Source organism: Armigeres subalbatus, chromosome 1, assembly GCF_024139115.2.
Source record: "Armigeres subalbatus isolate Guangzhou_Male chromosome 1, GZ_Asu_2, whole genome shotgun sequence".
NCBI lineage: Eukaryota > Metazoa > Arthropoda > Insecta > Diptera > Culicidae > Armigeres > Armigeres subalbatus.
The window spans coordinates 311,179,114-311,323,292 of record NC_085139.1 but is presented as its reverse complement, the minus strand read 5'-3'; the positions used below and the strand labels follow the sequence as shown (position 1 = coordinate 311,323,292).

General features: G+C 41.7%; 5 protein-coding genes across 7 annotated transcripts in view; 4 read left to right on the top strand and 1 right to left on the bottom strand.

Annotated features, from left to right (window-relative positions):
* Positions 1-2,367, bottom strand: part of LOC134207913 (IWS1-like protein) — a 3,232-nt gene extending 865 nt beyond the window's left edge. The window contains exons 1-5 of the mRNA XM_062683980.1: positions 2,192-2,367; positions 1,213-2,099; positions 639-1,102; positions 215-578; positions 1-136 (exon numbers count right to left, since the gene is read on the bottom strand). The exon at positions 1-136 is cut by the window's left edge and continues 157 nt beyond it. Of these exons, the coding sequence (XP_062539964.1) occupies positions 1-136; positions 215-578; positions 639-1,102; positions 1,213-2,099; positions 2,192-2,207 (1,867 nt within the window). The 5' untranslated portion in view covers positions 2,208-2,367. The remainder of the gene's footprint in view (positions 137-214; positions 579-638; positions 1,103-1,212; positions 2,100-2,191) is intronic.
* Positions 2,368-36,652: 34,285 nt separating this feature from the next.
* LOC134207918 (adenosylhomocysteinase-like 1) lies at positions 36,653-54,539 on the top strand. The gene is made up of 5 exons (XM_062683989.1): positions 36,653-36,770; positions 50,252-50,571; positions 50,847-51,196; positions 51,254-51,825; positions 52,268-54,539. Exons 1-5 carry the CDS (start codon positions 36,755-36,757, stop codon positions 52,393-52,395), a joined length of 1,386 nt encoding a protein of 461 aa, XP_062539973.1. The 5' UTR covers positions 36,653-36,754; the 3' UTR covers positions 52,396-54,539.
* Positions 54,540-68,142: 13,603 nt separating this feature from the next.
* On the top strand, positions 68,143-139,738 carry LOC134207916 (synaptotagmin-14-like). Of its 2 annotated transcripts, none has more exons than XM_062683986.1 (7): positions 68,143-68,248; positions 103,555-103,716; positions 136,101-136,765; positions 136,826-137,377; positions 137,442-137,582; positions 137,642-137,806; positions 137,873-139,738. In XM_062683986.1, the coding sequence occupies exons 2-7, from the start codon at positions 103,560-103,562 to the stop codon at positions 138,077-138,079; spliced, it is 1,887 nt and encodes a 628-aa protein (XP_062539970.1). In that variant the 5' UTR covers positions 68,143-68,248; positions 103,555-103,559; the 3' UTR covers positions 138,080-139,738. The 2 variants fall into 2 exon arrangements, with proteins under 2 accessions (XP_062539970.1, XP_062539969.1); XM_062683985.1 differs by lacking the exon at positions 68,143-68,248 and adding an exon at positions 81,803-83,036.
* Positions 70,005-72,063, top strand: LOC134207917 (lysosomal Pro-X carboxypeptidase). Of its 2 annotated transcripts, XM_062683988.1 has the most exons (5): positions 70,005-70,119; positions 70,190-70,319; positions 70,387-70,557; positions 70,635-71,675; positions 71,744-72,063. In XM_062683988.1, exons 3-5 carry the CDS (start codon positions 70,403-70,405, stop codon positions 71,979-71,981), a joined length of 1,434 nt encoding a protein of 477 aa, XP_062539972.1. In that variant the 5' UTR covers positions 70,005-70,119; positions 70,190-70,319; positions 70,387-70,402; the 3' UTR covers positions 71,982-72,063. The 2 variants fall into 2 exon arrangements, with proteins under 2 accessions (XP_062539972.1, XP_062539971.1); XM_062683987.1 differs by having other exon boundaries at positions 70,063-70,319.
* On the top strand, positions 135,653-138,373 carry LOC134207564 (synaptotagmin-16-like). The gene is made up of 7 exons (XM_062683271.1): positions 135,653-135,767; positions 136,101-136,765; positions 136,826-137,377; positions 137,442-137,582; positions 137,642-137,806; positions 137,873-138,067; positions 138,110-138,373. Exons 1-7 carry the CDS (start codon positions 135,653-135,655, stop codon positions 138,371-138,373), a joined length of 2,097 nt encoding a protein of 698 aa, XP_062539255.1.
* Positions 139,739-144,179: the final 4,441 nt, after the last annotated feature.

Below are 144,179 nucleotides of genomic sequence, written 5' to 3'. Positions count from 1 at the left end.
TGGGCCGAGCCCACTCGGATATCAGACGGCCAGCCCGTTCGCGGTTCCACTTGGTCTCCCGCGGGTGCTTGTAAAGATACATCACAGCCTTACCGATACCCGATTGTTTTAGGTACGATTTTTCGATGCAGGGGAACTGAAAAGCAGTATTACGCATGTTAAATATCATTTTAAGAAAAACTGAAAAGTTCTAACAAAGTTCTATGAATCTTACATCCGACAGAAGCTTCAAAATCGATTCTCGGATCTGCAGGCAGGGCAGAGACTTATTGGGTAACGGTGCCAACCAATCGGTTAGCACGTTGAGTACGTTGTGCTCCAGAAACGCTAGCTGAAGGTCCTTTTTGATGAGCTGCGACATGGCATGTTTTAGAATCGCAATTTTCTTGGTAGCCGGTTTGTTCTCTTTGTTAAGCTGTCGGTCTTCCTCTGCGGCGTGACGCATTTGCTGCAATAGCTGCGCAATCAGATCATCGTTGTCGTTGATCAAGTCGATATCATTCCGTTTGCGACGTTTCCCCTTCTCTTCTTTCTTGCGAGCCAACATCATCTCAAAGTCGTTAACAAAGTCACGACCACTTAAAAAATAAATAAATTTAAAGCAAATATACTACCCGGCGTGTATTCAAAAAACCTACCCGCCTCCATCCTCACGAATTCCTTCATCTTCTGAATCTCCGGCATCGACAATCGCACTGGTTTGCGGTTCTTCTTGACTTTGATCAGTTTTATCCTCTGCCTTGGCTTGCTCCTCTTCCAGCTCTTCCCCTTCATGATCTGAATCGGTAATCTTTGGTCGCTTTTTAGGACTCGGATCGACACCTTCTTCTGTCTCGGAATCGCTGAGTACTCCGCGTTTTTTCTTAACTGCGGGCGAAACCGAGCGACTTCCGGATTTCGATCTGGATCGGGATCGACTGCGTGATTTTGCTGAGCTGCGACTACGACTTCGGCTGCGTTTGGCCGAACTGGCCCGACTTCCTGAGCGGCTACGACTGCGCGAACGAGACTTCGATCGGGAACCGGATTTCGATCTAGACCTAGAACGCGATCGCGATCGTGATCTAGACCCAGATTTACGACTTCTACTACGGCTGCGACGCTGTAAGTAAACGAGTATTGAAGAATAATTATTTTATAGATGCAACAGATCTTTTGGAGCAAATTTCTGGTAAATAATTTCAAAATTTCGTTATGTCATAAAATACATACCGAACTTCTGGATCGACTGCGACTGCGGCTACCAGACTTGGATCTAGACCGAGACCGGGATCGTGCCGAGCCGCTACGACTCCTACTGCGACTTCGGCTACCCGAACGGCTGCGGCTTCGCGATCGTGATTTCGATCTGGATCCGGACTTCGAACGGGATCTGGAACGAGATCCTGACTTGGATCTTGAGCGTGATCTGGATTTTGATCGGGAGCGGGATCTAGACTTGGATCTTGATCCAGACCTCGAACGTGATTTAGATTTGGACCTCGAACGGGACTTGGATCTCGAACGTGACCGCGACTTAGACCGTGAGCCAGATCGTGAACGTGATTTTGATCGTGAACCAGACTTTGCACGCGCAGGGGACCCCGACTTAGAACGACTACCAGATTTTGATCGGGAGCGACTTTTTGATCGGGATCCAGACCTCGAACGAGACTTGGATTTGGCATCTACTTTCTCGCCGCTTGCAGAACGCGATCGTTTTGACCGATTGGAGCCAACACTGCGGCTACGGCTTTTTCGTCCTTCAACCGGTGATCCGCTTCGAGACCGATCACCATTCTTAATCGGACTTTCGTCTGGTGTCTTCGATCGCCGACCCGAATCTGCACTTTCGTTTACTGCGTTCGCACTTCCGCTACGGGATCTAGACTTACGGGGCTCAGCCGGGCTCGGACTACGTGAACCATTCTTGCTCCGGGAACGCGATCTCGAGCGGGACTTTACCGATCCTTCGGCACTTGGGCTGCGGCTTCCACCGGAACGACTACCCGCCCGTGACACGGAACGAGATCGAGAACGAGACTTGCGTGGAGATCCACCGACGGCGCTACCACTAGGGCTCGCATCTCGAGAAGCCGACTTTTCCTCGATGGAAACGTCTGCAACGAAATAGAAGCAAGCGCATACAATTATAATCACAAGGTCACTTTTCATAGTCAAAATAATTCCCCAAAAATACCATAGAACTTACCATTTTCAGACTCCATCGTTTCTTTAGGTAATTAACTACAGGATTTTATCCGATTACTTCGGATTTCGACCGTTATTTCACGATAAAAAGCAGCAAGCCACCGCACTGAATTTTCTTTTTGATTCGTCGCCAGGAAAATGATGAATGCGGTCGACTCGACAGACGGTTTTGTCGTTGTTTGACGCATCGCCGTCGTTTCTTTTGTTTGTGTTAGAATTCAGACGTTTAATAAGTCGTCTGATGCTGTTACTGCGTTACGTTGTAAGAAAATTATAACGTACACTCAGAAATATAATAAATCCAATGTTTAATAATTTTTGAATGTTATGTTCCCTTAGTTTAAAAAGTATACTATCTAAAGAATTTAATTTAAGCAAAACTAGAATAACGTAAGGATATTTTCCCTTAGCATTCTGTCTTGAGGAAAGTCTCACCAAAGACTACCCCATAAAACATTTGACAGATGGGAAATTTGCTGGTACACCGACGAAGTCGGGTGCCGACGAAATCAACTGTTTTTATCGCCGACGAAATCGGGTGCTGACCTTGGTGTCGACGAAACCAACTGTTTTTACCACCGACGAAATCGGGTGTCGTAAAAATCAACCTTCATAAATACCAACTAAATCTGGTGCCATCCAAATCATTTGAATTTTCAACCTATCTAATCGGCTGGCACATAGACATCATCTAGATCGATGTATCAATCGACAGATTAAGCAGTGTTTATATACCGATTTAATCGGGATTATGGATGATAGATTACATTTGTTTAGTGTAGTGTTTACTTTTGCAGCTGTTGTGTTTATAGAACAAAAATTAATTATTAAAATTAGTGAATATCCAAGTGAATATCTATATTTTGTGAGTTGAAAAATATAGCGAAGTACAAGGGGAGGCAAAAAGGTTAAGATAGACAAAATTTTGTCGAAATTCAAATCAGCATATAACTTTTGCTTAGAATTGTCCGATTTCAATAAAATCGAGACCGTAGGACGCGAAAATTATTCTAGTATTCTGTTCTTACTCAAAATCTTAGATCGATTCTCGGGCACCGGAGATGTAATATTTTATGCTTTCTCCAAAACTAGAACTAATATGCCGACCGATGCTGATTGTATATTGAAAATCCGTCAGATATACGCAGAGATATGGCCATCTCCATGTATATATGTTTGTGCGCAAAAAGTATCGCCCATTTTTCTGGAACCAATCCTTAACTCGCAACAAGTTTCGACGGGAAATTCTGTTTCTTATTAAAAATTGGCCGGAACTATGGGCTCGTAGGTTATGGCTAAAATACATCCTTTTATATATTTTTTCCTAATTAGTTTAAAATTTAGCATGATAAACCAACTGACTACAACTTTTTATACAATAACGCGTAAAAAAGTCTCGCCAATTTTTGGATACTTATCTTCATACTATACTCTTTTACCTTCATCTGATTTGCTCGCAGAAAGTTGCATTCGACGAGGAATCCTATCCCATCGTTTCCTCTGGTAAATTGGCCGGATCAGACTAGGGAATCTGAAGCCAGGGTTCAAATAAATAATACAACAAGCACATGAACAAGTTTCTGCAAGATTAAGGAGGGACCAGTTTTCTATATACGTTCTGTTAAAGGGCTGTCCATATACTACGTAGACAATTTCGGGGTGAGGGGGGGTATGTCGACTGTCCACGGTTCATACACATTTTGGAAAATTTATATGAAGCATAGTCCACGATAGGGGAGGGGGTATCTGAAACTGATTAAAACCTATCCACGCATATACCACAGCCCCTAAGTTAAGGCGTTAATGTTCTATTGTTTTCTTCAAAAATATTGAATTTTTGTGCTGATTTGTTTTTGAACTATTGATTAATCACCTTTTTATTATTTGCGTTCGTTTTCCGTCGATTTATTTTCCAACGAGTGATAACTATTGACACCAGAAAGACGACTCCCATGCCTGGACCTTGCAAATCGCACCTTTTAGCACATCAACACCACTACCCAGGAAACCATTAAGCACTTTAATAAGCCGTATTCATACCATATAACAGCTTTTCAGTGCCAATAAGCTCTATATATGTTTTTCAAATGCTTATTGGCAGTATAAGCCTCAAGCAGCAGAAGAAGCCGTATATCGGTATAAAACGCTTAGATATAAAGCTAATCAGCTCTGTTGATACACAAGCCGAATAAGAGAACCTTCATTACCAATTTAGAGCTATCATCCATGACGTTTAAGTGAAATCATAAACAATAACGCCCATAGTTTTATAAGCTGTCTCTTTCACTCGCATTTGAAACAGATAGTTTTGAAAATCAGCTATGTACAATAACAATGTTATTGATAATGTTTATCATTTACGTATAGGAAATGCATGATTCTTGTTTCAGGAGCTGTGGATTTGTTTTATATTTAGCTTATATTAATCGCCACCTGAAAGGCTCGCTGAAGGGATCTTTCAAATAGGCTTATTATATTCAATAGTAAATAAGTCGTACACGAATTGCACTTTTTTTGAACATTCATTGAACAGCCATTGACATGGAAGCAGATAGAATCGTTGAGGCGAATTGAATCCTTATGTTGGTTAACCCGTCCCAGCAATAGATCCACTCAGTTTGGAGATGGATCAGATGGCACGGCGACCAACTAAAACTAAATCCATCGTCCAAGCACAAGTTCAACACCGGATTTTAATAACAAAAAGATCCATCGAGTCCCACCCATCGGGAAGAAAAAGATAGAACGTATCAGAATGTAAATAAATATTTTTCGTTTCATTTTTTTTCGTTCAATTTCCAACTCGTCTAAATATTTTGACACTTACGCATAGGCATCGAAAATAGTAGGGGCAAGCACTATATTGGCCAAATAATTCGCCAAAAGCGGCTTTTGAGCAGCACTCAAGCTTAATTTAGATCTTATTAGCACTGTTACCTTATCTTTAAGGTGACTATAGAACTGAATTAAAGTCATTTTAAACGGCTTAGTGGTTACTTGGGTATGTAAGGCTTTTCGTTTCGAAATCATTTTCGTGATCAATCATTTTCCATTCTAACTCATGCCAATAGCGCCGATCAGAATCCCGGCATACTATCAACATAGTATCACAGACAAACAGACGTAACTCTTCATACAAACTGTTCGAAAAAATATCGTCATTCGCTTTTCAGAAAACACTACTGCCATCTGTTATCAGAATCGCGAGACACAGAGTCGGCCATGATTATTTCCCATTTGACGTTTGCTTCTAACGCATACATCTATATCAATCATCATCATCATCGTCATCAACACAGAAAACATTCAGCAGCATATACACTAATCAAATGTCAAAGCGATTGAACACTAGCGCCTCTCTTGGCACAATCGCGTAGCACAGATGTATTTCAAATCAACTGTTGAACACGTGAACGATGTTGAAATGGGAAGAGTTACGTCTGTTTGTCTGTGATAGTATGGTGTAAAGCAGGCTCTGCTAAACAACTTTTCATTTCATTTATTTAGTTTACATTTAAACAGATAACACTGAATCAACCATTTGACGCCAAATACACGGTTCGAGGCCGCATCTCTCCATTCTCGAATGCACCCACGCTCGCCAAGTCGTTTTGCACCTGGTCTGCCCACCGCCGTCTAGTACCTGACGGATCGGAAGCAAACACCATCTTTGCTAAACAACTTAACCACCCGTTATCAACTAAATCAAGTAATATCGATAAAAATCAACTTTATAATAATAAAAATAAATGACCATAATACATCGAGTTCTGATTCCTTTCCGATTTAAAGATCCGATTTACATATTAATTTAGTAGAACAAAAACAACCGATTTCATCGGGAATCGTCTGCTATTCATTAGAATACAACTACCAATCGAGCTATTTTCTTGCTTTTCATCAGCCAATTTCGTCGGTTATACTTTATTATTTAATTGAATCAACTAATTAATCATGCGATACTTCAGATTTTCGTAGGTGGATTTCGTCGGTTTAGTTGTATTTTGTGCTATACTACGTTTACCGACTAATCAATCAACTAAATTGGTTCAAATCTATTGATTTGGTAGGCCGATTTAATGTATTGTTTAATCGCCAAACGCCCCTGTTAAGCTCCCATAAGCGTCTGTGCAACAAACAACCGATTAGTCGGCTACAAAGTAGGCCGATCCGACCGACGAAAACCGACTAAGTCGGGGGAAAAGTCGGTAGGATGTTTTATGGGGTAATTAAGACGTAACTGTCGAGCTCATCGGAGGGACCACTTCTAGTACTGCATTCGGTCCCTCGGTACCCAAGTTTGACAGTTATGATGAAACCCCACTTTTTAACTACCTTGATGCGTAGTTTAAAGTAGAACCCATAGTAACCAAACGAACTTGTGTACGGAATGTGAAAACTATGTTTGTTTTTGTGCATCAGAATTTTGTTTTCCAGGATTTAATCCTTAATTCTTTCAGTTAATTTGAAATATTATTAATTAATAAAGGAAAGAATGGCCAAATATTCGTAAGGAGATTGTACACATTGTACAATTTTTGTACTTCAGACCAATTTTGCTCCCTTAACCACTTGCATGATTTTTTTCACCAGACTGCATTTTTGAATAAGAACCTTTCCTTTTCACAATGATACACAATTCGCTTGGTCATCATAAGGATTTTTATTAGTGATTTGTGATAAGAACTATTATTATGTATTCGAACCAGGACTCTCTGCAATACATAAAAGATGTCTCCAGTCCGCTTGGTCCGTAACCGCCACCCACGTACTTTACAGAGTCCTACTCGTTGCGCATCTCGCCTTGTACCATTTGGAGCACTATTGAGGATTACTAGTAAATTAAACATTATTGTCTTCACTGTCATCAGACGAGTTTAGTACAATTCCATTTAATTCCACCACGTCGTCAACGAGTCAAGTACGAGACACTGAGGACGGCCTTACAGTTGAGGTCGAAATACGTATATGTAAAACTAATACGACGTGGTGTAATTAAATGGAATTGTACTAAACTCGTCTGATGACACTGAAAACATTCCACTAAAAAAAGAGCAAACTAATTTTTTTGATTATTGTCTTGTTTGGCATGAGGATCCAAGTTTTAAAATATAGTTCATTAACATACCCTCGCCCTACAACATCGCCCTTGGTCGTTATCTAAGCGGAAAATACAAACATACATCTACAAATTTTCAGTACTTTCGGACCTACTTCACAATTCGCGCTGCATGTTCAATATTGCGAGTGCAACTTGAATGCATGGATTTTTTGTGTGATTTCTAAAGATGTTCAAAAGCTCATGAGATGCTCAAGAAATCACTATAATATAAATAAAAAAAAAAAAAAAAAAATTGGATAGAAAATTATGAAATTATGTTTCATATTGGAATGAGCTTGTGCCATCTGAATATTTCCATTTGTGTGGAACCATACAATTTAAAATGAACGCATCCGATACTATTTTCAGATAGTAAGTTGAAAACTCATCTGAAATAAAAGAAAGTTTAAATAGATACAAGGATGCAAATACAACAAAATAAATTACAACGGCAAACATATTTATTTAGCACAATTTAAAGCTTCTTCTGGCCTCCCCACCGTTTGAAGGATTTGGCACAACTAGCCCTAGAGTTGCTCGTAGTAATATTGGACAACGTATCATGTTGCTGTGTTTCATTAATCGTTCTAAGGTTCAAGCCGTCGAGGCTCTGCGTACGACTTTAGTCGTAAAGAGTTCCTGAACCTGCAGGTAGAAGTCGTCTGGTCCAGTTGGATGCAATGTCCAGTTCAAGATTGTTTACAGGACCGCTGGCCAGCATCAGTGTGCCCGATTTGGCATGAGAGAGGTAGACTCTTTCACAATGGTTGCACGTATGTTCCAAGTTTGATTATAGCGAACATTTTTTTCCGATGTTTTGATTTACATAACATTTGGGAAGTTGCCTTAGCAACGCATGGATAAGTACCAGTTACTTGGCGCAGTACTTGCATCAAGGTGATATCATAATGCGGTTGTCCAATTTTCTACTCTAGTACTTCGTGAGCACTAAAAAAGTGTGCTCTAGTATGGGACATGAACGTCTTAATTAGTCTTTGGTCTCACCACGCGTGTTTAATCGAGTGCCAATAATTTGCTAATTTAAAATAGTTATATGTTTAAAAAAAACTATACTATGTATACATGACTTTACGATTGTTTACATACATTCATGCTCCAATCAGCTGCTGAATCTCGTGAAATTTCGTAACGAGTGCTTTTTAGTTCCATTCCCACTAATTTTCCACTCGAAATATAATGTGAGAATATTTGTTACAAAGAATACAAAACTCAAACAAAGTTTATTTTTATTTTTTCCCAAAATAATAACAATACTTCTCAATATTAGATCAGAAACGAACATAACCACAATCTTCAATGTTTGGCTCCGACACAATAGAAAATTTTGGCTTCAGTTTGACAACCAAATCGATTCTATCCGCACCATCCAGGTGTGCATGTTGTACAAGTGTTACCAACGTTACCATTCGGTGCGTTAATTCATCTTGAACATCCCCATATTTGAAATGCAAAAAAAGTGACACGGTTGTCATCAACGGAGGCAGAAAAATCCAAAAGTCGAAAGTTTTTCTTCAGCTGCGTTTGGGTGACGAAGTTTCAAGTTACATACATAAAGCATAAAGCACTATTATACGACAAACAGATTATTCTACAATGGATACCGGGACACATAGGATTATTAGGAAATGATAGGGCAGACTTGGCTGCTAAATTAGGTGCTAGTAAAACGAATATAGAGGATTTAAAGTTGACAAAAGGTGACTTACTATTAAACATTAAAAAAGAAACCTACTGCATTTGGGATCAAAAATACAAAACAATATCATTAGATAAAGGAAAACAACACTTTTTAATAATGTCTACAGTAATTCAAAACCATGGTTCGATAATATTAATTTATCAACAGATCTAACAGTAATTATATCCAGAATTAGAGCAGGACATACAGCTACAAAAGATAGACTATACAACTGGAATCTAATTAGCTCAGACAGGTGCGACGAATGCAATGAAACCGAAACCTTGACACATATCCTTCACCACTGCCCTAAATTCCAAACAATTAGACTGAAATATCCAATATTACAACAAATAGATGATATTACTCCTATTCTAGCTGAAAACAAACCAGAAAAAATTAAACAGATTGCCGAATTCTTAAGAGAAACTAAAATTAGTGTTTGAAACTAGCTAATCCGCGAAATTTTGATAAACAAACTTAAACCGTGACATTACATTTGACACTACCCGACACTGAAATGAGAGTACTGTCAAACTTCAATATTCCCGTTTCGTTTTCATAAATGACATGCGATGTTGTCACCCGCAAAACAAGACTTGGCTGAAATGGACCGATAGGTCTGCGCCAAAAGAGAGAAAGAAAGAAAGAAAGTTTCAAGTTTCAGTTCCTAGAAATTTGTGCAATTTTCGGTAAGTTTTCTCCGTTTGGCGCTTATAATTTGCTGTTAAATGTGTGCTCAAGTGTGTGAATAATGTGTGCGAACTGAAGTTTAGCGGATTTTGAACACTGAAGCGCGTATTGATTGAGAAACAATCTCAGTGCAACATCGCAGGTCAGCCATCATCATAAATCGCCAACATAGTTCGGCTGTCTGGGTTTTCGCTGAACTGGAGAAGAAGGCAACCCTCACAGGTAGGACGAGGGAATCACTCCCAAGGTGATTGCTGGTAAGGGGGAGGCATATTTAGAAAGAACCGGAGATAAATGAATGGAAAGTTAATTGAAAACGGTGGGGGTTTTTGTTTTCTCGTTCCGTCCCGACCAGGACAAATAGAAAACCAATAACGTCATCAATGAGTGTTAAATGTAAATAAATACAAAATGCGATTAGTTTGTGCCATCCGATGTCATTGTTTCGTGCTGGCACCGGAAGTTTAGACGCACGGCATCCGTTGACCTTGACATTAGCCTAATCTTTGCGCATGAGGCGCTGACTGAATTCGGGGGTCGACCTCTTGTCTACGAGAAATAACGACTGTGGGAACTAATCGATTACAGGCGGGTGATAGAAGGAATGCTAATAAATGAGTTGGGTGACAACAAGAACGTGCATAAACTGAATAGGATCGATGAGTTGCAATCAGCAAAGAGGCGGATGAATATTATATCCTAATCATTGTTGTTTTTATTTTTTAGTTTTATTCATTCAGTTTTACGTGATCCTGTAGGTACAGACCTTATTTAATGATGAACTTACGAAAACTTTTCTTCGGGTCAAGGCAAACCTTCTTACAGATTTTATAGAAGGCAAAATATATCATAAGGCGTAATTATATAAGGTGGAAACATGCAAGCGGAATTGTAAAAGGCAGAACTGTACCTATGATTTACTGTTTTTAAACAGGCTAGATGTAAATGAGGATTTTTTTGGCAAGGCTCTCATCTGCTCGGTCTAAATTGAAGGAGGATATAGTTCCTTCTTTAGAAGTACTCCTCTGTATATTTCTGTTTTCTATCAATGTGAATCGCATCCCACAACTGATTTAGTGTACGATTTACATGCTTCGGAAAGTTGAGTTGAAAGTTGATTCCATACGTCTTTGCAATTTTCAAACCGAAAATTGTCTAGACCGGCACCGGGAATCAAACCAAACTCTCAGCATGGTCTTGCTTTGTAGTCGCACGTGTTACCGCTAGGCTAAAGGGGAGGGCCCAGAAGGTACATAGGGTCTTTTGACCATTAAAGTGAAAGCATGAAAGAGATAGACAAGAAAGCAAGTATCTGGCCGATTTAAGGCAAGAGTATATCTTATGATAGTGAAGGCAGAATTACGAAAAGCAGTATTGCATTAGGTTGTTTTAATTTAATCGAGATCAAACAGGCGATCGAATGTTCTTCTTCTTATTGGCATTACATCCCCACACTGGGACAGAGCCGCCCCGCAGCTTAGTGTTTATTAAGCAACTGCGAGGTTTCTAAGCCAGGTTACCATTTTTGCATTCGTATATCATGAGGCTAGCACGATGATACTTTTATGCCCAGGGAAGTAGAGAAAATTTCGAATTCGAAAATTGCCTAGACCGGCACCGGGAATCGAACCCAGCCACCCTCAGCATGGTCTTGCTTTGTAGCCGCCCGTCTTACCGCACGGCTAAGGAGAGCCCCTAATCGAATGTTCGCATAAGTTAAAATAGCCCAATTTAAAACTGTCTTTCGTGATTTTGCTCTTTGTTATTCCGCTTTTCGTATTTTGCCTTTGGGCTCTTTCGTAGGACACCCATTCTTGACTGCAGTTTGGTGATGGGGTTTTTCGGACGTCGCATCAAAGCGGGTTTCTGTGCGTTCAGACGTGTACTGCCGTGAATCGCATATCTGTCCCATATTTGCTGGGTTTCCTATTCATATGGGACAAATATGCGATTCATGGCAATGTACGTCCCTCAAGTTCACATTGTGAACGCGTTTGCATTCCCATCGTCCTTACAACATCATCTCCAGCAGAATACACAAAAAACGGCTACTTTTGGAGGAATTCCACGGATTCCAAGTACATCATAATTAGGTATGTTTATTGTATTCGTCAATCGAACTGCAATTTTGGTATCCGTTGTCGATACATGGGGTCTGTCCCGCTCTATGATAGCTTGTCGCATATGGCTAGGGCAGGTGAATGTCCAAGGGCGTGACTATCCCTCTCCAGGCCATCTGCGAGTTGTGGTACCTGCCTAGGATGTGGTGGGGTTTGACAGTGGGCCCTGTTAAACCTCTATAAAAAGCTGCATGTATCCGCAAGTAGGCTCCGCCAAAGCAACCGTGTGCAGCTCAAAGCGCACAAGCCCAAGTCCTGGTGTTAGGTGGGACGCTAAACAGCCCTGACACGACGGCCCTCCGGCGAGAGAGGAGGTTTGCGCAGGCCCAATTAGCCGCCTGGAAAACCAATAATTACGAACAATATAAGAGATAATGCGACTCGATATAATCGGCAAAGACCTAGGTGACGAATACAGGATCACGATTGGAAGCTTGGAACATGGAACTGCAAGTCGCTAGGTTTCGCAGGTTGCGACAGGATGATCTACGATGAATTACATCCCCGCAATTTCGACGTCGTGGCGCTGCAGGAGATTTGCTGGACAGGACAGAAAGTGTGGAAAAGCGGGCATCGGGCGGCTACCTTCTACCAAAGCTGTGGCACCACCAACGAGCTGGGAACCGGCTTCATAGTGCTGGGTAAGATGCGCCAACGCGTGATTGGGTGGCAACCAATCAACGCAAGGATGTGCAAGCTGAGGATTAAAGGCCGTTTCTTCAACTATAGCATCATCAACGTGCACTGCCCACACGAAGGGAGACCCGACGACGAGAAAGAAGCGTTCTACGTACAGCTGGAGCAGACATACGATGGATGTCCACTGCGGGACGTCATCGGCGACATGAACGCTCATGTCTGCATACCACATCGAACGACAACGGCCAAGAATAGTTACGTCAACGCCTTGGAACTGTTGGACATCGTCCTCGATAATGCCCCAACAGCAGTCGAAGCCCTCTTGCACGCAGAGTCGACATGGCTGCCGAAGGTCAGCTTGTCGTCTATTATGACCCCAAGAAGCTTCAAACTCCGCTTTAATGCGATCGCGACTCCACCCACATGAATCACTGCATGTTGAAATGACTTGCTGTTGTTGACGATAACCACCTCCGTCTTATGTTGAGAGAGCTCCAGGTCTCTAGCGCTCATCCAATTGGCCTAATTGCGTGTGCTGCGGTCAGCTTTACCTCGGGAATAGACTCCCCGTAGACCTCCAAGGTTACGTCATCGACGAAGCCGACGATATTAACACCAGGAGGGAACCTTCAGAACCCCGTTGAACATAAGGTTATATAATACCGGGCCCAGTATTGAACCATACGGAACTAGGATCATACGGTAATAGGAACGCTTCTCTGTCCGGCATTGGTCTCGTATAATAGTACACGGTTCCAAGCTTTCTAAAATCCGGTACAGGCACACCGGCAGGCTTAGCCGGTGCAACAAGAGCGTGATGGCATCCATGCTCGCGCTGTTGAATGCGTTCTTCACATCAAGTGTTACTAACGCACAGTATCGAATACCTCGCCTTTTCTGTTGGATTGCTATCTCGGCGGTCTTTACCACCGAGTTTATAGCGTCCAACGTAGACTTACCCTTGCGAAAACCGAACTGATGGCTTGACAGGCCGTTCGTACCTCGATAATCCTCACCAACCTCTCCAGGGACCGTTCGGAACGTGAAGAACCCCCTTTGGTCTTGGCCATCACTATCCTGGATTCACGTTGGCACCTTCGCATATGTTGTCGAAACACGCTCTCTTGCTGCTATTAATGGCCTTGTTAAAGGCCAGTTTCGCAGCTTAAAACAATTCACGTCGGTCCGCTCTTTCATCCTCAGTGCGGGCACGTTGTATCTTTTGTCTAGCCTTGAGGCAGGTGGCGTCGCACGCGCGTGGTGGAACAATTCCCGCTTAGAACTTCAGTGTTGGATTCCAGTCCCAGGGCCGTGGTGAAAACTTCGCTGTCGTGGTCATCCACCCACGGACCTGACAGGGATCCCCGCACCTCGTATATGGTACGCCATAGTTGCTCTTAAAGCGAATTGCTAGATGATCTCTATGGGTGTAACCCTCATCCACCATCCAGTCCAAGTCTGGTGCCAGACCAGGACTGACAATCGACTTACGATCCAATAGGTCGGACGACAGCCTATCGGTCATCTGGTTGAACTGTTCTAATGGCCACCTTAGTGGGACATAGCCGCTACAATAGAACACTCCATTGATCCTGGCTATCGCGACACCCTCAGCAGAGGAGTGTACCACATCTTGGATCGGGTAACGCCCCGTCGTTCAAATAGCCGCCATTTTAGACCCGTCCGCCAAAGGGATCGCCACTTAGGCCTCTTCTTGACCTCCACAACCATACACAGTTCCGCTATTCATCACCAGTAGGATCACGGAAAACTGGGCGGTCATTGGGGATACCGTAGAATGCGCCATGATAAGTGAAAAGCTTGGAGGTCGGTATGGAAAAGAGATGCGCCATTGCTAGGCATCATTATCAATTAGACACCCCAATTCGATAGACGTGAGCAATAAAACGACAAAGTTTGGAAAATTAAAAGACAAGTTTAAGACTTTGTGAGACAGTGGTAGCGACGAAGTAGAAGTAACCATCCAGGTAAAAAACCCTCGACCAGAATTCTAGACCCTCCTAAACTAAAACGCTACTTACCTTCTCTAATCTGCCGTCATACGCATATTTGTCCCATGTTTGCTGGGATTTCCTATATACATGGGACAGTTATGCGTATAACGGCAGTAATGTGCTCGCAGGATCACTCTTTTTATTGTGGTTTTACCTTCGATGTTGATCGTGATCGTTCCGGTTGTGCAGAGCCAGTGAACGTCGAGTAACCATCCATCGTTCCGGCCACGAGTTCCTAATTTCGTGAGCGATAGGCGTCGCAGTTCAAGAACATCCTTAAGTGAAAGTTTCCCGTGGGCGCCGCCAGTTTTGCCCTGAGCTTCGCGACGCTGTCAATCTGTTCTGCGATTCGCTCGGCGTGGAGAATTGGGCGACTGGGAAAGCAAGGGCACCGTCAACGGATCCGTGCACCGAAACAGATCGAAGGAGCCGGAAAGTTGCTGTAGCGGAACGATGAACCGTTCACGTAAGGGCCACGTGCCGCAGCCTGATATGTGTAAGGACATAAACGGGAACCTTCTTACAAACGAGCGTGAGGTGATCCAAAGGTGGCGACAGCACTACGATGGCGATGTGGCAGACGAAGTAGGCGGTATGGTGATGGACCTGGGGGAACGCACGCAGGACATAATTCTACCGGCCCCGGATCTTCAGGAAATCCATGAGGAGATTGGCCGGCTGAAGAACAACAAAGCCCCTGGGGTTGACCAACTACCAGGAGAGCTATTTAAACACGGTGGTGAGGCACTGGGTCATTACCAAGATTTGGGAGGAGGAAGTTTTGCCGCAGGAGTGGATGGAAGGTGTCGTGTGTCCCATCTACAAAAAGGGCGATAAGCTGGATTGTAGCAACTACCGCGCAATCACATTGCTGAACGCCGCCTACAAGGTACTCTTCCAAATTTTATGCCGTCGACTAGCACCAATTGCAAGGGAGTTCGTGGGGCAGTACCAGGCGGGTTTTATGGGCGAACGCTCCACCACGGACCAGGTGTTCGCCATTCGCCAAGTACTGCAGAAGTGCCGCGAATACAACGTGCCCACACATCGTCTATTCATCGACTTCAAAGCCGCATATGATACAATCGATCGGGACCAGCTATGGCAGCTAATGCACGAACACGGATTTCCGGATAAACTGACACGGTTGATCAAAGCGACGATGGATCCGGTGATGTGCGTAGTTCGAGTTTCAGGGGCATTCTCGAGTCCCTTCGAAACCCGCAGAGGGTTACGGCAAGGTGATGGTCTTTCGTGTCTGTTATTCAACATCGTTTTGGAAGGGGTAATACGAAGAGCAGGGATTAACACGAGTGGTACAATTTTCAACAAGTCCGTCCAGCTATTTGGCTTCGCGGACGACATAGATATTATGGCACGTAACTTTGAGAAGATGGAGGAAGCCTACATCAGACTGAAGAGGGAAGCCAAGCGGATCGGACTAGTCATCAACACGTCGAAGACGAAGTACATGATAGGAAGAGGTTCAAGAGAAGACAATGTGAGCCACCCACCGCGAGTTCGCATCGGTGGTGACGAAATCGAGGTGGTAGAAGAATTTTTGTACTTGGGCTCACTGGTGACTGCCGAAAATGACACCAGCAGAGAAATTCGGAGACGCATATTGGCTGGAAATCGTACGTACTTTGGACTCCGCAAGACGCTCCGATCGAATAGAGTTCGCCGCCGTACAAAACTGACAATCTACAGAACGCTAATTAGACCGGTAGTCCTCTACGGACACGAGACCTGGACGATGCTCGTGGAGGACCAACGCACACTTGGAGTTTTCGAAAGGAAAGTGCTGCGTACCATCTATGGTGGGTTGCAGATGCCGGACGGTACGTGGAGGAGGCGAATGAACCACGAATTGCATCAGTTCACACCGCGAAAATCGGACGACTGCGGTGGGCCGGGCACGTAGCCAGAATGTCGGACAGTAACCCGGTGAAAATGGTTCTCGACAACGATCCGACGGGCACAAGAAGGCGAGGTGCGCAGCGGGCAAGGTGGATCGATCAGGTGGAAGATGACTTGCGGACCCTCCGTAGACTGCGTGGTTGGCGACGTGTAGCCATGGACCGAGCCGAATGGAGAAGACTTTTATATACCGCACAGGCCACTTCGGCCTTAGCCTGAATAAATAAATAATAATGAATGGATAACAATTCTACTATTTTAGGTTTCATATTAAATTCACAATTTTCATTAGTATAGCGACACGCTTAATCCAAAACTTTTTTGGACAATATCCGAAGCACTTGTTGCCAAAAAACAGCTTACGAATTTAATTTGAAGCAGCAAATTATAATTGACCTTTCTCGTCAATTTTTGTTATTTGGTCAGTCGAAATTTTATGTAAGGTCTACTTTCCCAACGAACCAATATTTTTTGACGCCTCGCCTACGGCCCACGACTTCACGATTTCAATTTCATGTTCAGGCGTTTCTTTGGCTTATTTAAGATCAACTTTCTCGAAGAATCCATATTTTTTTGAAGCCTTTTACCTTTTTTTAATTTAAAACAAAACCCGAAAAAGTGCTGCACGTGGCAAATGTTAGGTCAATCTTGAAAAACAACCCATTTTTTTGTTTTAAATTTTAAAAATACTCAGAAGGGTAAAAAAATATCGATTCTTTGGGAAAGTTTACCTTAAATGAAATAAAGAATCGATTGAGCAAATGAAAATTTTTGACGGGAAAGGTCAATTGTCTACCGTACGGCTTTTACAAACGATTTATACTGCCCCTATTCGCCTAAGCGTCCCATGTCAGTTTTCTTCAACTTGAGTAATATGGCATTGAAATTTTCAAGCTCGTTTTACATGGAGAAATGCCAAAAAATCTAATAAACTGATAAATCCTTCAATCTTACTGAAAATTTTGCATAATATTCTTTATCTGTATACATTGCTATGGAACTATTAAATGGGCCATAATAATAAATTAATAATTATTTTCTGTGCAAAAGTAAATCAAAATGCGTAAAAAAATGCGAATAAATAGCAACACAAGTGGATTTTGATTTTTGAATTTCTAGAACAAAGTCTTTTATTTTATTAGTTTTTCTTGAAGAAGAAGTAATTTTAAGCATATGACAGGAAGAAAATCAAAATCGTAAAAAATCGACATGGGACTCTTATGCGAATCGCGGCAGTACTGTGAATAATGCACCTAACATTCATGGGCCGAAAAAGCATACACCGCTAGTGCGTCATTTAAAAGCTGAAATGTTTTCCAGTTATTTATTTCTGATGTCTAATGGATGAAAACAGTAATCCATTGTTGGTGCTGAATTTTTCTACGATTCATAAACATCAAGAAAAGAAAATAAAAACCAGTATGCTAGTTAGGTGCTTTCCCTACTAAGCAACGAAAGACCTCCTCCGCTGCTCGGAAGGCTACTGTTGACATCAAATTTCCAACATCAGGCACATAGCCGAACTCTCGCAATCTATTTTCAAAACCAACTTTTTCACACGCATTGTTTTTATGCAATGCCATCCGAGTAGCATCGGTGGTGACAATAGAAGTAATAAACTATAGAGGAAGATTGTCACTGGCGAAACCTCTTTTGCTGGCGAAGATAGGGCACTAAATGTCAACAAAGGAAAAATCAGTACGTTTTGACGGTTAGGTACCCTACATGTCTGGGAACGATAACAAAGGGAACCGTAGCGACAATCGTCCTCTATAGTTCATTACCTCTATTGTGGTGACGAAATCGAGGTGGTAGAAGAATTTGCATACTTGGGCTCACTGGTGACTGCTGAAAATGATTCCAGCAGAGAAATTCGGAGGCGCATAGTGGCTGGAAATCATACGCACTTTGGACTCCGCAGGACGCTCCGATCGAATAGAGTTCGCCGTTGTACCATACTGACAATCTACAAAACGCTTATTAGACCGGTAGTCTTCTACGGACACGAGACCTGGACGATGCTCGTGGAGGATCAACGCGCACTTGGAGTTTTCGAAAGGAAAGTGCTGCGTACCATCTATGGTGGGGTGCAGATGGCGGACTGTACGTAGAGGAGGCGATTGAACCACGAGTTGCATGAGCTGCTGGGAGAACCATCCATCGTTCACAACGCGAAAATTGGACGACTGCGGTGGGTCGGGCATGTAGTTAGAATGCCGGACAGTAACCCGGTGAAAATGGATCTGGACAACGATCCGACGGGCACAAGAAGGCGAGGTGCGCAGCGGGCAAGGTGAATCGATCAGGTGGAAGATGACTTGCGAACCCTCCGTAGGTTGGCGACGTGTAGCCATGAACCGAGCCGAATGGAGAAGACTCTTATATACCGCACAGGCCACTTCGGCCTTAGTTTGAATAAATAATAATTATAACCGAGTAGGATGAGTATTAGGTTATATCTGGTATCCACACACAGCTTTATCAGCAATTGAGCTCGATGATTGTGTGATCGTACCTGTTGCCAACACTGCAGCAGCGGGAACATCTGTGACGTCATAGGCGTCTGAGATAAAAGTAGCCACGGCGTCGACGTCTGCCGCATCCACGTGTCGTTATGGTGACCTAATCAACAACCATCGAAGTATGAAAATCTAGAAAAATCTACCCTTTTTTCAAGAACTTCAAGCCATCCAGAAGCAAATTAAATGTAAAATGTACTTAATCTAACTTATATAGTATTCTAAAACTTATAAGTTAGTAATTAATTAGTCAAAAGGTGAGAAATTGCCAATAGTAAAGTGCCTGTCTGCTAGCTTTGTGGTATTGTACTGTGAGGTTTGTGAGTGTCTAGTGTCGTTGGCGGGATCCTGAATGTGGCCAAACCTGAGGCTCCACCCCCCGACACGCAACATCCTGAAATCGTACTGTCTTCCCCCGCAGACTGGTAAGTTGGTGTGACGGTGCTACTGCTGTGCCCGTTAGCTCACTGAACGCGTAATTTACATTGGTCCTTCTCCCCCGACAGAGTTGTTCCAATGTGGCCCGTTAGCTCATTGAACGCGTAATTTACAGTACCAGTTTATTCGCGATGTATTTACAAATAAAATGTGAAGGATTTTCCGTTGGAACTTCTGGTATAGCACCTTGATGAACTTTTCAAGAAATTTCTGAAGAAACTCCTACAATTTCCAGACGACAAAATGCAATTTCATAAAACGCCCTAAAAAGAGCCAAGAAAGAATTGAGCATTCAATGTTATCAAAGCTTCGTAGTTTCAGAATTATTGTGACAACAACGTACGCTGAAGTACGCTCTTTTGACTATAAAGTATTCAATTATGACTTCAAAGTACGCTCTTTCGTAGGAAAATGGGACTACATACAAAAAGGAATAAATAATATGCACAATTATGACTATCTGATTAATGATTAACTTTTATGCATAAAAACAAGAAAAATGTGTAATACTAATGCTTTTTATGCATCAAATTTTACTTCTTTTGTGAGTAGTCCCATTCTCCCGCAAAAGAGCATACTTATCCACAAAAGAGCATACTTCTCCACAAAAGAGCATACTTTCAGCTTTGCGTGTAACGTTCCAAATTCCTATTTACCTGCAGAGCTGGCATTTCCTCACACACTGTGCACAATGAGGAGATTTTAATACACACCACAGAGAGTGACGCTGATACTCATCGTGTAACAAAGCCAACACGGTGAGTGAGGATGAAGACGAAGAGTGAGAGAATCATGCCGGTGCGAGCCAGAGACGATGTGATTATATAGAGACACGCGGAGAGAATAAAAGCAATTCTGGCTTCACGGCCAGCAGACAAAAATATCCTGTGAGATTGGCAACATAAAAATTTGTGAGAACTTGAAGTGACTCTCAGTATGAGCAGTTATTTCGTTTGCTCCAACCATATATCCTGCCTCGTTCAGCACCATTGCCATATAATGCAACGACAAATATGATGAAATGCAGTAATAAACTTGGTATAAGAACTCCAAAAACAGCTTGATTTGATTAACTTTTAAAACTTTTTCATATTTTCTACAATGTTGATTACAATACTTATCTCGCATTTAGCACCGATCGATAATGTTTGTTTACTTTGCTCGTTTGGTACCGCGTTCGACGGTTCGTTTGGTACTTTCGGCTTCACTCTGCGCGGGTCTCTATCTATAAACAACGTCTCTGGTGCGAGCTGGACCAGCACAAAGTTGTGCCACTTAGACGATCCCCACCGATGTGTATCCAAATGAGTGTCTAGTATAGGAACGAAATGCGTTCATATTTTATTTATGCACTTGTTCTCGCACCGGTTGTTTCTATCAATGTTGTTGAAGTGCAATCATGCTTCGCACCGGTGGTGAATATCCGGTTGCTATTGAGGCAAACACGGAAATAAATAAAATCAGGAAAAAAATATTATTTATTTTCAAACCTTTAGAACGCGCTCCAACTTTTGTAATATAAGTATTTGCGAAATGCATTTTGTGATTATCAGATTAGCTAGACACACATCTGCTAGATGGCGCTAGCTTATATGCAATAATTGAGTGAGATGGATATCTCGAGATCTATAAGACTTAGAAAGATTTTGTCTTCTACAAAGTTGTTCGGGTTGCCATAACATTTATGATGGAGACTAGTTTAGTTTGGAATTCATACGCATAGCGGCGCTAGTGTATGAGAAATAACCTGTTAGGTTAAATATTTCTAAATCCGTTAGAGTTAGAAAGTGGCCATCTTCTACAAAGTTATCCGAATTATCTTTTAGGTTGGTTATTATGTAAGATTTAAAAGGGTAGTCAAAACCAGAAGTTTAGTTTGAAACCGCAATACTCGTTGGCGCTCGAGTTGAGTCGAATCGAGTCAAGTACGAGACACTGAAGATGGCCTTACTGTAGAAGTCGAAATAAGTATCTGTCAAAGGTACAAGCAAGTGGTGAAATTAAATGGAATTGTACGAACTCGTCTTATGTCAAGTAACTTTGTAGAATACGGCAATATTCTGAAAATTCCAGATTTTGAGATATTTAACCTATCAGTTTATTTCTTATACACTAGCGCCGCTAAGCGATTGTGTTTAAAACTAAACTTGTTTGCATCATGACGGTTTTCACCACCCGAACAACTTTGTGGAATATGGCAATATTCTAAAAAATTTCAGTTTTCGAAATATCTAACCTAGCAGGTTATTTCTTATACACTAGCGCCACCAAGCGGTTATATCTTAATCTAAACCTGCGTTGGTCATAATGGTTTTGACCACCCGAACAACTTTGTAGAAGGCGGCAATATTCTAAAAATTACATATTTTGAGATACCTGACCTATGAGGTTATTTCCAATACACTAGCGCCGCCAAGCGGTTGGATTATTAACTAAACTTGCTTTCGTCATGATGGTTTTAATCATTCGAACAACTTTGTAGAAGACGGCAATATTCTTAAGATTTCAACTATCGAAATATCTTACCTTTAAGGTTATTCACTAGCGCCGCCAAGCGGTTGTATTTCAAATTAAACTTGTTTTCGTCATGATGGTTTTGACCACCCGAACAACTTTGTAGAAGAAGCCAATATTCTAAAAATTCCAGATTTCGAGATATCTAACCTATCAGATTATTTCATATGCACTAGCGCCACCAATCAGTTGAAATCCAAACTAAACTGACCTCCATCACAATGTTTTTGATGATGAATAACCGAACAATTTTTCAGAAGACGGCACATTTTTTATTTATGCGTTACTCTATATTTCCGTGTGATGGTTTGGCAACGGTTGGAGCGGGTCGCCAAATTTGCCAACTCGCTATTCGCCGTAGGTTGCGTTTACATTTCCCAAACCCGTTTGCCAACGACCGGTGCGAGTTCGCGTCATGATAGAGGTTGCTATTTTGGCTTTATTTACGCACTGGTGGGGATCGTCTTAGTGCAATATTCTTGGAAACGATTTCGTTTTCTATGAAGCTCGCTCAAATTTTTTGGAACACAAACATACTTCGCTTTTGAAAATAAGTTAACTAACATCTCAGTTAGAAAGGACGAGGTTTTAATAAAGTTTGGCGCTCCATGCTAAATTGGCGAATAAAGATTGAATAAAAAAGATTAAGAAGAAGAAGAAGAAGCTAAAAGATGATATTTGAAAGGAATGGCACGGGAAAGCAAACGGGTAAATTTTGAAAACGCTTCTCGAAAATTCTAGAAGCAATTTAGATAAATGCCCCCATAAAAAATCCTCCCTACTTTCCCCCCGACTAAATCGATTCACGTCGGTAGGATCGACCGACTTTGGTCCCGACGAATTTATAGATTGTTTCACCGAGCCTTATGGGAATTTTACAGGGGAGACAACCGACGCGACGATAAACTAAATCGGTGGACTAACATCGATTAAATCGAATGAATAATAGGTCGACTTTGTTGTAAATGATATGTGACGAAACCAGACGAAATATAGTGATTAATCATATTATTACGTATCATCATGGAGCGAATTAGATTAAACCTATAGATAAATCGGTTGACCAAATAATGAAATCAGACGAAATAGGGTGTTTAATCGATTTAGTAAATTTCGTCGAATAGCAGATCAGACTAAATCTATAGATAAATCGGTGTGCCAAATAATGAAATCAGACCAAATAGGGTGTTCAATCGGTTAAATAAATTTCATCCAGGAGTGGATCAGAATAAATCTATAGATAAATCGGTGGGCCAAATAATGAAATAAGACGAAATAGGGTGTTTAATCGTTTTATTAATCGATGTGCCAAATAATAAGATTAGATAAAATAGGGTGTTTAATAGGGTTATTAAATGGAGGCATGGCATAACCCGTAAATATTTATGGATCCAGGTCCGAGTACATGGACAATTAGTTATCGAGCGGGATCTTCTCAAACTTATCGATTCTGCAAGAAAAAGAAGTAGGTAATTAAATTTTTTTCTAGTAGTATTTGTTCCATTCAATGAAATCGCGGAACAACTTTCGATACTCAATCTCCTGAGGAAGTAATTATTGTTCGGTGCTAAATCGTGGCGTAAGATAGTTTCACCATGTTTCACACTTCGCGTAGTACGCGGATTTGGTCCCCATGCAATTTCAACGGGACTGATAAGATATCGCACGGAATATAAATAATCAGGACGCTTAAATACATGGAGAACCTAAACTTCATGACTTTTTAAAATAAGTTCATGTAGGTATTTTGTCTACTTGGTGACATTCCGAAAAATATCCCAAAGGGTTAAAGTAGTCGCTTGTATATTGTGAGGAGCACTGTTCGCAAAATTTTGGCATGAATAATCTCACCCCCTTTCAAGATTTTTCTTTTCACTTTTCGGCTCTAAACTGTGGATGAACATCTTCATCTTCAATTCCACCCCACGGGAAATTTTTCTCCGTATTTTATCCTCATGTAGTATTTCTAAATGAGGAAAACACAAGTACTCAGAAAGAAAAACCTTCTCGTTAATTCGGTAATTCAAAGTACGCCGAAATGATAAATCTTCAAAGAACTTCCTCTGGGATCTTACAGACGGTAAAATCAACATGAACTAATAACTTACCTAGTCATCGGAGAACCAGTTTTTCGGACGCAGAACTACAAGACGAACCAACAACAGCCATTATCATGATGGCGAAGGAAACGGCGGTCCACGACAAGATGGCCGCCTTCAACCCAGAGAGCAAAATTTCCACTCCCTGGGAGCTCCTACTCACGGACATGTTCCTCTCGACCGGTTTCGAGGAGAAGTTTTTCACCGGGGTCGAGTGCAACTCACTACATTCCGGGTGGTAGCTGATGCACACTATTCTTCCGATCAACTACTCGAGCTTTCTCAAAATCTAAAAACTATCAAATTAGATAATATTTAATTAATTAAAAATTTAATAAATACGTATACTCACTTTTGCTTCATGTTATGTTTATAAGAACAAGCACCCGACTTCATCTGTTAATTAATCGGACGATCAAAATAAGCACCAAATACCACACCAAATAATCTATCGATTACTTTACCGATGAAATCGGATACCGATTGCACCCGACTTCATTGTTCAATGAGTCTGGCGACGAAATTAAGTATTCTACGACAATCGACGTCGTCGGTGTAAAAATAGGTAGATTTGGTTTGCACCCGATTTCGTCAGGGGATGGTGAAATTTCAGAACTGTCAAACTTTTTATGGGGTGCGGTTAGCAGTACGGGGATGAACTTTCGTTCCTTATCTTATATATAAAAATGAAATGGTCTGTGTTCGTATCCGCATAACTCGAAAACGGCTGGATGGATTTTTTTCATTTCTTCAGCAGAAACATTCGTTATAGTTTCCGCCGGGTTTATATAATATTTCCTAATGTGAAAATTACGAGTAAAGTTGAGCAAATCGTAAAAAACTAAAATTAAGAATCGTAAGGAAATTTTGCATGGGCAGCTAAAAACGCGCATATTCGCCTACTATGCAGGACAACGTCTGCCGGGTCGACTAGTCTTTTCTATATAATAAAAATGAAATGGTCTGTGTTCGTATCCGCATAACTCGAAAACGGCTGGATGGATTTCCTTCATTCCTACAGCAGATATGTTCGTTATAGTTTCCGACGGGTTTATATGATATTTCCTGATATAGAAATCACGAGTAAGGTTGAGTAAATCGTGAAGAACTAAAATTAAGAATCATATGGAAATTTCGCATGGGCAGTTCACAACGCGCATTTTCGCCTACTAGGACTATGCAGGACAACGTCTGCCGGGTCGACTAGTATTGTATAAAAACACATAATTTTGATTTTGAATTTTATTATGTGATATTGCACTGATGTCTAGAATTTGTGAGAAGAGTTTTATAAATTTCACCGAGTACTTTCCCGTGCCATTTTTTCTAATATCTTTCGGCTTCTTCTTCTTCATGCAACCTTTATTCGCCTGGAGACGGAAGGGGAATTAAAACTGTTTATATTTGTTGTAAATTTAGCACTGAAATGAAATAATGGAACTTTATATAAGTTCAATGTTTTCTGTTTTTGTTCCGAATTTAGAACCTTTATATTTACCAAGATTACCTGACGGAAATTGTATTTAGAAATCGTCTCGTCAGTAACTTATTTTAAAGCAGGTGGGGCGGAATAATGCTGGTAGTACAATTGCTTCTAAATAGTTTTGCCCACAGACATCCCAAAAGCCAGCAAAAACAAAAATATCTTATTACGCATAAATAGTATCAACAGTTACATTTAACTTTCTTTGACAATGTTTATTTTCATTCTGTTTGATTCACCGTTTTGTCAAAACTCATTGAGAAACACGGTGTGTTTATTTCATCATTTATCCTCAACTCTTCGTGTCTGACAAATGCATTCGATGCAGAGTAGAAACACAAAGAGGACTCACTGCGTTGTGGAAGAGAAAGAATGAGCGATAAGCGAAACACACTCTCTGCGGTTTTTTTTTTGAGGAGTGCAAAAGACACGCACATTTCGACTACTCTGAGGAGTATTCTTCTTCTTCTTCTTATTGGCATTACATCCCCACACTGGGACAGAGCCGCCTCGCAGCTTAGTGTTCATTAAGCACTTCCACAGTTATTAACTGCGAGGTTTCTAAGCCAAGTTACCATTTTTGCATTCGTAATATCATGAGGCTAACACAATGATACTTTTATGCCCAGGGTATTCGAGACAATTTCCAATCCGAAAACTGCCTAGACCGGCACCGGGAATCGAACCCAGCCACCCTCAGCATGGTCTTGCTTTGTAGCCGCGCGTCTTACCGCACGGCTAAGGAGGCCCCCCAACTCTGAGGAGTATAGCAGCCCTGATTTACCTGTCGCAATTATTTAAATATGTCCGCAAGCAGATCCTATCAAAGCGACCGTGTGCCTCTTAAAGCCCAGTACTTTGTACCAAAATATCATCCTAAATTGACTGATAAATATTTCACTCAAGCAGTGGCGTTGCCAGAAAATTGTTCCGGGGGTTGGGGGGAGGTGCTGGGTGTCATTCTGAACATTTTTTTTTTATTTTAAGAGGGTTCGAAAAACAAATTTCTTCTAAAAAAATTGTCTCTGGAGAGAGGGAGGGTTATGTCCAAAACCCTCCCCCATGGCTACGCCACTGCACTTAAGCCCTATAACGATCATCGCTCGCATTTGAGCTGATACTCATCCTACTGGTATCGATATCAAACTTTGAATTTTCAAACGAGAATCATCCAACAACCTTATGATTATGGAAGATAAATATTAATGATTGATTGAATAGTTTTCAACTGAGTAAATTATACTTATCAAATGGATTCAATTTATATTTCAAAAGAATACATAAAGAGTTTTCAAGGATTTATTAATAAAGATAAATTTTAACAAAGATTTATTTAATCCATAGTATGACATTTTAAATTTTTACACTCGAAACACAAAATCAAAAATTATTTTCGAATACGCATCCGCACTCCACTTATACATGGTCAGTCTCTAATCCGGCGAAAAACTAACCAAATACGTGATGTTGTAATCCATTTCTGTCGTGACTACTGTCTATACTGTTAGAATCCATCATCGTTAGCTTGTTTATCTCCTACCATTAATTTTAGCAGTAAAGCTGTAATCCGGTTCGACGTTCAATTCCCTTTAAAAGTTTCATACTTCTTAATTCTCCATTACGAATCTGTGACCAACTTTTTGCCGGTTCTGTAGAAACAAAAAAACGATTAACTTAAGTTCCGATTTCATTTTTGTTCCTGGACTTACCATTTTACTGCGGTCCTTATAAGGACGGAACGAGATTTCGGATAGGAAAAAGCGGGTTTGGATTTTAAACTTATAAAAACGTGTGTTTATTCATCGAACTTTTTCAAACAACAAAACATGTGGAATCAAGGAAACAGGAAAATACACATTTGACATTTAGGTTGTCAGCACTGCTCGTGAGCCGAGGGATAACTCGATTAGTGAAAGCTTCAATAATACACTGAACATAAATTGCATCCTTATTACCCCTGCTCAATTTTTGTCTAATAGATTCAGTCTCTCGCGTAGCCGACGAAACTGCCCTGCAGGAAGACCTTTCGTCATTATATCTGCTTCCTGATGATCCGTTGATACGTATCGCACTTCTATTTGCCCCTGCTGAACCAAATCACTAACGAATCGATGTTTGACGTCGATATGCTTTAATCTGCTTCTAGCCTTCGGTTCAGAAACAACTTTAATCGTGCTTTGGTTGTCTTCATAATACGGAACTGTACTTATGTTGTGGCCCAGTTCTTCTATCAACCGCTTGAGCCACATTCCTTCACACACAGCTACGCACAACGCAATCAACTCTGCCTCTGTTGACGACAACGATATTGTTGGCTGCTTTCTCGTGCCCCATGCAACAGTGCACCCGAACACCTTAAACACATATCCCGTCACCGAGCGTCGATCCACTACGTTATTCGCCCAGTCCGCATCGCAGAATGCAGCAAGCACCGGTTCCTCGTTGACAGCTTCAAACTTCAGCCCAATATCCAGCGAACCCTTGATGTACCGCAATATGCGCTTCAAATGCACCCAATGTTCATCGGTTGGACAACTTTGAAATTGGCTGTAGTAGTTCACTGCCGCACACAAATCAGGCCGAGTGGTGAGAGTTACGTACATTAAACAGCCGACTAATTCTCTATACGGCTTGGTGGTACGCGTAGATTCATTACCTTTCTGCAGTTGTAAACGGCACTCCATTGGAACAGATGATGGTTTGCACTCGAGCATGTTAAATCTTTCCAATAGTGTCTCCAAATATCTACGCTGGCTGATTCGCATGATTCTCTTGTCGATGTCCCTCTCTATTTTCATTCCAAGAAAACATGAAACCTCATTCGAATCCGTCATTCTAAACTCCTGAGACAAACAACTCTTGATGACCTTGATTTCCTTCAAGTCATGGCCAATTATCAATATGTCATCAACATATAGTAACAAGAATACTTTCTTGCCACCTCGACTTCTGAAGTAAAGACACGCATCATTTTGACTTCGTTGGAATCCAAGTTTTGTAATGAAACTATCGAATTTTTCATTCCAAACTCTAGATGCCTGTTTAAGGCCATATAGTGCCTTTTTCAAACGGCACACTAATCCATTTCCTACTTCATAGCCCTCCGGCTGTGACATATATATTTCCTCGGTAAGTTCACCGTTAAGGAAAGCCGATTGAACATCCATCTGATGAATCAGCATCCGTTCTTTATTCGCCACAGCTAATAGGGTTCTTAACGTGTCCACTTTAGCAACAGGAGAATATGTTTCATTATAGTCGAAACCACGTCGCTGACTAAAACCACGTGCAACCAACCGCGCCTTATACTTGTCTGGTTTACCTTCATTTCCGGTTTGATCTTAAGCACCCATTTACAGGACACAGCCTTTCGTCCAGCCGGAAGACGCACTAGTTCCCATGTGGTGTTTCTGCTCAAAGAATCCAGCTCCGCTTGTATGGCTGCTTCCCATTGTGGCCAATCACTCCTCTGCTTTAACTCTGCTACGGTGCAAGGTAGGTTGTCAACATACTCAATTGCGCCGAAAGCAAACCCTGCGAACGTCATGTCGTAATCCTTCTGCCATGCAGGAGGCTTTCTGAAACGGCTTCCAGCTTCACTAGTTGCACTAGTTGAATCCGCACGATCCTCTTTGTCATTCTCCTCTTCAAGCGTTGTATCCACACAACTATCGAAGTCTTCAGCTTCCGTGCCATCATCCTGATCCGAATCCGCTGAAATTTCATTTTCGTTCTCCGTGATTACTTCCTCTGTGGTTTCATTTGTATTCACTTCACTTGATACACGAGCAATCACCGTCTTCGACTGCGCCGTCTCGCCGACAATCACGCTGGATTCCGCTTTGGAATTCTCATCAATAATGACATCCCGGACCGTAACAATCCTTCGTTGTTTGGGGCTCCAGACACGATACCCGTTTACTCCGTATCCTACGAAAATCCCTCTCCAGCTTTTCTCATCCAGCTTTTCACGGGTCTCCTTCGGAATGTGGCAATACGCAAGGGAGCCGAAAACTCTCAGTTTTGAAACGTCTCGCCTCTTACCATTCCACATATCCGCAGGTGTGACATTTTCTCCAATTGCGCTGTTTCACTTGCTTCTCCTCAAAAACATCTATTGATACCGAAATCAAACAGCATTGAACGGGCTTTCTCTACCAACGTCCGATTCATCCGTTCACTGACCCCGTTTTGCTCGGGTGAGTAAGGGACGGTGAACTTCATTTTGATTCCCCGCTGCCGACAAAATAAACGCATCTCCTTGCCGACGTACTCCCCACCATTGTCGGAGCGAAGGCGAGAAATCTTGCACCCAAACTTAGCTGTAGTTTGCGCCTCGTAATCCTTAAAACAGTTGGTCACTTCACTCTTCGACTTGATCAAATACACCACAGTGAATCTTGACCAATCATCTATAAAGGTGACGAAATATTTCTCTCCGCTCCAGCTTACAGGTGTCACTGGCCCGCAAACGTCAGAATGCACCAGCTCCAAAACACGGTTTGACCCTCTCTCCTGTCGCAGTGCAAACGGATTTCTCGTCTGCTTTGCGGACACGCATGATTCACAGATTGCCATCTGCTTTTCGTCTGACATCGCTTTTATTCCGTTTACCACCTTTCCCGATAGCAAACTTGTCAGATTTCTCTCTCCCAGATGGCCAAAACGGCGATGCCAAAGCTCATTCGCCTTATTTATTTGCCCAGAAAATAATAAGGATTCGCACATACCTTTAGGTGAGTAGAAGTTGAGCTCATATAGCTTGTCCCGCCGCCGCCCAGTGGCCACCACCACCGAGTCTTTCATAATCTCGACACGACCGCCTTCGAATACCACTCGCATTCCTGCTGACTCCACCTTGCTTATCGAGAACAAGTTCGCCCTTGCTTCTGGAATGTATACTACATCCGACACTTTTGCCTCGATAGATTTGTCTCCCAGCATCGAAATCACTGATACATCACCGGCCCACTTTGCTGTCACCCATTCACCACTTTTGGCTACAGCAATGTCCATTGGCTGTGCCATTTGCACTAGATTGTCGAATAATCGTTTATCGTTGCATATATGCTCGGTCGCACCCGAGTCAATGTACCACCGAATTTTGTTTTGTTCACCAAATTTTGTTTTCCCAGCAACCATGAAAATCACTCCCTCTCTCTTTTCACTCGCGACGTGCGCAGACGATTTGGTAAACGATCTCGCATCGTTCTTCTTTTTCTTCTCAGGGCATTCAGCCATTTTGTGCCCTTCCTTTTGGCAACCAAAGCATTTAAAGATTTTCTTCTTCTTCGTTTGCTTGTTGCCCGTACCGGCAAACGCGGTCGATTCACTTCTTGTTGAATTTGTACAAGACACTGTGCTTCTTCTCTTTATTTCTTCATCAAGAAGCCTGCTCTTCACAAAATCCATTGTTAGCTGTTCTTCCGGTTGCGACTCAATTGATGTGACTACTGCATCGTATTCCGAGCCCAACGAAAGAAGCAACCGACACACTACGTCAATGTCATCCATCACACCACCGGCACTACGGAAAAGTCGAATCAAACGATCAAATTGCACAAAATGTTCTTGCAGACTACCACCCATGTATCTCAGCTCATGAAGCTGACGATTCAAATGCAGCCGTTTTGCAACACTTTTTCGCTCAAATATTTTCACTAGCGAATCCCACATTTCCTTTGGGGTATTCCGCCCCTGCAAATGTTCCAATTGATCGTCATGGATCCGCGACACAATCATCGTTTTACACTTTTTATCTTTCTTCTGCCGCTTTTCTAAAGCCTTTTCCTTCTTCTGAACCACTGCTGCCGCGTCCCCGGCTTCGACTTTGAGTTCCGGAAAATCATCTATTTCGGTCTCCACGCACTCCACTAGATCGTGCTCATCCAGCAGCGTAAGCATCCGAAACTTCCACGCCGGAAAATTCACCCCGTCGAACAGCGCAACGCGGTAGAACTCCTCTTTCTCGTGTTCCCCCATTTTCACTATTTTCACGACACTACGACCGGAATCCACTTGATACGACCGTTTCGCGACTCGGAAGCGATCCTAGGCCCATAACCTAAGGACGGAACGAGATTTCGGATAGGAAAAAGCGGGTTTGGATTTTAAACTTATAAAAACGTGTGTTTATTCATCGAACTTTTTCAAACAACAAAACATGTGGAATCAAGGAAACAGGAAAATACACATTTGACATTTAGGTTGTCAGCACTGCTCGTGAGCCGAGGGATAACTCGATTAGTGAAAGCTTCAATAATACACTGAACATAAATTGCATCCTTATTACCTTAATCTACAATTAAAATTTCGGAGACGAGCCAGCCTTGGGCTGCAAGTCTCTTAAATAAAGACAAAAAAAAAAACAATTAAAATCTGGACGCTACAGCTGGGATATCAAACGCGAATGGCGGCGTTCTTTGCTTTGCGTAAACGCTATAGCAGTACAATAGGCGAAACAAATAGCAATTAACGAGCTTTCGTCCAAAAGTGAGTGATAATAGTTGTAGGCCATAAGGTAAAGATTTTCCATTTGCGGCGTATAGGATGATAATCGAATAATTTTGAACAATTCGAAAATTATATGCCGATTAATTCTCAAAGTAAAGCAGAAGTACCCATTGAGAACATGATTTCTAATCGATAATCCGGTGATAAAGCCTCATCATTTGAAAACTGGAGGACAGGTTTTGAAAGCTTAATGTATGACAAATCATTCGTTTAGATTATGATGTTTGGGTTCAGTGTAGGAGTTCCAAGTCTGGTAGTCTGGACAATCCTGTTACCCAGACAAAGTGGTCTTAATCGGTCGCCACAAAAGGTGCCAGGGGGAAGGCGAAGTTGAAGGCCTTGGTAAGCTAGGTGAGGTGCTGGTCGAAGTACAAGGTCATAAAAACGGCGAACCATGCTGAAAGCGGAGGCCAGAAAATGAAGGTGATTACCGACGTTTCGGATATCCTTTTTGGTAGACCCTGCTAGAGGCCAGTAAGCAGGCGTAGCATAAGATCCGCCTCCTTATTGATGAAAACGATTTGGCGTTGAAAAGGTTTGACGGTTCGTCTCTTTACTGAGGAAAGGCGGCTGGCGGAGAGCCAGCCTTCCAATAATGGCAGCGGTAAGCGAAAATACAGATGGCTGTTGTCAAGTCTGACGATAAAAGCTACGCCGACATCTTGAAGGCTATGAGATGGCCTAGAAGGAATTGTCAGCTGCATCCGTCGAACGCAGAACGGCTAGATGATTCTTGTCTTGATGCAGGATGCTGCTCAGAAAAGTTGTGAGTATAAAAAGTTGACCGAGGAAGTTTCGGGAGATGGGGTTCAAGAGGCATTCGGTCAAATGGTACCTCTTTAGTCCCTATTCTTCAGAGGATCCCTGCGATATTGACAATCAATATCAAACGATTTTACGTTGATCAAATATGTACAACAAATGTAGTTACGTTCGTATTCTAGTTTGGTTTACAGCATTGCGTCCTCAAAAGTCAATGAGCTCAACTTTGGTAATCACTGAATAACATCCAACACAATTAAGATAAATTAATATTAATTACCATATCTGGAGCACAATCACCGTCACGCATTTGATGGCCATAATTGAAACCATTCCTTATCCTCTGCCCTTGATCCGCCCATGCTATCCATGTTTACGGCCTCCGTTGAACAATGATAGATATGCTGATATATCGGGTATGGTGCCAATGCAATGGACGACTGAGTCACGCACACCACTCATGAAGTGGTGGAGAAAGAAATCGAAATTATAGCAATCTGTATCGAGTACGGCACAATTGCAGCTAGTTGCATACTTGCATTAGTCAAAGTGTGGTGCGCTCCGGTTAAAGAGGTGACAAGTAAAGTACATAGGTTGAGCATCATTCAACAGAACGGGATTCAACTATCAAGGAAGTGAAAGAAAAGTCCAGTGCGTTATGTTTACTGAAGGCCGAGGTAAATATAATTCGAGGCATAGCTCGGCATTATCTGCACGATTTCCTCCCTGGCGAGTGGGTGAATAGCGATCCAAACCATACCACGCACTTTCTCCACAGAAACGGATATCATCGGAGTTGCAATTTGCCGAAATAACGTGAACGCCAATATGCCTATTTTAGTGTGAATGAATAATCGAACGTAAAATAAAAATCCAGTATGTTGCAGTTTGCCAATTACGTCAGTTTACCGGATCGAAGCAGTATGGCAGTGTTTGGCCGGCCGTTCTAGTCCAACATGATTGCATAACCCTCGCGTTGGAGGCGCTCGAAATGGAACCACGCTGCTATATGTTGCTGGCCGTCACACTATGGGACCAACGACTTGTAGAGTACATACATAATACAATGATTTCAATTAGTTTGAATGCTAGTTTTAATCATGCAGGTTGGGCTAACTAATATTCATTTACGTGTATTCAAATTTGCCTCTTTGTTTACGAAAAATTTGTGGAGCTTTATCAAAAATTTGATCAGAGGTAATTTTGCCCGTTTTTTACCGAAATTTAAGCACAATTTGCATCGTAACATAATACTTACCTAGGCAACCTTGATTAACGACAGGAGAGAATCGTCACGTCACGCGTGAGCTCTGTGGAGCTTTTCACCCTCCAGGTAGAGGAATAGGAAATCGACCATCATGCGTGGGGAAATTGCTCCAGGAAAATTACGATCCAGCCGAGTAGAAACACATGGCTCCCACCTGCCGGTTCGCAAGGCCACGAAAATGCCGAAAAAGGAAAGCTATGGTGACGGCGCGTGGTAGTAACCGGGCAAAACTGAATTTTTGTTTGCTGCTTTTTCACCGGCCCAGTCAGTCGTGAATGATTAGATCGGAACCAGTAACGAAGCGGCATGAAACTAGTCCCTCCGTCATCATCATCGTCATTTGTGTGGCGCTTTCCCATGAAGCCGCTAAGTGCTACACTAACGTGTCGTTCTCGTTAGCAAGTGCTATCTTTATAAAATGCCACCATGTTTGCTTACTCGTTGTCACTATCTAGCGTGTGGCCGTGATTGCAACTTGGAATCAATGCGAATGGGGTGGCACCTGGTTTTAATAAGGGCGCGTAATTGATTACGACGATGAGTTTTATGACATGTTTTATTGAATAAGGGCAGAAGTGTAACAGCGACGAATACATACACATATTTACTATTTAAATAGAGTACCAGCTGCAACTATAGTTGATTAAGAATCAATGAAACTCATTCAAACACTTTTGACAAGCTTTGAATTTCCTCTGTTGAAATGAAAAATCTTTTTATATTACATTCCTGATGTTAAAAAAATAATAGCATTCAATAGTTTTTGTTTTGGAAAAAGTCAAATTGTTCAAATTGGCGATATGGCCTTCCTGCCTATCATATGTAAAGCGTGACTGAGTAGGCAGAGGTGACTATTTGCAGAAAACAAAAGCTCATCGTAGCAACCTTCTTCCGATGGGTAACCTTCATAAGAATGGCTTTCTTACGATTTGATTGTTGTAGGCACCACACGTGCCTGTCGTCTGTCTTTCTTCGCCGCCGAGCCTAACAAGTGATGCACTCTCCGATGTATGCACATAAACAGCCTGGATGAAGGATTAATTCCGATGGAGACACAGGCCACCGGTTGCTCCCACATTGTTGTATATGAATATGAAAAGCTGCTGGCGGCTAGAGAGAATGAATTGAGTGCATCACGTGTTGCAACTCCGATGTTCGTCGCAATAAAAAAAGATGTCGGGTTTAGTTGCCGAACAGGGGAGAATAGTATGTAATGCACCAGGCGGGAATGAATAAATCAATACTATTTTTCAGTACTAATCAAATCATGAGACGCCTTCAATTTGGATATCATTGATGCGGATGAAACCATTCTCTTCCATGCAAGTATGTTGCAATGGTCGCCGAAAATATCGTCCCCTACAAATTAAAACCAATCAAAAACAAACAAGTAGACCCCCTTTTCTCGTCCTCATCGATTTGCGTGTGGAACGATTCGAATTCGATGGAAGCAATGTGCGGGCCCGCGAATAACGTTTTTTTTTCTTCGTCGAATATTTATACGCACCGCCGTCTGGCAGCGGCAGAGGTTCATTGGATCTTGAGTAAACATGCTTCGGCTGGTTCGTACAACATTGGAGCTCCCAATTTTAGTTGTAACCGGTAGTCCTCCGGCTCGGGGCTGTTGATTGTGCTAAATTAGAATTTCATATGCAAATTTGATGTAGGCTTCGGTCGCCGCGCCATTGTCGTCAGAAATGGGCACTAATTAAACCGACATACACTTTCAAATGCATTATGGCTAGATAAAAAAGGTAATTTATTTATTGTTTTCTTTTCTTCCCCCCGTCAGGCCTGTGACGAACTGCCACTACAATTATCATCAGCAATCATATGACCACGTTAGTCGGTGTCATCTGAGGGACGTCGCCGATCTGGCTAATAGTTTTGGGGCCTAACATCATCAGAGTGCAGTGCATGCAGTTATGCAATAGCGTCGGGTCGGGCGTGAAGGCACAGAGCACCAATCTACCGCACGTTATCGTGATTTACAGTGATATTGATTAAATTGTTGGGATCTGTTCCCAGTCGTCGTGTTCGAGGGAGGCCGCGCTGTAGTCGGTTGTAGCCGCTGAAGTGTTGTCGATGGTCGTCGTCGCCGTTGCCGTCGATTTCGTGCGGTCCGTGGTGATATCGTCGTTGTGAAAGTGAACAAACAGAGAGACAATTCCCGTCTGTGTGGTGGCTGCAGTCGTACCCGGTCAGTCTTTATCAGTCCGCCGCCAAGATGAGTATGAGTAAGTGTGCATTGCTTCATTTTCGGAATTTACCAGCCCCATTTAGTTGTCATTGTGAGCCGTTAAATAGTTGGCAATATCCTCAGGTGTAAATCTACAAGTGTCGTATCTGGGGATTAGTTGAGTAGTTATTAGCTGTAGTGCAGCAACTGATCATGTGAGCCATTGAAATGCACATTGCTGGAAACTAGTGTGTGTTTCAGGGTATGCATTTAAGCTAATAAATGGTAATAAATCACAAAAAATACAATGACAATGAACATTATAACCACAATGCTATAAAGCAGTGGTTAAAATGTTGCATTCTGAGACACCTGGAAATCTCGACTTCGTATTGGTTGATTTTGCGATTCAGCAAAAGAATATTGTGTGAAAATAGTAAGCGTTTTATATACCTGAATGCCTTCAACAAGGAAATATGTTCCTTCGAACTGGACACATTTTGCTCCCAGTGCCAGTTTTCATTTTCACCTTGACTTGAGAGAAGGGTTCCGAAACGATTGAACAAGATTTTTTTTCGCAACTTGTTTGTCTCTGTTTAGATTATGCGACAATCATTTAGTAAGTTTATTTGTTCGTTTTTTGAAGCCAATGTGATAAGGAATTCTATACACAAAGCTAAACATATAGTGATCGAGTGATTCCATAAACAAAAACATAGTTGTATAGTCTCATAGTTGTACGACCGTTATTCAACATGATGCGTGATTTTTATGTCTAGATTTCGAAGTATGAAAAAATTGACATTGTCAAGATAAGGGTTAAGAAAATTGTTCGAGGCATAAGATAGGTACAACTAAGTCTTCTGTAATTGAAACCCGAAAGATTTTCCGAGTAAGTTGGATACATTTCAGAAAGTCAGAGAAAAAACTGGATTTAAATAGAGTTAGTCGTTTCTGTATTATGTATAGGAATTTATACAGTTCCTATGCCTCGCGCTGATAATTTGTTAAGTGACTGATTGAAAAACAAAGGAAACGCATTCAGTGGTTTTTCTTCGGTATGTGTGTGCTAAAACTAAATGTAAAAATAATTGGATTTTCAATAGGCCAACGAATTTGTTTCGTATTGTTTCTATTAGGACATTATTATCTTAGTAATGTAATCACGTGTTTGGTTTAACTGCTTCTGTGTAATAAGTGTCGGAAACGAGAATAATGGGTGCTATCCAAGTTCATCTTCTACCTACGAATCAGAAGAAATGATATTTGACCATTATCAGGCGACTTTTGTAGGCAATCGGGTCGATTGAAAAGCTATTAATGGAAGACCATCATTCTTCGGGATTTGAGGATATTACATAACGGTAATTAATGACAATTTTATATTTATTGCCTGACCTTTGAGACTTCAATTACTAATTGTTGCCATTACTTCATCATTTGATAATAATATTAAGAATTCATCAAGAAGCCTATAAATAATCAAGAACCTGGGTTTACCGAATTAACTCTCCAAATGTTTACAACAGAAACTTTCGTAATATAGTACTCTGGAGTAGGTAACATTGAGTCCAGTTTATGAATTGTAGTTCAATTAGGGATAAGCTGTGGACAATGATTTTGAATTTTAGAATTTTTTGAATTTTTGGAACATTTCACCAGTTTCAATTTAGCGAATTGAAAACATCAAAATACCGCTATGCATTTTTTTTGAGCGATGTAAATCTGTAATCGTCCAATAACAACCACAAATACGACAGTCTAGTATGCGACGGAAATTAGCCAGTGTTGATAGGATCGGATGCTTACCAGGTGCTGATTGATACATTAAGTACTTGCCACTGGAGCCCGTATCTTCCAGGATTTGCAGTAAGAGCCTGATGAAAATATTGTTAATCCGACCGCTGCTTATCGGCAGGTTTATTAATCAATGTTAACAAACCAAATCTTTGGAGGTGAACGTGCCGACTCCTTCCAGCGTTATAGTAGCCGGGAAATCAGTGGAGAATGTTAAAAATCTTCCAATATCTGGATAGCCAAAATGACGTCAGATGACGGTACCACGATCGATACAAGCGCACGGATCAAGAAAGCCGTTGTCGTTGCGAGCTTGAGAAATATCTGAAAAAACAGGCAGATAAGTGAACGCACGAAAAATTCGATTTTTTAAATTCTAACGAGACAGGGTGTGTATCAATGAAGAACACTCAACGGCTGCAGGTGTTCATCAACAGATTCCTGGGGAACATATTCCGTACCGTTATGTAATATCCTCACATCTCAACGAGGCCCGTCGTCGAGGTTGCCGATAGTTGGACATCGTCCAGGATGGAGATTTATCAAGTCGACCCTTTCCACCACTCGGTGTGCACTTAAGTGAAACACATGACTCTTAAGTAAAAAAAAAAACGAATTGGAAGAAAACATTAAGAAGCAGATTTCTAAAAAGAGATCAACAGGCGAAACTACTGAAACACCATCAGTGACCTCAGCAGAAATAACAACTGAAGGTCGTCCGCTTGTAATTATCGGACAGCAGGTGAATCGTTCCTATAATGTAATCAAGCGTCTAAAATCGAGTCTGCAGTCGAACTCAGGCGAACATCAAGAAAATGTGAAAAATGTAGTTACTGTTTCGGAAAAGCCAAAAGAACAGAACATCAAGTAAGGAGATAAGCGCATTCGGCAGGAGTGGCAAGGGAGCATCAATTTGACATGAGAATGCATATGATTCTCATGATGATAGCACCAGAGACGCTAGAGAAATAGAGGTACGTTTTTTGCAACAGACATGAATAACTCACAGACATGCAAGGTAGAATGCAGTAGCGAATGTAATAAGATTAGGTGGATTGTTTACTTGGAACAAGGGTAATTGAAGGCCTAAGGCCCTAAGATTATATTCTAAGCAACAGAACGTCGATGTCCTTTTAGAGATCAAAGAATGCAAGTGAACCTGAATGCATGCGTTATAAGACTCAATTAGTAGAACCCAGGAACTGCGCAGTGCCGGATGAGCACTATCCCAAACTCCAAGCTGGTTGCGGGACGGGCTTCTTATAGCTCCGGATCTGGCGTAGGTGAGATATTCCTATTGAACGAAAATTATTTGTGCTATCCCTTATTTTCGAAAAAGATGGTCGCCGATGGCATGCTATTAAAACCGCATTGAAATTTGAGAATGATTTTACCAACACTGTCACCAAAGCTATCCGAAATTCGTTTTTCAAAAAGATATTCTCAGCATTTCGTTATTTTGCAGTGCCCTAGGAGGACAATCATTCAAGTTGATTTATCAGAACTTCTGGGCTGTCAATTCTGCCTTGGAGATGGAGAATATCATCAACGACCATGTCCCTTGCTATATGCTTTCACGATTAAATACTGTAATTGACGATACCTGTGGATATCCCTAAATAGCAATCGTTAGCAACCTGTTATTATTTCCAAACAAGTCCTCAATAAGAGCAGACGTTTTTTCTTCGATCGTTAATAAATTATTACTTGTTCGTTAAGTCTCGCGTTTCCTTCCGAGTACCGGATACGTAAATCTCTTTAGGTTATTGGCATCTCATTGAAAGGGAGTTCCAGAATACCTCAACTGAATTCGCCAACTGGCAGTTCAGGGTAAAGTTGCATATGGAAACAGCGGAAGTATCGGAAGCGCTTGAAAAATATATACCTGCTGAAGATCCGGAGCGGAATAAGTTTCTCCAGATGGATCGGAAGGCCAAATCCTTACTAATCAGCTTCATCTCGGACGAGTGCCTGGAAATAGTTTGAGAGAAACAGACGGCTAAAGCAATGTGGAAGGGACCAGAGGATACCTTCGCCAAGAAATCAGTAGCAAGCCAGACAGTCTTATGGAAGCAACTGGCAAAGCTCCAAATGCGGGAAAGATCATGCGAGAACACTTCCACGATTGCGGGAAAAAGGCCAAATGCAAACAGATCGTAGGAATCGGAAGCACTAATATGCAGCTAATTCTGCGTATGGCGCAAAGGCGGTTTCGTTTATGGTAAAGATACCAGGGTCTGTGAAGAAATGCAACGATGTAGATTTTGGATGCAGTGATCACCTAGTTAACAGCAAGGATCATCTTCAGTCTCTGCGAAAGCTGGAAAGACCGTTTATTGTGGATGTAGCCAAGTGTGGTGTTTCATTGATCGGAGAATATGAAGGTGAAATACAAGGTTTTACGAAGAGTGGAATGTCGTGTTACTAACGGATTTTCGTGAAAATGCGCTATCTATGGCGAGGCTGTCTGAAGCAGGAGTCCAAATGCTGTTCAAAGGTAAAAATGATGCAAACAAAGCTGTAAGCGTTCCTTAACAGAAACTTGTACGAACATGAATTGATTGCTGATGAAGTAACACCTACAGCCAACTTGTGTGCAGCCGAGGTGAGTTCCGTATGGCATCGTCGTCTAGGTCACCCAAGTCAACGTGCAATGGATCCACATGGGATGGCGCTCACTATTTTGTGTCTCTTACAGACAACTTTAGCAATTTTGTAGTCATTTACACTATCAAGCAGAGGTCTCAAGTATTCGAATGTTTTCAAGAATATGAGGCGATGGCATCTGCTCACTGTAATCTCAAGATTAGTAAACTGACGATTGATCAGGGTACTGAATACTGTTCTAACGAGCAACGAAAAGTTTACAAGCAGAAGGTTATCCAAATCCAGCCGACGATAGCTTATTTATTATAAGATGCATGTCAATCGACTCAAAAATTCCCAAAAATATGTGGTGCGAAGCTGCATTCAACGAGACGCACAGACGTTGGCTCAAATATTTAAATGACCAATAACGGTGCCGGCCACGCCGTTGTAATCAGTTAGTAAGGGGGAAGGAATATAAGTAGGTGATTTTGGCTATTCGAAGACCGTGTTTACCTCTGCGTCTCCACAACACCACAGGAAGGATTATCAGTTAGTCGGTAGGCATCGTTGGATCTGGATTCACTCTGATAAGCGATGCGACCATGTCATTTTTAACACAATTTTAACTATGAAACTATTGAAGATCGCGCTTGTTACGACCGGAGCAAAGCGCAATAAATGCGCATGAGCCAACGAACACCATATCGATAATTTCTATTTTCGCGACAATTAAAACACCGACCGGAGCAAAGCGCAATACATGCTCATAAGCCATCGAACAAAAGATAGATATTTTATTACTTTTCCGCCGACTAAAACACGCACTGCACTTACTTGCTCGATGGCTACTGCAAACAATTGAAGATCGCGCTTGTTCGATTGGAGCAAAATGCAATACATGCGCATGAGCCACCGAACACAAGATAGATGTTTTATTACTTTCCCGACGACTAAAACACGCACTGCACTTGCTCGATGGCTACTGCAAACTCTGAAAATAATCTTTTCAGAATCCTGCACAGATAATCTGGGTCTCTCAAGCGATGCAGGGAATCAGCTATAGCTGCCCAGCTATCGTTATTAGATGCATTCTTTACGTCTAGTATAATCAATGCACAGTACCTAATACCTCTCCTATTCAAACCACGCGCTATCTTAGCCATTTCCGTTACCGACCGAATTGCTTCGATGGTGAACGGCCTTTGCGGAACCCATACTGGTTACTTGATAAGTCGTCAATCTATTCAGGATCACCCTCTCTCACAACTTACCAGTTTTGTCGAGTAGGCAAATTGATCTTTATGCCGAAGGCTCTCCCGGGGATTTCCCAGGCTTAGGAATCAGCACCAACGTTTACCGTTTCCAACGATCTGGGAAGTTTCCTTCGTCCAGGCAACTTTGGAGACAGCTCCTGAACATATCTGGAGCGGCAAGAAACGGCAAGGTTAGGAATACAATCCGGACCTGCTGCCTTATTTAGCTTAAGTTTTCTTGCAACGGCGATAAGCTCACCGTTAGTCACTAGCGGTACCACGTTCACTGACTCGTACGGTAAGGCGGGCCAATCCGATGAGTCATGCTTCGGGAACAAACCTTCAACGATCCTGGCTAACATCTCCGGGGATTTCTCAGGAGGTGCGCTGTTGGTTCTAGCCATTACTATCCTGTATGCATCCCCCATGGAATATTATTGGCCATATTACACAGCTCTTTAAAGCAGGCTCTCTTACTGCATTTGATTTGGTAGTTCGGAGCTCTGCTCGCTGTTTGGAACACCCGGCGTCTTTTCTAGCCTGTCCACTTCGGTTCTAGCACGTCGCAACCTTCTTTTAGCTCTAAGACAGGTTCAGCGAAGATCAGCTATCGTGCTCGTTCACCAGTGCACCGGTTTGTGGTTGCCGCCTGTTGGCATAGTCCTCCTGGGCATTGTTACGTCACACACTCGTGTTAGGACATCGAATAACTCATCGCCACTAAGGCCTAGAGCCCGATTTTCCCACCGTAGTGACTCTTTCAGCAGTTCTGGGTCGAACTGCGAGGTACGCCATCCTAGATCAGTTTTACTGACCCGCCTTGTGGGAGGGGGGGGCGGTATAGCTGGCCATAAAACGTATTTCCTGATGGTCACTAGCAGTATACCCTTCGTGAACTCTCCATTCAGGCTCCACCGTCCATCCCGCGCTGCAGAAGGTCACATCGATGCATGACTCGCATTTCGGTCCTCTAACGTTGACGCTTGGCCCTTTTTCAGTAGGACTACGTTCAGTATTGCTAAAGACTTTAGCAGGATATGTCCTCTTGCGTTAGTTGTAACCGTTCGCAAATCGTCTGAGGGAATTAATTAAACCTTGGTGGCTTTTGTGCCACTCTCGCGTACGAGAGACCACCAGTCTGTTGACTTGCCCGACTATTTTTGAGACAATTCCTCAGGGGAAATCCTCGAACGGTTGTCGGCTGAATTTTCAAAATCACCCGCTGTTACCTGAAAAAACACCCTAAAATCCTTTGCCCCGATTACCCTCGTAATCACTTAAGCTCGCTCAACAATAAACGTAAAACCAATAGAGGAATAGAAGTCTGATGTGCAATCTACCAATGAAATAACGGAAACGTAAAAGAGAACAGCAGGTTCTCACGGAACTGCCGAAACAAAATCAATTGACTCTCAGAGCTTCAAATTCAACAAATTTATTAACACGACTTCATTCGGGTTGGACGGGATTTACGTGCTAGCTAAGGGGGAAACTAGTTCATGGCCATGATTATATAAGTTTCCACGTACCTGCGCAGGATTTTTGGTAGCGATGACGGGCTCCGGCGGGTGCCGAAGACGGAGGGCTTTCCGGCGGAGTGCCGAAGACGATGTTTTCCGGCGGGACGCCGAAGACGAAGGGTTTTTCCGGCGGTGTGCCGAAGACGGAGGTTTTTCGGCGGGACGCCGAAGACGAAGGTTCTTCCGACGTTGTGCCGAAGACGAAGATTCTTCCTACCGTATTAGCGACGCAGTTGTCGCGATGGCGTCGTGATACCGGCGGCCTGCCAGTGGGCGTTCGATGCTCCACACGATGGCGGCGTGAGCTTGAGTTAAAATGGCCGAACTAAAGGTGCGGAGGGAGTGACGGCTGGACGGAAAGCTTCCGATTTTAACGTCCCGAGAGCGTCCGGAATAACCGTTCCCTCGAACTAGTAACCCACTTTCCCTTACGACCCAGCTTCACGTACCTTTCCGATTCACCAGGCGAGGACTAAAAGAAAGCTACTAATTCTCGGTTCGGGTTCGGTTCAGCGTACGATAATTGGTGACGTACGGGAACCGCGCTCTCGACACCTGACCACCAGGGGGTTGTAGCGTAATGGTGGTCTTATCGACAGTTTTAGGCGACTGTCGGGTGAGTTTCGCTCGACTAACTAAACGAACTTCACTCCCCTCCGTTTGACTACCTCGGAAGGCGGGCCTTAGCGGACACACAAGCTCAATTTTGGTCGCACCGCGACCCACAGCAAAAAGGACGGAACCCCAATTCGACTCCGCTGGTCGTCACACAATTCCAGCCCGTACAAAAAAAAGCGCCTACGCGCTGGAAGTCCAACGCGAATGGCGAACGTTAGTCGTGTGCAAAATTATAGTCATAAATTTAAATTACCTTTTTTGCCTTTCTCGTACAACTAAGTTGTACCGAAAGGCTATCATTTCACTCCGAAAACGAACTTTTTATAGAAGCCTCTGAGACCCATAGTATTATATACCAAACGACTCAACTCGACGAGCTGAGCACATATCTGTCTGTCCGTGTGTATGTATGTGTGTATGTGTGTGCACAAAAGCTGTAAAAACATTAGACAACTTTTCGTATAGAAATCCTTAACCGATTTTCTCGCAACAAGTTTCATTCGACAGGAGACAAAGCTTTGTTGATCACTATTGAATTTTATAACGATAGGTCATTGCGTTTAAAAGTTATAAAGAAAATGGTACATCGGATCATATAAACCCCATATAAGGTTGGTGTCTTTACTAAATGCGAGAAAGGCACCACCAACGCTAGGTGGATTAATCTGGGTTTTTATCTCTATATCTACTCCGGCAAATGGAGAGAATCGCGAAAGTGTCAGACGACCGAAATAAGCAGCTATCAGGAAGACACCAAAAGATTTTGTTTAAAGCACTTCATTTTAAACCACTGTTCTCAATTATTACCTTCTGCAAACTTTGAAAGAACACGTTTCATTTTCGTAGAAATACTTTAAATTGTTCGGAACTTGGAAACCGCGATACTTCTCTTCCTCTAGTGCGAGCAAAAATGAACGAGCTTAACCCTTAAAGGCGCAAAGCGATTTTTTTTAGAAATAGTCGAAAATATTTTTAACGTAAACTACCATTAAAATTATTAACATTAAACGTATTTTCGGTTGGTTGTTTTAAAACAACATTGCGCATTTAAGGGTTAAGGATTTCTACCTTCAAGAAACCTTGAAGGACAATTGCTGGTTATGTACATAGATTCAAATGGCGATATCAATTTGGCGCCTTCCCAGGATCGAGCAAATGGTTGGAAAAGAGCTATCTAGTTTCAGGAGCCATTACTGCACTCACTGAAACAGTATACCACTTTGCTTAGCCGAGACGCAAACCGCTCGAAATATTTCCTCACCCGAGACAGTCAAATAGTCGGGCAAATACTGATAATATTATGGTCTTGCTTTGGACTGTGAATCGTCAAGCGGACTTAACGAATTCACGCCTTATTTTACTTCAAAAGAGAAAAATGTCCAAAGCTAATTAAATTCAAATAATCTAACAATTACAACAAAAATTTAAGCAAAAAATAATTGATGACTAATAATTAAGCTTCAACTCATTTAAATGATATTTTACTTAAAAGGATAAAAACGTCAAAGCTATAAATTAAAAATAATAATCTCATTTCATAATATATTTACAAATAATTTTGCTTAAAAAGATAAAAACGTCTGAAGCTTTAAGCAAATTCAATAAACTTATTTCAAAATATTCACCCAACGTTACATAGTGAACCGAGAAGCCCAATCCACTGCCCACCCGTTGAAGTCACTTGCTACAACTTAAATGGTTTAAGACCAATGAATCGCCTACTTTGAGCGTGCTTACAGCGGCACACTAGGAGTTAACTTTCTGAAATTAGTATGGCGAAAAGCATCTACGGTTCGATTTCTCAAGATTAAGCACCTTAATCAAAAAAATATTTGGTAGGCGTAGTAGCGGACACCATCCTTCATAACCGGTACCAAATAGTATTTCATAAAAAGTTCCTAATTTTGAGAAAACCCGCGTTAGATGTCTTTCGCCATACAAATTTCTGGCGGTTAACTCATGCTGCCTATTTTGCGCATATACTATAGCGCCTGGATGGGGCAGCGGTGGGTAGAAAATCAGGCACTGCCAATAATTCATTAGTCTCGTTACTAGACTATCTAACACCCAAGTATACTGCTCTATGCTCCATCTAGGAGGATAGTAGCAGCCACAAAAGTAAACTCCGTTTACCTTTGCTATAACAAAACCCTCATCGTCAGGAGATAACACTATCTCCTGGATCGGGTACCTCCCGCAAGTCCAGATTGTCATTATTTCGACTTATCCGCAACCCAACTGCTATGTTTAGCAGGGATGAGGTACGGGTCGGACGCAACATCAGTCTTATTCTCGTGCACCGACTGTTGTAGCAGCTGGTTGAGGTTTAGATGAGCTACTTGCATGACCGAGCCCGTCTGGAAGCCAGACAGGCCTGCCCAAAGGTTGGGTATTTGTTGTCTGTGCCAGGACCACAGATCTAACACCTTGGTGCGGCCTGGCAGGTGTGAGCCTTGTGACCTTCAGCTCCACACCTCCGGCAAAGCTGACTTCGATCAGGACCTTTGCAGTCATTTGACTTATGTTCGTAATCGAAGCACTTGAAGCAGGCGTGAGGTTGTTGGTTTGCGCTCATACCGACCAACCCACCTTCAGTGCCCGTAACGCTGGGTAGACACCTTTACGTGGTGTGTTACGGGGTAAGATCTACCACGGTTACATTGCCAGCTACAGGCAAATCCTGACCCAACGAATACCTTCCTCATTATCCAACTCCGTGGTATTTATGAGGTTGTCGCTAAGTCGGTGGCCTCTCGTTAAGTAAGTACCACATCAACACTTCCTTCCTCTCCCTAGCTACGGTGAAGATGGGCGTGGCCAGGAGTAGTAATCCTCATGCTTTTGTTATTTTTGTTTAAGACTGAAATCCAAGACCACTCCCCTTCTTGATTTCTGATAGCATTCTAGATAAGGATCTCAAAAGTAAAACATGAGTATCACTAGTGTCCAATCTACGAATTACACCGTAACAATGCTAATGCTAATACCGACCAACCCACCTTCAGTTTGGCCTTATCCAGTACCTTCTTGGCGTTAGCCAGAGGTATCTGGAATCAGGCAACTTGCGTTCCAGCATAACCTTTGCACAACCGAATCGCGGTATCCTGGATTCCAAGGCCACCCTGATCTCTCAGTGCAGAGACCAGTTCACCGGCTTCGGTAATTTCGTCCAGGCCTCGGCATTGAATTACCTCCACTGGGCATAGGGCTCTCACCTGAACCGCATCACCTAGCACCTCTTCCGCCAAATTTTTATACGCGGAACTCTTCCACGCAGCATCTCACTTCAAGACGAGGATCATCTCGCCCTTCTGCGTTCTACGGATGCAGTTGACATCATCCCCAAGGCCAGTGAGCTTTTCATCGCCCCACAAAGCCTTTAGAACGTCAGCATAGCTCTTACCATCAGCCTTGACGATAATTGCTTCGCCTCTGTCCTTCCTGCCATGACCATTGGAAGGTGCTGCTTTTCTTCAGGAAGGACTCGAATCTTCGAATCGGCTGCCTTCCTGGCCTCCATCGCTTGGCTCACTGTCATTTCTTTCTCCTCGATAAGTTGGCAGATCTTTCGTTCCACCTCCTTACTTGCCTGCAGCAAGGACTTCCACTCCTGCTTTGCCTCTTCAACCAGAGGGTCAGCACGGACTTCTTAAAATGCGTGCTGTACTTCATGCCGCTATCCAGAAAGGACATTATTACGTCCGTAATCACCTCTTGTTTCTGGCCACCGCTCTCCTTGTGGCTGCACATCAATTCCGTGATGACCCTGGTCAGAGTAGCTCCGTCCATCTTGATCTCGATGGGCGACTCCTCCGATCTGCCACGCTCTTCAGTAACGCCTGCCCCTAGTGATCGGAGGGGTGACCTGTTAAGGCCACTTCCATTCTGGCGAAGGGATCCACCCTTTCGTCAGACGCTTCACCCTCTCCACTCAAATTTGTTTTTTTTTGTTTGGTCGACATTTTGGTCCCCCGAGAAATAGGTCCGCCACGCCAGAGATCCGCAATAATGTGGTAAGAGAACGTTATACTGTGGGGGTGCCCAGGTACCTCACATGCTCCGTTTGCGGCCTGCTATTTATTTCACCCCTTAGACCATGCATCCCATCGGGTCGCTTGATACCGTAGGATTAGGGGTTAGGGGACGTCATATTATTAGCTCCTGATAATATGATCAGGTTTACACTGCTACATACTGCTCAAAAGTATCTGTATCCCCAGTGTAGCGGGGGATCGCTCTGCGTCTGATAAAAAAAAACCGAGCAAATGCGCATTTTTTACTTTCCGACCGCACAAAACAGAACCAAAGACCCATATCCATGTTCGATTCGAAACACGTTCAATCGCGAACATTTATACGATTTCATGCATCAAGCGCACCAGCGGGCAGTATAGTTTTTTTTTTACTCAGACTAAGGCCGGAGTGGCTAGTGAAGTAAATAAAAGTCTTCTCCATTCAACTCGGTACATGGCTGCACGTCGCTAGCCACGCAGGCTGCGGAGAGTCCGAAAATCGTCTTCGACCTAATCGATCCACCTTGCTCACTGCACACCTCACCTTCGGATCGCTATCGAGAACTATTTTCACCGGATTATTGTCCGACATTCTTGCTACGTTCCCGGCCCACCGGAGACTTCCGATTTTCGCGGCGTGAACGATGGATGGTTCTTTAATCGGGATGAGATGAAGAGAAAAAAACGTTCAAACCTGGTCTGATCGAACCTTCTTTCTTTATTGTTCGCTTGAAAGAAATGCTTAGCCGTTCGATTGCGTATGAAATACAGCTGTTATGAATGCTTTTTTGGCAACAAAACTCGCTGAATTCCGCGCCCTAGGTAGGATGTAACTTATAGTGTTGATTTGTCCCCAGCAATTGAAGTAGTAACCTCACTTTTTCGTTATCGTTCTTTTCTGCGTTTTAGGCAACAAGCTCCTAGTATCTGGCGTACCGGATGGTTTTCCGTACTGGAACTCCCAGATGTCTTATGCTAATGAGTCCGCTACCAATCAGTCGGCATTGTAGAAGAAAGACCGATATGCAAACATGCAATTAAACGTCCATATTCGTGAGCTCTGTGAGCTGATACAATTGGAATTGTTATCCTATTTAATGTTATCGTCGAGCAAGTTAGCTTAGCACCAACCGACGAACATACTTAAAATACTTAAAAAGGCTTTGGGTTAATTTACTTCCACAATGCTTATATCAGTATGCACTTAGAATTGAAACAATGGCGAAAACTCGTTCGGTTTCTCGTTTGACACGGTGAAACCGTTCCGTAAACCACAGGAAAGCAAAATGACGTAAAAGTAGCCGAAAAACGTTTGCTCATGGAAAGTAGCATGTAATCAATTGAAAATTTGTTACAAGTATTTGAAGCTCGTATTAAAGATGCGAACAAAATATTTGAAGATAATCAATCTTGCGAGGAATAGCGAGGTAGCATTAAAACTGCTAACGCGTGAAGTTTGCGGATATCAGGTTTCACTCCATTCGAGAATGTATCCAAAACACGATTATTTGATCGGTGGCTGACGTATTTACCCAAGCTATGATTGCATGAGAAGCATGGCCTTTTTTGGTTGAGCGGGTGTGTTTATCTAAGCATCTGGATGGTGATGAACAATTATTATGGCAACTGATGAGGGAGTAATGGGTATTCTCTTTCTTTTAATTTTAAATTCGCTCGATATTATTTCAATACTTGTATAACAATTCTAAAATAGGTCTAATGAGGTGAAGTAAAGTTTTTTTTTATCGCGTTTTGCTCGAAGAAGTTTGTAAAATTCTTGTTAATTAATAAAAGCCTAATGAAATCAAACATAAAATGAAAGTAAACTCAAGGTCTGAGAAAATAGATATTTTTGAAATTCGGATGGATATTATTGCGAGACTTTATATGAAATGTAGATTATGAGAATCGTCATATCAAATCCTAAATCGGCTTGTCAGGTTTCCAAGACTGAATTAAAATTATTTGAAATTTTTATGTTTTTGTTACAAAACCCCTGTTATATGGAAATGTTTGTTAAGAAACGTCATTTCGATGTCATGAAACTAAATTTCTAATAACTCTTTTCATAAGTTATTTGCCATTTTGCATTAAATATATACAGGCAACGTTTAAATGATCCTACAGCTTTGTCTAACAAGTCAAGTTACATGTTCAGCAAAACCTGAAAGTTATTAGCAATATCATGATGTTTTTATGTCATTTCTCAACACTGCCCCTCAAAAAAGTCACTGAAATCTAACTAGCCGGAATTCCTCCATTGGTTTAAGATTTAATAACATTTAATTTATTTCATTCATTCGCGCCCAGGTTCGTACACCGAGAGCTCCTCCGAGGAGGACGATCTCTCGCCGCGGGACAAGGTGCAGCAGAACTCCAAGGGGTTTGCCGATTTCTGCGTCCGGAACATCAAGCAGCACTCGTTCGGTCGGCATGAGATCGAGATCGCCGAACAGGAAATGCCCGGCATCATGGCCCTGCGGAAGCAGGCCCTCGAGGACAAACCGCTGAAGGGGGCCAACATTGTCGGCTGTACACACATCAACGCCCAAACGGCCGTCCTGATTGAGACGCTCATCAACCTGGGTGCCAACGTGAGGTGGGCCGCCTGCAATATCTACTCGACGCAGGTAATTTTACCCTACGGGACCGGACAGAAGCCGGGCTGTAGAGCAAATATTGGACGAATGGGTGTCGTCTTATCTGATAATGGCGATAACGGAGCTTGGATGTTGTGTTTGGAAGAGTTGTGATGAGTGTTGTTCCATGTTCATGCGTCAAGTGGCTTTGCCTGGATTCTTTACTTGAGAAGCGAGGGCAATTATTGCGATTGCTCATGATGAATGGCATTGGGTAATTGTGCTTATCAGCTTGTACTTGTTCTTTGTGTTATTTTTCCATTTAGAATGAAGTGGCCGCTGCCCTGGCGGAGAGTGGGGTACCGATCTTTGCCTGGCGAGGTGAGATTGAGGAGGATTTCTGGTGGTGCATTGATAAGTGTGTCCACGCGGAAAACTGGCAACCGAATATGATTCTTGATGACGGTGGGGATGCTACGCATCTGATGCTTAAAAAGTACCCGGTCATGTTCAAGATGATCAAGGGGATTGTGGACGAAAGCGTGACCGGGGTTCACCGTTTGTATCAGTTGTCAAAGACAGGAAAGTTGACGGTACCGGCCATGAATGTCAAGGACGCCATCACAAAAACCAAGTTCGATAGTTTGTATAGTTGTAAGGAGTCGGTAATTGATAGGTGGGTTTGTTTGGAAGGAAGGATGTACCGAATTCTAATAACCGTTATATTTTTTAGCTTGAAACGGGCCACGGATATTATGATTGGTGGCAAACAAGTAGTGCTATGCGGCTATGGTGAGGTTGGCAAAGGTTGTGCTCAAGCTCTGAAGGCGCTCGGTTGTATTGTGTACGTAACGGAAATTGATCCGATCTGCGCCCTGCAAGCTTGCATGGATGGCTTCCGTGTGGTCAAGCTGAATGAGGTGATAAGGACGGTTGACGTCGTGATCACGTGTACCGGAAACAAAAACGTGGTGACCCGTGAGCACATGGACAAGATGAAGAATGGGTGCATCGTGTGCAACATGGGCCATTCCAACACGGAGATCGACGTCAACAGTCTGCGAACCTCGGAACTGCAGTGGGAGAAGATGCGTTCCCAGGTGGATCACATCATTTGGCCTGGCCCCGATGGGAAGCGTATCATCCTGCTGGCCGAGGGACGGCTGGTGAATCTGTCTTGCTCAAGTGTATCGTCGTTCGTTGCGTCGATTACGGCTGCGACACAAGCGCTGGCACTAATTGAACTGTTCAACGCACCGCCCGGACGGTATAAGGCCGACGTATATCTGCTGCCGAAGAAGATGGGTAAGTGTTTGTGTGTGTGTTTTTTGATTTCTTTTTTGAAGCGTTATTCAAGTATTACTAAGAATGGTTTGATATGATGGTGCCCTTCATGTTACAAAGGTTTGTACAGAAAAATACGGGGCAATGTCGCCAATCAGAATAAGATGAGCATTTCTTATTTGTGTATCGTTATTTTTATTGGAACTTCTTCAGTTTTACCGCCTACTTTGGGGAGCAAGTCTGCTTTTTCATTACTCAAAATCAGGCAATGTTATGAGCTTCATGTCAAGGTGATAGTGTAGGAGCGATACGATCTATCACTCGAAGAAATACTAACCATTATTTTTTCAATGACATACGACATGTAAAGTATCGGGCTTGTCTAGCTGACTTATTCGCAGAAAAGAAGCTGTTTAAACAATTAATTGTCATTAAAAATATTCATGTTTTTCCCGCACGACAGATGAGTACGTGGCCAGTTTACACCTCCCCACGTTGGATGCCCATCTGACGGAATTGACCGACGATCAGGCACGCTACATGGGCCTCAACAAGGCCGGTCCCTTCAAACCAAACTACTACAGGTATTAGTTGTTCGTACTGCAAAAAATAAACTATGCAATTGAAAAAGCATTTTTCGGAATAGAAAAAGAAAAAGTATTCATTTCCAGAGTTAGTTCGATCGGTATTTGTTTTTCGTTTTGAAACAATTCGGCGTATGTAGAAAAAAAAAGCATAAAAACGAAAAAATTAAACCAAAATTAATGTTGGTCAAGCTACTTTTGATAAAGTAGTGCAAGGAAAATTTTAGAATTCTAGTTTAGTAAGAGCGTAATGGAGAGAAATATTCAGCAGAATTATGAAAAAAGTACGAAACGAAATTCTTCCGCTTCCACTATTATGCCGAGAACTAGGAAAACGAAACAAGCTGACATTTACACTGTTAAAAACCGCAGAATTAAATTTACTATATTTAAATCGCAGACAGAAATAAATCTAAGGGAAGCAGATTCCATTTATCAATGGGATTTTCGGGCGTAGCATTACCAACGATGCTCTAAATCGATGGTCAATTATGGCAATAAGTTACTGATACGTTATGAGCACGATTTAAATTACAGCCAAATGCAAATGCAAACACTGACGAAAGTTGTCCGTAGATACTATTCCACGCTTTACCACAGATTCCGATGATTAGCGAATTTCAATAGGGCCAAACTCCACTAGAAGCACGCATGTTAGGGATTCCGTTTCCAGAACATTACCGAGGCATTTAAATTAGTGAAATGCAAAAGTTAGCCGCTACTCGTTTGACTGGAATGTACCTCGCGGAAACCGATTTACGGATACGCGATTCCAAGTAGGCATTCACACACAGAATAGCAATCTAAAGCGGTCTGACTTTTGCACGCACGCATTACACTCACAGCACACTTGCAACAGTAGACCTGTATTACTATTTTTATTATTAATTATTGAACTATTATTACCTATTTTAATATTATTATTGTCATTAATGAACTTCAGCGGTAGTGAGTACAGAGAAAAATTTAAAATATATCCAATTTTTAAGGCGCGGCACGTTTGATCCTTCATGTGTGTGGTAATCTCACAGCATTGGTTCTCTGTCAAGATCACCTTCAGAACTTCTTATAGGATTTGTTGAATATTTCTTTGCCTTCAACTAGTAGACTCTTGATCTGTTTAACAAGGTTCTTGACCACAATCAATCTTGTTCATTTCGTAACCTCTTCGTGCACCTTTCACGTACTGTAATCTAGAGAAATTTTCATTAACTCACTTGAATTCTCTCTCGCGCCAAGGAAAACACGATACATAACTTTGAACGGTTTATTTAATAAATAAACAAGCCATATTGATCCCATTCTGTTTACAATACGGTCAAATATATTTTTAAAATGTCAGAGATTTTTGATCAACATTATTCAACTTGAACTCCATCTGCGAACAAACAACTGATGCAGCAAATGATGGGCCTTACCAACTAGCCGACAGCGGAGAGCGTTGAACCTGTTTCTTCGAGTGCACGTTTGGAAGCTTGATGATCCAGCGGAAAGTTGCTATTTTGTCGACTTTTCGCTAGGATTAAAATGACCGCTCGTTTAGTATATTTAAATCGCAGACAGAAATAAATCTAAGGGAAGCAGATTCCATTTATCAATGGGATTTTCGGGCGTAGCATTACCAACGATGCTCTAAATCGATGGTCAATTATGGCAATAAGTTACTGATACGTTATGAGCACGATTTATTACAGCCAAATGCAAATGCAAACACTGACGAAACTTTGTCCGTAGATACTATTCCACGCTTTACCACAGATTCCGATGATTAGCGAATTTCAATAGGGCCAAACTCCACTAGAAGCACGCATGTTAGGGATTCTGTTTTCCAGAACAATACCGAGGCATTTAAATTAGTGAAATGCAAAAGTTAGCCGCTACTCGTTTGACTGGAGTGTACCTCGCGGAAACCGATTTACGGATACGCGATTCCAAGTAGGCATTCACACACAGAATAGCAATCTAAAGCGGTCTGACTTTTGTACGCACGCATTACACTCACAGCACACTTGCAGCAGTAGACCTGTATTACTATTTTTATTATTAATTATTGAACTATTATTACCTATTTTAATATTATTATTGTCATTAATGAACTTCAGCGGTAGTGAGTACAGAGAAAAATTTAAAATATATCCAATTTTTAAGGCGCGGCACGTTTGATCCTTTAGGTGTGTGGTAATCTCACAGCATACTTATTTGCCATTCCACTAGTAGACTGTTGATCTAATTAACAAGGTTCTTGGCCGCAATATTCATTTCGTAACATCTCCAGTGGAGATTCTCCACTCTTCGTGCACCCTTTGGGTACCGTAATCCAGAGAAATTTTCATTAACTCATTTGAATTCTCTCTCGCACTAAGGAAAACACGATACGTAACTTTGAACGGTTTATTTAATAAATAAACAAATCATAATGATCGCATTCTGTTTACAATACGATCTAATATATTTTTAGAATGTTTGAGAGACTTTTGATCAACATCATTCAACTTGAACTCCATCTGCGAACAAACAACTGATGCAGCACATAATGTGTCTTTGCCTTACCAACTGGCCGGCAGCGGAGGGCGTTGAACCTGTTACTTCAATTGCACGCTCGGAAGCTTGATGATCCAGCGGAAAGGTGCTATTTTGTCGACTTTTCGCTAGGATTCAAATGGCCGCCCGTTTCGTAGATTAACCTGTCGATAGTACGAACGGCTCTGTGCCAGCTGTATGTCGGCCGATGCCTTGCAGTGTTTCCGGTACTCTTCGGCGCACTATTGCTATTCTATATGTTGGCTTTGGCGGTGACTAAATCCGAGTCCACTTGCAGTGGAGTGGTACGGTTACCATGCGAGAGCTCCGCTCCGATCATCTACAGAGGCCAAACTTGGTGGATCGTTCTATGGTGATCCTTTGCGTCAGTTCTCGACAAGCTTTTATACTACAAAATACTGATAAGGTGAATCCCACACTCTTCGCCCATCTTTACGTCACCGCTTGAAATTTCCGGTGCAATCCTTCCCTATTTGACCTTCATACTTTGCAGAGGATGTCGTAAGCGTTTACAGAAATTTAAACTCTGTCTCCAAGATGAAACCCAGTGGCACTCCGTTCTCCAGCTGGTATTGTTGAGACATGTGTTCCCCTATGGACACCTGGAAGGTGCGCTCCGAGAAGAAGCTTTGCAGAATTTTCAGCATACGTCCACGAATTCGCTGAAATTTAAGGATTCAAAGTTTGCCATGTTTCCAGGTGGTGTCGCTCTCCATCGATAGATCTAGAGGTGCAATCACATTGGGTTTGTGGATGGTTGGTGGCGACCTTTCAAGGTCGGCAAAACACGTGTCGTTGCCGTATCCTGGCATGTTGGCGAGAAAGGCATGTTGGCGAGTACTACCAGCCATGCAGCTGGTTTGTCAAAATTGGCCGAAAGGCATTGGATCGTGGGAGTGAGGACTCGGGAGCGGAACGACGATGTCATTCCGGGAAATTTGCCACTGCATCAGATATTGTTCAGCAGCTCAAAAATCGGACATGTTCACGAACAGAGGATGACATTGCAGTACCTCACCTTTTGTTGAGACCCATATAAGTTCGCTCAGTTGGTTTTTGCTCGATGATGCACACATCTTCGTGATTGCCACGTGAACGACGTGCTGCTGGATGATATTCTCACCATGATTTTTCCTCAAAATTGCTTGAGTGATCAGCACGGCAAATGCTGTGTAAAGCGTACAATTGGTACTTCGCGTACCTGAAGGAATAAAATAGACCCCATCTCGCGGTCCTTAGCCTTTTACCCAGCAACTCCTATGCCTACCTCCCCGTGGTGCTGGCCGGGATACGAGCAACCTTAGGGAAGATCGGGTAACCAACCAGTGGGAACTATGATCGTATGCTGACAGGAAGGGGGGTTTGCTCCTCTCCGGAGGTGCAAATCTTACTGTACGTCTGTTCTCCATGTCGGATCGGCTCACAACAGCGTCTGTTCTCCATGTTAGGGGCGGCTGATCAATGCTCATCGTCCGAGTGTCAGCGAGGGACTCTAAGGACTGTTCATTAAAGTAAGTGGACACCTTTTTATGAATGGTTTAAGGTTAAAACTTAACGAAAAAATCGTAATTTTCGCTGTTTGTAAAGAAATTGTTTACTTTTGCAGCACACCTGACAAATTTGGAAAAAACCTTAGAAATTCCGAACGATAGGTCGGATCAGTTTACCCACTCGCAGATTAATTCTGCACAAATGGTATAATGCATTTTGATGGACGACGAGATATACGTCAAATTGGACACCGGCAGAGGCGCATCCTCGTTCCAAGTCGTGGGTAGGACAAATAGGAGAAATGATTATTTAGGCAACAGTTCATCTGGTGTTGAGAAATCGATGCAAATTTTACAAAATCGCAATTTTACACAATCGCATAATTGAGCATACACCTTGGATTAGATGAATGTATTAACAATTTCAAAGACAATTAAATTTTTCTTTTTATTTCAATAGTGTTTTTCATTCTGTTCTCAATAAGGGTATGAAAAGTTTGAAATTTTGTTCCGATTTGTAGTTATTTGAAAATTATTGCGAAAAAAAGGCCTATAAAATGCCGCAAAATTGAGCATAAATACACCGAATGTTTTTGTTTGAAATCTCTTCCTATGAACATAATCAATGTAATTAATATATCCGGTAAAACCACTACCGAAACGTACCGAGACTAATGGGGTTTTCGCGGGAGATAATAAAAAAGACTTGTGTCGTGTTCGAGTGATCGATTAGAAAGAACCTGTCGGTTTGTTTATTGTTTAACGAGAACTCAGACAGTGTTGCGCGCAGCTCTGTCAATTCACTTACACGCTAAAGTGTAAGTATCGAACTGTACGTTACAGGATACATCAGTAATAATATTGTTTTTTATGATACAGCTTCAAATAATAAATATCTTCTGCTTTGACATTCATTGTTTTGAAAATAGAGCAAGAACTGCTCGGGTTTTGTTCAAAATGGCGAACAAGTGAAAGGTAAGAACGTTGCTTTGTAATGATTCAAAGAGGTTTCCCGAGCAGGAGCGACGACCTTGATAACAAAAATTGGTATGAATTAGCCTTGCATAAGAGGTAAAATACCAAAAAATAATACCAAAAACTTATATGCAGAATACTTGAGGCATAACATGCTTAGGTATTTCAATACCAAACAAATAATAATTGGTTATGCATTTGGTATTGAAATTTAATTTAATAACTGAGTTTGTTATGGCTTAAGTATTGTGCATATTAGTTTTTGGTATTATTCCTTTGGTATTTTACCTCTTATGCAGGGCTAGTTCATAACAGAGTATGGTATCAATAACAGAATTAGTTATTATTGAGCCAATTACTCCTGCTCGGGTTATGCCTCTCTCGTTGTTCGTTATCTAAGAGTTATTTCTGCAAACCCCACAATCAAGCACTAATTATTCAACTTCATTGTATCGCGATTTGTGACAAAAACAACCTACATATTGCTCGCCGGTGGCTGCAGCACTCTGACATAGGAATATTTCTGGAGAATACTAATCTAAATTAAAATCTAAATTAGGATTTTTTGAATTTTGTTCATTTGAACTTCTGTCACTTCTATCTTTTGTCTATCCGACCTCTAGTTTTTTCATCTGCCCATTCTGGAAAGCTTCTGATTTTTTTAAAATCTTTACAAGCTTCCAGCAAAGGTTTCGGATCTAACAAATTTCTGTAAATCTTTAATGGTTTCAAGCAATTATTACTAATTACTTTGACTTTTTATTAACTCTCTAAATTTTTCATGGATCTAAGTGATTCGGGCTTAGGGATGATTGTGATTCCATAGATTTCAATAAGCCCTTTCATGTTTCTTTTTCACGTGGACTTCTTAAAAACTAGCTATGATTACAATAAAAGGCTGAAAATTTTGAAATAATCACATTTTCAGAATCCTTTAACTTTTGTTTACCCTCCAGAAACTTCGAGACACTTTTGAGCACTTTTAGAATTGAAAAACTCACAACCAGTATATTATTTTTTTAGCAGCTTAGCATCCTCTATGATTACTTTGGAACTGCATTTGCTAACACACAGGTTTTGCAAGACGATGACTTCATACAAAAACTACATACGTTAAACTATCTAACGTTTTGCTATTATTAAACTATCTATTTCGATTCCCATGGGCAAATGGCCAACTGTTTTCCAAGCTGAAGTTTCAGGCTATTCTTGAATGCTCTAACTTATGCTTACGCAGAAATTATAGGCATTCAAATATTTGCATAATGTCTGACAGTCAAGCAGCATTGAATGCTTTGAAATCAGCAATATGCAGATCTAAACTCGTTTGGGAATGTGTTCAGTCACTCCAAACTTTGGGTAATCGTAACAAAGTGAACCTGTATTGGGTTACTGGTCATTGTGGCATTGAAGGCAATGAACAAGCTGATATGCTGGCCAGACTTTGTTCATCTCGACAATTTATAGGTCCCGAACCATTTTGTGGTGTATCTGCATGTTCTCTTAGAATGGAACTCAAATCTTAGGAACATTCTAAAATAAAGGACATCTGGAAAAACACCTTGATTGCGAGGTAGTCTAAATATGTCATCATACTAAACGTATTAATCACTCGCAAAAATTTTGATCTTTCAAAAAAGATCTTAACACATTTATCGGTTTTATATCAGGCCACTGCCCGAGCCGATATAACTTGAAGCTGTTAGGAAAACTTTAAGATGATGTATGTCGTTTCTGCGGCATACATGCAGAAGATTCGGAACATCTATGCCATTGTCCGGCAATTTTTAGAAAGAGATTACAGTTCTTCAACAAGGGGCTGATAGAACCTCCAGAAGTTTGGAGAACAAGTCCAAATATGGTAGTACGATTCATCAGAACCATAATACCGCATTGGGATAACGCTGGTAGTCAAGGTAATGCAATTGCTCTAAATAGTAATGATGCGTCCCCGCATCGTGCTTTCGTGCTGTGCGGTTCTTTCTCTCTTTGCGGAAGGAAGTTTTTAATACTACCCGAAGCTATTTTAATTTCAACGGTGCTTCTTAGCGCTATTTGTACCCACTGATCCCGTTACGATCTTTGCAAGGACCCGTGCCTTCGTTTTACGTTGGACCCGTTTGCGGAAGTAAAATTCCGACAAGCGGTGGTAATCCTGCAGGGACACCGTTCTGGGAAAAAACCTCTTAGAAGGTCACGTCTCCACGCTCAGCAATGAGTATTAACAAAAACAAGAGGAAGGAGTCTCTGAATTCTCCACTTCCTTCAAAGAAACAAGGTTTCAAGACCGTCCTGCCCAAGCGCGGAAAAAATAGAAGGAAGCTGGAGAATTCAGATATTCCTTCTAACTCTAATATCGGAAATAATTCTTCTCCAATCGAACTGAGCAATCAGTTCGATTTGATTAATGATGAATTGAGCAAATCGAATCTACCTCTAGCCCAGGTGATTCGATTCATGCGAAAAAGCAAAGGATTCCGCCAATTGTGGTATCTGTTGCCGAGTTTTCTGGCTTCCGGAATGAGATTTTGAGTAACCTTCAGGGGATCAAGGTTTCATTTCAGATTGCTAGGAAGGGTGACTGCCGCGTTTTGCCGGGATCCTTTGACGATCGCAAACGTCTTCTTCACTATTTAACTGAGAAGCGCCATAAATTCTTCACATACGACGACAAAACTGAGCGATTGTTCAAAGTCGTCTTGAAAGGTCTCCCCAGTGATGACAAATCACTGGATGAGATTAAAATTGAAATTTCTCAATTACTTGGATTTTCACCAGTCCAAGTAATTAAGATGAAAAAGAAATCCCATTCTGGTACTTCCCAGAGGGCATTTCTCAAGAATTTTATTTAGTTCATTTTAACAAAAGTGAACTAAATAATATGAAAAGTTGGAAAAGGCCTGTATTATGTCTCATGTCCGTGTTACATGGGAACATTTCCGCAGGCCTGGGGAAATTTCCAAAACCCTACCCAGTGCCGTAAGTGCCAAAAGTGGGGTCATGGAACCAAACATTGTCACATGGATGCTAAATGCATGATTTGTGGTGGAACCTCTCACGCCAAGGACGCATGTCCTGTGAGAGAAGATTCCAATAAATTTAAGTGCGCAAATTGTGGGGGCAATCATAAATCCAATTTCTGGGAATGCCCTTCACGCAAAAAAGTTTTGAATTCCCGTGCAAAATTGATGACGGGAAATTCCAATCGGATCCCAGATTCGACGGGTAGAAATTTTCAAACGCTCAAATTTCGAAACCGGTTACCGGTCGAGCAATTCATACCCACCACAATTCACAAACAAATTTTGCCGCTCGTCAACGGCTAGCAAGCACTTCAGTAAATTCCAATTTTTCCAATGTACCTACGTATGCAAACATCGCTGCTGGTAGACCAAATTTCTCTTCTCAAAATGAGGTTTATACCCATGTCCCAACCCAAACTAACGCTCCTGTTGCCGATTCCGGTCGCATGACTGCTTCCTGATTTTGATTTTTTAACTGAACAATTGCATCACATGATTGATGCAATGTTCAAAGCAAATACCATTCCTGAAGCTGTTCAGGTTGGTATAAAGTACACACAAAAAATTGTTATCGGACTCCGTTTCAATGGATCCAAATAATTGTGTGAAAGTTCTAAATTGGAATGCCCGCTCTCTAAAGGGTAAGGAAGATGAATTATTCAACTTCCTTTCAGTTCATAATGTGCATATTGCCATTATAACTGAAACGTAAAAAAACCAGGACTCTCCATTAAAAGAGATCCAAACTATTTTATCTACAGAAATGATCGTCTTGACAGCGCCTGTTGTGGGGTCGCCATTGTCATTAATAGACGTATCAAACATACATTATTTTCTTCGTTTGAAACCAAAGTTTTTGAAACCTTGGGAGTTTCTGTTGAAACAAATTTTGGTCAATTTTCCTTCATTGCAGCCTACTTGCCTTTTCAATGCAATGGGCAGCAAAAGAATTTGTTGAAAGCTGATCTTCAAATTCTGACTCGCAACAAATCAAAATTCTTCGTAATTGGTGACTTCAATGCCAAACACCGTTCATGGAATAATGCTCAAAGCAATTCCAACGGCAAAATTTTATTTGAAGATTGTTCTGCGGGATATTATACTATTCAATATCCCAATGGCCCTACTTGTTTTTCTTCCAGTCGAAATCCTTCTACAATTGATTTAGTGTTAACGGATTCAAGTCAGCTGTGTGGCCAATTGGTAACTCATGCTGACTTTGACTCTGATCACCTTCCTGTGACATTTGAAATCTCACAAGAAGCCATTTATAATCCAATCAGCTCTACTTTTAATTATCATAGAGCTGATTGGGATTTCTCTCAAAACGTATATCGATAGGAATTTTGATGTTGATATTCCTCTCGATACCAAAAGTGATATTGATAATGCTCTCGTATCTTTGACAAATTTAATTGTCGAAGCCAGAGGCATTGCAATTCCGAAATGTGAAGTTAAATTCAACTCCATTATTATTGACGACGATCTTCAGCTACTGATCCGTCTTAAAAATGTGAGAAGAAGGCAATACCAAAGAACTCGCGATCCCGCGTTGAAAGTTATTTGGCGAGATTTGCAAAATGAAATTAAAAAACGTTTCGCTATTCTGAGAAATACCAACTTTGAGAATAATGTCTCGAAGTTGGATCCCAGTTCGAAACCCTTTTGGAAATTAACAAACATTCTTAAAAAACCTCAAAAGCCAATTCCAGCGCTTAAAGAGGGAAATAAAATTTTATTAACAAATGGCGAAAAGGCTCAAAAACTTGCTCAGCAGTTCGAGAGTGCCCATAATTTTAGTCTAGGTTTCACTAGTCCAATTGAGGATCAGGTTACACGGAGCTTCGAAGACATTCTCAATCAAGAGAATGTTTTTGACCCTTCGTTGGGAACCAATTTGGATGAAGTTAGATCTATTACTAGAAAATTTAAAAATATGAAAGCCCCGGGTGATGATGGTATTTTCTACATACTTATCAAAAAACTTCCTGTGAGCTCTTTATCCTTTTTGGTTAATTTATTTAACAAATGTTTTCAATTGGCATACTTCCCAGATAAATGGAAAAACGCCAAAGTTGTTCCAATTTTGAAGCCGGACAAAAATGCAGCTGAGGCTTCTAGTTATCGCCCAATCAGTTTGCTTTCTTCAATAAGCAAACTGTTTGAAAAGATTATTTTAAATAGAATGATGGTTCATATTAATGACAATTCTATTTTTGCTGATGAGCAATTTGGTTTTCGCCATGGGCATTCAACCACTCATCAGTTATTAAGAGTTACGAACTTAATTCGGCTCAACAAATCTGAAGGATTTTCGACTGGAGTTGCTCTTCTTGATATAGAGAAAGCATTTGACAGTGTTTGGCATGAAGGTTTGATTGTAAAATTGATGAATTTTAATTTTCCTCTGTACATCATTAAACTGATCCAAAATTATTTATCAGATCGCTCACTGCAGGTAAACTATCAGAATACTAAATCTGATAGATTACCTGTAAGGGCTAGTGTCACCCAAGGCAGCATACTGGGGCCCATATTGTATAACATTTTTACTTCTGACTTACCTGATTTACCACCAGGGTGTCAAAAATCTTTGTTTGCAGATGACACGGGCCTTTCAGCCAAAGGGCGAAGCCTTCGTGTCATTTGTAGTAGATTGCAAAAAGTTTGGATATTTTCTCCACTTACTTGCAAAATGGAAAATTTCCCGAATGCTTCCAAAACTCAGCTTATAATTTTCCCACATAAGCCGAGAGCTTCTTATTTGAAACCTTCTAGCAGACATATTGTCACTATGAATGGGGTTCCAATTAATTGGTCTAGCGAAGCTAAATATTTAGGACTTCTGCTAGATCAAAAATTAACTTTTAAAAATCACATTGAAGGCCTTCAAGCCAAATGTAACAAATATATTAAGTGCCTATATCCACTTATAAACAGAAAATCAAAACTTTGTCTTAAGAACAAACTTTTGATTTACAAACAAATTTTAAGACCAGCCATGTTGTATGCTGTGCCAATATGGACTAGTTGCTGCAATACCAGAAAGAAGGCACTTCAGAGGATTCAAAATAAAATTCTGAAAATGATTCTGAAGTTGCCTCCGTGGTATAGTACCAATGAACTTCATAGAATTTCTAATATTGAGACATTGCAACAAATGTCCAACAAAATAAGTTTCAATTCTAGTCAAATATCTTTTCAATCTTCTATTGCAACGATTAACTCCTTGTACCCTTAGTATAAAATAGGTTAAGTTTAGTTTAAGTAGAAAACATTGTAATTCCTACATGGTTCAATTCAACCAGAGGAAAAAATTCTAACTGCTAGAGGCAATTGAAATGTATTAATAATAACTAAAAGCGTAACATAGCAAATAAGGATGATAGTGTTAGTGTTAAGAAAACACGGAACACCTAGTCTAAGAGATGAATGTATTAAATAATTAGCAAATAAAATTAGTTAAAAAAAAAAAAAAAAAAAAAGTAATGATGCGTCAACTTGACAAAGCTAGATCAAATGGGGCATATATCACAATAGATCTAACAAATGGTCGCAGTGATTAAAATACCCAACAAGGAAAAAAAATTCTAACGTTTGATGATATTTTTAAAGACTTCAGATCAGACCTATCAGACAGTATTACAACTAAAGTAGTTTCCTAGGTGATATGTTCTTACCATAATCATGGGTAGGACAATGCCTTGACTGTCCCACCCAGGAATATTCATGCGTAGGACATGTCCTACTTGTCCTACCCACTCCCGGCGCCACTGGACACCGGTACACTTCCAGGGCCAAATTTTTCAACGCTGAACAGGGGACAGATGTGCCTGATGACGTGCGATATATCCGAACCGAAAAAAAATTGGGAAAATGTTTTGGTATGGCAAGCAATTTGCTCCTGTGACTCCATATTTCACAAACAACGGGAAAATTGAAGAAAATAATGTATCAAAAAACGACTTCTTACCATCTACCGAAAGCATATGGATCCTCTATTGTTTTGGCCAGATCTGGCATCGGCTCACTACGTTTCTGCTACGTTGGAGATGCTGAAGATGGAAAAAGTCGATTTTGCTGGAAAATGCCTAAACCCACCAAACTGCCATGAACTGCATCATATCGAAAAATACTGGGCAATAATTACGCGGCATCTTAAGGTAGATGGGAGAGAAGCAAGCTCTGTTGACTGCTTCAAGAAAATTTGGTCAGCGGCACAATGAAAAGTTACGGAAGAAGTTGTGCAGAATCTAATGGGAGGTGTCAAGAGAAAAGTCCGAGCATTCTTTAGAAAAGAGAAGTAAATATTCAAAATCACGTGAATTCGTTCATATGTATGTTGATTGTCATTTATATAAAGCAACCTTATGAATTTGTTTCAAAATAAACATGTTCCTTTAAAAACAGGTGTCCACTTTCTTTAATGAACAGTCCTTAAGTGCACCATGGTCCACCGGGAATAAGGAGGAATGGTCCTCCGGAAAATTAGGGGGTTTGGCCCTGCAAGCCAGCCTTTAAAAAAATATACGCAACGAACAATCAACAACAAACAACAATGTGCTCAAGGACCGTGGATTCGGCATCGTAGCGCTGCAGGAGGTTTGTTGGAAGGGATCAAAGGTGTCAACGTTTAGAGGTGATCATACCATCTACTAGAGCTGTGGCAACACACACGAGGTGGGAACAGCTTGCATAGTGATGGGCGATATGCAAAGGCGCGTGATCGGGTGGTCGCCGATCAATGAAAGAATGTGCAGGTTGAGGATCAAAGGCCGGTTCTTCAACTTCAGCATAATCATCGTCCATAGCCCACACTCCGGAAGCACTAATGATGATAAGGACGCATTCTACGCGCAGCTGGAACATGAGTACGACAGCTGCCCAAGCCACGACGTCAAAATCATCATAGGAGATTTGAACGCTTAGATCGGCCAAGAAGAGGAGTTCAGACCGACTATTGGGAAGTTCAGCGCTCACCGGCTGACGAACGAAAACGGCCTACGACTAATTGATTTCGCTGCTCCAAGAATATGCCCATTCGAAGCACCTACTTCCAACACAGCCTCCCGTATCGAAACACCTGGAGATCACCACTGTAGACAGAATAAAAAATCGACCACGTTCTGATTGATGGACGGCACTTCTCCGACATTATCGACGTCAGGACATATCGCGGCGCTAACATCGACTCTGACCACTATCTGGCGATGGTTAAACTCCGCCCAAAACTATCTGTCATCAACAAAGTTCGGTACCAACGACCGCCGCTGTACGACCTAGAGCGACTGAAGCAACCTGATGTCGCCACTGCATACGCGCAGTATCTCGAGGCAGCGTTGCCGGAAGAGGGTGTGCTCGATGGGGCCCCTCTTGAGGACTGCTGGAATACAGTCAAAGCAGCCATTAACGACGCAGCGGAGAACATCGTCGGGTATATGGGAAGAAGTCGACGGAACGATTGGTTCGACGAAGAGTGCAGACAAATTCTGGAGGAGAAAGACGCGGCGCGGGCGATCGTGCTGCAGCAAGGTCCCTGGCAGAACGTGGAACGTTATAGACGGAAGCGGAGACAGCAGACCCTCCTTTTTCAGGAGAAGAAACGCCGCCTGGAAGAAGCGGAGTGCGAGGAGATGGAACAGCTGTGCCGTTCTCAAGAAACACGCAAGTTATATCAGAAGCTCAACGCATCCCGCAAAGGCTTCGTGCCGCGAGCCGAAATGTGCCGGGATTAGGATGGGAGCATCTTCACGGACGAACGTGTGGTGATCAAAAGGTAGAAGCAGCATTTCGAGGAACATTTGAATGGCGCTGAGAGTACAGGCAGTGAAAGTCAAGGCAGCGGAGGATGGAAGCCAACCAGCCCCCACCTTGAGGGAAGTTAAGGATGCCATTCATCAGTTGAAGACCAATAAAGCAGCTGGTGAGGATGGTATCGGAGCTGAGCTCATCAAGATGGGCCCGGAAAAACTAGCCACTTTCCTGCACAAACTGATATTCAGAATCTAGGAAACTGAACAGCTACCGGAGGAATGGAAAGAAGGGGTTATATGCCCCATCTATAAGAAAGGCGACAAACTTGAGTGTGAGAACTTTCGAGCGATCACCATCCTTAATGCCACCTACAAAGTGATATCACAGATCATCTTCCGTCGTCTGTCACCAGTTTCGTGTGAAGTTGTCAAGCCGGCTTCGTTGACGGCCGCTCGACAACGGATCAGATCTTTACTGTATGGCAAATCCTTCAAAAATGCCGTGAATACCAGGTCCCAACGCACCATCTGTTCGTTGGTTTCAAGGCGGCATACGACAGTATAGACCGCGTAGAGAATCGCTTCCCTGGGAAGCTTAGCAGACTGATCAAAGCAACGATGGATGGTGTGCAAAACTGTGTGAAGATTTCGGGCGAACACTCTAGTTCGTTCGAATCGTGCCGGGGACTAAGACAAGGTGATGGACTTTCGTGTCCATCTACGGACGATTTTCAACAGAGCCAGTCAATTCATTTGTTTCGCGGATAACATGGACATTGTCGACCGAACATTTGCAAAGGTGGCAGAACTGTACACCCGCCTGAAACGTGAAGCAACAAAAGTTGTACTGGTGGTGAATGCGTCAAAGACAAAGTACATGCTTGTTAGCGGAACCGAGCGCGATAGGGCCCGCCTGGGAAGCAGTGTTACGATAGACGGGGATACCTTCGAGGTTTTCGTCTACCTTGGATCCTTGCTAACGGCTAATAATAATGTTAGTCGTCAAATACGAAGGCGCATCATTTGTGGAAGTCGGGCCTACTACGGGCTACGGATGAAACTGCGGTCAAAAAAGATTCGCCACCGCCTCAAATGTGTCATGTACAAGACGCTAATGGACAATGCTCGAGGAGGACTTACAATCACTCGCTCACCAATTGAATAGCCTTCTTGGGATTAGAAAGCCATTAATACTATAATGATTTGGGGTTGCATTAATTCAAGACCAATAACGATGCCGGACACGTCCTCACAGTCGATTTAGGATGACGAGAGGAAAATTAGTTCGACACTCATTGCTACAAGATACCGAGGAATTCGCTGCATCTCCGTGAGCGCTAAGGGGAAGAAATATTTGGTCAGTTGAGAAGGTAATTCATTGGCGACTTGGTAAGCGACTAAATATTTATTGTGAGCAAAGTTGCTTCGTTTAATAAGCTTCGATGTAAAAAACATTTGTTTCATTCCGCGTTCACCCGGACAAGCTGCTCTGCCTTCGCAAACTACCTCCATTATGTGGACCATAAATTAACGGTTTGATCTAGATCTAGGTCTGAATCTATTAGCTTTGGCCGCCCCGATCTCGCCAATTCTGGATTTGGGAGGATGTATGGGAACGAATAGATTTTAGTGCTTCAAACCCATCATGATTCGCGACGACTCACTCAAGCGCTTCACTAACGGAAGATTTTGTAGGTGGCCTTTCCTCTCCACTAGCTTCAGATAATTCAGCGACTGTTTTGTCAGTTTTGATCCATCAGGATCAAAGTGTTAATGAGTGTTTCAAGATATATTAATTCGTCAATAACCTCAAACCACATCCTATCCATTTCCATCTCGGGACCCACAGCTTTTATACTGCCACATTCTCCGCCAGACACCAGGTACTAGTTTTTGACATAGTTTATGATCAGCTCTATTCTTTATTTCTTTCGTTTGACAGGCATGGAAGCCTCTTCCACTACTCTGTGGACCAATGATGTCGAAGTCATCCGTAAAACCAAGGAGCATGTAAGACTTGTTGATGATGGTTTCGTTTCTTTGCACACCAGATCTTGGAATTGCAGGTTGAATAGCAGGTTAGAGAGCGCATTGACCTGCTTCAACCCATCTAAAGTCACAAACGAATCGGATGTCTCACCAGATGTTCTGACGCTCGATTTGATTCCAGTGTCGCGCGATTCAGCCTAATAAGCTTTGCTGGAAAGCCATGTTCTAGCATTATATGCCACAGTTCGTTCCGTTACAGTACGTGAGTTGTACGCTGCTTTAAAATCCACAAACAGATGATGAGTCCGTAAGTTGTGTTCCCGGATTTTATCAAGTATTTGTCAATTAATTGCATATTATTCGACAACTTGGTCGTACGGAGTGGATTTTAAGTGTTTCAAGTAACTACGCGACGAGTATTACAAAATTACAGTGATTTAAATGAAGTGCAATGAAGAAAGAAAAGTTTGATCAAAGCTGTAAGGTTTCCAATGTTGATCGACAACGTTTTTATCATGCAAGGGAGTATTATTCTTTTATTTGTTTGCTTTTATGTGAGTGTTTCTTGTGTTAGTTGTACATGTTGATTCTTTACCAAAAAAATGTCTTATGAGTGATATAAGGATCAGCATTCTAGTTCCTCTATAGATTCCCTTCGTTGAGAAACTTTTTGTAACAAAAACTGAGTTTCCCAGCGGGGTCGAATGGAATCTTCTGTAGAGTTTGTTAATTAACTCCAGATGAAAATGGGCATGATGTACATTCAGCATCCGGGCTTTTAAAAAAGATCATATATTACATATACATATATACACAATCATTTTATTATCGTAACTGTTTGCGAAAAAAAAATTAACGTTAGTTTACATATCGTGAGTGTATACAGAGATGATAAGTGAGAGATTTTTTCATTTCGCTTCGGATTCAATCCCTGGTCACTTTGGTAAGGTCTGGTTGCGGATACTTGTAGTTTTTTTTTATAGAAGTTCAAAAGAGTCCACCATAAAACCTCACCACATCTTAGACAGGCCCCGCAGCTCCCATTCCCCCGCTATAGCTGATGTCTGAAGGCCAACAGTATCCATCTACGCTACAAGCTAAGTACATCACCACCACTTAACTGGCAGTCGATTGTCATCGGGCATCGGCAGACCCGTGGAAGGAAGCATGATTATTGAAACTTTTGAGGACCAGGAGTATATTGGATGGTCCTTATAGGATGACAACTCACTATTTCGTAGCTCAGCGATACTAGAAGCATACAATATTTACATAACGAAGCAAAGTGATATGGCAACGCGTGTACTTGATATTCTGATCATTTTAAATTTGCTTTATTATTGAACCTAGTTTCAACATTTTTACTGTGAGTGTCGAAATACATCGAAGGGTCTTTCTCTCTGCTCACTGGTTTCGCGCTCCGGCATTCTCTAAACATCGCTTAAAGCTATTGGGCCTGTGAATCAACATCATTGGCTTTTGCCTAACTGACGAATTCGAGCGGCAAGAGGACTAAGAGTAAATAATGATGTTATTTTTTTAAATGTTCCTTGGTGGGGTAGAAAAGAAAATATGAAAATGTTTCTGAGGATTTTTAAACAAATTTTAGTTATTTATTAACAAGTGTATTATAGAAGAAAAAATAAACAATATTTAATAACAGCTATCACAGGAACGAAACAATTAGAATCATAAAACTATGTGCCATAAGCAGTTTTTAATTTTTTTCATATCGTAGATCAATTAGTTTTTATTTAATTCCATTTTAAATTTTATAAAATAGCTTTTCTATTTCCATCCTTAACCTTACCAAGAATAATTCAGAAAAATGACACCATCGTTTCTCTTTACTGTTATCGTCGATAGGGGTTCTCTCGTTGAGTTCACTGTAATACAGATTAATCTCCCATCAGCTGTTCAAAGGGAAAGAAGCATTCTATCGTCACTGCTTTCTCTCTAGGTGCCGGTTGCGTTTGCATTTTAATATAAAAACATATCTTTTCAACATTGTTTTGTTTTGTGTCACACAGTTGGTCGAATAACACATCGTTATTAATACTCGCTAATTGATAAGAGTGAAGCTTTCCTTCGATAGGCCGAGGCTTAGCAAGAGATGCGGCTTTATTATTGCTTGATTTAACGTTTATGCGATTGCAGATTGTAAGTATTCTTCATTCGTAAATAACACAAATAGGCGGATGATTCATTTTGTTCGCCATATTCACAGTTATTGAAACTTCGAAATGGATATCCATAAATCCCATCTTCTGGTATTGGGGTTGCTTTTGTGCTTGATGACGACGCAAACAAGTGCCAAATATGAGTACCAAATCAAATATCTGGATGTTCCCCTGGATCATTTTACGTACGTGAACGAGAGTGTAACATTCAAATTGAGGTTAGAGCAATATAAAGCATATAAAGTTAATTGCACAATAAGAACACTGCACTAACGTACACTACTTCCATTTCCAGGTATCTCGTGAACGACACGTACAATACGGATGGAAAAGGGCCCATCCTATTCTACACTGGTAACGAAGGCGACATCGAAAACTTCGCGCAGAACACCGGTTTCATGTGGGAAATCGCGCCCGAATTGAAGGCTACGCTATTGTTCGCGGAACACCGCTACTACGGCAAAACACTTCCGTTTGGTAACAATTCCTTCGAATCGCCCAAAAACTTGGGTTATCTCACCTCGGAACAGGCATTGGCAGATTTCGCCTTTCTTCTTGCGGAGATAAATCCTTCTAATCGATCAACTCGTGGCCGACCTGTTATCGCCTTCGGTGGTTCTTATGGTGGGATGTTGGCCGCATGGTTTCGCATGAAATATCCTCACTTGGTGACCGGTGCGATCGCTTCGTCTGCCCCGATACTTCAGTTCGATACAGATTGCGGTGTGTTCAGTCAGATTCTGACGACAGTTTTTCGCGTTGCGTACAAGAGAGAGTGTGTGTGGAACATTGAGAGATCGTGGGACGTTCTGAAGAACTATTCGTCTACAGCCGATGGTTTAAAAGTCTTGAAGGACAGTTTCAAGTTCTGTGGAAATATCACGAAGGCGGAGGACATCACGGACACATTTTTCGATTACCTTTCGGATGTTTATGGAAATTTGGCTATGATTAATTACCCGTATAATTCGACTTTTTTGGCTCCTGTGCCAGCGTATCCGGTCAGAGAATTTTGCGGCCGGTTGGACCAAAACTTTACTGGTTTGGAGTTGATTGGTCGTCTCCAGGAAGCATTGAGTATCTATTCGAATTACACGGGTCAAACCAAATGTTTGAACATTGCGAACGCATACGATGACAATATGGGTACAGCGGGATGGGACTTCCAATCATGTACAGAAATGGTGATGCCCATGTGCTCTGAAGGATCGGGCAAGGACATGTTTCTCAAAAAGTCCTGGGATGAAAAGAAGTTTTCTGACGACTGTTTCAAGAAATTTGGTGTTAGGCCGAAAACAAATGTTGCGATGACTAATTACGGGGGATTGTATTTGGAGTAAGTTGAATTTATTGATTTGACAAGTAGGTATTGATAAATAATTGACACAAATTTTTTATTTTCAGTGCGGCTTCCAACATAGTTTTCAGCAACGGTCTGCAGGATCCATGGTCAGGGGGTGGAGTTTTGCAGTCGAGTAATAATGCAATTAAAATTGTGCTGATTCCTGAAGGTGCCCATCACATTGATTTGCGTGCAGCTAGTGATGAAGATCCAGGGTCAGTGCGAGGAGCACGGCAGGTTCATTTGCTTAGCATTCAAAAGTGGATCAAGCAGTATCGCAAGAAGTTGAATAAATATTAAGAATCCAAAGGCTTCCATTACGACTTTTGTAGTAAGTAATAAACAGGAACATTAATTTTAATATGAAACATCTCAAATTGTATATGTCTGTCTGCATTTTTCTGATCGTTCTTAACGATTGAGTGATGACAAATAAAAAAACCCAAATTTATCCCCAAGTGGTGATTATGCCTTTCTCGATTCAATGTGTTGAATTTGAATTAGTATGGTAAATGCAACGTAAATTGCCTACATTTAGGCGGTTAATAGCTTTGATGCGATTATATCACGCTGCTTAAAAATAACTCAACTATGAGAGTAATGGATTGCGTCACGGCTAAATTGATTAATGATTTAAAATGTGCATGTACACAGCGTATTTGATTAAAGAAAAATAGAAATATTATTCAAACCGCTTGAGATATTAGCAAACAAAAACAATAGTGTTCAACTAGGGAAGTTTCTCCGTCGAATGAAACTAGTTGCACTCGAATCGGTCAAGCCCTTCTATATGAAACGTGTTTAACAATAAAAAATTCCTGGGGCTACACACACACACACACACAGTCAGACATGTGCTCAGTTTTTCGAGCTGAGTCGATTGGTATATAACACTATGGGTCTCCGAGCCTTCTATCAAAATTTGGCTTTTGGAGTGAAATTATAGCCTTCTGGTACAACTTTGTTGTACGAGAAAGGCAAAAAAGTGACAAGTACAGTACAAAAATGCAAAGACCGCGTAGTAAATTAAAGAATATCTGGAAGAGCAGTATAATGCTAGCCGACATTCTAAGATTCGAATACAACTCGAAAGTTTAGTCTGTGCTATTCTCTACGCCTGCAAAAATGTCTCAACTCATTTGACTTGGGCGAGTCTCGGTTACCCCCTTGCAACGTTCTTCTTCTTTGCAACCAAAATCGGTTTAATTTATGCGCGTTGCGTGAGTTTTGTACTAAGCTGCTGATGGCAGTAGCTTAGTAGTAAGAGCGTCTATAAAGCAAACAATGCTGAAGGTTGCTGGGTTCAAATTCGGGTTCGTTCAAAGCAGAAGAATAAGGGCATGTGTCAGCGTGGCGTCAATGAAGCAATCAAGGAAGCCAACAGCTAAAGTGTTTAGTTTAGGTCAGCGTTTCTCAACCTTTTTCTTGAGAGGTACCCCTTCGCGCTTTTGCATCAATTGAGGTACCCCCTATTTTTTTGTGTAAATGAAAATAAGTATAACTCATAAAATATATGAAAAATGGTACTGGTAATTAACGGGATATATGTCTCTCCATGAAGTTAGCTGAAATTTCCATTACATCGCATCTGAGCCTCTTGAACGTTGGCTTCCAATCCTCTAAAAATATGAATTCCAAGCCCGTTGCAGGGAGGCTTCCGAGCATCTCGAAAAAAGGTTTCTGGGCCTCTTGAATGGAGGTTTCTGGGCCGCTTGAATGGAGACTTCTGGGTCTCTGAAAGGACGCTTCCGGGCATTTTGAGGGTGAGCATCCGAGCCTTTTGAAAAGAAGCTTCTGGGCATCTTAAAAGAAGGCTCCCGAGCTCTTGAAAAGGCATTTTGAAAAGAGGCTTCCAGGCCTTTTGAAAGGAGGCTTCCTGGCCTCTTGTGAGGAGGCTTCCGGGCCTCTTGAAAGGAGGCTTCCGGCTCTCTTTAAAGAATACTTCCGGGTCTCTTGTAAGTAGGCTTCCGGGCATCTTGTAAGGAGGTTTCCAGGTCTTTTGTAACGAGGCCCTCGAATGGAGGCTTCTGGGCCTCTGAAAGAACGCTTTCGGGCATTTTGGAAGTAGGCTTCCGAGCCTTTTGAAAGGAGGCTTCTGGGCATCTTGAAAGGAGGCTCCCGGGCCTCTTGAAAAGGCCTTTGGAAAGGAGGCTTTAAGGCCTCTTGAAAGGAGGCTTCCGGGCCTCTTTAAAGGAGGCTTCCGGTCCTCTTGAAAGGCAGCTTCCGGGCATCTTGAAAGGAGGCTTCCGGGCCTCTTGAAAGGAGGCTTCCGGGCCTCTTTAAAGGAGGCTTCCGGGTCTCTTGTAAGGTGGCTTCCGGGCATCTTGTAGGGAGGTTTCCAGGCCTTATGTAAAGAAGCTTTCGGGCATGTTGAAAGGAGGCTTCTGGGTCTCTTCAAAGGATGCTTCCGGGCCTTTTGAAAGGCGGCTTCGGGCTTCTTGAAAGGAGGCTTCCGGGCCTCTTGAAAGGAGGCTTCTGGCCTCTTGAAAGGCGGCTTCCGGGCCTCTTGAAAGGAGGCTTCTGGCCTCTTGAAAGGAGGCTTCCGGGCCTCTTGAAAGGAGGCTTCAGGCCTCTTGAAAGGAGGCTTCGGGCCTCTTGAAACGAGGCTTCCAGGCCTCTCGAAAGGAGGCTTCCGGGCCTCTTGAAAGGAGGCTTCCGGGCCCCTTGAAACGAGGCTTCCTGCCTCTTGAAAGGAGGCTTCCGGGCCTCTTGAAAGGAGGCTGGGTCTCTTGAAAGGAGCCTTCAGGCATCTTGAAAGGAGGCTTCCGGGCCTCTTGAAAGGAGGCTTCCGGGCCTCTTGAAAGGAGGCTTCCGGGCCTCTTGAAAGGAGGCTTCCGGGCCTCTTGAAAGGAGGCTTCCGGGCCTCTTGAAAGGAGGCTTCCGGGCCTCTTGAAAGGAGGCTTCCGGGCCTCTTGAAAGGAGGCTTCCGGGCCTCTTGAAAGGAGGCTTCCGGGCCTCTTGAAAGGAGGCTTCCGGGCCTGTTGATAGGCGGCTTCCGAACCACTTGAAATGAAGTTTCCGAGCTTATTGAAAGTATGCTTCCCAGCCTCCTGAAAGAGTTTCCGAGCTTCTAAAAAGAAGGCTTCCGAGGGTTTTGAAAAAAGGCTTCCGGGCTTCTTAAAAGAGGGCTTTTGGGCCTCTGAACCTCTAGAAATAATAGAATGCCAATAATAGAACAAAACCTGCCAAAGCCGTCTTTCCCCCTACATCAAAACCTTATCAATAAGTTTTAATTGAAACTGATTAAAATCCGCCATTATGCATTTTTGTTCGAGGTACCCCCTGGGCCCGACAAAGGTACCCCCAGGGGTACATGTACCCCAGGTTGAGAACCGCTGGCTTAGGTCTTCTACGGGTATAAATCATCAAAATATCTTTTGAGTTCATTTTTTGATATAATCTTACGGTCTTGCTCATCTCAATCAAATAATTTGGCGATGTTGTTTCATATTGTGAACAAACGCTTTGTAACTATAATTTTCAAAGTCATTCAACAGTCATTCACAAAGTTTTTTATTCTAATTTATGCTAACATTTTAGCCTTCCCCTCGGATATGTTACCTTGCCGCGGTGGGTCGGCTTACGCCATTAGCACTGATATGGCAACCAAAGACATATCCTGTCGTGGTGGTATCACATGTTGACTATTTTTGTTTGGTGCTGCGTTACATATTTGGCATTGACCCATTAATTTACGGCATTTGCATGTGATCCAACGGACATCGTGTCTTGGAGCCTTGAATGGTAGTGCAGTCAGGCAGAGGCCTTTTTCGTCAGTGATAATGATGTGAGTTCTCTTCTTTTCGGCAATACTTTTCTGATGCGTTCCCTGCGACGATGAGTCGTAGCCACGCTTATACTTAGCCTGCTAGGCATTTATTGAAAAACAAAGTATTCAAGACATTCGTAGGGAATCGACTGCTGGATTCACTGAGTAGAAGTTTTTTCAAAACTAGGAACGTGGTGCCAGTTTTATTTTGTTATGCCTCACTTTGAAGAGCAATAATAAAAAATACCACACATTATAATGATGGTATATGAACAATCTTATAACGGCTTCATTCTCGATAATTTTTACAAATAGATAGGCAATAGGCGTGATGAAGCTTTAGTTTGCCACCGAAAAGTGAATCCTATAGCTGACCTTGATTAGAGCTTAATAGATAATCAATGTAAATAATCAACGATAAAGCTACTTGTTAGCTATAGGCAACCTTGACAAAAAAAATATAATGGAACAAACTAAGTTCTTTAGCAGTTTCCACTTTTACATGATACAACTTACATTGAGTTTGTAGTGTCGACACAGCTTAAAAACATTGACGAAACAATGCCGAAACAATGGTAAACAAAGTGATTTGACGAACGCATAACCTACACTCGGGCTGCGAAACGGTGAGTTGACATCCGGGAAGGGGCGCCTAACATAGCTCTGGTCCTCACAAGTTCCAATACTCACGCTTCCACGGGTCTTCCGATGACAATTGACCGCCAGCTAAGGGTTGCGTACTTAGCTGGTAGTGCAGACTGGGCACTGTTGTCCTTCTGACATCAGCTAGAGTGAGAGGGTGCGTACTGTGGGGTCTGCCTAGGATGTGGTGGGGTTCGACAGTGGGCTCTGTTGAACTTCTATAAAAGCTGCATGTGTCCCAGGCCCTATCAAAGCGACCGTGTGCCGCTCAAAGCGCACTAGCCTAGTCCTGGTGTTGGGTGGGACTTTAAACAAATTTGACCCGACTGATCGAGCGTCTGTCCACCAAGGAGGTGCGGCTCCAACTGCGTCTGTTCTGGCATCCAGCGGCTGAGTATGAAATGCTATTCCCCGGAAGCTATACCTAAGATGGCAGCCCCATCCCGGTGGATAGGGAACCTTGGGCCAACAACCTACTGTTCCCGAAACATCAATTTGTTCGAGAATCCGATAATGAAAGAATACGGACTGATTTTACGGCGACGACTCTTAGCGCGAAACAACGGACACGAATAGGAACATGGAACGTTTTAACCCTAGCCCAGCAGGGTAAATTGGCACAACTTGCCAATGAGGCACGCCGCATGAAGCTTGAGATCCTGGGACTGAGTGAAGTCCGTTGGCCAAACTTTGGAGAACACAGAACACCGTCAGGACAAGTTCTGCTATACTCTGGTTTACGAGGTGAACACGCTCCCCGGCATCGCGGAGTTGGCTTCCTACTAAGCGCTCAGGCACACTCTGCGCTTATGAAGTGGGAACCTATAAGTGAAAGGATAATTGTTGCCAGATTTAGAACACGGGTCCGAAACCTTACTATAATCCAATGTTATGCGCCAACCGATGCTGCCGATCTGCAAGACAAAGAGAACTTCTACAGTCAACTCAATGCCGTCGTAGATAGAATTCCGAAGGGTGATATCAAGATCTGTTTGGGCGACTTCAATGCGAAGATCGGATCCGACAACTCGAACCATGAGCGCATTATGGGACGCCATGGTCTCGGAGAAATGAGCGAAAACGGAGAGCTGTTCGCAGAATTTTGTGGTAATAACGACATGGTGATCGGGGATCGCTCTTCCCCCATCGACCGGTTCACAAGGTCACGTGGGTCTCCGTGACGGCTTTACAGAAAATCAAATCGACCACATCTGCATCAGCCGAAAATGGAAACGGAGCCTTCTTGATGTACGGAATAAACGTAGTGCCGATATCGCGTCTGATCATCACCTCCTCATCGGCGAAATACGCCTGCGCATTGCGCGGATTCGTCGGCAGGAGGAAAGAGTTGGACGACGATTCAACACACGCCGACTGGAAGATGCCACGGTGAAACGGTCCTTCGTTGAAGAACTGGAGACGCGTGCTGCAGATATTCCGGAAGGTGGCAGCGTGGAAGACCAATGGACCGCCATCAAGAATGCCTTCATCGCCACCAGCGAGAACAATCTGGGCGAACTACGCACCCAGAGAAAACAATGGATCACCGATGAGACCTGGAGGAAGATAGAGGAGCGAAGAGAAGCCAAAGCCGCGATAGAGCGATCGAAAACCAGAGGAGCCAAAGTCTTAGCCCGTCAACGATACTCGGCTCTTGAGAAGGAAGTAAAACGCTCATGTCGACGGGACAAGCGAGCGTGGGCAGACTCTCTGGCCGACGAAGGAGAGAGAGCCGCCGCAACCGGGGACATTCGCCTCCTCTACGATATCTCACGACGCTTATGCGGGGCGAAGATGAATGCAACGATGCCTGTGAAAGACGCGAATGATCAGTTATTGACCGACCCAACTGACCAGCTGAAACGCTGGTTCGAGCACTTCGAACAACTGTTTCAAGTGCCAACCAGGCCATCACCACCTCGGCATGATCTGCCTAGGATCCGACGTATAACACGTGTCAATACCGAAGCTCCATCACTGCTAGAGATTCAAACAGCCATCCAAAGCATGAAATCGAATAAAGCCCCAGGGGTCGACCGCATATCAGCCGAGATGCTCAAAGCTGACCCCATGACATCCGCTCAACTACTGCATCGTTTATTTCGTAATATCTGGGACACCGCAACTTTCCCGGTCGACTGGATGCAAGGTATCTTAGTGAAGGTGCCCAAGAAGGGTGACCTGACTGTATGCGATAACTGGCGAGGTATTATGTTGCTGTGTACCGTTCTTAAAGTTCTGTGCAAAATTATCCTAGCCCGGATTCAGGAGAAGATCGATGCGACTCTCCGGCGGCAGCAAGCCGGATTCCGTGCCGGAAGATCCTGTGTGGACCATATTGTCACGCTCCGCATCATTTTGGAGCAGGTCAACGAATTCCAAGAGTCCCTTTACTTGGTATTCATTGACTACGAAAAAGCTTTCGACCGTCTCAATCACGAGAATATGTGGGGCGCCCTGAGACGGGGGTTCCTGAGAAAATCATCGGCCTCATCGAAGCACAGTACGAGGCCTTTTCGTGTAGAGTGCTGCACAATGGGGTCCTGTCCGACCCTATCCGGGTCGTAGCTGGTGTGAGGCAAGGATGTATTCTATCACCGTTACTGTTCCTCATCGTAATCGATGAGATTCTGGTAGATGCGATTGACCGTGAACCAAACCGCGGGCTGTTATGGCAGCCTATAACCATGGAGCACCTAAACGACTTCGAATTGGCGGATGACGTTGCACTACTCGCGCAATGGCGCTCTGATATGCAGAGTAAGCTCAACGACCTTGCCGATCGCTCCTCCTCGGCAGGTTTAGTCATCAACGTCAACAAAACCAAATCGTTGGATGTAAACACGGTGACTCCTTCCAGTTTCACAGTAGCCGGGCAACCAGTGGAGAATGTTGAAAGCTTCCAATATCTTGGTAGCCAAATGGCGTCAGACGGCGGTACCAAGATCGACATAGGCGCACGGATCAAGAAAGCAAGGGCTGCCTTTGCGAGTTTAAGAAATATCTGGAAAAACAGGCAGATAAGTGAACGCACCAAAATACGAATTTTCAACTCTAACGTGAAATCTGTGCTGTTATACGCTAGCGAAACATGGTGTGTATCAGTGGAGAACACTCAACGGCTGCAGGTGTTCATTAACAGATGCCTGCGGTATATAATTCGGGCCTGGTGGCCTCACAACTGAATCTCAAACAACGAGCTCCATCGTCGTTGTCACCAAAGGCCGATAGCAACAGAAATTTGGGATCGGAAGTGGGGCTGGGTCGGCCACACTCTACGTAGGGGCGGAAACGAAATCTGTAAACAAGCATTAGATTGGAACCCAGCGGAACATCGCAGCAGAGGCAGACCCAGAGGCTCATGGCGGCGAAGCCTCAATAAAGAAATAAAAAAGTCGACCGAAATCTAACCTGGCAACAGGTTAAAGCGATAGCCGGGCAACGCTCAGGATGGTGGTCTTTCAAGTCGGCCCTTTGCACTACCGGAGGTGTACAGGATCCATAAACGTAAATCTGTTGATGAACACTTGCAGCCGTTGAGGGTTCTCCACTGATACACACCATGTTACTGCACACTGTTAGAAAATTCTTTTTTAGACATTAGGAAAATTAAGTTCGCTAGGAGTATGGAACTCTAATACACTGCATGGGAGGCTTTGATACTTTCTCTCCTCCATTCCAGCAACTTGAAAGCAGTGTGAATAAAGCAGAACATCTGATGTGTTTTGATGTTTTAGTTTTATTCTATTAGAGCAGCGTGAAACGAATGCTCAAGTCGTAGATACCATACCAAGTCTGGCTTGGCGAGATATTCACCAGTCAGAACAGAACCAAAACGTCCGTGTCGTAACGGTGGCCAGGACGGTTTCTTCAATAAGTTTTGAGTGTGTCATACAAGGCGTTACTGCGATAACGGTAGTATCCGCGGAGGCCCGGGCGTAAGTTTCTTTTCATACGGTAAAAAAACCACGACTTATAGTCAAAGCAGATGCTTTGCATTGCTACATCATGGTTGGCCGATTCCGAGGAGGTCTGTTGGTGCTGCAAGATTAGTATGCCTTACATAACGACGGGTATGGCATTTTGGCCGGGTTAGTCATTCTGTCACTGTGGTCAGCCAGACAAGAATGTTGTTTTTGTACCAAAAACGCCTATTCACCGGAACTTCGTGTTTGCCATAGTGGAGGCCTGGCTTAGTAGGGAAGGGAAAGGCAATATGCCCTAGCTAAGCAAAGACTGCTTTAATGTCTTAGCTGTAACGATTTTCATGAGTATTTTTACCTCATGCAACAGTTAAACAATATAACTAGCTGATGCCATTTAAAAATTGTAGAAAATCTCAATCATATCATATCTCACATTTCAAAATAGTGCTGATATTTCGTTGCTGCAAAACTCATGAGGCAAAACGCCTTCTAGCTGGCAGCTCTTTGAGAACAACGCACCACGCGTCGGCGAATCAGCATTCTGGTATGGAAAGTGTGTGGAGACGCGTAGTACATTGTAGGTTAGTCCCCTAGGGCATTTTGCCTCGCCGAAATGTTAGGTGTTTCATCAAAATGTTGAAAATTTTAGTTTCTCCAACCTTCCTATCTTTTATTTCGAAACTTTTCTTGCCTAGCCTACATATTTTTTGTCTAGTTTTATGACGGCCATGCCAAATACGGTAAATATGAGGGAATACCCGAAAGGCGTTTTGCCCGGATGGCGTTTTGAGGCCTCTTCCCCTACAATATTTATTGAAGAACAAACTTCTTCTTCTTATTGGCATTACATCCCCACACTGGAACAGAACCGCCTCGCAGCTTAGTGTTCATTAAGCACTTTCACAGTTATTAACTGCGAGTTTTCCAAGCCAGGTTACCATTTTTGCATTCGTATGTCATGAGGCTAGCACGATGATACTTTTATGCCCACGGAATTTGAGACAATTTCCAATCCGAAAATTGCCTAGACCGGCACCGGGAATGCGCCCGCTTTTATCTCACTTTTTATTAGAGCTTTTAGTATTGCAGAGTGCATAATTTTAGTGGCTTTTTCTGCTCATTGTTCTATTGTACGTATATTGGAATATATTGACTTTTAAAATAATGGATATGAACTAACCTGTCGAAAATAGTTAGTTTCCTTAAAAGGAATTGGAATGTATGTAAACTGTATCATCATTCAATGTCCCGCTCAGAGTTTGGTTTGACCGAGGTTGCAAAGCTTCAAGGAAGTAAATGTACGTTGTTGACCCGCTGCGGACGAGCCTCCCGTATGCGTTCGTATACTCGCAAACACGTTTTCGGTTCAACGTTTCAGAGCGAGCTTTTTCCCGAGCTTATCGCATACACGACAAGTGGACGGCTAGCCGGGTCAGTCGCAGTGGTAGCGTATTCTCATTGATGGTTTTCTTGGTAGCGATCAGACCAGCATAAAGGCTCCTCCAAACCTAAGCGATTTTATCCCCGTGACGGCGACAACTAGTCGCCGCGACTCTATTGCTGGTTCGCTACATACAATTCCATTGACGCTTTTATACCAACAACGGCGTCAGAATCGCAGTCGCAAAGCGACAGCGACAGTCGCGTCGTATGTATTTGGGGGAACCTTGAGAGAATCTGTTGGCTGGCGATGGTGATGGTGAGTAAATGGGAATCCTGGGTATTTCCTTTTTTGTCTTCAGTTTAGAAGCTACCTTTCTCCGCGTAACATCATCCATCGGACACCAACCACCGTGTATAATCATCGGTCGGTGGTTGGAGAAACAACAAAAAAGAAACTTTAATACATTGTAAACCCAAAATCATTGCACTCGGATTTCGAAAAAAGAAAAGACGCATAAATTTGAAATCGAAACAGAAAAATACACGGTAAAAAGCTTTTAAAAGTGAGACTAACGTAGCGTGATTTGAATTTAAGATTGCTTTTTGACCGAAGAAAAGTAAGGTTCAAAATTTGCTTTGTGAGTCGTGTAAAAAGCATTGCTCGTTATTTTTTTCCCTAATTTTACAAAGAACTGCGGTGGAACTATGCTGTAGTGAAGCATAAAACTTGCAACTAGCAGATGATAAAAATGAAATGTAGTTGGTGAAAGGCAAGGACAAATGCGACATTTTTGGATTTTTTTCGAGGAACGCAAACCTGATTAAAAGGGTCTTGGCGCGACATCGAGCAGTTTGTCAACCAATGCATAGCATGTGGATGCAGCACGCATTTTGAAATTGAAGTTTTAACTCCAACATATTCGAGAAAATCCGTCAATCTGGAAGTGTGAATAATCGGGAAAATTGATCGGCCAGTGTCATAGGAAAATTGAATGAAAATTTTCCTCGTTCTGTTCTGTGTGTGAGTGCGCGAGAGGAAGAGAAAAGTGCGTACACATCAAAAGCAGTCATATGTGATAGGGAGTGAGAGTGGGAATAACATCGGGAGGCAGGTCCTTGCACTCCTGCGAATGGTTTGTTGTCACGTTGGGGGCAGTGTGAGATTGGATCCATCAAGCTTTACTAGAGGACGATATCAATGAGAGAAGTGAGCACGAGAGAGCGTTTAAGCTCCCAAAAGTAATCTACCAAAGCTCATTCGCTTTTAACCTATCCTTTTCGAGGGGAGCACGTTTGTGTAGCCGTGTATTATTACATGCTCGGCGATCGATACCAACGGATTTGTCAACAACATCCACGGCTGCAGGTGGACGGCTGTCCCGCACACAGGAAAGGGACATTATAAACAAAACAAAGGACTAACAACGTTACATTTCGGGCGGAGGGAATCAACGCAGTTTTCGTAGTAGTGTGAGAAGTGACGGAAGATAATGCGAGAAAGTCCAGACTGAATTATCGTCGAAGGTTGATTCAATTGAGATAAGGCAATATTTTTGCTAAGGTTTGGCGAAAGCGTTTTCCGTCGTGTCGAGAGAAACATGATTTTGATCGCTGGAGTTGATAATTACCTTAACGGTAAGTAAAGTATGTTTCGGCCGGGGTACGATTTCAAATTATAAAATTCACTGTTCACTTGTCTTTTAAACGATTCGTATGAAATTTGGAGGAAAGATGCATTATACCCTATATTTTTGTGTAGATGTACTAAACTGGTGATTGGAACTATGGGGGTGGTTTAATCAAGGGGGCCCTCTGGGTCAAATGGTGTCAAAAATGGGACAACTTCCTTTTAATCGTAGATAACTACACCCAACCAGAGAATGCATGATTTTATGACAATCGTGCATGAATTCCATGCACAGATTGCATGAGGCTGAGGCCCATGCACAGATTGCATTAAGTCAATATAGCAAGCTATTGCATTAGATATCTGGTCACGAGAAAAGGAACTAGGTTTGTGTTTGTGTCCACATAGAATCTATTTTAAACTTCCGTCGAGGAACGAATTCTTTACACATACTTCGCAAACCTTATTTGCTTACAAAAAAAAATGACCGAAAACAAGAATTGAACCTATGCCGTCCACCAAGCCTAGCGCTCTCCGGCTGACGCGCTTGCCATCTGGGCTATATACTAGCTGAGAGAAGCAGTGATAGAAGACTATTATAATCCTTGTTCTATACTATATGTGAATGAAGTAGAAGGGTAACAAAGATAGCAAAGGTCGACGAAAATGGAATTGACTCTGCGTCCTTGTCCACCATCAAGTTGAACGGAGTAGGGAAGATTGTGTGAGTCGCAGCTATGCTGCTGTACACGATGCATATATTTGTTGCTGGAGGAGCTGAAGAGAGTCGTTTAGATGTGTTGGTCGAAACCAAATAAACCGATTTAATGCAATGAGTTGACGTAACAAGTATAACATTCTGTGAGTGGTTTGCATGCGAGATTTGATACAAAATGATTAATGCAAAGAATGTCACAACTTTTGTTTTGCGTGTAGCAGTAAATGTTCCCAATAATGGTGCAATCATTTTTATTCATTATTTTTCAATATTGGAAATGAAAACTGAACGTTAGGACCTCCAAAATCCGGTTATAGGTGATCCGGGAATCTGGTGGTCACTTTTTGATTGGTGCTACAATCCAGCCTGCGACACATCAAACTGCTTGAATTTGCAACACAAACACAATACAATTTATTTGTAGAGCATCTAGATACATGAGCCACTTCTGGAGGGACCCTGGGAACCTGGTGCCCCCAGGGAAGAGGTCACGGCTTGCGACACATCATACTTCATGACTTTGCAACACAAATACAATAGAAGAAATTTGCAGACCATCTTGGAACACTAGCCACTGCAGGAAGTTCCCTGGGAACCTGATGCCCCAGGGAAGTGGTCACTTTTCGAATAATTTCAATGCCCAGCTTGCCACACATCAAACTTCATGATTTTGTAACACAAATACAATAGTAGACCTTTGCAGACCATCTCTGTACGTAGGCCACTTCCGGAGGCTCCCTGAGAACATGGTGCCCCAGGGAAAGAGTCACTTTTTGAATGGTTTCCAACACGTCTACACTTTAAAAACGGAAGCACAGACAAACAGACGTGACACTCCGACACTCTGCCTGCAGAGGCGCTAGCAGTCAACCACTTAAGAGTGAAATCAGGAGTGATTCAGTTTCATTCCAAATTTTCGACCACTATTCCAGTTTGAATCTGGAGCCAAATAGAACAAACTCGCTGGTTTCCCCAGCAGTGTTCTATGCATGTTTTTCATATTTTCAATTAATAAAATCATCATGTAGGCGCCAAGAAAGGCGCCGTAACTGCAAAGTGGATTGATCCGTAGATAAAATGACGCATTCATACACCAAAACAATTGGAAAATATTCGAATCTCGTGATTCAATCGTGGTTCAAACCTGCAGAAAATAGAACGGAGCGTTATACCAGTTTTATTTTTTTGACAGTTGACTGGTATAAAAACTGAATCTAGAACAGCTGCTGGGAAAATGAATGTTTCAGATTCATATTCAAACTGACAGCCCCGAACGATTTGAATCACTACTGATTTTACCCTTTAAGTATTTGCCGTGCGGTAATTCCAACACGAAAACACACAAAGCGACGCTTCATTTCACATCATAGTATGCGCTTTTACGGTATCAACAAACAATCTAATGTCATGTTACATGACTCCTGTGCTGTTTATTCTTTAGTAGCTTTAACCGCGCTCTAGCGCCCTGCTTTCCGGAAACTTGTCGACGAATCGTGTGTATTCAAAACTAAAAACAACTACGGGGCTCACGGATTTTATGGAACGGATAATCTCAAATCATGCTCCATACAAAATACTAGTGAACAAAGTTCCAGCAAACACTTTTTATATGCTTTAAGACTAGCTTAATGAGGCTTTCAAAGAATGTGTTAGGGGTTAGTTTGGATCTGCTCCACACAGAGCCGTAGCGTGGGATTCCAGCGCCCTTGGCGAAACCTTTATAGGTGACGCTGCCTTTCTCGATTAAATCGTTTGGTTTTTCCTTAGTGCGATACACATCATAAATAATTGCTTAAATTACGGCACTTGCAAACGATGCATAGGGAATCAACCAACCAAACTTGTATGGTTCAACACACCATTTTTTTCATAACTTTTGAACGCAAAACGTTATTAAATTCAAAAGTGATCAACTCGGGTTTGTCCCCCGTCGAATGCAACTTGTTGCGAGAAAATCGGTTTAGAATTACTATATGAAAAAGTGGCTAATGTTTTTCAGTTTCCATGTGCACACACACACACATACACACGGACTGACAGACATTTGTTCAGTTCGTCGAGCTGAGATGAATATTTTCAGAAAAAATATTTTAAGCTCTTTTTAGTGGAATGTATTCAACCGTCTAAGGCGAGTTTAGTACTCTCCATTTAATTCCACTACGTTTTGTTATTTTGCAGATACTTATTTCGACCTCAACTGTGAGCTCCTCCGAGAATTTCTCTGGGAGTTCCTCAGAGAATTCCCCGGGAGGTCCTCTGATGATAATGATGGACCAGCTACATACCTCTACAAAGGTTTCAGCTAGACGAGATTTGTCTATAAGATGAATTCTCTAAGATTTTTTCCGAGAATTCTTCTGCCAGTTCCTCCGAGTGTTCCTTTGAAATTTCTCCCGGGAGTTTCTTCAGAAATTCTTTCCGAGAGCTCCTCCGGGAATTCCACCGGCAAATCATCAGGGAGTTCTCCGAGAATTCCTCCGGAAATTCCACCTGTAGCTCTTCCAGAAAATCATTCAGGATTTTTTCAGGAAATCATTCAGGTTTTCTTCAGAAATTTATCTGGAAATTCCTCCCGAAGTTCTTCCGATAGTTTCCCTGGGAGTTCCTCCGGGAGGTCCTCTAGGAATTGTTCTAGGAGTTACTCCTGAAATTCCTTTGAGAGTTCTTACGGGAGCTCCTCCAGCAGTTCCTTCGGGGATTCCTCCGGGAGATCCACCAGCAATTTTTACGAAAATTCCTCCAGGAGTTTCACCGGCAGTTCCATCGGATGTTCCTCTGAGGAGGAACTCCCAGAGTAATTTTCGGAGGAATTTCTGGAGGAATTCACGGAGAATTATCAGAGGAATTCTCGGAAGAACTGCCGGTGGAACTTCTGGAGGAATTTCTTGAAGAACTACAGGAAGAATTTCCGGAGGAAATCCTGGAGAAACTCTCGTAAGAACTCCTGGATGAACTCCCAAATGAACTTCCGTAAGAATTCCAGGAGGAACTCCTGGAAGAATTCTTAAAGGACCTCCCGGAGGAACTCCCAGAGAAATTTTCCGAGGAACTTCTGGAGGAATTTGTAGATAAATTGCTAAAGAAAGCCCAAATGAATTCCTGAAAAAAGCCTGAATGAATTCCCGGAGGAACTACTGGTGGAACTCCCGGAGGAATTTTCAGAGGAACATCCGGTGGAATACCGGGAATTGAATGTCTAGAGGAACTTCCGAAGCCCCATTTCCCGTGAAATTCCTGCCAAATATCCTCCAGGAATTTCCTGTGTAGGAACTCTAGGAAAAACTCTTGTAGGAGCTCCCGGAGGAACTCCCACAAGCACTTCCGGATGAATTCCCACAAGAAAGTTCTGAAATAATTCTTGGAGAAGTTCCTAAAGGAATTTCCGGAGAAATATCTGAAAGAATTACCGGAAAAATGCCAGGAGGAATTAATGCAAAAATTCCCAGATGAATTGCTGAAGAAATTACCGGATGAGTTCCTGGGGGTTTGTTCTGAAGAAATTCCTGGAAGATCTCTGAGAAAGTATCCTGGAGGAACTCTCAAATTGATTTCCAAATGAAATTCTGGAGAAAAAAAATCCTAAAGAAATTTCTAGAGGAATTTTTAAAGGATATTCTGAAGTAATTACGAAAAGAATTCTAGAATGAAATCCTAGAAGATTTCGTTATTGAATTTATGGAGGTATTTCCTGGAAGTTATCCCGGAGGAAATAAAGGAAGAGTTCTTGGAGGAATGCACGGAGAAGTTCCTAGAAGAATTTGTTATAGATTTACAGGTGAAATTATGGAGCGAAATCGAAGGATTTCCGTCATAAATTTCTGAAGAAATGTCTGGTAGAATTTTTTGAAGAAATTCCGTAAGGTACACCGGGGTAAGTGGGACCTAAAAAAAATGCAAGTTTGGGAAAACTGGTACCGCATACTTAAAAAATAATTTATTTCGATGGTTTAACAACGTATACATCGTTGTATACCTTCATTGTTGATGTGTACACACAATAAAAGCCATTGATTGACTTACAGAAATATTTAAATGTGATAGAAATAAATGTTACTATAGGACCCACTTACCCCATTAAACGGGGCAAGTGGGACCTAAAAACCCACTCAAGTGGAACCTATGATTTTTTTATATTAAAAGAACAAATCTGAGGAAGGTATATATAATGCCAATATAGTATCGAATGTTAGTGCTTTCAGACCGAGATAGGGTATCAAAAAGTGAGGGAGGGGTGTGGTGTATTTGTAAATACATATGTACACTCTGTGTAGGCTACCCGAGATATGTTGAGCTCATAGTCACACTAAAGAAACGTGTTGCGTCTGTAGTAACATTATGTAAATTGGGAGGTAGTAAAAGAAGTCAATAAAGTTGAAACATAAATCATAATTTTATTTAGCAAATAATCAATTCTTTTGAACAAATTTAATTCTTTATTATTATCAATTGGGCTTATCAAGGGACTTATCGAAGACGGATATGCTCCTTCGGGTATTTTTGTACTAAAATACCGATCGTTGGCAAAGTGTCTTCAAACCTAGCTCTTTTACAATGGTTACTTGATCCTGTTTTCTCCGCAGACCGTTTCAACTTTTTTTTCTTGTCTGAATCATTTTTTCCAGCTTCCTCCATTTCCTCCTTTTTAACTTTTGATGACCCTTTTTTTGTCACTTGCCCCTCCTTAGATTTCAATCGCTGAACAGCTTCGACCGAAGTGATCACCTCAGCACCCGCACAAATTTTTCGTTTCCTATTCTTTTGCAAAGATCCACTCTGCTTGACGTGCTCCAAGAGGATTTGCTCGAACGAATTATCTCCGGGCTTATTTGTGGACTCGTTGACACCTTGATCAGAACCACCATCCAGCAGATATGGAGCATAATTTTCGCTCATGGTTGGAACTGTAGCTGGTTGATTCTCCTTGTCAGAGGAATCGTTGCGAATGTTGGTATCTTGGTGCTCATTCGTGATAGGTGCTTTTTGGGTTTTGCGACTGATATCAAAACGTTTCAGCGCCAGTGGGTTATAGGGGAACGGTTCGTCCCTTTATCTTATAGCTCCTATTTCCATCCCATCAAAAACAAAGCAATGGAAAGGAATTTGGTTTGTTTATTATTTTTGTGATTTTTTTCAGCAGTAAGCACGCATGTTGACAAAAAGAAGCGACGAATTTGGTGCCGTATTTTTTTGTTTAGCGATGAGATGGATATATGTACAGTGAGATGGAGATCGGAACAGTTCTCCTACTTATCGTTAGAAATTACGTTGGCACAAAACGTATGGATGCCAGCTTTGCGAAAGTCATTTTTGATATTTGAAGGATCAAACTGTAACCAAATTTTGGAAATGATGTTGGAGAAAGTGGACTTATGCAACTTAACCCCGTAGTTATTCCTTTGCCATTTAATGACAGTTTCATCATATTTCTGCTTGAGAGGCTTGAAAACGGACAAATCCATTGGTTGCAAGAGATGGCTTGTATGAGGAGGAAGCTTCAAAATCTCAACGTTTTCCTGTGAAGCTTTCTCAATAAGCGCAAGAGAGATGTGTGAGTTATGTCCATCGTAAATCAAAACTACCGGTCGCTGTTTCGGAATGCTCTTCAAGAACGTGTTACAGAAGTAGTTGGTGAAGGTATCCGTGTCCATCCAGCCATTAGTTGTTGCAGCGTACGACATCCCACAGTATTCTTGATTTTTATTTGCTAACCACGAGTTCCACACATTCTTTGCCTTGAAAATGATGAGCGGCGGTAGTTTGTCGCCAGTTGCATTTGCACCCATCAATACTGTGAAGTTTTCCCGCCCTGGGCCGGCTGTTACTCTATGAGCTGCCTTCCCTTTTTCTCCAACTACTTTCATCCGGCTCGGATCCAAACAAAAACTTGTTTCGTCCAAGTTGTAGATCTGTTCAGGTGGGACATTCAGGATCTCACGTTGTAGCATGTCAAAGTAACAGGAAATGATGAAGGGATTCACACTTCTCTTTCTGGCCACTTCAACCGCCTGAGGCTTCTTTTGAGAAAGCCCGTTTCGTCGCATGACATTCACAAAGAAGTCTGCGCCGGGTGTTGAATTCTTGAAAATAGTTTGTAAACCAGTTTCTTTGAAGTGTTGTCCTATAACCGAAATCACTTCCTGACGCGATAGTCCAAAGCCCCATTTCTCCATTGTCTTTCTATGTGATACCATCCTTGCTTCCATATCTGGAGATAGAGCAGCAGGTCTTCCGCTGGTCACACTTTTTTCTCCCCGTCTCCCGTGGATTCTGTTACACAACGTACTTTTGGGGATGTTGTAGTATTTTGCCGCACTGTACAGCGATAAACGGTTTGTTTTGACGGCATCTATTGCTTCCAGCAAAGCTTCCTTGGAGTAAGTAGCAGGAAGTCTTTTTTATATATAATAACGAACCATTTTCACGCGAATCCGCTGAAATAGAACATTATTTCTTTATTTGTTTTCATATATCCCACTTACCCCATATATGAGAAAATACAGGGGCAACTGAAAACATGGTAGTTTTATTGCAAAACGGAGTAGTAATACTACTATTATCACATATAATCTCTAAAACATTCACAATAGTTACCTGGAACTGATAAAACAAACAGAGAACCAATTGTGCCGGTGAAAACGGAGTGACGGAAACTGCAAGTGCTTAATTTGTTTTACAGTGCAGATGACGTTTTGTAAAGAATTACACTGTATCGCTCCTGGTGGCAGGGATGCCAACTGATTTTTCCTCTATAGTATCTGTTAATATATATATATGTTATGACATTTCAGAATGATGTTATACCAAAAAAATAATTAGAGGTAATATATCTCTATAGTACCCACTTACCCCGAATTTTCACTTGCCCCGGGGTACCTTATGTATTCTTGAAGGAACTCTCGAATGCATTCCTGATGGAAATGGCGGAGATTTTTGTGGTAAAATAGCCGAAGAAATGTCTAGAAGTAAAAAATGGAGAGAAAAAGAGAAATCTTCAAGGAATTTCCTCATGAATTTCCTAAAAAAAATTTAGTGAGGGGTTTCTAGATAAAGAGGAATTACAATTACATGAGAAAGATTTTCGAACGATTTTCAGACGAAATTGTGGATAACTTTCCGGAGGAATTTAGAAGTTCCCAGGGGAGCTCCTAGAAGGATTTCAAGGAGAATTCTTGAGCCCGAAATGTTTCGAGTTGTTTTGAACTTTCACGTATTATGGATCCTGGATACCCTAATTAGTTTTTGGGAATCTTTTGAATTTCAACCACCTATTTCTGAATATGATTGGATCGTAAAGTGCACATGTTTAAGGGAATTCATTTCAGTACCCGTTCAATCTTTCCACCATTTAGGGTGGGTGGGCGGTGGGTCTGCAAGACCATGCTGAGAGTGGCTGGGTTCGATTCCCGGTGCCGGTCTAGGCAATTTTCGGTTTGGAAATTGTCTCGACTTCCCTGGGCGTAAAAGTATCATCGAGTTAGCCTCACGATATACGAATGCAAAAATGATAACTTGGCTTAGAACCCTAGCGATTAATAAATGTGGAAGTGCTGAATGAACACTTAGCAACGAGGCGGCAATGTACCAGTGGGGGATGTAATGCCAATATGAATAAGAAGAAGAAGATTAATAATGAAACAATTACCCCACCAAAGCATATAACGTATCCAAATGTACGACTTCCTTTCAAAAATCTCCTTCATTAGTAAGTGACCTACAATATATTTCGCAACGTGCAGCTAAGCGCTTAAAGGAGAGGGTGATAGGTGCGGGTGGTATGTGACGACGTCGGAAGTTGCGTTGCCTAGAATGGCAAGTGTTTCCTGATGTTCTCTTCAAAACATATTGTATGCAGGGCGCCAAGCACATCTAACACTATAACTTGCTACTCACTTGGCCCATGCTACGGCGACGGCCTGCTCCGGTACTATAAATATTAAAATTTATCGCCTTGAAATGAGTCATATTTCCATGAATAAATAATTCCTGTCCAGAACGGAAACACACCCTGCTGCTGGTGCGGTGGTGGGGTTGTGTTGTGACCACCATTGGTCGCTTCTAAAAGGCAAGGCAACGTGTAATGTGATGTGACGGTAATCGATATCGAATGTCGAATGAAGACAGCAGGATATCTACTGAATACTTCAAAGAAATCCTTCTCTTCTGTCTATATAGGTGAAGGAACAAGAATCTTTGATTATTTCGATACACAAGGACAGTGCCGTTTGATCCACATGGTGAGCGAGAATTTTTAATGGCTTCAACTAAGGCGTTATTTCGGTTAGAACGAAAGTAACATATAGCTAAGTTCTATTTCCCATTCCAACTTATTTTTCCAAATGATTGTCAAATTGTTTAAAGGCTGATTGATAGAGTAATATATGCAAATTTTTACCATGCCATTCTGGAACTTTTAAGTGTTGGTATGTATTTGCTGCGGCGATATCCTAATGTAATCACTTAATGTGTTAGGGTTGGCGATATAAATATTCCAGGGGTCACGTAGTAAGTCAAATTCGCTGAAGATTTAAATGGTTTTTACTTCAACTATGAAATCATGGGGAATGTAACCTGTTAATATCTTTACCCCAAAGGGTTCAAAACCATTTCATATTGTAATGAAAATCTACTTTTGCTTTAAATCTGTAATCTGTATCTATGAAAATATGTAATATATGTAATTCACGAAAGGGTGATCCATTTTGAAAGATTTTATAATCATTCAATTGGTCTTGGCCTCCGCAATGTTCATACATGGTCGATGTTCTGCTAATCCGCACCGCATCAATCACCAAATTTAACGCAAACAACATCGTGTACTTGTTCTTATTATTAACTAACCATATTTAACATTTCTCAACTCTGTAATCAACAGACAATCTCCATGTAGCTTATGCCGGATTCTTACACACATTGAAGAACGAGAGAAACTCTCGAAGAAGATAGGAATAGAAACAAATCACACAAGGAGAGTTTTCTCTCACAAAAATTATAAAACGCACACTTAGAATTACAAATTTATATACCAACACACTAAAACGAAAATGAAATGTGAAAAGCAATGGTGGAAATTAGCAAGTCCAGACACCGAATTTCGGATAACAAGAAATCGTCCAAATTGTCCGATGAAGAATTCATTCGGACCAAATTTGAGTGAGTACACTGATCTGTAATATTGAAACAATAATGTAACAATTTAATATTACAACCAACAATAAATATTTTAGACCCCTTGAAAAAAGCCCTAAATGGACCGAAACGTCGGGAAAAGATTAAAAACATAGTTTTCAATTCCCTCCAAGACTGCGAAGCCAAATATTTCCCAAGCAAGATCTGTAATCAAGTATATTCTTTGTCAAATAAGCGCATAGGGTAAGTGTACCGGTTTTGCCAGCATAGTGCCTAATTTCAGGCCTGGTAGCGGGTCACTTTTTTCGAGCAAATCACTAAAGTCACTTTTTCTCGCAAAAAGTCACTATTTTTAGTTCAATCAAAGGTAATTGCCTATTTCCGGGGATTAAACCACCCGACTTGGACGTTAATTTACAATGTTATGAACACTCATATGTGAATATGTACGATATGTGGAAGATATTGATTTGAAAAATGTATTGGAGGTAACCACTTTCCCTTCGATGGGACTCGAACCCATGACCCTACAGTACGCTAGACTGGTGCTTTAACCAACTAAGCTACGAAGGACCTCCGTCGGCCTTCGCAACCTAGCGGCTACTGAACGAGCTCGAGATTCCCAAATTGGACGCATAGTCAAATCACTCGCAATCCATTTATCAAGCCAATACTTCCACATGTGTATTGTACACGTCCACATTAGAGGAGCGTGAGTATTTAGAATGTCTGGCAAATAGCTTACACAACCTCACTTGATCAGTACCGTTGCTGATGAAGAATGTGTATAGCCGCCAGACATTCTAAATACTCACGCTCCTCTAATGTGGACGTGTACAATACACATGTGGAAGTATTGGCTTGATAAATGGATTGCGAGTGATTTGACTATGCGTCCAATTTGGGAATCTCGAGCTCGTTCAGTAGCCGCTAGGTTGCGAAGGCCGACGGAGGTCCTTCGTAGCTTAGTTGGTTAAAGCACCAGTCTAGCGTACTGTAGGGTCATGGGTTCGAGTCCCATCGAAGGGAAAGTGGTTACCTCCAATACATTTTTCAAATCAATATCTTCCACATATCGTACATATTCACATATGAGTTTTCATAACATTGCACTATTTTTAACTATTTGAAACTATTGACTATTTTTGAATGAAGCTTTATGTATAAGTCGGATGATGCTTTGTTCATGGCGGAAATGAAATTACGGATCTTGAAAAAATGATCGCTCTGAAACTTCGCCAGCCATTTTACTCGCTTTCTAATATTGGCATTTCACCAGTAGCTAATTGACCTTTCTCGTCAAAAAATTAATTTGCTCAATCGATTCTTTATTTCATTTAAAGTCATACTTGATACATCATACTTTAAATATGTAAGGGATCCCCAAATTAATTTTGCTGTAAGAACATGAGAAAATAAAAACCGTTTTTCCCTCCCAACTTTGATCAATATTTTGGAATTTTTCAAAATATATTTTGATGATAATTTATACATTTGAAATAGCATAAATGTAAAAGATTCAAAGCGTGATTTTTTAGATTTTGTTAGATTCGTTATATTTTGATAACTTTTGAATTTTAAGATGAGCCCGACGGTTTTCATAATTTTTGTTTCGTTTTCTACCAAAACGATCCGTACTGATGTTCCTTTCCAACTAGAAATTCCAAAAACTACCTAAACCAAATCAAATCTGCATATTTCTTAAGTAGGTGTTCAGTTAATCCAGTGATCGTAATTTTCACTCATTCTCACGAGAAGAGAATGTTTATTAGGGTGTCCCAAAATTGGACCAAGTCTGGGATTTTGGGGGCTCAACCTTCAAATGAAAGCTTAGGGTATAACAAAAGAAAAATTGTTCTACGACAACTCTGGGAAATGACGTTTAGGGGTGGCCCCGACGCGTTTTATGAAAAAAAGTGCATTTTTTATAGGTAACATCGAAAATACCGGTATATCGGAAAGAAATTCAATGAAACCCATCCCATTTTATATTTTTTACATTTAACTTAGGGTCTATACTTTACGGTAAAACTTTGATACCGTATGTTTTAGGTCTATATATTTTTCACTGATGCTTTAAATGCCCAAAAATGATGAATTTTTCTCAATATTTTTTTATTAATGCATCCAAAACGGGTATCCATCATAATGCTTTCATAACTAGATATACATAGGAAGGTGGGGAATTTTATAACGAATATTTTGCTAAAAATAGCAACCTCCTATCTCTATCCGTTTAAAAGTTATTCACGATTTACTGCAGCTTGGAAAAAGACTTTTTGAAATTTCGGATCATAATACCTGGGTCATGTTTAAGTAAAGAAACGCCTACTTTTCCATACCAACCAAATGAGTGCTTTAATAACCAATATAGCATTCATATGAGTTGCATAAAATTGATTTTAATATTTATTTGAGTGTTATAATGGAAACCCAACGATGGACCAGCAGTAACATGACTGACTTCAAATTGTTCAGTTAGTCTGGGTGAGTACTCAAATAGATTGATGAATATGGTTTCAAAACTACCCATAGGTAGGTTCAGCTATCGTTTCATGGTTTGGTGAGCTGTGCAATGTTTCACGATAACATGGAAATTAATTGTTTTCTGACCAACTTGATTTTTTAACCAGCACGATCATGTGAAGTTAATCCGGCTGGATCATTTTGGTCCCGATTTATCGATGCAATCAATTTATCATTGTATTCAGTATTGGTAGGCAAAATAGTTCGTAATAAGTGCAGTTTGTTCTTATATCCAGAGATTCCGTAGATGGTAGATGCTAAATATTTCAATATGCATTATAAAATAATAATGATAATAGTAATTTGTGTAACTAGTTGCAAAAAGATGATTTAATCAGCATGGTTGTACGTTTATCCAACGAGGCTTGCCGAATGAGATAAATACTACGAGTGCTGATAAAATCGAGTTTTGCAATTAGTTGCACACTATTTTTTGCAATGGCGTAAAATGAGCTTCAATATGGCGTAAAATATGACAAATCGATATCAAAATGATCTAGTTGGATTTGCTTCACATGATCGTTCTTGCAAAAAATCAAGATGGTCACAAAACAACTAATTTCCATGTTATCGAGAAACATTGCACAGCTCGACAAACCATGACACGAAAACTGAACCTACCTATGGGTAGTTTTGAAACCATATTCATCAATCTATTTGAGCACTCACCCAGACTAACTGAACAATTTGTAGTCAGTCATGTTACTGCTGGTCCATCGTTGGGTTTCCATTATAACACTCAAATAAGAATAAAATCAATTTTATGCAACTCATATGAATACTATATTGGTTATTAAAGCGCTCATTTGGTTGGTATGGAAAAGTAGGCGTTTTTTACTTAAACATGATCCAGGTATTATGATCCGAAATTTCAAAAAGTCTTTTTCCAAGCTGCAGTAAATCGTGAATAACTTTTAAACGGATAGAGATAGAAGGTTGCTATTTTTAGCAAAATATTCGTTATAAAATTTCCCATCTTTCTATGTATATCTAGTTTCGAAAGCATTATGATGGATACCCGTTTTGGATGCATTAATAAAAAAATATTAAGAAAAATTCATCATTTTTGGGCATTTAAAGCATCAGTGAAAAATATATAGACCTAAAACATGCGGTATCAAAGTTTTACCATAAAGTATAGACCCTAAGTTAAATGTAAAAATATAAAATGGATGGGTTTCATCGAATTTCTTTCCGATATACCGGTATTTTCGATGTTACCTATAAAAAATGCACTTTTTTCATAAAACGCGTCGGGGCCACCCCTAAACGTCATTTCCCAGAGTTGTCGTAGAACAATTTTTCTTTTGTTTTACCCTAAGCTTTCATTTGAAGGTTGAGCCCCCAAAACCCCAGACTTTGTCTAATTTTGGGACACCTTAATGTTTATTCACGCAGATTTTTGCCTAGAAATCATTTTTCGGGGAAGAAAAATAGGTCTTATGAGTAATAAATAACCATGTTTCGTTCACTTAAAGTGACGCAAACGTTTGATTTGCTCGCAGGACTACTCATAGTTTTTAGTAGTCCTTCTTTGGACTGATATTTAGTAAAATTTCCTTGGGATAAAAAGAGAGGGCAAAAGTTAGCGTGCACGATTTTCGTTTCTGTTTTGAAACAAACTATTTGATCACTGAAACTGAAAGTCACTATTTGATCACTTTTTCTGCAACTGAAAGTCACTATTTGGTCCCTTTTTCCGTCAGCTTTGGCCATTAAAGTCACTATTTTGAGTGGCATTGTTCGCTACTAGCCCTGTAATTTGGCCACCCGGCTAACGCGATTACTTCTTTAGATACAAGAAAGCTGCCTTCCGACGCGCGCTAGCCATTTTGATCGGAATTTCGCAGAGGACGGACCGCTCTCCCGAAGCATGGTAAAGACTGTCAAATTCTAAGCATTCAGTGATTTTTTTCGCTGATGCTGATTCAAAATGCGTATTGTTGAGAAGGGTAAATGAAATTTGACCCAATCTGTCGGTCCAAGCGACGGTCGCTGACGCTGGCTGCTGTACAAATGTTACACTAAGGTGGCGTCTAAATCGATTTGACTGTCGTCAGCGGAAAGTAAACTTTTCTGGCAAGATTCTTTGGTTTTGGTTGAGATTAGAAATGAAATCTTTTTTTTCGGGCCACCATTTTGTACAGAATAAGGTTGATCCGAGATGAATTTTCTTCAAATTGCAAAACATAATCGTTTGACGACGACAGAAAGTTGCCCTTTGGTAGCAGAATCACAATCACGCGTCGGAGGGAGATGATGCATTAAATTGCCACCGAAACAGTCAATCGTGATCAATACGCCTGTCCAATAACTACCTGAAACCAAACGCTTATCGGAACCTTGCTGAAATTTCACTCCATGGTGTTATTGTCCGACGGCCACTCTTTGACTTTTCGCTAAGATGCCATCATTTGGAATAGATTTTAAGCATCGCCACTGGTGGCGCGGGATCGTAACAGACGCAATTTTTGTAATCAATTTTTTTTCACTTAAAATGTTGGTTCTTTGAGGTTAAATCTTGTTCGAACCGAGGATTAGATCCAAACCCACAAGTTGCTTAATTTTGATGTCTGTGCTTGCGATGCATGTACGTGATTGGTTGGTTTATTTATTTCAAAACTTTTTGCTAATTAGTCGCAGTGTATTCCAGTCAGGGGTTGAATTCAAAATAAATGAAAAAGTGTCTCACCTATCATCTTTGTATACATACATGGTGTTCAATAAGTTCGAATACAAGTGTTTGATCATTGTGTTTGTAAGCCCAATGTACATATTCTGTATTAGTATTGGTGTCAGCGTTAGCGGTATATATAAGCTATCGGATGTGTGTGGTGTTGACATTCTGTCACTTGTTGTTTGTTTATTACGCGTGTTGAAAATGGATTGGGGCATCATAAATAGCCGTTTTTGAATGTCAAAATCATTGCGGCGTACTACAAAACTGAGGTTTTGGGGACGATTGATGCCCCCAGTGACCCGGTGCTAAGACGGAGATGAGCCCTACGTGTTCCAATAGGACGATAACCCTTTATACACGAAAATTGCGATTTTAGCCTAATATGGGGACAATTTCATCGACTTTTTGGACAAAACTTTGCGACCTTCCAGCTTTCCGGATTTGAACCCTCTTAACTTTTTTGTTTGGTCCTTTATTATGTTAAAGTTGTACGAATACAAGGTCAGTAACTTGGACCAGTTCAAGACGTAATTCTCAAAATCTGGAACTAAATGCCCATGCAGATCGTGCGTGCCGCTTGCGATGAGTTTTAGAAACGTTTAAAGCTCGTGAAGAAGTACAAAATAGAGGTCATTCAAAAAGAAATGATACAAACGTTCCTTATAACAATACTTCCAATGAAATGCAACTGGGAAAAAAAATTAAGCTAAATTTTTAAACATTTTTTGAAAGTGTTTTCGAACTTATTGAACACCCTTATACGATACCGCGAAAGAGTTTTTTCGCAAGCTGTCATGATAAAGCACTGATTCGGAGGCCTATACCCCACGATAAATTTCTTTTAAAAAGCTCCAAACGCGGGGAGCACTGGACGAGCATTTCAACTTGTTCTACACAGCTGTGCGGTTCCCAGCACAAAATGAGTGAAAACAAACCGAAAATCATCACTTCTCTGTGGGGACTGCCTATCCGATTCTGTGTTTTCGCAATTGTATTACAAGTTTGATAAATTTGTTATCATGGGCGTAGCCAAGGGGGGGCAGGGGGGTGCCGTCGCCCCCCCTAAATTGTGGAAAGATTGAACGGGTACTGAAATGAATTCCCTCAAACATGTGCACTTTACGATCCAATCATATACAGAATAAGGTGGTTGAAATTCAAAAAATTCCCAAAACTTATTAGGGCATCCAGGATCCATAATATATGAAAGTTCAAAACAACTCGAAACATTTCGGGCTCATAAATTCTCCTTGAAATCCTTCTAGAAGCTCCCCTGGGAACTTCTAAATTCCTCCGGAAAGTTATCCACAAATTCCTCTGAAAATCGTTCGAAAATCCTTCTCATGTAATTGTAATTCCTCTTTATCTAGAAACCCCCCACTATTTTTTTTAGGAAATTCACGAGGAAATTCCTTGAAGATATCTTTTTTTCTCTCCAAGATTTACTTCTAGATATTTCTTCGGCTATTCTCTCTTCAGGAAGAATCCGGCATTTTCTTCAGGCATGCATTCGAGAGTTCCGTCAAGAATACATACGGAATTTCTTCCCAAAATTCTACCAGAAGTTTCTTCAAAAAATTTTGACGGAAATACTCCGATTTAGCTCCATAATTTCACTTGTAAATCTATAAGAAATTCCTTCGGAAATTCTTCTAGGAACTTCTCCGGGCATTCCTCTCGGAACTCTTCCTTTAATACCTCCGGGATTACTTCCAGGAAATTTTCCAGGAATACCTCCAAATATTCAATAGCGAAATCATCTAGCATTCCAATCTGGAATTCTTTTCGCAATTACTACAGAATATCCTTCAAGAAATCCTCTAGAAATATCTTCATGAATTTCTCCTGGAATTCGTCCAAGTATTTCCCCAGAAATTCTTACAGGTATTTTTTCGGGAGTTTCTTCAGGTACTTCTCCAGGAATTCCTTCAGGAATTTCTCCGGGAGATTTTCCGCGGAAGTGTACTAGAATTCCTTCCGGACTTCACTCGGAATTTGCTCGGATATCTGCCAAGAGTTCTTCCACAAATTTCTTCGGAACAATCCGCAGAGATTTTCTTCAGCAATTCATCTGGGAATACTTTCAGGATTTCATCTGGGAATTTCTGCATTAATTCCTTCTGGTATTTTTCTGGGAATTCCTTCAGATATTTTTTCGGAAATTCCTTTAGGAACTTCTCTCAGAATTATTTCAGGACTTCCATGTGGGAATTCCTCCGGAAGTACTTGTGGGAGTTCCTCCGGGAGTTCTTCCAGGAGTTTTTCCAAGAAATTCTCCGGTAATACCTCCAGGAACTTAACAGGGAATTCCTGGACGATACTTGGCAGGAATTTCACGGGAGATGGGATTTCGGAAGTTCTTTCAGAAATATTTTTTCTCTTCCTCTAGGGTATTCCACCGGATGTTCCTCTGAAGTTCCACCAGTAGTTCCTTCGGGAATTCAATCAGGCTTTCTTCCAGGAATTCATTTAGCATTTCTTTAGACATTTATCTACAAATTACTCCAGAAGTTCCTCGGAGAATTTCTCTTACGGGAATTCCTCCGGGAGGTTCTTTTAAGAATTCTTCCAGCAGTTCCTTCTGGAATTCTTACGGAAGTTCCTTTGGGAGTTCATCCTAGCATTCTTACGAGAGTTCCTCCAGGATTTACTCCGGAAATTCTTCCTGAAGTTCTTCAATAAATTCCTCCAAAAGTTCCACCGGCAGTTCCTCCGAGAATTCCTCTAATAATTTCTCCGGAAATTCCTAAAGAAAATCCCCCGGGAGCTCCTCCGGAAATTACTCTGGGAGTTCCTCCGGGGGTTCCTTTTCAGAGAAACACCCGGAGAAACTGCAGGTGAAACTCCCGGAGGGATTCTCGTAGAAACTGCTGGTGGATCTCCCGGAGGAATTCCCGAAGGAACTGCCGGAGGATTTCCCGTAAGATCTCCCTTAAGCACATTGCGAATTGCGAATTAATCTAGGAATTCCTCCGAAAATTCCATTGTTGATTTCATTTTCGGTATAATTTCTGTATAAATTTCCGGTGGAATTCCTGGAGAAATTCTTTGAAATTTTCACAAGAAATTATTTGAAACAGTTCACGGAAATTTTTATGGAATTTACAAAAGAAATGTTTACTGACAATTCTGCGGAATTTCCACGGAATATTCTTATTCTTAAAAATTATGGGAAACGAAATTATTTGAATTATAGCAGAGAATTCTGCAGAACTTATAAAGAAGTTCGTGAAGATTTTCTTGGAGTAAATAATGGTGGAATTTTCGGATCAATTCCCGGCAAAATTTAGGGTGGAATTCCTGAAGACACTGCCGAAGAAGTTGCTGGAGGCATTCCCAAAGAATCCCTGATAGAATTTCGGATAGAATGCCAGGAGCAATTGTCGAAGGAATTTCTGGAGAAAGCTTGCATATTGATTTTTCTGTCTATTTTATAATAAATATTATTTCAGAGAGGATTTGTTTAGAAATTCAGATGTATGGTTCTAGTTTTCTTAAACTTAAGGAAGAATGCAAGATTTTTATAATAATTGTTATAGCCGATTTTATATTCTTTCTGAATACTAAGTTCGTTATATTTTTCTCACTTTATTTAAAAATATCTGATGAGCAATAAATCACGCATTTTTAAATCCATTATTGTTTTAATCATTATTGTTTTGATTTGGTTTGGATTTGGTTTCATGTGTTAATATTCATGTGTTTTTATAAAACTACTATAAAACTACGATTTAGAAGACCAAAAAAGTTGCCCCCCCCCCTTCTCGAAATCCTGGCTACGCCCATGACTTGTTATGATTCGGAACAGTTTTTGCCTTTCTTTCATACTTGTCATAAGATAAGTTTGTACAATCCCAATTAGTTCCACCACTTAATTGTACCTTGACAGATACGTATTTCGACCTCAACAGTAAGGTCGTCTTCAGTGTCTCGTACTTGACTCGACTTCGAGTACGAGGTACGAGACACTGAAGACGACCTTACTGTTCAGGTCGAAATACGTATCTGTCAAGGTACAATTAAGTGGTGGAATTAAATGGAATTGTATAAACTCGTCTTATGATAAGTAAAGACATTCCAATAAAAAGTTCTAAATAATTTTCTTAACAAATTTATTTTGTAGTTGTTCGTTTTCTATTGAGGGCGATTTCCACAAAACCATGATCCCAATATAGAAAAGACAAACGTAGTTCTACGTCAAAAAGGAAACATGTGTGAGATCTTTCACTCATCAGAAAACTTGCCCTCCTAAAGCGACAAAGAGAAAAGCTTGACTATATGTGGAAAGCCAGAGAATTAGAACAATTCTTCAGCATAGACGACGGAATACCATCTGAGCTGGCCGTGTACGAGCTTATCAGTTTTTTATGGCGGTCTGCTCATCGATTAAAAGCGCATGTTAATCTTCAGCATTGCTTGGTTTGCAACAGCTATTTGATTGGCGGTGGCTCTTGTGGCATTTAAGGTACTCAGGTAATTTTCCAACTCAGTACAGACGAATTCTTCTCCAAGAGACACGCAAAATGGTAACCCAACTTTCTTGCGCTTAGAGTTTACAAATGACCAACTATTTTTGGGATTTATAAGTAGTGATGATTGCATATGAAGTACATAACAACGATAAAGGATTCGATTGTACACACGATATGAATAATTGAAACGGTTGAAGTGTTGCTTTACACAATTCCATGAATCTACTTCGTTGAAGTCAGAATCTCATTGCAATTTATACTTACCTGGTATAGGAATAGGGGTATCCGTGATCATCACTTCATTGCAATTTATTACTGAAATAATTTTCGACAAACAGCGTAATTTTTTTCGGAGTAGTTTGACACAGGCAACATAATTCTTCATCAGTGCCCTTTCCCACCGAGAATACTTACTTTATGTAAAAACTTTAATTAGCCATGACTGTATTGACGATTGTCGCTCAAAGTATATCACAGTTAAGTGGAACAACGAGATCAATTTTTACTAAGTAATTAATAACATAAGGGTTCATTCTAACATTACTTAACGCTAAATTTGGTGATTTTGGACCCCAATCCTCCCCCTCGTAACACTTTTTGTATGAAAGGTTTAATTTTATATGGATCGTAACGCTCGGCTTGATCCTCTCCCTCCCCCTTCAGCGTTACGTAATTTGTGAAAGGACGCTAAGGCGTGTACCTCGTGGCTAAGATGCGTTTCAAAAGGATTGTTGAGCGCACGATGGATGTTTTGAATGAGAATTATTACATCCTAACAATAAGAACATTGTCTTAAAAAACGTGGAAAACTATATCAAAAGTGGATTCCATTTCATGACCCAAGAACATTTTAAGTATTATAACGCTCTTGAAGACCTTAATTAACTCTTCAAGAGTGTTATAAAACCAGCATAAAACCAAAATGTTTCTAGGGGACTACAATCAAAATATTCATTTCAATTTATAACATTCTGTATTTTTTTTACTCTGATTTTCTTTCGCAGTACCCATGGAGACCACCACTTTCCTAGGAGCGGCACTCGGATTCATTGCTTTACTCTTGGTTCTGTTTCTGTACATCAACCGGAAATGGTGCTTCGCCACACCTGGATCGTTTATCTGCTGCGATGAAAACACCCTGCCAGCTAAAACGGTTCACACTATCCGTAAGTATCGAACAGTTAAAGCTAAATGCTTAATTACAAGTTAGTTAGGGTTGGCAATGGTATGAGTACTGATTGTTACGTTAGGCATATTGCGTATTTTTAAAACAACTCAAATTAACGTAGTACTATTGTTCAATTTCTCATTTTTTGAGTTTTTCAAAAGCCATATTCGGAAAAAATATAAACGAATTCAGCATTCAGATTGTTGATCAAGTTATTAATAAAAACAGTTTGATTTTAGTGAGTCGTCATACTATATATTTAACTGTATTAATAGTTGAACAATTAATAACCAGATATTGTTGTTGCAATTTTGATTATTTTTATATCAATTTCTAATGTTGTTTGTGTAAGAGCTTATTTTGTTGTTCTCTTCGTGTGCCCACCCTCTCCAGTATTACGAGTCAAGTGGTACATTTCCGTGAATAATAAATCGAGACAGGATAAACTGTAAGGAGTGTATGATTGCTCATCAAATTACCGGCCATTGCAAGTAAGCGGCTTTGATGACTTGTGGGAACAGCCGGCTCCGGTATTCTCCGATAAAGCGTTTTGTGGAATATCTTTGTTATGGTGTCGGAATGTGTACCGACATAGCAACGTTGTTCGTTGTTCGGTCAGGTGCAGCCTGCTGATAGGACACCATTCCGTTTGTGACAGGCGGGTGTAAACGTGACAGTGTCGGTTTCTGTTTGACGTGCTGCCATCATTAAAGGGGTAGTGGCAGATGAGAAAGGTCATCACGTGGCTAGATGCGAAGTAGAGATCTCAGAAGCATTGAATTCTGCTCGTAATAACTTTGGTGGTTATTGAGCATAAATCAAACGTTTGTAAAATTTGATGGAATATTTTCCCTAGTAGTCATGTAATGAATGATAAAATGAAAAAAATAACCGAAACACTTAGGTCTTCGCGAGACCACATTACTTTTACCTATAGATGCTAATTGGTCAAACTTTTGATGTGCATGATGATGCATATTTGGAAAGTCGTGTCACTCAACAAACATCTTTAAATGTGTCACAAAGTCAAGTGGCCAGCTTTACGAAATTTCTAATCCAATGAATACTTTTCCCAAGGCGCACAACTCCGTGGCACCTATTGGGGGTCTAGCACCAATCCGAATAGCGACACCCGTTGAAGGATTTTCAGGAGGAATTCCTGTAGGAACTTGAGAAGGAATTCCTGTAAAAACTTCAGGATGAATTCCGGAGGGATTTTCCTGATGAATTTCTGAAAGATATTTCTGGGGAATTACTGAAGGAATTTCCGGTGGAATTCTTGGAGGAACTTCTAAAGAATCTTCCGGATAAATTCTTGGAGTAACTTCTGTTAGTAATCCCGGCCCCTGCAATTTGATTTTGATTGGAGCCATCTGTATACAATATTATGGATCCAGTCCGAAACCCTGGGTCTCCTGCACTTAAATTTCCACGGAGCTTTGAATAGGTGATTGAAGATTCTTTTCTTTATCGTTGAGTCATCATTCATCAAAACAATGGAAATGAGATAAAAAATTGTCAGGTTTTAAAAAAACCTTATGTTTTGAATGTCGGAATTCCATCGTTTTACGAGCCTAAACAATCAATTTGTAAATTCTCATATAGGGGGGATCGGGGCAATATGGGCCACCTAAGGAAATCGTTCCGAAAAGCGCTGAAAAGCTCAAAAAAGCATCGTTCAAATGTAGTTGACTTATACTAGAGAATGTTACCTTTCATATGACGTCGATGGATGACGAAAAATGCGTTTGGAAATTGTTGAAATGCACTTTTGAAAATGTATTGATTTCAATGTGTGTTCCCGACTATACGGGGCAATATGAGCCACCATTTGGGGCAGTATGGGCCACCATTCCAAAACCTTAATTTAGGCGAAAAAAGTATAGTAATATAGAAGAATATGATATTCCTACAACAGTTGTGAGTATTCCACATCAAATAAAATGAAAAAACTGCACAACAGCGGACTGAACTAATTTTCCACTCTTCACCGTTAGAACAGCCACATTTCAATTAGTCAATGGTCATTTTTTCTGTTTCTATCGCAGTAATGCGCTGTTGTAATTTTTCCGTAATGAATCTTACATATATGATAATATTCTTGTATTTGAATACTGAAATTTGAACTTATTCGCATTTTAAGGCCAGATATCTTGTTCTATGCAGATATGCCCATATTGCCCCATAGAGACTGGTTTTGGGAAAAAAAAGTTTTATGATAAATTCAGATTTGTATCAATATAAACATGTGTGCACAATATTCAATTTTAATATATCTTTTGATTGTGGTGTATTTTTGACCTGTATTTTAATCAGTTTTGTGTCAAAACCTTATTTATAAACTTGAAATCTTATAATAATTTTGCCTATGCAGTGAAAATTTACAATTTCAAGTATATTTTCATGTTTGAATTGAATTTTAATGCGGTTTTCACGTTGATGCATATGTGGAGCATCCTCTTAAAGATCATATAACTTTTTCATGATAAAACATGTCAATAAGCTCAAAATAAGGGTGGCTCATATTGCCCCGTATGTTCATATTGCCCCTACTGCCCCTATCTGGATAAATCTCTAAGATTTTTTTATTTACATTTAAATCCAGAAAGCGTAACAAAAGGGGAGAACAGGTAGAGATTGTATACTAGTGAGTTTAACCATTGCGAAGCGGTAATGTTTGTTAGCCAAATGTTGAATTATTTCGGCTCCGTTATGCTAGTCCACATCTGAGCCTTTGAAATTATGTGCAAAATAGAAGAATAAGAAGAATATTCACTAATTGCCTTTGATAAATGAAGAATGGTTGAAAATGAATAAAATGAAAGACTCAACTTGGCAGTGACTCGTGACCGACTGCTGGTATTAGATTAGAATGCAGGTTTCATTTGGAAAAGAAAAAAAGTTGTTCGGGACCCCTCGGTAGATTTTTTTTAAATATCCAGGAAATGAAAGATAAGAAGCTATATTTTCACGTAGTTGAAATTTTGGCGATGCTCATTTTTTTGTGATAATATTGTTCTACCAAACACGCCGTGGTAAGCAAATTGTGCTCTAGTCAATGGTTTGTTCTGAAGAATTTCAGATTTGATGTGTTCATCAATAAGTTTCTCCATTATTTTTAGAAAAACTGATGATAGACTAATTGGTCTAAAAGACTTTGGTGAAGACATATCTTTCTTATTTGCTTTTGGTATAAAAACCACCCATGGATGTGGTGGGGTTTGACAGTGGGCCCTGTTAAACCTCTATAAAAAGCTGCATGTATCCGCAAGTAGGCCCCACCAAAGCGACCGTGTGCCGCTCAAAGCGCACAAGTCCTGGTGTTAGGTGGGACGCTAAACAGCCCTGACACGACGGCCCTCCGACGAGACAGGAGGTTTGCGCTGGCCCAATAAGCCGCCTAGAAAACCAATCATTACGAACAATATAAGAGATAATGGGACTCGATATAATCGGCAAAGACCTAGGCGACGAATACAGGATCACGATTGGAAGCTTGGAACATGGAATTGCAAGTCGCTAGGTTTCGCAGGTTGCGACAGGATGATCTACGATGAATTACATCCCCGCAACTTCGACGTCGTGGCGCTGCAGGAGATTTGCTGGACAGGACAGAAAGTGTGGAAAAGCGGGCATCGAGCGGCTACCTTCTACCAAAGCTGTGGCACCACCAACGAGCTGGGAACCGGCTTCATAGTGCTGGGTAAGATGCGCCATCGCGTGATTGGGTGGCAGCCAATCAACGCAAGGATGTGCAAGCTGAGGATTAAAGGCCGTTTCTTCAACTATAGCATCATCAACGTGCACTGCCCACACGAAGGGAGACCCGACGACGAGAAAGAAGCGTTCTACGCACAGCTGGAGCAGACATACGATGGATGCCCACTGCGGGACGTTAAAATCGTCATCGGTGACATGAACGCACAGGTAGGAAGGGAGGAAATGTATAGACCGGTCATCGGACCGGATAGTCTGCACACCGTATCGAATGACAACGGCCAACGATGCATAAACTTCGCAGCCTCCCGCGGAATGGTAGTCCGAAGCACCTTCTTTCCCCGCAAAAATATCCACAAGGCCACTTGGAGATCACCTAACCAAGAAACGGAAAACCAAATCGACCACGTTCTAATCGACGGTAAATTCTTCTCCGACATCACGAACGTCCGCACTTACCGCAGTGCGAATATTGAATCCGACCACTACCTCGTTGCAGTATGCCTGCGCTCAAAACTCTCGACGGTGTACAACACGCGTCGAAGTCGGACGCCGCGGCTTAACATTGGGCGGCTACAAGATGGTAGACTAGCCCAAGAATACGCGCAGCAGCTGGAAGTGGCACTTCCAACGGAAGAGCAGCTAGGCGCAGCGTCTCTTGAAGATGGCTGGAGAGATATTCGATCCGCCATTGGTAGCACCGCAACCGCTGCACTTGGCACGGTGCCCCGGATCAGAGAAACGACTGGTATGACGGCGAATGTGAGCAGTTAGTGGAAGAGAAGAATGCAGCATGGGCGAGATTGCTGCAACACCGCACGAGGGCGAACGAGGCACGATATAAACAGGCGCGGAACAGACAAAACTCGATTTTCCGGAGGAAAAAGCGCCAGCAGGAAGATCGAGACCGTGAAGAAACGGAGCAACTGTACCGCGCTAACAACACACGAAAGTTCTATGAGAAGTTAAACCGTTCACGTAATGGCCACGTGCCACAGCCTGATATGTGTAAGGACATAAACGGTAACCTTCTTACGAACGAGCGTGAGGTGATCCGAAGGTGGCGGCAGCACTACGAAGAACACCTGAATGGCGATGTGGCAGACGAAGATGGCGGTATGGTGATGGACCTGGGAGAACGCGCGCAGGACATAATTCTACCGGCTCCGGATCTCCAGGAAATCCAGGAAGAGATTGGCCGGCTGAAGAACAACAAAGTCCCTGGGGTTGACCAACTACCAGGAGAGCTTTTCAAACACGGTGGTGAGGCACTGGCTAGAGCGCTGCACTGGGTCATTACCAAGATTTGGGAGGAGGAAGTTTTGCCGCAGGAGTGGATGGAAGGTGTCGTGTGTCCCATCTACAAAACGGGCGATAAGCTGGATTGTAGCAACTACCGCGCAATCACATTGCTGAACGCCGCCTACAAGGTACTCTCCCAAATTTTATGCCGTCGACTAGCACCAACTGCAAGGGAGTTCGTGGGGCAGTACCAGGCGGGTTTTATGGGCGAACGCTCCACCACGGACCAGGTGTTCGCCATTCGCCAAGTACTGCAGAAATGCCGCGAATACAACGTGCCCACACATCATCTATTCATCGACTTCAAAGCCGCATATGATACAATCGATCGGGACCAGCTATGGCAGCTAATGCACGAACACGGTTTTCCGGATAAACTGACACGGTTGATCAAAGCGACGATGGATCGGGTGATGTGCGTAGTTCGAGTTTCAGGGGCATTCTCGAGTCCCTTCGAAACCTGCAGAGGGTTACGGCAAGGTGATGGTCTTTCGTGTTTGCTATTCAACATCGCTTTGGAAGGGGTAATACGAAGAGCAGGGATTAACACGAGTGGTACAATTTTCAATAAGTCCGTCCAGCTATTTGGTTTCGCCGACGACATAGATATTATGGCACGTAACTTTGAGAAGATGGAGGAAGCCTACATCAGACTGAAGAGGGAAGCTAAGCGGATCGGACTAGTCATCAACACGTCGAAGACGAAGTACATGATAGGAAGAGGTTCAAGAGAAGACAATGTGAGCCCACCCACCCACCGCGAGTTTGCATCGGTGGTGACGAAATCGAGGTGGTAGAAGAATTTGTGTACTTGGGCTCACTGGTGACTGCCGAAAATGACACCAGCATAGAAATTCGGAGACGCATAGTGGCTGGAAATCGTACGTACTTTGGACTCCGCAAGACGCTCCGATCGAATAGAGTTCGCCGCCGTACCAAACTGACAATCTACAAAACGCTAATTAGACCGGTAGTCCTCTACGGACACGAGACCTGGACGATGCTCGTGGAGGACCAACGCGCACTTGGAGTTTTCGAAAGGAAAGTGCTGCGTACCATCTATGGTGGGGTGCAGATGGCGGACGGTACGTGGAGGAGGCGAATGAACCACGAATTGCATCAGCTGTTGGGAGAACCATCCATCGTTCACACCGCGAAAATCGGACGACTGCGATGGGCCGGGCACGTAGCCAGAATGTCGGACAGTAACTCGGTGAAAATGGTTCTCGACAACGATCCGACGGGCACAAGAAGGCGAGGTGCGCAGCGGGCAAGGTGGATCGATCAGGTGGAAGATGACTTGCGGACCCTCCGTAGACTGCGTGGTTGGCGACGTGTAGCCATGGACCGAGCTGAATGGAGAAGACTCTTATATACCGCACAGGCCACTTCGGCCTTAGTCTGATTAAATAATAATAATAATAAAAACCACCCATACTTGCCTCCATGTGTGAGGAATGTAATTTAGTAAAAAAAACTTTGAAAAGATGTTCAAGAATTGGTACTAATAAAGTTTTACTCTTTTGTATAAGTGCTGGAAAAACGCCATCCAATCCAGGAGATTTGAAAGGTTCAAAAGAATCTATTGCCTATTTAATTTTGGAGCTAGTAAATATTAAATTTGTCAGATGTTTGGTCTCTTCATTGGACTTTTCCATTCCATCAGTTGATCCTTGTAATCTAGGAAGGTTGTTATGCGTAAAGAAGGTTAGTGGAGATTGTCCACAGTTATTATATTCGATTGCTGACAGTTCCAAGATTCCAAGAGTTTGTTTTTCCAAGATTTGTCTTAGAAAGTTCTGTAAGATTTGTTCCAAGATTTGTCTTAGAAAGTCCTGTAAGAATGTCCAAAGATATGTTTAAAGGAATTACCATAGGAATTCAAGGAAGAATTTCTTGAGAGTATGTAAAAATTTTTCGGGGGAGAAGCGCCAGCAGGAAGATCGAGACCGTGAAGAGACGGAGCAACTGTACCGCGCTTATAACGCACAAAAGTTCTATGAGAAGTTGAACCGTTCACGTAAGGGCCACGTCCCACAGCCCGATATGTGTACACGGAAGAAATAAACTACCCAATAGTGAGTTTAATTCACCCAACCTCGAACATCTGTACGGGAAGCCAAAATTGAGTAAGTTGGGTCGAAGTAGTTTGCCTTTACTCCCATGTTAAAAAAGTACCCAACGGAAAATGTATTTACCCAAATGTAAGTTTAATTCACTCAATTTCGACTCCAGGTAATAAAACTCAAAATTGGCTTCCCGTATTGAACTGGCTTCGTTGGATTGTTTGGCTCTTTTGTTTTTGACAACAGAAGAAAGAGTGGATGAAAGAGAAGAGAAAAAATAACTCAAAAATAAGTTTAAAAAGACTCAACGCTGGGTACTTTTTTTCTTCCGTGTAAGGACATAAACGGGAACCTTCTTACAAACGAGCGTGAGGGGATCCAAAGGTGGCGGCAGCACTACGAAGAGCACCTGAAAGGCGATGTGGCAGACAACGGTGGCGGTATGGCAATGAACCTAGGAGCACGCGCCACAACTGACTATCTACAAAACGCTTAGTTCTCTAGACCTATAGTTCTCTACGGACACGAGACCTGGACGCACTGGGAGTGTTCGAAAGGAAAGTGCTGCGAACCATCTATGGTGGGGTGCAGATGGCGGAGGGTACGTGAAGGAGGCGAATGAATCACGAGTTGCATCAGCTGTTGGGAGAACCATCCATCGTTCACACCGCGAAAATCGGAAGACTGCTGTGGGCCGGGTACGTAGCCAGAATGTCGGACAGAAATTTGGTGAAAATGGTACTCGACAACGATCCAACGCGAACAAGAAAGCGAGGTGCACAGCGGGCAAGGTGGATCGATTAGGTGGAGGATGATTTGCGGACCCTCCGCAGATTGCATGGTTGGCGAGGTGCAGTCATGGATCGAGCTGAATGGAGAAGACTTTTATGTACTGCACAGGCCACTTCGGCCTTAGTCTGGTAATAAATAAAAAACGATTGAAATTTACTTCAGTCACTACGATAGAGCGAGCCTCTTGATAAATTGTTATGCTGCACCAAATGACAAAAGCCACAGGTATCAGCAATGTGTTTCATATATAAAACTAGCAAAAAAGAAATTGAAATGTTTAATCTTTATTCAGCAACTAGTCGACCCGGCAGACGTTGTCCTGCATAGTAGGCGAAATGCGCGTTGTGAACTGCCCATGCGAAACTCCATATGAATCTTAAATCTAGTTTTTCACGATTTACTCAACCTAACTCGTGATATTCGCATGAAGAAATATCTAAACCCGTCGGAAGCTATAACGAATTTAACTGCTGAAGCAATGGAGAACATCCATTCAGCCGTTTTCGAGTTATGCGGATACGAACATAGACCATTTCATTTTTATTATATACATTTTTGGAAGTATTAAGCATGTTAAGAAGTATTAAGCATGTTTATTATAATTATGGATTGGAGAACATATTCGCAATACTATCCAGGAGATTGTGTTTTGCCGATGTAACAAAGATGCAGCTGGAGGGCGAATGGCTGCCCAGTGGTTTGCTGTTGTACTTACTTTTTACTTATGGATCCTGTACACCTCCGGTGGTGCAAAGGGCCGACTTGACAAATCGCCATCCTGAGCGTTGCCCGGCTATCGCTTTAACCTGTTGCCAGGTTAGATTTCGGTTTATTTCTTTATTGAGGCTTCGCCGCCATGAGCCTCTGGGTCTGCCTTTGCTGCGATGTCCCGCTGGGTTCCAGTCTAATGCTTGTTTACAGATTTCGTTTCCTCCCCTACGTAGAGTGTGGCCGACCCAGCCCCACTTCCGAATTTCTGTTGCTATCGGCCTCTGGTGACAACGACGATGGAGCTCGTTGAGATCCAGTTGTGAGGCCACCAGGCCCGAATTATATACCGCAGGCATCTGTTAATGAACACCTGCAGCCGTTGAGTGTTCTCCACTGATACACACCATGTTTCGCTAGCGTATAACAGCACAGATTTCACGTTAGAGTTGAAAATTCGTATTTTGGTGCGTTCACTTATCTGCCTGTTTTTCTAGATATTTATTAAACTAGCAAAGGCAGCCCTTGCTTTCTTTATCCGTGCGCCTATGTCGATCTTGGTACCGCCGTCTGACGCCATTTAACTACCAGATATTGGAAGCTTTCAACATTCTCCACTGGTTGCCCGGCTACTGTGAAACTGGAAGGAGTCACCGTGTTTACATCCAACGATTTGGTTTTGTTGACGTTGATGACTAAACCTGCCGAAGAGGAGCGCTCGGCAAGGTCGTTGAGCTTACTTTACATATCAGAGCGCCGTTGCGCGAGGAGTGCAACATCATCCGCCAGTTCGAAGTCATTTAGGTGCTCCATGGTTATAGGCTGCCATAACAGCCCGCGGTTTGGTTCACGGTCAATCGCATCTACCAGAATCTCGTCGATTACGATGAGGAACAGTAACGGAGATAGAATACGGGTTAAGGACAAAAGGTCGAAAGACAAAACGTCGAAAGGACAAAAGGTCGAAAGACAAAACATCGAAAGACAAAAGGTCGAAGGGACAAATGGTCGAAAAGGACAAAAGGCCGAAAGTGACAAAAGGTCGAAAGGACAAAACGTCGAATGGGACAAAAGGTCGAAAAGGACAAAACGTCGAATGGGACAAAAGGTCGAAAAAAATAAAAGATCAATAAGATAAAAAGGTTAAAATTCACAAAAGGACGAAATAGACAAGAAACTGAAACGGAGAGAATCAATCCCGCACTATTGGCAAAACTCTGCTTTTTTTTCCATTTTTGAATAATTACATAAAACTCATTCAATATGTACAGATGGATGTTTGAGTTTTCTAAATGTCACTTCGTTCTCTCAAAATGGCGCACGCCGCACATCAAATACATCGGCGTGTATTAAGGTTCCCCCAAACACACGCGACGAGACAATCGCGACGCGATTCTATTGCCTGGCGACTGCGATTCTGTTGGTAAGGATGCGTAAATGGAGCATTATCAGCATCCACCCAACGATATAATCGCGGCAACAAGCAGCCGCCGTCGTGGCGATGAAATCGCTTAGGCCTTGGGGAGCCTTCACACACCGGTGAATGCGCGCATTTTAGTGGCTGCAGCGTGCACTATTTAGACAGATTGAATTGACATTTAGAAAATCTAGATCTCCATCTATTATTCGCACTCATTCAATGATTTTTATTAAATTGTTAAAAATAAAAGAGCATTTTTTTGCCAACTGTATAGGACTGTCTCGCGCAATGCAAGTTTTATTCATTTCTTAAATCAACTATCTTTTATATCTCTAATAGAACTATCTAGATATTCATAATATTAGTTCATAGTAATTACTCCTTCTTTGAAAATTGCTCATTCTTCAATTTTCATTGGTGAGATGATTGTGTTACTTCTGCTTGAAAATAAATGCATTTAACAAATTCCTTTAGAATACACCTAACTCGTCCTTTATCGACCTTTTGTCCCTTTAGACATTTTGTTCTTTTCGACCATTTGTCCCTTTCGACCTTTTGTCCTTTTCGACATTTTGTCCCTTTCGACCTTTTGTCCTTTCGACCTTTTGACCCTTTCGACGTTTTATCTTTTCGACGTTTTGTCTTTTCGACCTTTTGTCCTTTCGACCTTTTGTCTTTTCGACCTTTTGTCTTTCGACCTTCTGTCCTTTAGACCTTTTGTCTTTCGACCTTTTGTCATAGATTCATAGAAAACATCCTTGCCTCACACCAGCTACGACCCGGATAGGGTCGGACAGGACCCCATTGTGCAGCACTCTACACGAAAAGGCCTCGTACTGTGCTTCGATGAGGCCGATGATTTTCTCAGGAACGCCCTTGCGTCTCAGCGCGCCCCACATATTCTCGTGATTGAGACGGTCGAAAGCTTTTTCGTAGTCAATGAATACCAAGTAAAGGGACTCTTGGAATTCGTTGACCTGCTCCAGAATGATGCGGAGCGTGACAATATGGTCCACACAGGATCTTCCGGCACGGAATCCGGCTTGCTGCCGACGGAGAGTCGCATCGATCTTCTCCTGAATCCGGGCTAGGATAATTTTGCACAGAACTTTGAGAACGGTACACAGCAACATAATGCCTCGCCAGTTATCGCATACAGTCAGGTCACCCTTTTTGGGTACCTTCACTAAGATACCTTGCATCCAGTCGACCGGGAAAGTTGCGGTGTCCCAGATATTACGAAATAAACGATGCAGTAGTTGAGCGGATGTCATGGGGTCAGCTTTGAGCATCTCGGCTGATATGCGGTCGACCCCTGGGGTTCTTTTAGATTTCATGCTTTGGATTACTGTTTGAATCTCTAGCAGTGATGGAGCTTCGGTATTGACGCGTGTTATACGTCGGATCCTAGGCAGATCATGCCGAGGTGGTGATGGCCTGGCTGGCACTTGAAAAAGTTGTTCGAAGTGCTCGAACCAGCGTTTCAGCTGGTCAGTTGGGTCGGTCAATAACTGATCATTTGCGTCTTTCACAGGCATCGTTGCATTCATCTTCGCCCCGCTTAAGCGTCGTGAGATATCGTAGAGGAGGCGAATGTCCCCGGTTGCGGCGGCTCTTTCTCCTTCGTCGGCCAGAGAGTCTGCCCACGCTCGCTTGTCCCGTCGACATGAGCGTTTTACTTCCTTCTCAAGAGCCGCGTATCGTTGACGGGCTAAGACTTTGGATCCTCTGGTTTTCGATCGTTCTATCGCGGCTTTGGCTTCTCTTCGCTCCTCTATCTTTCTCCAGGACTCATCGGTGATCCATTGTTTTCTCTGGGTGCGTAGTTCACCCAGATTGTTCTCGCTGGTGGTGATGAAGGCATTCTTGATGGCGGTCCATTGGTCTTCCGTGCTGCCACCTTCCGGAATATCTGCAGCACGCGTCTCCAGTTCTTCAACGAAGGACCGTTTCACCGTGGCATCTTCCAGTCGGCGTGTGTTGAATCGTCGTCCAACTCTTTCCTCCTGCCGATGAATCCGCGCAATGCGCAGGCGTATTTCGCCGATGAGGAGGTGATGATCAGACGCGATATCGGCACTACGTTTATTCCGTACATCAAGAAGGCTCCGTTTCCATTTTCGGCTGATGCAGATGTGGTCGATTTGATTTTCTGTAAAGCCGTCACGGGAGACCCACGTGACCTTGTGAACCGGTCGATGAGGGAAGAGCGATCCCCCGATCACCATGTCGTTATTACCACAAAATTCTGCGAACAGCTCTCCGTTTTCGCTCATTTCTTCGAGACCATGGCGTCCCATAATGCGCTCATGGTTCGAGTTGTCGGATCCGATCTTCGCATTGAAGTCGCCCAAACAGATCTTGATATCACCCTTCGGAATTCTATCTACGACGGCATTGAGTTGACTGTAGAAGTTCTCTTTGTCTTGCAGATCGGCAGCATCGGTTGGCGCATAACATTGGATTATAGTAAGGTTTCGGACCCGTGTTCTAAATCTGGCAACGATTATCCTTTCACTTATAGGTTCCCACTTCATAAGCGCAGAGTGTGCCTGGGCGCTTAGTAGGAAGCCAACTCCGCGATGCCGGGGAGCGTGTTCACCTCGTAAACCAGAGTATAGCAGAACTTGTCCCGACGGCGTTCTGTGTTCTGCAAAGTTTGGCCAACGGACTTCACTCAGTCCCAGGATCTCCAGCTTCATGCGGCGTGCCTCATTGGCAAGTTGTGCCAATTTACCCTGCTGGGCTAGGGTTAAAACGTTCCGTGTTCCTATTCTTGTCCGTTGTTTCGTGCTAAGAGTCGTCGCCGTAAAATCAGTCCGTATTCTTTCATTATCGGATTCTCGAACAAATTGATGTTTCGGGAACAGTAGGTTGTTGGTCCAAGGTTCCATTTCCACCGGGATGGGGCTGTCATCTTAGGTATAGCTTCCGGGGAATAGCATTTCATACTCAGCCGCTGGATGCCAGAACAGACGCTGTTGGAGCCGCACCTCCTTGGTGAACAGACGCTCGGTCAGTCGGGTCAATTTGTTTAAAGTCCCACCCAACACCAGGACTAGGCTAGGGCGCTTTGAGCGGCACACGGTCGCTTTGATAGGGCCTGCTTGGGGACACATGCAGCTTTGTATAGGAGTTCAACAGAGCCCACTGTCGAACCCCACCACATCCTAGGCAGACCCCACAGGACGCACCCTCTCACTCTAGCTGATGTCAGAAGGACAACAGTGCCCAGGCTGCACTACCAGCTCAGTACGCAACCCTTAGCTGGCGGTCAATTGTCATCGGAAGACCCGTGGAAGCGTGAATATTGGAACTTGTGAGGACCAGAGCTATGTTAGGCGCCCCTTCCCGGATGTCAACTCACCATTTTGCAGCCCTTTGCTGTTGTACGAGCATACTACGAGCTTAGTATAGTAGTACAACTAGCTTAGTACGAGCTTGTTGTACGAGTTGTACGAGTTTTTCCCATAACTGTTGTTTTCATTGTCATATCTTGGATTTCTTTGTGGCTGAAAAATGTCGGTCATTTGTCGCTACGTTAGAATGATTTCAAACGCATCCATAAATCCATATCCTACGAAAAATTCACATAAATTCAAGGAAAGCTAACAAAACATGAATCTTACCATTAGAAAAACGATTAATCGACGAGTTCCACCTCCAATTCACGTTATTGTAAAGAATTCACGGACACCCAAATTCTTACCTTGAGAGCTAAAGAAAAACAAATCAAAGTTTACGACACATTTTGCCTCAAATATATTTATACATACCAGTTAACTATCCGTAAACAGAAATTTCGAACAATTTATGCAATCTTTATTTCAATCAATTACGTGAATAATAAAGGAACTGAATAAGCTTGGAAATTGAAGAAAAAAAAAGACAGATACATAATTAAGTACGGACCTCTACCTCACTTGCTGTGTCAGCAATACCAAGGCTATTTATTTGGTGCATGATGAATAGCGCATCCGGTGCTATGGTCGTTGATATCCATAATATCCAAACTTGATTTGATGCGTCAGGGATGGCGCATCCGGTATTGTTGTAGTCGATATGCAATAACGTCCATAACTGTTGGCCAGATAAGGGAACCCCCTCACAAAGAATAACAATTAGAGTTCCCTCTCTACACCTCGGCAGGCTACTGACTGATACTTCTGCCAGTAGTTGCAGTTCTCCTTATTCAACAATAGGTATATACAATAGAACCATAACAAAATTCCTTAATCTACCAAAGAGCAACTACAACTAACCGGCGCCCGCTTCTTATCCATCTTCGATCTACAGTATCCCCCCGCTTATCCGGACCTCGCTAATCCGACGACTCGTTAGTCCGGATCTCGTTAATTCGGAATTTTCCGGATTAAAAAGTATCAACACCCATTTAAACACATTATGCTGTCAGTTTTCAAATTTGTGCTGTGATTTTGTTTTGGTTCATTTGTATGGATTTGACAGTCGGATTAACGAGAGAAACCTCGATAGTCCGGCCATACATTTGGGTATACTGTACAGCGAAGCGTCGCACACTACCTGATATTCCAACAATAACTACATATGTTGTTATTTTTACCATGGATGCGATAAAGTTTATAATATTTTTGAAAACAATGTTCTTATTTCAAACATCTATCCATTTATTTTAACAACGTTTTGATATTGTTATTTCTACTACACGGCCATGGTTAATTTTACTTCACATTTAGTTTCAGTGTATAGATAACCTGATTGGTTACCCTATCAGGGATACTCTTTTGGGGAAATGACTGTCTACTTTATTGAATACTAGTTGACCCAGCAGACGTTGTCCTGCATAGTAGGCGAAATGCGCGTTGTGAACTGCCCATACGAAATTCTTATACAAATCTTTATTTTAGTTTTTCACGATTTACTAAACTTAACTAATAATTTTCGCATGAGGAAATATCATATAAACCCGTCGGAAACTATAACGAACATATCTGCTGAAGGAATGAAGAAAATCCATCCAGCCGTTTTCGAGTTATGCGGATACGAACACAGACCATTTCATTCGAAGTAGTTTGCCTTTACTCCCATGTTAAAAAAGTACCCAACGGAAAATTTATTTACCTAACTGGAGGTTTAATTCACTCAATTTAGACCTCAGGTAAAAAATTGGCTTTCCGTATTGAACTTTGGATTGTTTTCGTCGTTGGATTGTTTCGCTCTTTTATTTTTGACAACAGAAGAAAGAGTGGATGAAAGAGAAAAAATAACTCAAAAGTAAGTTAAAAAAGCTCAACGCTGGGTACTGTTTTTCTTCCGTGTACTCTCTTGGGGGAATGATTGTTTTCCCTACCAGGGATTACCTCTCTGAAAATTGTCTAGTCTACACTACTAATATGTATACCATACTCTGATAATTTCATACCTCCATGCCACCACTCCCCCCCCCCCCATAAATTCATGAAGTTGGCGTCTCTGTATATGTACGTCTCACCGATTGTTTTATTTTTGTTTCAAACATGTTTTAAAAATTCTAATGCTTTTTGAAGTAAATTTGTTATAAGTTAAGTGTGCGTATTATGTACACTGGGGTCGCCTTTCACGAGGGTCGCGTTTCACGCCTATCATTCGTGCCATATGGATTTAGTACCATATTTGAAACAGGTCGACAGACCTTTGGTTACGCGTGTAGATCTAAATGCCTTTTTCCAGGATTTCTTTGGATGGCCAAGAAGTAATACTATGTACACATTTATTCTATGTACCACAAGGAGCATGCACCATAATTCAAACATCTTTGGTTACGCCTGAAAATCACGAAACCCTATTTTCGATTAAAAGTAGTTTTTTTTTGTGGGTTTTGAAATTTATGCGGTTTTTTACTGTTTATGCTGTTTTCTGGATTAATGCGGTTTTTTACTTCGATTTTCCAAAAAAAAATGTGCGCGGTTTTTCAAAAAGCTCGGGAAACACGTGAAAATCGCGAAAAAATAATTTCAACGGTTATGATTTACGCGGAACCTATCCCCCGCGTAAAACCCGACTCCGACATTTTCTTAAAATATACTAAGCGGCCGCTGCACGAACTTCCGGTCTGTATAATAATTTTGTATACCCGAGAATATCCCTTTTAGTGACTAAATAGTTTCGCACGCTGAACTTATAATACATTTATTAAACTTTTCCCACGGGCACACCATGTGGCTAACTGGCTTGGGAATTCCTCCAAACAAAGGAAACTTTGTGGTGAACGCGGTCGGTACAAGGATAGAGTCGTAACGTGACCGCAGCAGATTGGTTCACTAAATGGAAATGGAGTGGGGAGCAGGTAAAGTAATAATTATGCTACTAATTTCAATTTCTATTCAGCATATCACACACACATTACACGGCAGATGGCGTGGGGTGGCGGGTATAAATTTATTACGTTCGCGTTATTGCCTGCAGTTTCCGGTTTCACTTGCGGGTTGTTTATTTTTCCCATTTGGCCTTACCATTCCGGCTGGTGTATGGCGTTCGTCCATACCACGCTTTGGGGAACTGTTGGAGCTTTTGTCTCTTTACAAAGTTTGCTTGGCAGGGAGGCAGACTCTTTCGTTTTGCTCCAACAGATGTTGATGGCATCAGGTACTGGAACCGCATGGTCAACCTTACGTAAACAACAATGAACAAACATTCGCGGTTCCATTGTTGTTATTATTTTAAATCCAGCCATGCTGTGAAAAAGATCAGAGAGTAGAAAATGCGTCACCATGTTTACATAGCATAGGAAGCAGCTGAAAATCAGGATATTCATCGACAGCAACAATACCGATTGCATTGCGGTAAAGTGCATAGAGGACACAATCTAGCTGCAGTGTCGGTGCTGCGTTTCTTGCTATAGGATTTGTCGGACCAAAGGGACGAGGTAGGCGCTGCTGCTGTGGTTACTGAGGTGGGGAATCGCCGGACCAACCGCTGTCACTAGGGATAAGTTATCCAAACGTGACGTGGATGTAATGCGCATTTTCATATTATGCATTGCCTGGAGCAATACTGGAGGGCGCTGCAAAGTAACTGTTCATTTGTTCGATACAGACAGTGGCGGCCAAACGAAAGGCATCGTCTGCGAAATTGTCGATGTAGACCTCAAATCATATTGATATTTGCTGGTGCAATGCGCATTGAGTAATTAAATTAAATCAGCACAAAATTACCGTGCACACACCATACTTTGCGCAGTTAAGGAAATACAAAATTGAATCAACTCGTACAACTTACAGAAAGTAGCTATCTGCCTGAAATAGTTTCCATGCTGTAGTATTATTATTATATTATTGTTTGAGAACTAAATTTGGTACAAAAATCTAAAATAAATAGTAAATTGAACTTCAAAGCAGACCCCTTATTATATGCCTAACTTTGCGCACATAACTTGGAAAATTTCTAACACGAAGCAAGCGTCTATCATACAATTTTTCATCCAAATTTTATTTTTTCGGCTAATACTACTATTACAATTTATGTTCATTCCATTTGTAGGCATATTTGAGCATATTTGAGAATATGAGGATGCCCGGCATTATTTTCTTATGATTCGACATACTTAGTATGTTTTCATGTCTGTTGGTGTATGTACAGCCTCATTTATGTACATTGGCCACAGCTAACAAAAGTACTTTTTTGCATAAACCCTATTCCGACGAGGTATATCATAAATGTTGAAATTATCGAAGATATACGAGTTGTGCGCAAAATTAGGTACACTGTATTGAAAAATTGTTCCTATCATTGCGCATCATCTATTTTAAAGAGAAATGTAAATAACTAACCAAATTCTCATGAGATGGCTTCTACAATATTATAATTATTGGGTCCATGTGTAATCAGTTGTCAGCGAATGTAAAAATTTACAAAAAATACAGTTTTTCGGGTAAACCGTCACTTGTCATTTGTGCTAAGAACACGCCATTTTGGTCATTTTCACTGTTTTCAGTACAAGTTTCGACTATTAAAATGAAAAATATGTCATTTAACAGCGAAAAAATGCATGCACTGTTATGATAACATGTGTATTGTGCTGACAAGTAATAATTATATTTCGAAATGCAATTTTAACGCATTCTATTACAAAAATATCCACAAAATGCGCAAAGTTAGGAGCTGCGCAAAGTTGGGTGCGTGCACGGTAACTGGCCTTTTTTTTGTGATATATTCTGCAGGAATTAGTTGATTGATAATCGATTGTTTTTGACACTCCAAACAAAGCTTGTTACAATGTGAAACGCGCTTGAAGTCTATATTACAGATCAAAATCAAAAGCATTTTGAATTACGTTTATTTGGAAATTGAAAAAAAAATTGAATACAGTACTCCGTTCAATGACGGCCTCGGGCCTTGAAGGGGTAAAAGAAGGTACCAAACAACGTGTCAAGAATATATTTTTTTCAGGTTTTGAAAGCAGAAACATCGTTTTTTTGCAGAAATCACAGGACTTAAATAATCCAAAACCGATAAGCAGAAATTCAAAATAAGTGTATGACGAAGAATAAGACGAAAAACTACTCAAGAACACTACTTTCATTTCAATAGTAGGGTAAGACGGTATAATGCGCCCCACCTGGCCAAAACGCCCCCCTTTGATTCCTAGAAAACTATAACTAATTAAGGGTCAAAATCAGTTGGTACCTATAAGTATTTGTAAACCCACCATACTATGTGAATGTGAAAGTATTTTTGTATTACACAATGAAAATAATAGCAAAATACAAAAAGTCACAGTTTTGATGGAACTTTTCATGTTTGTTTGCTCAACATTCTCAAGCGACTCTGGCATACTGTCCGCAAAACTTGCACTGGTACACTCAGTTGGGCAACAAAATAACTGGGTAATATGATATAAAATTGCTTCCATCTACAAAAATGTAACGATTTTCGAAAACATGTTTCACTGGCCAAAACGCCCCAGTGTAGGCAGGACGATATGCCCTTACCAACTGAACACAAGCGCAGCGAGCCTGCAGCAGCTGCTTCCAAATTGTATGGAGAATATTGAAAGGTAATTCACACCTGCTTAAATTGACCTATGTTGGTTTTTTAATGTCAAGCGCATAAAAAATTGTAGCCTTTTTATTATGGGATTGATAAAATACTAATGAAGGGCTATGAAACGTCTTTGGTTAAGGAGGCGTATTGCCCAGGCACTATTGAAATTCATTTTTTCACGACTTTTCAAAAAAGCTCTATCACGTGTTATCTGTAATATTTTTATATGACTACTCACAGGCAATGCATTTGCGACTTCCTGGACTACCAAATAACACAAAGTTAGCATAAATTGCGTTGAAAAGTAAAAAGTTATCAAGGAGTTGCCTTAGGGGGGGCATATTATACCGTCTTACCCTACACCAAACTTTACTAACACGACTGGTGAATGAATGCTTGTCTTCCTGAAATACCATGTGGCTCCATATTGTTTGTATACTCTCTACCCCAACCCTTTTCGAATCGTTTCGCCAGTACATGCAGTATGAAATTATGTAGGGGAACTGTACCGGTTTTGGCCATGTTCCTAATTTGGCCAATTTTGCGAATAACTCCAAAAATAAAGCAATTCGCGAGGGTTATATTAGTTCCAACAAAAGATATATCCCTTACGGTTAAACGCTGCTTTCAACTGATCGATTATTTTGGAAAAATATGTATTTTCCAGGGTTGGTCAAATCAGGCACTAAGTTGGCCAAAACCGGTACACTTCCCCTATAAAGAAAATATTTTCATATCTTCTTATTTTTGGCATTACATATCCCACTGGGACACTGCCGCCTCGCAGCGAGGTTTCTAAGCCAAGTAACCATTTTTGCATTCGTTTATCATGAGGCTAACACGATGATACTTTTATGTCCAGGGAAGCTGAGGAAATTTCCAATCCGAATATTTCTTAGACAGGCACCGGGAATCGAACCCAGCTACCCTCAGTATGGTCTTGCATTGTACCTGCGCGTCTTATCGCACGGCTAATGAGGGTCCGGTATTATTTAGTTTCAGTTTAATTGTTATGATATTGTAGATTTTGAAAGCCACATTTTTTTGCTCGAAGTAATATTTACAAGGATACTTAATACTGAGTAAAAACAAGCATCAAACATACGTTGAACTATAGCTATTGCCTGGCGAGGAAGACGATATCGCCTGGTTTCCAGTGTCTCGTTAGTGCACATCCTAATGGGTCTGAGGAAAACGGAGACAATTCAATTTTATAGTTTCATCTTTATCTTCATCGTTATTGACCTGGCTGGGTCGGCCGCAGCCGCAGCCAGTTGAGACTCATCGCAGTGTGCCGGGCGCATAAAAGTGCGAGCAAAGGCGGTTACCACATGACACAGAGAGCGGTTCGTTTATCTATGCGGTTGCTTGGATGGCACCGAATGAGCTATTATTATACATTCAAAATACACTTCATTTCTGGAGGAATTGGTATATATAACTTTGAAAACATGTGACAAGTAGATTGGCATTGCTCCTAAAGCTGGAATGAGATATCGGTGTCCATTTTCGCTAGAAACTGCATGTGGTAAACATGAGCTGGGGACATAATAACTCACAATTCCTTTGGGAGGGATGTTTATTATCGGATGGTTTATTCAAAAGAGGTTATAAACTACAGAGAAAGATTGTAGCTGTCGTCGTTGTCCGGTCCTCCAGTTTCCTCGAACGTTCAGGGTCCCCAGATCCGATTCCACCGCGTGCAGACAGCGTGTTCGTGGCCTTCCACGAAGTCGCCGGCCCCTATCTGGTTCTCTGTTGAATATTGTTTTCGATATTCTTTCTTCCCACATTCGCACTAAGCGACCAGCCTACTGAAGTCTGTCGTATTTTATACGATTCACAATATTGTGTTCTTTGTATACTTGATACAGTTCATGATTCATGCGTCTGCATCACACACCATTTTCTAGTTTCCCTCAGAGTATTGTACGCAGCACTTTTCGCTCGAAAACCCCGAAAGCTCTCCGGTCAGCATCTTTTAATGTCCATAAAGGGCCACTGGTAGAATCAGAGTTTTGTATAGAGCAAATTTCGTTTCCGTATGCATGCTGGGAGACCTAAGCTGGTTACGTAATCCTTAAAATGCCCTATTCGCAGCAGCAGCACGTATTTTCACTTCACTAGACACGTCATCGTCACATGTCACAAGCATTTCAAGATAAACAAATTCTTCAACAACTACAAACACATCCCCATCCAGCACTACCTCTGCACCAACACCAGTAGGTCTTCCCCTATGTCTACCTACCACCATGTACTTTGTCTTGGTAGAGTTAATGGTTAAGCTTATCATCGCCGTCTTCCTCTTCAGTGGGACAAAAGCCTCCACTACTGCTCTGCGACCGATTCCAATAAGGTCGATGTCGTCCGCAAAGCCCAGGAGCATATGCGACCGTGTGATGATAGTGCCGTTCCTCTTCAAGCCAAATCTCCTAATAGCGCCTTCGAGTGCAATGTTGAACAATAAATTCTAAAGTGGATCACCCTGCTTCAATCCGTCTAAGGTCACAAACGAGGTTAAAACTTCGTCTGCAATCCGAATACTTGATTTCGAGCCATCTGATCCGTCGTTGATCGGCCCTCACGAGAACCTGCCTGTAATTCGCCGACGAAGGACTCCTCAAGCGGTCTCAGTCTGTTAAACAGGATACGCGACAGGATTTTGTACGCCGAGTTCAAAAGGGTGATCCCTCTGTAATTGGCACACTCTAGTCTGTGCCATTTGTTGTAGATTGGGCATATGAGGCCATCCAACCAGCCGGCAGGCAGTTCTTCATCCTCCCATATTTTCTGGATAATGTGCTGGATTGATCGATGCAGCTGCTCACTTCCGTGTTTGAGAAGCTCGAATGGGACCTCGTCCTTCCCAGCAGCTTTACTGTTTTTCAGCTCGTTTAGCGCCTTCTTAACCTCGTCCAGCGTTGGTGGTTCCACAGCTTGACCGTCGCCGACTATGTCCATCCTGCTCCTTAATACACCTTCATTTTCACCGTTCAACAAATCTTCGAAGTGCTTCTTCCACCTGGTTGCCACCATAGTCTTGTCTGTCAGCAAATTCTCGGTCATTGCACATGGCGGGCACTGGCGCAGTCTCAAGCCGCGCGCCATTGACAGTTGCGTAAAACCTCCGCATATCGTTTCTATCCATGTTCTCTCGAGATGGTCGGGTTTCACATTTTGTAAACCCGAACCCGACCCAAACCCGATTTAGAAATTCCTTTAAAACCCGGACCCGACTCGAACCCGGAATGAAAAATCTTATCAAACCCGAATCCGACCCGTACCCGGCATTTTTTGCAGTCTTAAACCCGAGCTGGACCCGAACTATTTTTTTGGCGAAAAACCCAAACTATATATTTTATATTTCTCTTTACACCCAAAAGGGTATAGGTCCAAACAAAAAACAAGCCTTAAAATTACCAGAAACGAGTAAAAAAATATTCAATACTTAATTTCTCAAACTCGTACCCGACCCACACCCGACAAGTGTCCGGCAAGTGCCTCCACTCGGATGTTGCCAGGTGTGTTTGCGGATATTCTTACGTGCTAGGTTGGTACTGCTGATTGCCATCCCTCTAGCAGCAGCAAAGGTTAGAAGTCGCAGACCATTATCGTTGGTAGCGGAATGAAGGCTTTCGGTTTCCACCGGATAACACGCTTCTGCTCTTTCACCGCCGCTGTTGTACTTGAAAGAAGTGTTCGCGATGGGATCCACCGCCCGGAATTCACGTTCTCCAGTTCTGGGCCACCGTGTTTCCTGGATTGCTGCCACACTCACGTTGACTCGTGTTGAGCCCAACACGTGCGGGTTCATTCAAAGCTCTCACTTCCAAGATCCGACTTTCCAATCGTTGTCCTTTATTTGTTGCCGGGTCTGTTGCCGTTGAATCAATCCGTTTGCTCTACTTTTGCCTTTCTTGGTAACTGTAGAATCTTCGGTAGAATACCTTATCAGGGTTGCGCTACATCGCGTTGAAGGGGCTGCCTTCTCGATGCTGACACGATGCAGCATGGTGTGCACAGTTATTGCTTAGAGTCCCTCGCTGGCACTCGGACGATGATCAGTCGCCTTTAACATGGGGAACAGATGCTCGATCAGATTTGCACCTCCGGAGAGGAGCAAATCCCCCCCTTCCCTTTCAGCATACGACCATACTGCCCCTATTCGCATAAGCGTCCCATGTCAGTTTTCTTCAACTTGAGAAATATGCCGTTGAGTTTTTCAAACCCGTTTTACATGGAGAAATTAAAAAAAATCTAATAAATCGATAAAACCAGCAATCTTTCTGAAAATTTGGCATAATATTCATTATCTGTATACATTGCTATGGAACTATAAAATGGACCATAATTACATTGAAGTTTTGTGCGAGAGTGTATCAAAATCTGGAATGTGACTGTTATGCGAATAAATAGCAAGATGGAACAACACAAGTGGGTTTTAATTTCCAAATTCCTAGAACAAAGCCTATTATTTTATCAGTTTTTCTTAAAGATGAGTTTATTTTAAGCTTATTTCTGAAAGAAAATAATCGTCAAAAATCGACATGGGACTCTTATGCGAATCGCGGCAGCATAGTTCTCACCGGGGTGGGTTACCCAATCTTCCCTACGGTTGCTCGTATCCCGACCACCGCCATGAGGAGGTAGGGATAGAAGTTGCTGGATAAGAGGCTAAGAACCGCGAAATGGGGTCTATTTTATACCTTCAGGTACGCGAAGTACCAATGGTACGCTTCACCCAGCATTTGCCGTGCCCAGAGGTACATTCACGTTCCAAATCGCGGGTAGGACAAATTGGGAAAATGCCGGTAAGAGCAAACGTTCAGGTGTTAAGAAATCCAAGCTCATTTTACATATTATCAAAATATCAATAACTTCAAAAGACCTTTAAGACAGAATAATTTGTGTTTCTTCCATTTTAGTAAAATTTTCTTAGATTTTCAGGACAAATATTGCATTTCCATTCAGCTATAAGAGGCCGAGAAATCATCTTCATTTTCATGATTGCCGTTAGAAAGTAATTCAAAAAGAAAAACTCATTGCACATCAAATAAACGATTACGCGCGCACCCAAAGTATTTCGACTCATAAGCGATAGCACATTAAGGCTCTGTCTCATTTGGAGAATTAAACTGAAATTAAACTTAAAAGTGACATTTCAATAATTATCAAATAACCCTGCTCGCAGAGCAAGATTACTTTTGACAGGGGTCTGTCTCATTTGGAGAATTAAACATAAAAGTGACAGTTTGAGAATTAAAAAATCACCCCGTTATAAGAATGGCTGGTGCTGCCCAGCAATTCCAATAGGACATCGATGAAAAATGATTCGATATCTGTCAAAAGTAATCTTGCTCTGCGAGCAGGGTTATTTGATAATTATTGAAATGTCACTTTTAAGTTTAATTTCAGTTCAATTATCCAATTGAGACAGACCCTAAATCACTTAATCCACTCATGCTAGTGGCTTGTGAAGAATCCCGATATTTTCGACAGAAACAACGCGTACTACAAGTCCACGATTCGTCAAGCATTAATTATTTAACTTCACTGTCTCATGACCAGAGACGATAAGCGAAATCTAGCCCACAACATTTGTCAGTAATTTCTGCTTTTTCATTATCAAATCTGTAGTCAATTTACAGTGAGTATATTATACATAATATACTTGATTAAAGAGTTGATAATAAAAAACCAGAAATCACTGAGAAGTGTTGTGGATCTAGCCCACAACATTTGTCAGTAATTTCTGCTTTTTCATTATCAAATCTGTAGTCAATTTACAGTGAGTATATTATGCTCACTGTAAATTGATTAAAGAGTTTATAATAAAGAAGCAGAAATCTTTGAGAAATGTTGTGAGCTAGATTTTGCTCTAGAAGCATGTTGCCAAAATTATTATGAAAAAAAATATCTCAGTCGTCATGTTCATAAAATTGAAGATTTCTTAATTTTGATCATTCGAATATTTTTTTCTTCTACATTTTATCCATTCAACCTCTTGACGCTGGGTCAACAGCTTTACGTGGTGTTTTGTGGTATAAGCTTTACCATGATCACATTGTCAATTACAGACCAATCCTAACCCAATGAATGCCTTCCCCATTATACAACTCCGTGGTAAGGGTATCGCTGAGTCGGGGGCCTCTTGTCAAGTGAGTAGTACACGAACACTCTCTTGACTTCCAAGTTTCGGTGCAGATACCAGGGATAGTAATCCTCATGTTTTTGTCATTTTTGTCTTTAAGTTGAAATCAAGGACAGCACTCGCTTTGATTTCTGATAGGAATTTGGATAGAGATTTCAATGGAAACAGTATCGCTGATGTCCAATCTACAAAGTACATCGTAGCTATGCTATGTTATGCACAGTCCATCCTGGAATGCTTCTGATTGTAGAAAATCTTAAGCTTCCAGCAGAGCGTACAATTTTCTCCAGGTCTTTAATCTTTAATAATTACTACTCACTTCTTGGATTTTTTTATTTTACTTTCTGAAGTTCAGAACCTCTTGCAAACTAGATTTTATGCGAGTTTGAGATGTTTACTTAGCCGGGCAAACTCTAATCTTCTCGCGGTTTTCTGCATACCATTCTGTACTAAATTCTTCAAGATCTGAATAAGTATCATAGTTCTTCATCGTAAGTTGTGCCGTCCAACTGCAATTCACTGTTTTTGGATGTTTCTGCATACATTTTTTCAAATAAACTTCCAACGAGTTTAGCACCGCCCAAACGTTGACCGATTTGACTGAAATTTTGTCCAGAGCATCAGGGCATCAAATAGAACCGAATAAGAGGGCGGTCCATCGAAAAATTTAAATTTTTTTTCCATACTGATTTGAGCCACTTTAATGTACATATTATCTGAGTTTTCAGAATATTGTAAATTAGCAAACAGCGAATATTAATGAATATTATTGGCATTTTCAACGGCGATCGACAGTATTTTTGCAAGGGATCAGAAATATAATGATTTTCGAAAGTTTATAAAAATACTAGCTTTATGTACCCGGCCTTGCTCGGAGTTGCCAGTTTAATTCGCAGTTTTTTTCACCATCGGAATTGGAATAGGTCAAAAGGATAATTGTGTTTTCTTATTGATATTTCATCATTTGATTAAAAGAAGGTATATTACATTTGAAAACATTGACTGATTTTGAAAATGGGATCAAACCCAAAATCGCTTTATTCCGGGCAAACGTCTATTTCTAAAGAAGGAAAAACATACACCGATGCCTTATTCCGGAAAAACGTCTATTTTTAAAGAAATGATCACATTTACCGTCCAGAAGGAAACACTTTAATCATTGCTTTTCTCTGGGCAAACCATGATTTCGATGAAGTGTTGAGTTGATCGATCCCTGTCATCTTCGCCTTCTTAAGAAAAAGAATGTTTGTTCCAAATTTGGTTGAAATCGGGCAAGGGTACAGAAGTTATGCTGGAACATTGGATCATTGCATACCTTGCTTTTATTTATTAATCTTGAATCATTATCATATAATTATCATACCTTTTAAAATTTGGAATAAAGGTTACTCGATTATGGATCACTATGCAATTTGATCATTCATAATCATCAATCATTAATCATATCGATCGTTAATCATTAACCATACACATAGTGTGTCAACATTTAATCACGATCGGTAATCGTTAATCATAATCCAACGGTTTTTTTCATCTATTATTCATAATCGTTAATTATTGTCAAAAATGAATTTAATCATTAATCATTATCAGTCATCATTTTCAAAAATTATAATTCATTAATCATAATCTTTAATCATAGAGTTGAATGATTTAATCATTTAATCTGCTTAGAATTGGTCCTGGGGTCAGGAGTTACACTGAATTGCCCGTTTTCTAAAGACAACCGCTTTCCCTTTACCCTTCCTCTTTTCTCAACGGCCATTTCACCCCTTTGTTATCTTCTCCTAGGGATAGAAAATGTGTACCAAATTTGGTTGAAATCGGTACAGGGTTCAGAAGTTACACTAAATTGCCCGTTTTCTGAACAATACCCCTCCTTCAGACCCCTACCCCTTATCCAAATTTCCTCCCTGTACGATCGGCTCCTCATAGTGAATATGTGTACAAAATTTGATTGAAATCGGTCCTGGGGTTGGGAGTTACACTGAGTTGCTCGTTTTCCAAAGACAACACCTCCCCTATACCCTCCCCTTTTTTCCAATGACCATCCCATCCCCTTTGTTATCTTTTTCCTTATGATGTAGAATGTGTACCAAATTTGGTTGAAATCGGTACAGGGGTTCATGATTTACTTTGAATTGCCCGTTTTCTAAACAAAACCCCTCCCTCCAGACCCTCCCCTTTCCCAAATCCCTCCCATATGATTACCTCCTCGTAGTGAATATGTGTACAAAATTTGGTTGAAATCGGTCCTGGGAGTTGAAAGTTACACAGAATTGTTCGTTTTCTGAACAAAACCCTCCCACCACCCTCCCCCTTTTCTACATGACCATCCCACCCCTTTGTTAACTTCCTCTGAGGATAGAGAATGTCTGTACCAAATTTGGTTGAAATCGGTCCTGGGAGTTGAAAGTTACACAGAATTGTTCGTTTTCTGAACAAAACCCCTCCCCCCCCCCCGCCCCCTTTTCTACATGACCATCCCACCCCTTTGTTAACTTCCTCTGAGGATAGAGAATGTCTGTACCAAATTTGGTTGAAATCGGTCCTGGGAGTTGAAAGTTACACAGAATTGTTCGTTTTCTGAACAAAACCCCTCCCACCACCCTCCCCTTTTCTACATGACCATCCCACCCCTTTGTTAACTTCCTCTGAGGATAGAGAATGTCTGTACCAAATTTGGTTGAAATCGGCCAAGTGGTTCAGAAGTAGTTAGCGAACATACATACATAGATTGGTTTTTATATATATAGAAGAAGAAGATAAAATCATCACACACAATTTTGATTATTCAGCAATAGATAACTGACCGATCGTTACACAAGATGCCCTTTAGACTGGCGGATACTTTTGTAGCGTTGTAGTATTTTAGTAAAAAAAAAAAAAAAATCATTGCTCATGCAACTGTTTTTTTTTTCAAAATCTTCGAAAAGGAGGACATTTCGGTGTAAAAGGTGGAATCGAATCTCGGGAAAAGAAGATGCTCGAGGTTAAGGTGAATCGTGTTGGAATCCAATTTCAAAAGTAGACAACGCTTCCAGGGGCACATAACACCCAAAGTAAACGACAGGCAAAAGTGAAAAGCAGTTTTTCACCTTTCCTTACTGCCGCATACACGAAAAAAAGTTTTCAGATGTGTTAATCGCCTATAAATTTACATTTGTGCAAAAAAAAAAAACGTGAGGTGAGGGCATTGTGGCAGCCATTTTTGGACTCTGTCGACTCCTCCGGAAGTTCCTTCAGGAATTACTCCAAAAGTTCCTTCAGAAGTTCCTCCAGGAATTCCTCCGGAAGTTCCTCCAGGAATTTCGGAAGTTCCTCCAGGAATTTCGGAAGTTCCTCCAGGAATTCCTCCGGAAGTTCCTCCAGGAATTCCTCCGGAAGTTCCTCCAGGAATTCCTGCGGAAGTTCCTCCATGAATTCCTGCGGAAGTTCCTCCAGGAATTCCTGCGGAAGTTCCTCCATGAATTCCTGCGGAAGTTCCTCCAGGAATTCCTGCGGAAGTTCCTCCAGGAATTCCTGCGGAAGTTCCTCCAGGAATTCCTCCGGAAGTTCCTCCAGGAATTCCTGCGGAAGTTCCTCCAGGAATTCCTCCGGAAGTTCCTCCAGGAATTCCTCCGGAAGTTCCTCCAGGAATTCCTCCGGAAGTTCCTCCAGGAATTCCTGCGGAAGTTCCTCCAGGAATTCCTGCGGAAGTTCCTCCAGGAATTCCTGCGAAAGTTCCTCCAGGAATTCCTCTGGAAGTTCCTTCAGGAATTCCTTCAGAAGTTCCTTAAGAAGTTCCTCCAGAAGTTCCTGCAGGAATTCCTTCGGAAGTTCCTCCAGAAATTCCTGCAGGAATTCCTTCGGAAGTTCCTCCGGAAGTTCCTCCAGGAATTCCTGCGGAAGTTCCTCCAGGAATTCCTTCGGAAGTTCCTCCAGGAATTCCTGCGGAAGTTCCTTCAGGAATTCCTGAGGAAGTTCCTCCGGAAGATCCTCCAGGAATTTCTCCGGAAATTCCTCCAGGAATTCCTCCGGAAGTTCCTCCAGGAATTCCTGCGGAAGTTCCTCCAAGAATTCCTCCGGAAGTTCCTCCTGGAATTCCTCCGGAAGTTCCTCCAGAAATTTCTGCGGAAGTTACTCCAGGAAATCCTCCGAAAGTTCCTCCGGATGTTCCTCCAGGAATTCCTTCGGAAGTTCCTCCGGAAGTTCCTCCAGGAATTCCTCCGGAAGTTTCTCCAGGAATTCCTCCGGAAGTTCCTCCATGAATTCCTCCGGAAGTTCCTCTAGGAATTTCTGCGGAAGTTCCTCCAGGAATTTCTGCGGAAGTTCTTCCAGGAATTTCTGCGGAAGTTCCTCCAGGAATTCCTCCGAAAGTTCCTCCAAGAATTCCTCCAAAAGTTTCTCCAGGAATTTTTCCGGAAGTTCTTTCAAAGATTCCTCTGGAAGTTCCTCCAGGAATTCTTCCGGGGGTTCCTCCAGAATTTCCTTCAGGAATTCCTCCGGAAGTTCCTCCAGGAGTTCTTCCAGAACTTTCTCCGGAAGTTTATTCAAGAGTTCCTTCAAAAGTTCCACTAGTAGTTCCTCTGGAAGTTTCTACAGGAGTTCCTCCGCAAGTTTTTCTAGGAGTTCCTCCGGAAGATCCTCTAGGAGTTCCTCCGGAAGTTCCTCCAGGAGTTCTTCCGGAAGTTGCAGTAGAAGTTCCTCCGGATGTTCCTAGAGGAGTTCCTCTGGTAGTTCCTCCTGGAGTTTTTAAGAGAAATTCCGCCAGGAGTCACTTCAGACCTTCTTCCAGGAATTCAGTCGGAATTCCCTCCTGGAATTCGTTTGGAAGTTTCTCCAAGTAATTCCTATATGAATGCTTCAGGATGTTTGCTCAGGATATCCCCGAGAAGTCCTGTAACTTCTTAAATAATTATTCATAGAATTTCTCCTTAAATTCTCTCTGGAGTTCGTCCAAAAACTCCTCCTAGAACACTTGATAAATTACTTCGCATATTCTACAGAAATTACCACGAGGGCTATTTAGATATTTCTTCTGATTTCCTCCCGAAATTCATATGGAATTCCAATGCACCCACCTCCCTGGAATTCTTCTGGAAAATTGTCCAGGAATTCTTGAAGAACTTCTTATGGAAATTAAATTGTGAAATCTAGATCTAGAAAATCTTCCGCGCATTTCTTTGGGAATTTTTACAGAAATTCCTACCCCAAAACTCCTCCAAGGATTAAAAAAAAGCGTTCACAAATAAATTATCATGGAAATCAATTCTCCAGAAGTTTGTTTAAGAATTCTTTCGAATTTTTTTCCAAGAACTCCTTCACAATTTTTTCCAAGAATCTCCCCGGCAATTCTCACGGAAACTTCTAAATAATTTCTCCAATAATTCGCCTAGGAAGTTCTACAGATTTTTTCCGGAAATTTTCTGGAAAACCTTTCCGACATATCATACATAAATTACTTCGGAAATTCTCCTGCCTTTCTCTTCACAGACATCTTCAGAAATTCTCCAAGAAGTCTCTCAAAAATACCTACAAGAATATCTGTAAAACATCTTTCAAGGACTCTTCCAGAAATATCTTTATGAGTTTGACTTGGAAATTTCTCTAGAAATTCCTCAAAGAATTGCTCCGGGAAAAAAATCTTTCATGAACAATTATCGACGGAATTTTCGTGAGAATATACGAAGGAGTTCATAAAAAAAATGATGATCAATGCATGAAGTATTTCTTGAAGAAATTCGCAAAGAAATTCCTGGTTTAAAACTCAGAAGAAATTTTTATATAAATTCTTGAATGAATTTTCCCGATGGTCTTACAAGAGAAATTTTTGAAGGAATTCCTAAAAGAGTTTCTGTAGAAATTCTAGAAGTAGACGTTTTAGTTCATGAATTATTAAAAAAAAAAAAGATTGTCGAGTTTCCAAACAATTTTCAACTGAAATATTTTCAGACCGAATTAATTCAGTATGTACTGCCGAAGAAGTTCTAGGTGAAATTTCTTGAATTCCTCACGAACAATTCCCTTATTTTCTGAATAAATGTCATGAAATGTCAAGTGCATTTTGTTTGACCGAGCATACTTTTTACTTGGTTCCCCAACAAGGCTGAACAAGCTATTTTTTTAGTCGGAAAAGCTTTATTGGACATGAGAATAAATGCTGCATAATTGTGAAGAAGATAAATTGTCATATGAACTTAGCTGAAATAATTTATTTCCGACAACAGCTAGATACATCTAGATTTACAGGGAAAATGCCATCGGCGTGGTAAAAAATATTCGGCGGCGCGCCGATTCATTATTGACGGTGTCTTCCTCAACCACATCATCCTCAGGAACTTCGATGACTCCATTTCCCGTAGTAACCGCTGATGATTGTGCTGCTTTATCAGAACCGATAACGACCCCTGAGTAGGTTTTCTTGTGCCCATCTTGCTTTTGCCAAGCTTGCTGTCCCTTCTGGCTTTTCTTTTTCCACTCTGGACACGAGCCTTTTTTATGGCCTTCCATCCTACACATGAAGCACTTGTTTCGCAGGTCTTGAAAAAAAAATCTTTCTTTCCAATCTGAAATTTCAATCGACGGAGGGATTGCGTTCTCCACATCGATGTATACTCGCCTCACGCCGGTAAAAATATGGTCTAGATCTAGACCCAAGCCTGGTGGAAACTTTTCACGAGCCATGCGTTCAACTTTTCCGTACTGCTCAGGATGCTCCTTCAGATCATTATTCAGTAATTCCAGCGGTAGGTCAAATACTCGAATATACTGAATATTGCGACCGGCCAACGTCATGCTCACTTCCAGTGGGTTTCCACTGATATACAAAAACTTCCTAGGTTTCAATGTTCTTTCCCAAAGCATCCTGCATGGCATCTTGCAAAACGAACTTTATGAACAGCTAGTAGGTAGGTACCATATACCAAAACGACCTCCTATTTAACGTCTGCTAGCGACGAGAGCAGAAAAGCAACTTATTTTTGGTAGTTTTGGCCACTCCTTTATATGGGGCTGTCCTATTGTGTATTGGGAAGAACGGGAACATTTTATAAACAAGCCTTTTCATTTTAGTTTTTAATTTTCATATTTCATCAATGGAAGAATCTGCTGTCACGGATTTTGTATCCGTTTGAGAAGAGCTATAACTACTACGACTCTTCATTTAATTATTCTTTCAGATAATTCAATTCAATTTAAAAATGCACCAATAATAGATTCGGTTCAAATCTATTCTTTTCCAGGGAGTCGTTTCGCATACGATGGCAACTCGAGTTCCGACTCGGAGGAGGAAATTCTTCGCCGCTTGAAACTGCAGCAGTCTTGCAGTCTACACAGCAGCGGCCAGCTGTCCCGTTACGGTGCCGGTGCGCTAAGCCCGCTAGATGCCGATCTAGCGTCCAGCTTGGGTGGCTTACAGCACATCACCATCGGTACACCGCTGGACGAGGGGCAGCCGAGCAGGAAGGAGAGCCGAAAGCATCATCATCATCACGGTAACGGTCATGGCCACCACGGTCACCATCATGGCGGCAACGGTCATCATCACCATCACCACAACAGCCGCCATGCATCGTCGAGGGACCCCTTGGCATTGGCGGAAAGGGGCAAGATTGGGATGCCGCACTCGAGTAGCGAATGCAGCTCGAACAGTTCGGTGGAAGCATCCGTAGAAAGTAATACGGGTTTGGTGGGCGGTGAGAAAAAGGATCGACGACTGATTCTGCAATCCGCGGGTGGTGGTACGAAAATTAACAGTCCAACGAAGGAGACGCTAACATCCGCGGACGGCAAGAAGGATCAAGTAAACAATGTCATCGGTTCCAGCACGACCACAAAATACAACAGACTACCTGTTCAACAACAGGATAGTCTAGAGGATGTTCCCGATATCAACAGCAACCAAGACGTTAGTAGATGCGTTGTCCACGTATTTTTCGTATTTCTTATTTTTTTTATCTACTTGCAGTGCATCGTAGTTCTTTCACAAGAACCTCTTTTTGACACGAGTGATCTAAAATCACTCAAGTCGGACACGGGAACGATCGGTCCGGGTCCGGAGAGTCCAACTTCGACCAGCTGCCCCAATGGAACGCTGGAGGTCTCGCTTCTGTACGACGCACCGTTGCGAAAAATGACAGTCCATGTGTTGCAAGCACGTGGTATTCCATCCCGAACCAGTGCGAGTAGTGCGACGAGCAATCCCAATGAACCACCTAGTCTCAAGAGCAATCAGTCGACTACGCACACCCAGGTCAGGCTGCTGATGCTGCCGAGCAAGAAGCAGAAACACAAGACCAAGATCCGGTCGGGCGAGAACCCTCAATTTATGGAGAGTTTTCTGCTGCATCGTGTCAACCCGGAGGAGGTCAACTCGATGGGTTTGAGGATTCGAGTATACGGGTGCGAACGAATGCGGAGGGAGCGTTTGATCGGGGAGTCAATTGTGAGTTTCGCCAACATCGATTTGGAGCTGGAAACAAATCTGTGGTTACCGTTGGAACCACGAGCGAATTCCGCGGTGAGTATTTATTGGATTGGCATTGAAGTTTAACAAAACTGATTTTCTATGTTGTCATGTTTAGAACACCGGGTCTACGAGTGATCTGTTAAGTTTGGCTCGATCGGACAGTACGGGTTCAACTACGTCGATGCAACATGGCGGGGTTCCGGAGTTATTGCTTGGACTTGGTTACAATGGCACCACGGGGCGGTTAACTGTTGAGGTATGATAAATTCATTATTTTGAAAGAAAGGTAAATAATAGCATTTCTGAATTTTTTAGATCGTAAAAGGCAGTCAATTTCGTAATTTGGCATTGAACAAGGTTCCAGATACGTACGTAAAATTGTGTTTGGTCAGCAGTATGGGCCAAGAGATGGCTCGGGCGAAGACTTCAACGAGGCGTGGACAACCGAACCCGTTGTTTAAGGAAACGTTTATCTTTCAGGTATTTCCATATTCTGTAATAAGTTCTTCTTTGTGAAGATCATTAACATTTTCTGTCCGCGTCCAGGTTGCCTTATTCCAGTTGAACGACGTCACGCTGATGGTATCGGTGTACGCGAAGCGAAACATGAAGCGCAACGAAATGGTCGGCTGGTTCAGCTTGGGGCTAAATTCGAGCGGTCCGGAGGAGAACGCCCACTGGGGCGATATGCGCGAGGCGATGAATCCCCGATCGGAACTGGTGACGCGATGGCACGTGCTGGTGGATTCCTGATTTAACTAGCTAGGGCTCTCCCCTCGGCAGAGCACGGTCATCAGCGAAGATATCGCCGAAGTAGCAGGATCCGGTAGGCACAGGCCATCGTTGTCTCGGTCTCACCATCGGAGCCGTCGGAGCTCCGCGAGTACCGGGTCGACGTTGGCAAATGCGGAGGTGCCACCGGTAGTGCTATCGTCGCAGCCACCGGTCTCGGGATCGCAGCAGGCACCGTCTGCAGTGCCCTGGGATCGGGACTCGGTTGCTGTGGACATCTCGTTGATGCCAGGGAGTGACCTAGAGTTTGTGTAGACTATCATACTCAACAACGATTGAGAGGGATTGGCACAGGTGCCAAGCGTGGGACGGATTTTGAACCCTTTGGGTACGAATTTGTGACATAGATACTGTGTATGTATGTATTGTGTGTTTGTCTGTGGTGTTGGATATTTGTTGTGAAGTTTAGTTTCGCTCGTACATTATCAAACAAAATAATCAAATAGTGGCACCCGTTTTAGTTTGAATCCTACGAATAAATTTTGGTGTTTCATCGAGTCGTATTTAGGCGTAAGATTTACGGAATCTACGATGTGTTGGATGTTATCGGTAAGAACGTTTGATGGACAGAAACTTATTTTTCATAAAAGTAAATTGTATGAAATTTAATGTGAAGAAAAAGGGGCGAAAGTAGTGTACACGAAGCTTTAAAAATAGTTACCACAGAGGATGTTATGAACAGAACTGTTGCGCGAAAAGATTTTATGATTGTTGTAACTTTTCTAAGTTTTGAGTTCTGATTTCCATCGACCTAAGGTGCTATTTGAAAGAATCGATGGAATCAACCTAAGAAGATTAGGGCGAAATGGTTTGTCATGGGAGCTTCAGGATATTACCTTTTGTTTGTCGTCTGTTGAAAAATATTCAGAAATATGGATATGGTGTTGGTCAAAATCCAGCCAATTTCGTCGCTTCAAAAATGTAAAAAAATCAGCGAGCAGAATTTAACGAAATGTTGCACCCATATCTATAAACTGAATTCCAATAATAGTTTGACATGGAAGAAATAGTGCGTGGTGCGTACCTATTTAATTGCAGAATGATTAGGTGTCATTGAAATAAATAAGGACAAAACTATGAGAGAGTAAAAACCTGATCAATAATAGTGGTGTGCTTTCAGAAGTACCGTTTGTAACTCACCCGTAAGAACTGTGTGAACCCGAAGTAATAAAAAAGTATCTTTCGTGGGTATGCCAATTATATCTACCGTATCTGGAATCTATAGTCTAGTTAAATTTTCATAATAAAGAACGCGGGCGTTGATTTCGCTGAAGAACAGGACGGAGCAATTTTATATGAGTCTGGAACGAGTTCACAAGTTTTGTGAAGATATTGGATAGGAAAAGACAAGTCGACCGATGATAGCAGATTTGAAATGTCGATGATCAGGATGCACTAAAATTAATGGAAGGAGGCTTTTGAAAGGAAAATGTCCAGCTTACCTCCAGGCCTCTTACGGTGTCATCCAGAATGGCTGCCGTGCCCACTTTTTCACTCCAATCAGCACCGAGCAGTTTGTTTGTGATTGAAAAAACACACCTGATTATGCTTTTACTAGAAAAAGTATCAGAACTATGTTAGAATCCTTTATCAATCCACACATTGATAAATTATCAAACCATATAGTGCTCGGGTTCACGACGTTAGGCATAAGTACGTTAGGCATAAGGACGACAGGCATAATGTACGTTAGGCATAATGGACGTTTGGCATAATTCTGCCTTCTTTATGTCTTAGGCTGTTCTTTGGGTCATTTTATGCCTAACGTACTTATGCCTAACGTATTTATGCCTAACGTACTTATGCCTAACGGGGTATACCCATAGTGCTCATTTAACGTCGATTCAATCGAAATAAAACTGATAAAACTGGGACGTCTTAAAAAAATCAAAAAGAAAACGCAGTAAATTTCAATTATGCTATTTGTGTGTTTGAACAGCTGGCAACAATGTCGCAAGACGTAAACATAAACAGCTAGCATAATGAAAAAATAACACATAAATATCGTCGTAAATCAAAGCAAATCTGTTGATTTTCGGACACATTTCGTTAGTTTATGCCATAGTCAAACAGTATTGAGTATTCCTGTGTTCAACTCGGACTGAAATCGTTCACATTAATGCAATGTTTACGGTAATCGGATGTTAACAAAAAAGGGGTTATTTTTGTCTGCCTTGTAGATTGGTAGTCAAGTTTCTCACGACTACTAATCTTGAGATCAGGGATGTCAGATGATATTTTCAAATGTCTTCACAGTTATTTCAAAATGTCTTCAAATGTCTTCAATATTAAGATTATGATTATCAGCGAGAAATTTCAACAACTTTCTTCTGGATGGAGCTTCTTATTATTTCCGGAAGACTCCTGAAGAAATCTTCCGAGGAATTACTGTTGGAACATCCAAAGGATTTACTGGAGAAACTTCTGAAGATACTTCCTTCCGGAGGAATACTTGGAAAAACTTAAGAAGGAATTCCTGTCATCAGGATGAATTCCGTAGGGATTTTCTGGAGGAACACCTGAAGGATTTTCCTGATGCATTTCTGAAGGATAATCCTAAGGAGTTATTGAAGCAATTTCCCGTGGAATTTCCCACGAAACTTCTGAAGAAATTCTTGGAAGTAGTTGGAGAAGCTCCTTGAGGTATTGCTGCAGAAAATTCCGAAAGAAATCCTGGAAGAAAAAGAAGTATACTTCCGTAGGCATTCTTGGAGAGTAATTCGGCAACTTTGAAGGATCTTCCAGAGGAGGAACTTCCGGAGGTATCCCTGGAGGAGCTTCCGCAGAAATCTCGGGGGAACCTTTTGGAAGAATTCCTGGAAGAACTATTGGAGGAATTCGTGAAGGAACTACCGAAGGAGTTCTGGAGGAACTTTTGGGGATCTTCCAAATGAATTCCTGGAGGATTTTTCGAAGAAAATCCCTGAAACTTCCGGACAACTTCCTGGATGAATTTCGGAAAGAATACTAGAATGTATGTTTGAAGAAATTCTTAGAGAAATTCTCAGAGAAAATACTGGAAGAATGTCCAAAGATATTTCTAGAAGAATTATCAAAGGAACTTAAGGAAGAATTCAACGAAAGTGTGTAACAAGTTTCCTCTGATTTTGTTACTTAGTCTTTAATTAAAAATCCACCGATTTTTTTGTGGAATTTCTCTGAATTTCTTTTATAAAGATTTTCACGTAAGAATTTACCATGGAAATAATGAAAAATACCATTTAACATCCATTTAACACCAGAACAATTTCAATTGACTTTCCTCAAAATACCGTGCTGTGCCCTTATTCCGTTCACCTAAGACAATACGCTATGTCTAAAAGCTCTAAAAAATAGCCGTTTAGTATTTTGAAGCTGCAATTTCGCTACATAGTGTCATTTGCTATATACAATTGAAAATAAAATATGTTGGGATGCATTCATAGACTTAGGCTCCACTAGTAAAAAAATCATTGACAAATTATGTGGTCCTAATTCCAATCATCTGAAATGGCATTGTTCCTAATTCCGTTCATTCGTGTTCCTAATTCCAATCACCCGAAAAAACATTTGATTTCTTGAAGATGCTAATACCAGGCATCATTTTTCTCACAAATCCATCTTTTCATTTATTATAATATTGCAAATAAAAAGCTTAAAATGTAATTTCCTTCCAAATTTAAAATACAATGAATGATATTTCCTTAGTATAGCCAAGTTGACTGTTTTTTTCGTTTGTTTCACTTACCATTCGAGATATATTCAACATGAACATTGATGCTAGCTGCCCAGTTGCATCAGGTACCACAGAGAAGGCCAGATACTATTCATTATCGGAGTTTTACACCTTATCCTCAACGTAATTTTGACTAGAGCCTGGATACTAGGCCTTTAATTCTGACCTGAACCTTCCAAAACAATGTCTCTGTTTGTTTGGAATTGTTCGTACCACTGTTTAGTTGAAATTGAATATTCTTTAAAGTTCCGGTTCTTTATAGTACCGGATAATCCTACTTCTACGAAGTATTCACGAATTTCGGTAAAACATAACCTTATTTGCAGCTCAGAGAGGGCAGTGTTTTTTTTATAGAAATTCGCCAAGAAATTTCCGGATAAAGCTTTTAAACAAAACGCCACAATTATGGATTGTGCTGTTTAAAACTGTCCGTATTCTCCGGAAACCCTTTCTTAACATTGTCCAGCATTCACTTTATAAATCATCATTAAATCATTAACTGAAAAAACTGTATTTTCCCGGCACGAGTTGAAAAAGGTCCCATAACCTGTCGTTAACGGAATTCCTTTCGGTCTGCCTGCTTGCGGGATAGAATTTCAAATGTTCACCATTCACCACTCATATGGCTTCATGTACGATGTACCTTTTTCCGCTCATAGATTAGATTCTCAAACACAGAACTTTCGGAATCCATCCTCCAAACCCAATGAACGGAATAAGGAACGAGTAGATTTAGATGTACCCTTATTCCGGTCAAGATATTTTTCACTTTTCAGCATTTTCTATCGGGAAAATACAGGCAACAATTTGGTAATACGCTATAATGTTACCTGTTTTGTCTTGTTATGCTGCTGTGTTTGAAATCCGGGACAAATTTTCACTTAAAAATGCTTAAATATTATGACAGACGTTCTTAGCAAGTGGGTTAATGAAAACAGTCAAAATGGCGCTCGTAGTGACGACCAACAAATGTTGTTTAAATTTTCACTATTAATCGCTAAAAATGACGCTGGTTTTCATTTCATTTCATGCATACATAACCATAGAAAAGTATAAGGATATTTTTCTGCTGTTTGTAGACAAAAACTCTTTATTATTTATCATTTTGTCTTGCGTGAACGGAATTAGGCGCTGATTGGAATAAGGGCACAGCACGGTATCCGTCGGGAAACTCTTTGATTTTTCCGTGAATTTTTAAAAGAATTTTCTGTGAAAATAACAAATGGTCGGGGCTCAGCCAAACCGCACCAAGCGGCTTTTCGACTGACTTGTGCTATTTTGATCGTACAAGGACAACGGAAATAGTTTCATATCAATTTAGGCGTACATTTGCAGTAGGATATGCTCAGTTATGGAGTTAAAGGATCAATTAAATCTGCTAAACAAAAGTTTTAGCAGAAAATCGGTAATTTTTCGTTGGCGCTTGGTGCGATGTAGCTGAACCCCGACCAAATATCTGACGAGGATACAACGAGATACAAATAAAACCACCTGTAATAGAAAGCTTTGAAGCTTATTATTTGAATGTGCATTAGACTGGCCCAGATTACTATGGGGAGAAAAAAATGTTGTCGAATTCCACGGGGCACCCCCCAGAATTGTGTCTTTGGGTGAGAAAATCAATCTCTGAAAATTTCAGCTCAATCGCTTGTTGCATAAGCTGGCGCATTTGATTTGAAGTTTGTATGGGGATTTCAGCCAAAATGTATAGGAAAATACACCTCCGTCACTCATTCGATCTGGAAATTGGTTCTGATTGCTCGATTGACCTTAGAATTGCAAAAACGGCAGTTGGTATGCTACAGAACAATTTCACAGAACATTGCATGATGATTAAATGAACTTTTACATAATTTTCGGCTGGTTTATTAGGAGCTGATTTGTATATTTTTGGGTTTTTTGATCGAATCGCATAAGCCGAAACCTATATAAAAGTTCATTTAATCATCATACAATGTTCTGTGAAATTGTTCTGTAGCATACCAACTGCCGTTTTTGCAATTCTGAGGTCAATCGAGCAATCAGAACCAATTTTCAGATCGAATGAGTGACGGAGGTGTATTTTCCTATACATTTTGGCTGAAATCCCCATACAAACTTCATATCAAATGCGCCAGCTTATGCAACAAGCGATTGAGCTGAAATTTTCAGAGATTGATTTTCTCACCCAAAGACACAATCCTGGGGGGTGCCCCGTGGAATTACACAACTTTTTGTTTCCTGGGCCAGTCTAATGTGCATTGATTTGACTGCCACTCTTTGAAACCTTGCGAGACATTTTAGTGTGAGAAATGTGTAATTTTGTTTTTGTTCGTAATTCTTGAATGTCCTTCTTACAATTGAAAA

Excerpts from the sequence above, each read along its gene's own strand:
- LOC134207564 (XM_062683271.1), top strand. The coding sequence starts at position 135,653 with ATGCTCACTTCCAGTGGGTTTCCACTGATATACAAAAACTTCCTAGGT. Across the intron at positions 136,766-136,825 it reads ATATCAACAGCAACCAAGAC|TGCATCGTAGTTCTTTCACA; the intron begins GTTAGTAGATGC and ends ATCTACTTGCAG. Across the intron at positions 137,583-137,641 it reads CGGGGCGGTTAACTGTTGAG|ATCGTAAAAGGCAGTCAATT; the intron begins GTATGATAAATT and ends TGAATTTTTTAG.
- LOC134207917 (XM_062683988.1), top strand. The coding sequence starts at position 70,403 with ATGGATATCCATAAATCCCATCTTCTGGTATTGGGGTTGCTTTTGTGC. Across the intron at positions 70,558-70,634 it reads AGTGTAACATTCAAATTGAG|GTATCTCGTGAACGACACGT; the intron begins GTTAGAGCAATA and ends TTCCATTTCCAG. Across the intron at positions 71,676-71,743 it reads TACGGGGGATTGTATTTGGA|TGCGGCTTCCAACATAGTTT; the intron begins GTAAGTTGAATT and ends TTTTATTTTCAG.
- LOC134207916 (XM_062683985.1), top strand. The coding sequence starts at position 83,000 with ATGATTTTGATCGCTGGAGTTGATAATTACCTTAACG. Across the intron at positions 83,037-103,554 it reads AGTTGATAATTACCTTAACG|TACCCATGGAGACCACCACT; the intron begins GTAAGTAAAGTA and ends TTTCTTTCGCAG. Across the intron at positions 137,583-137,641 it reads CGGGGCGGTTAACTGTTGAG|ATCGTAAAAGGCAGTCAATT; the intron begins GTATGATAAATT and ends TGAATTTTTTAG.
- LOC134207918 (XM_062683989.1), top strand. Across the intron at positions 50,572-50,846 it reads GCAATATCTACTCGACGCAG|AATGAAGTGGCCGCTGCCCT; the intron begins GTAATTTTACCC and ends TTTTCCATTTAG. Across the intron at positions 51,197-51,253 it reads AAGGAGTCGGTAATTGATAG|CTTGAAACGGGCCACGGATA; the intron begins GTGGGTTTGTTT and ends TATATTTTTTAG.